This window comes from Scyliorhinus canicula, chromosome 10 (genome assembly GCF_902713615.1).
Source record: "Scyliorhinus canicula chromosome 10, sScyCan1.1, whole genome shotgun sequence".
Taxonomy (NCBI): Eukaryota; Metazoa; Chordata; class Chondrichthyes; order Carcharhiniformes; family Scyliorhinidae; genus Scyliorhinus; species Scyliorhinus canicula.
In genome coordinates, this window is record NC_052155.1 from 50,510,656 (window position 1) to 50,654,834 (window position 144,179).

Sequence of the window (144,179 nt, forward strand, 5' to 3'; positions counted from 1 at the left end):
CCCTAAGCACTGGGAGAGTCTTGGTAGCACCACTATTGACCCGGCTGGACAATTCCTGAAGGACATAGCTTGCAGACTGGGCCTACGGCAGGTGGTGAGAGAACCAACAAGAAGGGGAAACTTGATCTCATTCTCATCAAGCAAACTGTTGTCTATGAGTCTGTTCATGACAGCATTGATAGGAGTGATCACTGGACAGTCCTTGTGAAGACAAAGTCCTCTCCTCCATCATGTTGTATGGCACTGCCATTGTAGGATAGATTCAGAACAGACCTAGTAACTCAGAACTGGACATCAATAAGGCATTATGGACCATCAGCAGCAACAGGAATGTCTTCAATTGCAATATATAACCACATGGCCCAGCAAATCCCTCATTCTAATATTACCATTGAGCTAGTGGATGAACTCTGTTTTAATAAGGAGTGTAGGGGGGCAGCAGACATATGTAAGAGTGAGGTGCCCTCCTGGTGAAAGTACATGCATGATAAATAGTAGGAGAGCATGTTGCTTGTAGAGTTTGGTGATCCCACCATCAATAGATCAAATCAAAGCTGTGCAGCCATGTCGCTTCCAGCCATGAATGATGGTGAACAATTAAACAATTAATGAGAGAAGGAGGTTCCTTAAGAATCCTCATCATTAAAGGTGGCAGAGCCCAATGTGATATTCTTTGCTTTCTGAATGAGGATGGCTTTGAAGTGTAGTGTCTCACAAAGGATATCAAGCTAAGTTTTGAACAAAGCTAATTTGTTTACAATACGACTAAATAGATTTGACATGCTTGCTAAGATATAAAAGATTACAGATTCACTAAAACTATGATTCTAATTACAGAGCACCCAACACAACTAATCTCCACCGCGCCCAACAACCTTCTCCCTGAATCAAGAGTATCACGTGATCCACTTGAATGCACTTATCGCCATCTAGTGGTTGGATGTAATTACAGTAAATTTTACAGTAAGAAGTCTTGCAACACCAGGTTAAAGTCCAACAGGTTTGTTTCAAATCACTAGCTTTCGGACCACTGCTCCTTCCTCAGGTGAATGGAAGGAGCTGTGCTCTGAAAGCTAGTGATTGGAAACAAACCTGTTGGACTTTAACCTGGTGTTGTAAGACTTCTTACTGTGCTCACCCCAGTCCAACGCCGGCATCTCCAAATCATTATTCTTACAACAGACATATTGTCACACCATTGCAAAACACAAGGCTGAAGCCATTGCAGCTATCTTCAGACAGAAGTGTTGAGTGAATGACTCTTCTCAACCTCCTCATGCGGGCACCACAATCACAAATTCTAGAAATCTGGCAATTCAATTCACTCCATCTTTTATCAAGAAACAATTGAAAAATTGGTTCAGGATGTGTAATGCTGAAAACATGTGCTCCAGAATTAGCTGCATCCCAAGTTGCTCCAAATTACCTAAAACACCTGACAAAGTGGGAAATTTCCCAGGTTTGTCTTGTCCACAAAAAGCAGGGCAAATCAAATTCATCCAATCACTTCCACATCAGTCTACTCTCAATCATTAGCAAAGTAAAGGTAAGTGTTATCAACAGTGCTATCAAGCGGCACTTACACAGCAATAACCTGCTCAAGAATACACAGTTCAGATCACTTGGCTCCAGACCCCATTACAGCCTTGATCCAAATATGAATGAAAGAGCTGAATTCTAGAAGTGAGGTGAGAGGATTGCCCTTCACACCAAAGCAGCAGTTGCCCTAATGTTGCCTTAATGAGCCCCAAAAAAATCTAAGTCAATGGAAATCAAGAAGAAATTTTTTATTGATTTGGAGTCCTACCTTGCAAAAAGGAAGATGGTGTGATTGTTGGAGGTCCATAAGACCACAAGACCATTAGACAAAGGAGTAGAATTAGGCCATTCAGCCCATTAGGTTTGCTCCGCCATTCAAACTTGGCTGATATGTTTCTCACCCCATTCTCTTGCCTTCTCCCCCTGATCCCCTTATTAATCAAGAACCTATCTATCTCTGTCCTAAAGACAGTCTGATTTGGCCTCCAAAGCCTTCTGCGGCAAAGTATTCCACAGATTCACCACCCTCTGGTTGAAGAAATTACTCCTCATTTCAGTTTTAAAGAATCATTGCTTTAGTCTGAGATTGTGTCCTCTGCTTCTAGTTTTTCCTGATAGTGGAAACATCCTCTCCACGTCCACTCTATCTAGATCTCTCAGTAGCCTATGAGTTGCAATGAGATTCCCCCTCATCCTCCTAAACTCCAATGAGTACAGACCCAGAGTCCTCAACCTCTCCTCATATGGCAAGCTCTTCAATCCAGGGATCATTCTTGTGAACCTCCTCTGGACACTTCCCAAGGCCTTACATCCTCCCTGAAATATGGGGCCCAAAATTGCTCTCACAACTCCAAACTAGGTGTGACCAGAGTCTTATAAAGCCTCAAAAGTACACCACTGTTCTTGCATTCTAGCCCTCTCAACATGAATGCTAACATTGCATTTGCCTTCCTAACTGCCGACTGAACCTGCACCTTGAGAATCTGGGGGCAGCATGGTGGCGCAGTGGGTTAGTCCTGTTGCCTCACGGCGCTGAGGTCCCAGGTTCGATCCTGGCTCTCGGTCACTGTCCGTGTGGAGTTTGCACATTCTGCCCGTGTTTGCGTGGGTTTCGCCCCCACAACCCAAAGATGTGCAGGTTAGGAGGGTTGGTCACGCTAAATTGCTCCTTAGTTGGAAAAAATGAATTGGGTACGCTAAAAAAAAATTTAAAACCTTGAGAATCTTGAACTAGGACTCCTAAGTCCCTTTCTGTTCTGATTTCCTAAGCCTTTTCCCATTTAGAAAATAGTCTATGCCTCCATTCTTCCTACCAAAGTGCATAACCTTACACTTTGCCACATTGTATTCCATCTGCCACTTCTTTGCCCACTCTCCTAACTTGTCCAAGTCTTTCTGCAGCCTTCCTGCTTCCACATTACCACCTGACCCTCTGAGACAATCAACTCAGTTTCAGGGCATCACTACAGGAGATGATCAGGGTGGTCCCCCAACCATCTTCAGCTGCTTTATCCGTCACCTTCTTTCCATCATGAGGTCAAAAGTGGGGATGTTTGCACAATGTTCAGCACCATTTACAATTCCTCAAATAATGAAGCCATATGTGCCCACACAAAGCAAGTTGTCAACATTCAGGTTTTGGCTAATAAGTGGCAAGTAACATTTGCACCCACAAGTGCCAGGCAATTACCACATTTGTTACAATCATCATAGAAACCTGTCACATCTCAAACTCAATGAACAACTGTCAAAGTCACAGATTTAACTGCAAGGGTCATATCTTTCAATCAGCCAAAATTAAAAACAAAATACTGCAGATGTTGGAGATCTAAAATAAAACCAAAAAGTGCTGTAAAGTTTCAATGGTCTGGCTGCATCCGTGGAAATAGAAAGGGAGTTAATGTTTGAAGTCCAATATAACTCTTCTTTGGAACTCAAGACTCTTCAGAAGAAGAGTCATATTGGACTTGAAGGATTGTGTGAGATCTAGTCGCCCGTTCGTCGCAGGTGCAAATCCCATTACAGCCGCCACATCTCAGTTTGTGATCTTGCCCGTCCCCCACCCAGAAAGGGCGTGAACCTGATTTGCATGCATTTACAAATATTTTAATATCCTTAAACAGCTTTACAACGTAACATCCAGCTATGCTGAATCTTCCAGCCCTGGTGGGGTGGTCATGCCAGAGCCAGTCACTACCCAATTTCAGAAACAAAAAAACAGTTATGATGACCAAGCCAGGGGCATGGAGGTGCATGGAGGTGCTTGAGGGCCAAGGCCCCCTGGTATTGCAAGAGCAGTGCCAAGAGGACAGTGCAAAGGGGGCACATGAAGGGGCAGTGCCATGGGGGCATTTTCAGGTGTGAATCCACCTGCAAAGGAGAGGTTCCCTTATTTATGGTGAGGGAGGGCAGCACGGTGGCCTAGTGGTTAGCACAGCTGCCTCACGGCGCCAAGGTCCCAGGTTCGATCCCGGCTCTGGGTCACTGTCCGTGTGGAGTTTGCACATTCTCCCCGTGTCTGCGTGGGTTTCACACCCACAACCCAAAAATGTGCAGAGTAGGTGGATTGGCCACGCTAAATTGCCCCTTAATTGGAAAAAATAATTGGGTAATCTAAATTATAAAAAAAATGTTAAAAATTTATGGTGAGGGGGGAGAGGCAGGAGAGAGCCCCCGATGCTATCCATATCCTTGGGGGGTGTTGGGGAACTAATTTTAAATGCAGATTGTCCCTTCAAATGTGGCACCCCGATTTCTGTGGAGCTGGCCTTGCCAGCTCTATCTGGCCCCACCCCACCAGAGTGATGGCACAAACCACACCCCCAGATTTCCTGTGCACCAAGTGCCAGAAAATCTTGTCTGAAAACACGGCTGTGCTTTTCAGTGAAACACGGCAGTTTTCAGTCAGAACCTGACACTTTGCCATTTGCTATGCCTCCTTCTGCATCGTCGGGATTCTATGGATTTTTTAGGAAGATTCCGCCCATTAACTTTGTTTGTCTCTCTGCAAATGCCGTTAGATGAGTTGAGTTATTCCAAGACTTCCTGGTTTTATTTAATCCAACATGTTGGATAGCCTCATGGTATCCAATCGCATGGTATCTGACCTTGCTTGACCTTTATCAGTATGCAACATGCAATACTGTACAACCCAAGCTTTTGAACGCATTTGGTCATCATTATGACCAGAACTGAGGACAGGACATCTTTGTTTTGTTTCTTTCTTTTCTTCTTCATCTGAACGTGTGATGTAATCCTATAGGACAACTTTCCACACAATGACATGAATTCTCAAAGCCTAACGATAACATATATGTCAAACTTCCTTCACAACATTCCAACTTTGAGTATGACATTTACATGTTAGTCAAATTTTCCTTCAGCATGTCCTGCTTACTCTATGTTGCTTAGGCTCCACATACTGCAATAGAATTTACAAACAAACTTAACAAATCATTATTTTCCAACTCTCTGAGTAAATGAATTTCTTCAATTGTGAATATCAGTGCTTCACAGTCCAATACAGCTTTTGTTCAATATTTCACTTTCTGGAGCTGCTATTTCTCTGGGTTGAATAATACAGTGGCGTGCCGAGGGCGGATTCCACACCCGAAAGTTGGTGACATTCCAACTTCTGGGCCCCCCATTGGAGCATGGCCATTAATGCACAAATTGCGTGTTACTAATGGCAAGGGTGAGTTTGAGGCCTTCATCCTCCCCAATGAGTGCTGGAGAGCAGAATGTCCAGGCGAGGAGGTCGTAGGCTGTGACCCGGAGCAAGGTCACGATCACCACTTTAAAGGGCCCCTCAGCGCGGGACAGTGTCCAGAGATCTAGCAGATGATCAATCCTGTGGAATCATTCTGCAAGTAGAAGGCTTGTGCAGTTCCCAGCATTGCAAGGTAAGAGCATTTAATTTTTAGTCATTCTCTGCAAACCTTGTCATTCGCCATAGTTGGCATTCTTTTTAAACATCACCAAGTATCCCACTTCCTGGCATAGAGGAGTTGTGGATTAGTCACATGTTTCCATACATAGATGTCTGCGCCATCAGAGTAAGGATGGAAGCAGAGTAGGAGGGCCAAACCAGGCGGTAGATTCCATGTGGACTCATACAGACTCCTCCAGAGTGCAGTATCAGAGCGGTGTGAGCAGCTTATTCCAACCCATAGCAAGAGGAGGAAGCCCAGCCAGACTGCATGGGAGGAAGTGGCCGGGGTGGTCAACACTGTGGATGTTGTCAGGAGGACTTGGATCCAGTGCCAGTAAAGGTTCAATGACCTATTGAGGTCAGCCAGGGTGAACATGACTTTAGTTTCAGCTATCTTGGTTCAGTGTCCTGCAGGTCTCACTCGCAAATTTAGGAAGGAATTAAATGTTGCTGCTCCTCAGGGGCAGCACCACATGACAAAGACAACAAGCTGTTATCCATATAGTCTCTTTAGTTTGCAGGATGAACATGACACATTTGCATAACCTCCAGGCTGGTGCGCACTGAACATGTAATAGATTGGATGCATACTTGAGATTGCTTGAAGTTGTTGATGACAGCTCTCTGACAAATCTTTTCAGGAGAAACACACCTGCAATGTCCATGTGAAAGCCCGTACAAGCGAGGTCCAAAGAGGACAGGTTGGTGCTCATAGGCCCGAACTCCTCCAGGAGTATTGGCAGAGGCGCGATTGGAGGAAGGCATGGGCCTGGTGAGATGGCAAAAGGCTCAAACTGATTGAAAAGGGAAAAAGGCAAGTGTAGGTTTAATGGAGTGCAGACATTAACCAGTGTGGCTGGTGAATATAGTTCACACATTGGAACCCTGACAAGCTTCATCATCTGAAGTTTGACATGATCGTTCAGGGATCCATTGTGCTTGTGCAGTCCAGTCACTCGTGTCTGACAGTGAAATGGTTAATAAGCATCGTGTGATAGGGCTGACATGGCAAGTTCTTTGATGACCAATAACCCCCCTACTGACGTATCTCTGTTACAAAAGACACCTCTTTAACTGAATCTCTGCAGAAGCCAGGATACCACCTCTCTCCAAAGAGGAGGACGAATCCTCAGAGGATACACCATCACATCCTCTTTCTGCACCCAGTGCTGTTACAGCTACTGGCACTCCTGTGGGATTTAGCACATCGGATAGGGGTAGCAGACTAGTTAGGGCACTTCATATCCATATGTGCAGCTGTCAGGGACTGTGGTGGAGCTGGCCTTCGGCAGTCGAAGAGGTATCCGAGGTGATCTAGAGACTGATTGCAAGTCACGTGATGATCCTCTGGAGATGTCCATAAGGCAGCAGATGGACATCCAGCGCGATGTCCATGAAGGTTTGGTTCGTACACCAGAAAGGTTGGGTGCTCTGGCCTTGACTGTGGAGGTGTACACCCAGCTCACGTGTACTGTGATTTTCCATTCTTCAGGGTGACAAGCTTCTTCCATGAACTAATTTATGACTGTCCTGCATTGCAGACACAATCATTAGGATGCAGCCCAACCTGCACACTATTGCACTGGCTCTGACCTCAAGGGCACAGAGCCAGGGTGACAGGGAACTGGAAGCTTGGTCACACATTCTGTGATTGGACGCCTTTTCTCTTGATGAATATGCACGACTATGTAGCAGGAGCCCTTGTGGTAATGTGATTACAATCAACAGCCCCTGCAGCCTGGGGAAATGTACTCAATTGGTCTCAATTGGGTCCTCAATGACCGTAATTTCTTTTTAAATTGACATTTAAATAACGCGGACACGTTTCAGACTTTTAGACCTGCCCGCCCAATGTCTTATTGCAAAGCAGCGTGATGATGTTGGAAATGCTGCCTAAGGTCATCACTGTTGAACTTACGCTGCGCTGTGGGAAACACTTTTGACCGAGGAGTATATTATTGAGGCCTCTGTTTCTTCAACTGGTGCAAACTGAACTTCTGATTTGCCTTTCATTATTTAACTGTGGCATCGTCCCTTGTGATCATTATTGGTGTGTAATCTGATGCTCTTCAATGATCCAATCTAATTACATTCTCGTGTAGTTGCAAATGCCACAAACAAGAACTTCAAAATCACAAGAGCAGTGTTCAGTGAATTCTTTTGTGTCAAGATTTGCTGTTGAAATCACTGTTTTAAATCACAAATCATTGCTCCAAACTGGTTTTGAATTTCATGTTCTGTTGCTACATACACAAAATCTTCACATTACTTTGGTGGCCTCCTCTGTGTTGTAGTCTGCCTGTTGACTCAGGAACTCCCATCGTGTCAGAGTTAGGAATTGTTGTCTCCTCTAAAACCAATGTTTTTCCCTCTGGATAGCAAGCTGTCTGCCTGCTATCAGCATCGCTGATTCGGACTTCTGGATTGCTGGATATCAGCACACCTCAGTCCCTACATTGGATTCATCTGCTCCAGTGTCTTTGTCACCGTGACACCTTTGGACACATGAAGAATTTCAGCCATCCAGTAACTCCTGCCGACTGCAGTCACACTGTATATCCTCTCGGCGAAGACAGTGTATGAAATGAATGAAAAATGAAAATCGCTTATTGTCACGAGTAGGCTTCAATGAAGTTACTGTGAAAAGCCCCTAGTCGCCACATTCCGGCGCCTGTCCAGGGAGGCTGGCATATCACATTCTCCTGTCTCTGCAGTACTTCATCACCTGGCATCGCATCGGGCTGTCTAGGTTCCCTGCTGTGCTCTGCATAAACCCTTTTTCTCAGCATCAAGATTGAGAACTTCCTGATCAACACTAATGTTCCTCCGCTCCGGCATCCTGGTGCATATTTTGTGTCCAGACACCACAGCTGGGCTTCTCCCTGTTGTATGTGTGCAGTTGCTCTATAAATGGCTACATATGACACCAACTCCTCCTTCCAGTCTTTGTCCTCACCCCTTCCTCGAAAGATTGTTTTGTCGTTCCACTTCCCCATTTGCCTGTGGTCATTTAGGGGTCACTCCGTGATGGTGAGTGCCTGTGACTTGCACGCAATCTGTAAAGGTCTGTGAATCACTGCCCAGTGCCTGAATACAGAATGACTGGTAAACAATGCCTTGAAAATATTTCAGTCATTACAGACACCATTTTTTCTGCTATTGTAGACTTCACCATGGCATACTCATGGCACTGGCGGAGTAGTCAATCACCGGTAGGATGGACTCTCCTGATGGAAGTGGGCCTGAGAAGTCAATTGCTACATCCTCCCATGGTACAGCTGCTAACCAGTGTGCTCTGTAATGGTTCTGGTGGATTGTATATCTTTCCCTTGGCAGGGTATCCGGCATCTTTTCCATTGTGCTCCACATTGCTGCATCTGAAGCACTCTCAGACATTTGCTGCAAATGAAGCCAGCACTACTAACTTAACACTGTAGTTCATTACTACTTGTGCTTTCAAATTCAAAAACAAAAAACAAATAATAACTTATGCTTTCAACTAAAATCCTCAACTTAACTTCTCAGTTTGACTGCTGTCCCAGACACCCCCCTTCCCCCCTGAAAGCTGGGAGATACTTATTAGACTCTTGAAGGCTAGCCACTTTCTGGGACCAAACCAAAGTGCCACATCCCTCAGGAATTCACTTTGATTCTTCTCAGTCTTCCTACTTGCCTCGATCAAGGTATCAGCTTTCTTTTTCCACTGGCCTCTCTCTAGGTGACCCTGAACTTCTCTTTAAGTGCCTCATGATTGTTGACACTCCAGCTGAAGTGTGGGTTTCACTATGCTCTTGTGCCTCCACCTCAGAAACACTTCTGATTTGTGAGAGCTCTTTTGCTTCTGGTCCACAGCTGTTTTACAGCTCTTAGCAGCTCTCTTGTTTTCTGCCTGATGAACTCAGGGCAACATTGTGCATGCTTTCAGCTCCAACCCCAAATCCTGGCCCTATAGAGATGGGTCATTCATTGTTTTAAGCTTTCTCACTTCCAACGGTGACCAAGTAAGATAAGCACAGGTTACTTTTGAACTGTAATTAATCCAGGCTTGATGGTTTGCATGCACTTTCAGATTGTTTGGTAGGTTCTTAATCAGGTTTTTTGGTCCATAGCTCGTTGGAACAATGCTGATGAGGAAGTGATGCTAAATGGTAGACTTTTATATTGAAATAATATAACCCTTTTGGGTGTCATAATTATCAAGAACTGTTGTGAATCTGGATCCGCGTTCATTTGATGATATGCTTGACTGAGATCATTTTTTACTGACGTGTTGGCATCCAGCCAGCCCAGTGAATAAGTCATCCTCAGGGCAGAGGGTACTATTCGCACACAGCATAATGATTTTAAAATCGCCATAAATGTGTACAAATCCGTCTTTTTTCATCATGGATATGATCGACGTGACCCAATCACTCACATCAACAGATCCAAGGATGCCCGTTCCAACTAGCCATTCTAATTTTACCTCTACCTTAGGTCTGACCTAGCAATGACCTAGCCTTTAAGCATCTTGCCTGACTTTGTTGCTTGATCTTCAGCTTTACTGAGATATCCTTCATGCTTCCCAGCTCACCGTTGAAGGCTGCTTCAAGATTTTGTGTAGGCCTGATTCAGAATCAGAGATTTACCTCGGCCCAATTTAGTCTGATCCTTTCCAGACAAGTCCTTTCCATTCATGCTGGATAATCTCCTTTGACTATACACAAGGACAAATCTGCTGTCTGTCCATCAAATTGCACTGTTACATCAATATGGCCCCTCAACGCAACCACTTCCCTCGTATAGTTTTTTAACACTATCTTCGAGGGCTTCAGAGAGATATATCAGAGCTTTTCTTTATAAACAGTTTCTGGTACCAGTGAGATGGCTGCCCCAGTGTCCACCTCCATCTCCACTTGGCTGACTGTCCAGTAGTGGAGTGACCCATAACGGTTTGTTTCACCAGCAATAGCAAATATCTTTAATGAAAGTTCATCTTCGGACTGTGAATCGAGATTTTTCCCATTTCCTTTTGAGCCACGTGGACACTTATTCCTTCATCCAGTTTCCAATTTTATTTATTCGGCTCTTGCTTTTTGCAACTTTTGCCTGAAATCTGTTTGTTTTTCCAACAAGCGCATTTGATGTGGTCCTTTCTGCCACAATTTCTGCACGTGATGGGCTGGATTCTCCAGTCGCCAAACCCAAAATCGCGTTTGGCGAACGGCCGGAGAATCGGAGTTCCCGACCAAATCGGAGGCGGCGCCGCTTTTGCGATGCTCTGCCCCCTCCAAGGTGGTGTACTCGCCATGTATCGACAGCCTCAGGACATTGCCTGAGGCCCGCCACTGACCGGCCGGGTTCCCGACAGCGTGGGTCACGTGTGTTCCCATCCTGTCGGGAATTTGGCATGGCGGCTGCGGACTCAGGGGGAGGGCCGTTCTGCGGGCAGGAGATGCTGAGGGCACTGCAGGGGGTTGGTCTGGGGTGTGCAAGCCGGCCAAAGGGGGGGCTCAATTTCGCGGGCCGGGTCTGCGAGCGGCCTCCACCATGTAGCACGGTGCGACGGCTGCAGGCCACCGCCGTGCGCATCCGTGGCCTCGGACCCAGCAATTCTCCGGGGCACATCGGCTGGAGCCGGGTGCTCTACACTGCCAGCATGCAAGCCCCCAGAGAAACGGAGAATCAGTGGCCATTTTGCGCCATTTTTTCTGGCGTAACCGTTCCCATGACAGCTTGGGGACATAGCCCCTGGATTGGAGAATCCAGCCTGATATCTTTGCACCAACAACCTGCTGCTGAATGCCTGGTTTTTGCACACCTGTGGTAAGTGCAAGTCTATGTTTGCATTCGAGTTTCAGCCAATATCTTGTGAATTCTTGTGCTTGAACTCATCTGTTGAGCTTCTTTGACTGCTAATTTCATGAATGTAGCAACTTCCAAAGCTTTTTTTAAGGTTGCTTTCGGTTAACAGTCGCTTTTGAATAGCTTTGCACCTTAAACCACAGACTAATCTATCGCTCATGGTTTTGTTTAACACATCCCCGAATTTGCAGTTTTCATCCAGTCTTTTCCGGGTACTGACAAACTGCAATCGATTCACCTTCTTCTTCATTGTGATTATTAAACTGTTATAACCTGCCGTATCCTATTGACACTTGGTTACCCCATCTTACTTGGGGAATATGTGCTCCCCCAATGGGGGGGGGGGGGTTGAGGCAATAATTAGAACTGTAGCTGGATAAATAGAGCTGACCAGTGTGGTACCCGCCAGAGAGGGAACAAGTTGTGAACTATTGGCCTGCATACAAAGTCTTAGAAATAAGGTTACTTTCTGTTTGACTGTACAAACCCGTGCTGGATTCTTCGAGGCCCTCACAAAATAAACCCAAACCTTTCTGCAATGATTAAAAGTTTCTGCGAACAGAAGCCCTGCAATATTTCTATTGGCTTTTGCGGCTGTGCCAAACTCGACAGGAGGTTAAATCCTCCCTCCCCCACCACCCCCCCCCCCACCCCCCCCCCCCCCCCCCCCCCCCCCGCCATTATGTTCTGAAATGGACAAAACAGTCAAATCTCTCTGTCGAATCTTATCAAATGGTCGCACGGTGCCAAATGCTCTTTCTGTGTCTACCTCGCTTCCTTTTTCCCCAAAACAAGGCAAACCTGAGCTCAATTTGTTTTCCTTTGTGTTTTGCAACACCACCGTCTCTGAATTTGTTGTTTCAGCGTACTTACCCCCCGGTGCTCCCGGTACTATTACTAATCGTTTCAAGCAGAGTATATGGCGAGCTCCTTTTCAAAGTTGCTTTCTTCGGATTCCTCGATGATCTTTTGGTTCCACCTGTGGTTGCAACCGTTGTTTGGCTCCCCCGTCGCCAGCTTTTCATGCAACGCCAATTTTAATTGCTTATTTAGTTTTTGTACACCTACAAATGCTGTTCGCCTATCTCTTTGCTAGTTTTTATCTGGTGGCTTTAAAGATTGAATCTGCAGGCCTCAGAATTTCAAACAAACAAAACGTTTTATCAAGAAATTGTCAACACTGCGGTGTTGCACTGCCCGTTTGACCTCGCAAGTCTGATCCGTCTCTTAAAGTGCCTCTGTCTCACTGCAAGGCTGCTGGTGAGGAAACACGAGAAATACCGTAAATACACAACACCCATGTGGATCATGGTCCACCATCTCTACCACCGCCAGTGTGATGCAACAAACAAACATGCCTTGCCCTCTCTTTTCAGTATTCTGTAGGGACTGTTCCCTTCGTGAGATCCTGGTTCACTTCTTAATTCACTGCTAACCCCATCTCCTTCCCTTCCTGTGCAAACACAGGAGATGCAAAATCTGCCCATTCCATCATCCAGGGCCCCGGGCACGCTTCCCAGGTGATTTACTTGTACTCCTTCCTGATGGGTATTCTGTAATCACTGCTCACAATGTGATCTCCTCTAGTTACTGCAGCCAATGCTGGGGATAGATATAAAGGAAATCGACAATGGCGCATCTCAAAGTGTCACAGTGCAGCACAGACAACATTGAAATGTAGTGCCCAGTGTTATGTTGGAGAAGGACAGGGGCAGAAACAAAGGCATAACAATAAAGCCTGTAGCCATCATATTCTATTCCAATTGCTCAGTGACGCGTGACATGTTCTCAATTAAAATTGTGCTAAGGTTCCCCAGCCCTGAACCCTGGGGAAACACCATGGAGATGACTTTGTAAAATAAAGCCACATAAAAAATGATGTACTTATTTGTTAACTTGTCAAGTAGTGAGGTTTAAATGTTGTACCACTGGATTGGGTCTCAGCTGTTTAGCACATAACCTTAGAAAGCATGACTAACAAGATCATAATTTACAGGGTAGAAAATCGATGAAGCAGACTGCAAATGTCACGAGCTGCTGGAGGAGATATTTAGCCTTTGTGACCTCAGCTCCCCGACTGACCTTCACTTTGTTCCAGTTGTAATTTTGTTCCCCCAAAGCTCCTATTTTCCTCTGCTCTACCGATGCACAGCTCCTCAAAACCACATTCCCGATAGGCTTCTCTCCACGGGGGAGCAAGTTGATGCATGGGTAGCTCCCAAATATTCAAACGTGGAGGGCACGATAGCTGAATCAGATCCTGTCATCAACCCCGGTTCCCATACATCTCCTCATTGGAATGTGACCAGGATCGCAACTTTTCACTGGTTCCTTCCTTCCTCACCGCCGAGCTTAATCATGCCGACCCAAGCTGAGTTTTCTAATAAGCCTACAGGAGACATATGGGCCGGGATTCTCCGATCCCGCGGCCAAGTTCTGACACCAGCGTCAAAAGCAGTGCGAGCGACTCCGGTGTCAAAGGGCCTCCAGGCCCAGACATTCACCCTTTCCTAAGAGGGCTAGTACAGCGCCAGAGTGGTGTCCACTGCTCCGGTGCGCAAAAGCCGGTGCACCACGGCCAGCGCGCATGGGTGGCGTGAAACTTATTGATGTCATCGTGTAGTTGTTTCAGTGTGATGATGTCAATAAGTTCCATCCCACCATCAAACTCACCATGGACTACTCTACAGAATCGGTGGCATTCTTGGACACACTCATCTCCATCAAGGACGGTCACTTCAGCACTTTGCTTTGCCGCAAGCCCACAGAAAACCTCATGATGCTCCACTTCTCCAGCTTTCACCCTAAACACATTAAAGAAGCCATCCCCTATGGACAAGCCCTCCATATACACAGGATATGCTCAGACGAGGAGGAGCGTGACAGACATCTACAGACACTGAAAGATGCCCTTGTACGAACGGGATATGGCGTTCGACTCATCGATCGACAGTTCCAACGTGCCACAGCAAAACACCACACCAACCTACTCAGAAGACAAACAAGGGACACAACCGATAGAGTACCCTTCGTCGTCCAGTATTTCCCCGGAACGGAGAAACTACAACATCTTCTTCGCAGCCTTCAGGACGTCATCGATGAAGACGAACATCTTGCCAACGATATTCCACACCCCCCACTACTTGCCTTCAAACAACCGCGCAACCTCAAACATACCATTGTTTGCAGCAAACTACCCAGCCTTCAGAACAGTGACCACAACACCACACAAACACTGCCATGGCAATCTCTGCAAGATGTGCCAGATAATTGACAGGGGTACCACCATTACACGTGAGAGCACCACCCACCAGGAACGCGGTACATATTTGTGCGACTCGGCCAATGTTGTCTACCTCATACACTCAGGAAAGGATGTCCCGAAGCGTGGTACATTGGCGAGACCAAGCAGACGCTGCGACAACGGATGAACGGACATCGTACAACAATCACCAGGCAGGAATGTTCCCTTCCAGTCGGGGAACACTCAGCAGTCAAGGGCATTCAGCCTCTGATCTCTGGGTAAGCATTCTCCAAGGCAGCCTTCAGGACGCGTGACAATGCAGAATCACGGAGCAGAAACTTATAGCCAAGTTTCGCACACATGAGTACTGCCTCAACCGGGACCTTGGATTCATGTCGCATTACATTCACCCCCCACCATCTGGCCTGGGCTTGCGAAATCCTACCAACTGTCCTGGCTTGAGACAATTCACAGCTCTTTAACCTGGGATTACCCCTATCTCTGGATCTGTAAAGACTTAATTACCTGCAAATGCTCACATTCAAAGTACCGTCTTGCATCTTTAACTTTGTCTATATATATGTTTCTGGAACCTACCTCTCCATTCACCTGAGGAAGGAGCAGGTATCCAAAAGCTAGTGATTTGAAACAAACCTGTTGGACTGTAACCTGGTGTTGTAAGACTTCTTACTGTGCTCTCAGAATGAGTTACGGTTCAGATGATTCATGGAATAATGGAAACCTAGAGACATAGAGTCATAGATATTTACAGCATGGTAAGAGGCCCTTCGGCCCAGCTTGTCAATGCTGCCCAGTTTCTATTATTAAATTAGTCCCACTTGCCCGCAATTGGCCCGTATCCCTCTATACCCACCCTGCCCATGTAACTGTCTAACTGTTTTTTAAAGGAAAAAATTGTGCCCACCTCTACCGCTGCCTCTGACAGCCTGTTCCAGATACTCAGCACAACTCTGTGTGAAGAAATTTCCTCTCTAGTCTCCTTTGTATCTCTCCCCTCTCATCTTAAACCTATGCCCTCTAGTTCTAGACTCCTCTCCCTTTCGGAAACCTGGAAGGAATTTACAGGTTAGATTGTAACTGAGGAATTTAAGTGAACATAATGGATAATTGGGAGTGGGTTCCAGGTTGGGATCTGATCCAGAAATTCAGGTGGTTTATATATAGAATAATAAATTACTGCAAGTGGATTACAGGCTGAGATCCAATAGACAAGCTCAGATGCTTTATATATAGAATAATTAATACATAGTAATGAGTTACAGACTGAATCTAATCAAAGGGTTCAAATGGTTTATATATAGAACAATATATAATTCACAACTATTTTATCCTGGTGGGAGTTCCTTGTTCCAAGCAGGATAGATAGGATAAACATCAGAACAAACCATCACAAAGGAGGTTGAGCACAGTCCCCAAATATAAAATTAAAAACAGCCTGTAATTTGTCTGAATGGTTCCTCTGAATCAGACGTTTTGTTTGTGCAGAGATCAGTGATGCGTCTGACAGATAGAGTAGTCACTCTCTGCCACCTGCTGGACATTGACAAGTATCACAAGAGCCGAACATCACACTGTAACACACAATGCTCGGCCTCCAAGGACATTCGATGTGGATAGCATAATTTGGTTTTGTTAGGGGCTGTTTCAGTATTACTCCCAGCATTGTTTCCTCAAATGCCTGTGTGTATTCTCTGGGACCACTCTGCATAATACAGGTTTTCTGTGAAAACTCTAACTTGCACCCATTCCAATGGTGAATCAATGCCATAGCATTAATGCTGTTGAGTCATCAATGGGTAGTTTGGTCCTGTCTGGAAAATAATGGATAATAGTATCCTGGGTAGAATGATGCTGTCAGCAACTTTGTGTCAGAGGCTTACAGGACCAAAATATGAGAAGATTGCATAAACTAGGTTTGTGTTTCCTTGAGTATTGAGGTTGAAAGTAATCTAATCACAGTTCGGCTGAGTCAGAGAAATACACTGGGGCATCTGAAGACAGAAATGTGGCAAGATCCTGGCACGACCATGTCCCATCTAAAATCTCCCTCTCATCTTGGTCACATGCTTTCCCAACGTCGCACTGGAATAATTTTCACATACTGTGGAAAAGGGTTACTCAGGAAGTGTGAGGAGATAGATTAACACCAGTAAAAATATAGTCAGGGGCACATAGCTCAGGGGAGAGGGCTCAGTGAGTGACAGTGTGAGGGAGCTGGATTAACATCAGTGGAGAGGCAGCATTGGGTGCGAAGGAAGAGGTTGATGAGCAGTAGAGTGAGGGCTGGAGTAATAATACATTTAGTAATGCAGCAAGCTGGGTGGAAGGTTTACTGTTTTTTAAAATTAATTTTGACGGGATGTGGATGCCGTTGGCTAGGGCACCATTTGTTGCCCGTCCATAATTTTTAAAATTATTTATTTATGGGATGTGGGCCTCACTGGTTAGGACAACATTTATTGCCCATACATAGTTGCCCTGCAGAAGGTGATGGTGACTTGCCTTCTTGAACCGCTCCAGTCCTTAATGTGTAGGTACACCCACTGTGCTGTCGGCAAGGCCGCCTCAAGGTACCGGCAACTCGGGCAGTCGCCCGGGGCGCCATGTGCTAGGGGCGCCGCGTAAAAGACTCGGATCCCGCGCATGCGCAGTTGGGCCGGTTCCAACCAGCGCATGCGCGGTGGCCGCCCTCACCCAGGCCGCCCCGCACAAACATGGCGGATGGATCCAGGCTCGCTGGTGGTCACTCCGGCCCCCCCCCCCTCGGGTTCACTCCGCCCCCCCCCCCCTCGGGCCCCCTCCGGACCCCCCCTCGGGCCCCCTCCGCCCCCCCCCCCCCCCGGCTCCCGGCCCCGCCCCCCCCCCCCCCGCCGGCCTCAATTAGGCTTCAATGAAGTTACTATGAAAAACCCCTAGTCGCCACATACCGGCGCATGTTTGGGGAGGCTGGTACAGAAATTGAACACACGCTGCTGGCATTGTTCTGCTTTGCAAGCCAGCTATTTAGCCCAGTGTGCTAAACCAGCCCATCTGTATAGCTTCTTGACTGGTGACTGAGCTACACTCATCCAGGCAAGTGGAGAGTATTCAATTACATTCCTGGCTTGTGCCTGGTGGACAGGATTTGAGGGGGTCAAGAGGTGAATTACTAGCCTTTGACCTGCCCTGGTAGCCACAGTATTAATATGGCTCGTCCAGTTAATTTTCTGATCAGGATGTTTATTGTGGGAGATTCAGCGATGCTACTATGATTGAATGTCAAGGAGTGTTGGTTAGAATAATAATCTTTATTAGCATCACAAGTAGACTTACATTAACACTGCAGTGAAGCTGCTGTGAAAATTCCCTAGTCCCCACACTCCGTTGCCTGTTCAGGTACACTGAGGGAGAATTCAGAATGCCCAATTCACCTAAAAAGTGTTTCTTTCAGAACTTGTGGATGGAAACTGGAGCACGTTGGAGGAAATCCATGCAGACACATGGAGAATGTACAGACTCAGCACAGACAGTGACCCAAGCCGGGAATTGAACCCAGGTCCCTGGTGCTGCGAGACCCTCTCTTGTAGGAGATGTCATTGCCTGGCACTTGTGTAGCGTGAATGTAACTCATCTGTAACTCATCCAGTCCAAGCCTGGATATTGACCAGGTTTGCTGCATTTGGGCATGGACTGCTTCATTATCTGAGGAGTCGCGAATGGTGCTGAACATTGTGTAGTCATCAGCAAACGTCACCACTTCTGACATTATGATGGAAGGGAGGAAGAGAGCTCCAGTGGCGCAATCGGTTAGCGCGCGGTGCTTATATGATGGAAGGGAGGTCATTGATGAAGCAGCTGAAATGGTTGGGCCTTCGGACATTACCCTGAGGAACTACTGCAGTGATGTCCTGGAGCTGAGATGATTGATCTCCAACCACCACATCCATCTTCCTTTTTGCCAGGCATGACTCCAACGAGCAGAGCGTTTCCCCCCTCATTCCCATTGACTCCAGTTTAGCTAGGGCTTCTTGATGCCATACTTGGTCAAATGCTGCCTTGATGTCAAGGTCAGTCACTCTCACTTCACCTCTGACATTCAGCTCTTTTACCCATGTTTGAACCAAGATTGTGATGAGGTCAGGAGCTGAGTGACCCTGGCGGAACCCTAACTGAGCGTCCAAGAGCAGCTTATTGCTGAGAAAGTGCCTCTTGATAGCATTGTTGATGACTCATTCCATCATTTTGCTGATGGTGGAGAGTAGACTGATAGGGCGATAATTGAATTTGTCCTGTTTCTTGTGTATCGGACGCAACTGGGCAATTTCCCACATTGCCGGATAGATGCCAGTGTTGTAGTTGTACTGCAGCAGCTTGGCCAGGCGTGCAGAATGTTCTGGAGCTCAAATCTTCAGTACTATTGCTGGAATATTGTCAGGGCCCACAGCCTTTGCAGTATCCAGTGCCTTCATCCATTTCTTGATGTCACGTGGAGTGAATGGTATTGGCTGAAGACTGACATCTGTGATGCTGGGGACCTCAGGAGGAGACCGAGGTGGATCATCCACTCGGCACTTCTGGCTGAAGGTTGTTGCGAATGCCTCAGCCTTGTCTTTTGCACATATGTGCTGGGCTCCTCCATCATTAAGGATGAGGATTTGATTTGATTTATTATTGTCACATTATTAGTATACAGTGAAAAGTATTGTTTCTTGCATGCTGTACAAACAATGCATACCGTACATAGGAAAGGAAGGAGAGGCTGCAGAATGTAATGTTACAGTTATAGCAAGGTGTAGAGAAAAGATCAACTTAATACGAGGTAGGTCCATTCAAAAGTCTGATGGCAGGAGGGAAGAAGGTTCAAGAGACTCTTGAGTCGGTTGGTACATGACCTAAAACTTTTGTATAATTTTCCTGACTGAAGAAGGTAGAAGAGAGTATGTCTGGGTGAGCGGATCCTTAATTATGCTGGCTGCCTTTCCGAGGCAGCGAGAACTGTAGACAGAGTCAATGGACGGGAGGCTGGTTTGCGTGTGGATTACATTCACAACCTTTTGTAGTTTCCTGCGGTCTTGGGCAGAGCAGGCTCCATACCAAGCTGTGATACAACCAGAAAGAATGCTTTCCATGGTGCATCTGTAAAAGCTGGTGAGAGTCGTAGCTGACATGCCAAATTTCCTTAGTCGTCTAAGAAAATAGAGTCTTTGGTGGGCTTTCTTAACTATAGTGTCGGCATGGGGAGGACAAGGACAGGTTGTTGGTGATCTGGACACCTAAAAACTTGAAGCTCTCGACCCTTTCTACTTCGTTCCATTGATATAGACGGGGCATGTACTCCACTATGCTTCCTGAAGTCGATGACAATCTCCTTCGTTTTGTTGACATTGAGGGAGAGATTATTGTCGGGATATTTGTGGAGCCTTTTCCTCCAGTGAGTTGTTTATTGTCCACCACCATTCATGGCTGGATGTGGTAGGTCTACTGAGCTGAAGTGTTCACTGTGAAATTGCTTACCTCTGTCTATTACTTGCTGCTTATGCTGTTTGGCACACAAGTAGTCCTGTGTTGTAGCTTCATCAGGTTGACATCTCGGGTGAAATTCTCCGACCCCCTGCAGGGTCGGAGAATCACCCGGGGCTGGCGAAAATCCTGCCCCCGCCGTGGCAGAAATTCTCCGCCACCCGGGAATTGGCGGGGGCGGGAACGTGCCCTCCGCGCTGATCAGCGAGCCCCCCGCGGCGATTCTCCGGCCCGCGATGGGCCGAAGTCCCGCCGCTGAGCCGAAGTCCCGCCGCTGAGAGGCCTCTCCTGCCACCATGGTTTCAACCACCTCTGGTGGTGGCGGGATTGGCGGCACGAGCGGGCCCCCGGGGTCCTGGGGGAGGGGGGCGGGGCGATCGAACCCCGGGGGATGCCCCCACAGTGGCCAGGCCCGCAATCGGGGCCCACCGATCGGCGGGCGGGCCAGTACCGTGGGGGCCCTCTTTTTCTTCCGTCGCCGCCATGGCCTCCACCATGGAGGAAGCGGAAGAGAATCCTCCAGCGCGCATGCGCCGGTGGTGACATCAGCGGCAGCTGACGCACCGGCGTATGCGCGAACTGGCGAAGGCCTTTTGGCCAGCCCTGGCGCCGGGCGGCGGGCCTTTGGGGAGGCCCGACGCCAGAGTGGTTGGCGCCACTCCGCTACGCCGGGACCCCTCTCCCCGCTGGGTAGGGGAGAATCCCGGCCCTCATTTTTCGGTATGCCTGATGTTGTTCCTGGCATGCTCTCCTGCACTCTTCATTGAACCAGAGTTGATCCCCTGGCTTGGTGGTAATGGTAGAGTGGGGGAATATGACAGTCCATGAGGTTGCAGATTGTGGTTGAATACAAATCTGCAGCTGCTGATGGCCCAGAGTGCCTCATGGAGGCCCAGTCTTGAGTTCCTAGATCTGTTCAAAGTCTATCCCATTTAGCACGGCGGTAGTCCCACACAACACAATTGTCCTTGAGAAGGTGGTGGTGAGCTACCTTCTTGAACCACCCCAGTCCCTGTGATGTCAGTACACCCACAGTGCTGTTAGGAAGGGAGTTCTGGGATTTCCACACAGTGACAGTGAAGGAACAGCGATATATTTCCAAGTCAGGATGAGTGACTTGGAGGGGATCCTCCATGACGTGGTGTTCCCAGGTATCTGCTGCCCTTGTCCTTCCAGATGGTAGTGGTTGTGGGTTTGGAAGGTGTTGTCTAAGAAGCCTTGGTGAGTTCCTGCATGAGGAAAATGGATTAACACCAGCAGAGATACAGACAGAACAGGGTACATTAAATGCTCATCCGTGAGCTTATCTCTCACAATTCAGCTCTTGCGCGTTGGTACTGGCCATAATTCACATAAAACAGAGGCATTTAATGGTGATTATAATTTATTGTAACATGATCAGCCGATTCACACAATGAGACTCGCAGTTTAAATGGAGTCCAGCTTAACAGTTGCCTATAACACATAGAAGAATAGCTATAATTGGTTGGGTTACTCATCTTTCCTTACTATTGGTCTGGGTAATTGGCATGCAGTCTCAAGATAAGGTTCGAACCTAATACAACGCAGATTGAAGATTTTGCCCTCAAATGTCTAATTTTAAAGGTTTCTGTAGAGTCTAAAGCCAATTTTCACATATTGCTTCTCCGTAACAAATTTTACAAGGCCTTCCCATTATCAGGGTATTTCTGTTGAGTAACTTCTGACAAAAGATGGCTGCCAATCTGTTCTCTCTGCTGCTGCCAATGTCCTCTTCAAAAACTCCTCACTCAATCCTGCTGCAAAGGAAAAAGCAAAACAGGAGAATTAAACACAGCAGTCCCGAACCCCCATTTTACCTCAAAGAGCAAGAGTGTGTAATTCCCCTACTCGATCCGGGGCCCAGATTCTCCGACCCCTGCCGGGTCGGGAATCTCCGGGGGGAGACGCAAATCACGTCCTGCTGCCCCAACGCCAGCTGCCCTATTCTCCGGCACAGTTTTTCAGGGGCCGGCATGATTCCCGCCACGCCGGTCGGGGGCCGTTGACAACGGCGCCCCCCCCCCCCCCGGCAATTCTCCAGGCACCGATGGGCTGAGTGGCCATCAGGTTTTGGCCAGTCCCGCCGGTGTGAATTACTCACCTCACGCACGGCGGGATTTGGCATGTAAGTGTGTGGGGGCGGTCCTGGGGGTGGGGCGCGGGCGGATCCGACCTCGGGGGGGGGGGAGGCCCCCACAGTGGCCTGGCCCACGACAGGAGCCTACCGATCTGCGGGCGGGCTTGTTCCGTGGGGGGCCTTCTTTCTTCCGCGCCGGGTCCCTGTAGGGTTCCGCCATATTGTCCGGAGGCCGGTGCGGAGAAGAGAACCCGCACGCATGCACGGAATACACCGGCCGGTCTGCGCATGCGCGAGATCACGCCCGCCATTCTGCGCATGCGCGAACTCGCGCAGGCCCTTCAGTGCCAACCACTCTGCCATCAAACTAGCCCCCAAAAAATTGGAGAATTACTCACTTTCGGGGGCTGTTGATGCCAGAGTGGTTAGCGCCGGTTTTCCCGCCGGCGTGGGGACTTAGTCCCATTTTCGGAGAATCCCACCTGGGATCTGCTATTCTGACAGATCATTGCAGATCGCTACCTCAACTCCATCTTTTCACCTGCACCCAACATTCCTACTTACCCTTAGCCCAACAAAAATCCATCCCAATCTTTGAAGCTTTCATTTACCGAGCATTCTCAGCCTTTTAGGGGATCTCGAGAGTTTCAGATTTCAACTACATTTTGTTTCCTGATTTCATCCTTCAGAAACCTTGCTCTAATTTTAAGGTTAATCCTCTTTGGCCTGACTTGATTCTCCCACCATAGAAAATTATTTCTGTCTATGCCCTACCATATTGAACCCTTTTGAAACTTTATAACTCTTATTTAGATTACCACTCAACCCTCTATAATCAAGGGAATCTAAGACACATTTATACAATCTGTCCTCACAATTTGACCCTTGAAACCCTGATAACATTTCTGGTGCGATTTACCTGCTGAAGGCCAATCTATATTTCCTGAAGTGTGGCGTTGAAAGGTGAGTGCTGTGCTCCAGGTGGGGTCAGACGAGGACTCTGTACAATTGGAACAAAACTTCTTTCCCTTTCTGTTCTAGTCCGCTTGTGATATTGGGCAATAGTCCACTTGCCTTTGTGATTGCTCATGTATCTGTCTAACTGGCTCCAAAGTGACTTGTGTAACCTACCCTCCGTGTTTTTTTTCTCCAGATGAGTTTCTGATTTATTAACCAGTCAAAATATTTCAACAAAGCAGGAGAATGTCCACTCAGCTAAGTCCACACCTACCCACAGGCAAAACACAGTCAGCACTGTCATTATCTGACTCCTATGATTGTAGAATCTCTTTATCAGTATGGGGAGCTTTCACAAATCTGTGACTTCCACCAGTTCCTCCAAGCTGCCAAACAAGTTGATTTCTAAATAAATGCCTCTTTCTTCATTGTCCCTGTAAATCCCTGGGACTCCTCACCTAACGGCACTGCAGGAGCACATACTTCACCATATGGACTTCAGACACTAATGTCCTTTAGGGAAGGAAATCTGCCTCTCTTACTTAGTCTGGCCTACACGTGACTCCAGACCCACAGCAATATGGTTGACTCTTAAATGTCCTCAGGGTAATAAGATGGGCAATAAGTGCTGGCTCAGCCAGTGACGCCCACATCCCGTGAATTAATAATAAAAAGCTTGAGACAAAAACCTTCCAACATCTTCTCAAGGGCAATAAATGCTGGCATTTCCAGTGACACCCCCAGGCACCTGTTTTGGGTTGTACAGGTTTAGGCAATGCTGTCATAAAACAAACCTTAATGACTTCAGTAGATGTTCACACTGGAAGGCAAAGAACAAAGAACAAAGAAAAGCACAGCACAGGAAAAGGCTCTTCGGCCCTCCAAGCCCGTGCCAACCATGCTGCCCGTCTGAACTAAAATCTTCTACACTTCCTCGGTCCTTATCCCTCTATTCACATTCTATTCATGTATTTGTCAAGACGCCCCTTAAACGTCACTATTGTCCCTGCTTCCACCACCTCCTCCGGCAGCGAGTTCCAGTCACCCATTACCCTCTGTGTAAAAAACTTGCCTCGTACATCTCCTCTAAACCTTGCCCCTCGCACCTTAAACCTATGCCCCCTAGTAATTGACCCCTCTGCCCTGGGGAAAAGCCTCTGACTATCCACCCTGTCTATGCCCCTCATAATTTTGTAGACCTCTATCAGGTCACCCCTCAACCTCCGTCGTTCCAGTGAGAACAAACCGAGTTTATTCAACCTCTCCTCATAGCTAATGCCCTCCATACCAGGCAACATCCTGGTAAATCTCTTCTGCACCCTCTCTAAAACCTCCACATCATTCTGATAGTGTGGCGACCAGAATTGAACACTATACTCCAAGTGTGGCCCAACTAAGGTTCTATACAGCTGCAACATGACTTGCTAATTCTTATACTCAATGCCCCGGCCAATGAAGGCAAGCATGCCGTATGCCTTCTTGACTACCTTCTCCACCTGTCTTGCCCCTTTCAGTGACCTGTGGACCTGTACACCTAGACCTCTCTGACTTTCAATACTCTTGAGGGTTTCTACCATTCACTGTATATTCCCTCCCTGCATTAGACCTTCCAAAATGCATTACCTCACATTTGTCCGGATTAAACTCCATCTGTCATCTCGCCGCCCAAGTCTCCAAACAATCTAAATCCTGATGTATCCTCTGACAGTCCTCATCGCTATCCGCAATTCCACCAACCTTTGTGTCGTCTGCAAACTTACTAATCAAACCAGTTACATTTTCCTCCAAATCATTTATATATACTATGAACAGCAAAGGTCCTAGCACTGATCCCTGTGGAACACCATTATTCACAGCCCTCCAATTAGACAGCACCCTTCCATTGCTACTCTCTGCCTTCTATGACCTAATTAGTTCTGTGTCCACCTTGCCAGCTCACCCCTGATCCCATGTGACTTCACCTTTTGTAGCAGTTTACCATGAGGGACCTTGTCAAAGGCCTTACTGAAGTCCATACAGACAAATAGGAGTAGATCCTGTCTCGAAGAATTCTCTCCAGTAATTTCCCTACCCACTGACGTTATGCTCACCGGCCTGTAGTTCCCTGGATTATCCTTGCTACCCTTCTTAAACAAAGGAACAACATTGGCTATTCTTCAGTCCTCTGGGACATCACCTGAAGACAGTGAGGATCCAAAAGTTTCTGTAAAGGCCTCAGCAATTTCCTCTCTCGCCTCCTTCAGCATTCTGGGGTAGATTCCATCCGGCCCTGGGGACTTATCTACCTTAATATTTTTCAAGACGCCCAACACCTCGTCTTTTTGGATCTCAATGTGACCCAGGCTATCTATACACCCTTCTCCAGACTCAACATCCACCAATTCCTTCTCTTTGGTGAATTTGATGCAAAGTATTCATTTAGTACCTCGCCCATTTCCTCTGGCTCCACACATAGATTCCCTTGCCTATCCTTCAGTGGGCCAACCCTTTCCCTGGCTACCCTCTTGCTTTTTATATAAAAAGCCTTAGGATTTTATTTAACCCTATTAGCCAATGACTTTTCGTGACCTCTTCTAGCCCTCCTGACTCCTTGCTTAAGTTCCTTCCTACTTTCCTTATATTCCACACAGGCTTCGTCTGTTCCCAGCCTTCTAGCCTTGACAAATGCCTCCTTTTTCTTTTTGATGAGGCCTGCAATATCCCCCGTTATCCAAGGTTACCAAAATTTGCCGTATTTATCCTTCTTCCGCGCAGGAACATGCTGGTCCTGAATTCCTTTCAACTGACATTTGAAAGCCTCCCACATGTCAGATGTTGATTTATCCTCAAACATCCTCCCCCAATCTAGGTTCTTCAGTTCCCGCCTAATATTGTTATAATTAGCCTTCCCCCAGTTTAGCACATTCACCCTAGGACCACTCTTATCCTCGTCCACCAGCACTTCAAAACTTACTGAATTGTGGTCACTGTTCCCGAAATGCTCCCCTACTGAAACTCCTGCCACCTGGCCGGGCTCATTTCCCAATACCAGTACAGCTCCTTCCCTAGTTCGACTATCTACATGTTGTTTTAAGAAGCCCTCCTGGGTGCTCCTTACAAACTCTGCCCCGTCCAAGCCCCGAGCACTAAGTTGATTTGTTGGTGGATGAGGTGCAGGTCAAGCAGACCGATTTGTCCAGGATGCAATCAAACCTCTTGTGTGTCATTGCAACTGCGCTCATCCAGCCAAGTGGTGAGATTCCATCACACTCTTGTCTTGGAACAGGGGCTGTGACCTGTTCCAACAGCATTTATATGATTGGCCTCATTGAATTTCTCGTTACTGGTGGACGATTTTCGTGATGATAACATCATTGACAGTCAAGCGGAGGCTGTTCAGCTTCCCGTTGGCGGAGTTGGTCATTGCTCGACAGTAATTATATCTGATCTGTCTATTCACTATCCCTTTATGTGAAGTAATTACCAAAAAGGAAAGGAAGAGTTTGCTTACCGGTGAGCAGCTGACTGTGATTTTTGTTGGTACAGGGACATTGAACCTAATTGTAATGACTGAGTTGCAGATCAAGATGGTCTGTTGGGGAAATGGAACAATTAGTGGAACAAATGGTCATGTTCAGAATTTTAGAAGATGTGCACAGTTCAAAACAAGCTTAATATCGGTTTGGATTCCAAACGTTCCCCTGCCCACTCAGCTCCTTTCAAGAAGACAAACCCCAAAGTCTCTCTAGAACACATCAATGCACAAAGTGGGATCAGGAGTGGGCCATACAGCCCATCAAGCCTGCCCATAGGATCATGGCTGATCTTGGGCTTCAACTCCACTTTCCTGCTTGCTCCCATACCCCTCAAGTGCCTGAGAGACCCCGGCCTTAAATGTATTCAACATTGGAGCATCCACAACCCTCTAAGGTAGAGAATTCCAAAGATTCACAACCCCTTGAGTGAAGTAATTTCTCCTCATCTCCATCCTAAATGATTGGCCCTCTTATCCTGAGACTGTGCCCTTGTGTTTTAGATTCTCTGACCAGCGGAAATAAGCACTTAGCGTCCACCCTATCAAACCCCTTCAGAATGGTGTACATTGCAATGAGACTGCCTCTCATTCTTCCAAACTCTGGGGCGGCATGGTAACACAGAGGTTAGCAATGTTGCTTCTCAGCGCCAGGGCCAGGTTCGATTCCTGGCTTGGGTCACTGTCTGTGCAGTCTGCACGTTCTCCCTGTTTCTGCATGGGTTCATTCCGGGTGTTCCGGTTTTCTTCTACAATCCAAAGATGTGCGGGGTAGGTGGATTGGCCATTCTAAATTGCCCTTAGTGTCCAAAATGCATGGGGGGTGGGGGGGTTTACGGGGATAGGGTAGAGGTGTGGGCTTAGGTAAGGTGCTCTTTCCAAGGGCTGGTGCAGACTCGATGGGCTGGATGGCCTTCTTCCGCACTGTAAATTCTATGTAAAGTAGACCCCGATGGCCTTTCATCATAGAACAACCCCCTCCCCTCATCCCAAGGACCAATTTAACAAAACTTCCATGTGCCTGCAATGCAAGTACATGTTTTCTTAATTGTGGAGACCAAAATTGAATTAGTACTCCAGATATGGTCTCACCAAAGCCTTGCACAGTCCATCTCCTCTCATTATGTCAGCCTCATTTTATGACCAGTTACCTTGCATCAAACACCCACCCTTTCTGATAACTCATTCCATTCTTGCGAATCTGTGCTGCCCTCCCTCCAAGGTCAACATATACTTTCTGAGGTGTGGGACCCAGAACTGAATGCAGTTTTTCAGATATGGTCTAACCAGATCTGTGTACAACTGTAGCATAATTTCCATCCCTGTGTAAGCCCACTTCAGATGAAGGCTAACATCCCAGTCGCCTGTAAATTATTTTTTTCAACCTATCCACTAGCTTTCATGATATTGGTCTATTGACCCCAAAAATCTCTCTGTTGCTGCACAGCTTTTAGTTCCTGAGAAAAACAAGCAATGGGAGTAAACATTCAATGGAAAGACATTGAAGAGTATGGTTGAATAAAGAGAGTTGCAGGTTCTCGAACAAAATTCCCTCAAAGTCTGAGTACAAGTAGATGAAGTTTTAAAAAGGTAGAGAACATTCAGACATTTATAAATTGGGAGTAAATGCAGGAATGAAGAAGCATTGATAAATTGATACAAAACATTTGTTTGACCACAATTGGTCTGGGATTTGAGTTGTGGTTATTGAAAGGGCATTAAAATAATAGGTAACCTAAAGTGTAGATTCTCCAGGATGATGCCAGCTATGGCAAACTCTAACTTACTTGAGACACTCCGGCTCTTTTAAGTGGGGCAGATGTAACTAAGAGGATATTTGTACAGGAGTTTTGATGAGAGTAATATTTCTTTTTGTTTGACATTCAGTAATAAGGGGTAATTCATTTAGAATTGCCACTAAAAGAGTGAGATGGGAGGGGTTACAAAAAATATTTACCTAAAATCTGGAGCACTACCGAAAGGCCATTGCATCTTTTAAGGGAAGATTAGATAAATATTTGAAGTGAAGGAATATTCAGGGATATGGGGAGCGAGTGGGGCAGTAGGATTAGATATGGAATGAAAAGAGCTGGCACAGACCAGATGGGCCAGGTGCCGTTGTTCTGCTTTGCAAACTTAAAAAGATGCGGAGTAAGTTGCATTGGGAAGGATGCTGACACAGAGATGGTTTAATGAGCTAGGACAGGGATCGTGTAGCTGAGGGAGTCTCCCCATCTTTGTTCCACCTCCCACCCACCACTTGTCTCGTTAAGTGGGGGACAAATGTTCTCCATTTTCTTGTCAAGGGAATGAGGGAAACCCCTGGTACAATGCAGACTTGACACAAGCTTGTCTCTGCCAAGTCCTGATGTTACTGCCACATTCCCACTGGACTTATGGTACCAGGTTGACAGGTCTCATGAGGACGCTTGAGGTCACTAACAGTCACTACTTCAGCTCAGGAGATGGCAGCTAAGCCCAGACCGAGCTCTGCCATCTGGCACCCTTTGATGAAATAGGCACCTATCAATTTCTGCTGGGTCACTTAATTGGTGGACTGGCCTCCAACTCACTGGGAAAGAAGAGACGGTTGTACTCACTCCATTATCCATGTATTCACAATCTTGCATTACATCCTCCATTCCCTTAGTGCACACTGTCTGCTTGAGGGAAAACCCAATCTCGTATTCTTTACCTTGCGGCATTTGCTGTAAAAAGGAGAGGTGATTAAGCCTTTGCACATTTCTAACAGTGATTCCAAGGAACAAGATCTGTTGACATTCATATCCTTTTGCTCTCTTTTCACAAGCTGAGGGATTTTATCCCCGAGCTACCAAATATATTTTACATATTTATAATATTAATAATATTTATTGTCACATGTAGGGTTATATTAACACTGCAGTGAACTTACTGTGAAAAGCCCCTAGTCGCCACATTCCGGTGCCTGTTCAGGTACACAGAGGGAGAATTCAGAATGTCCAAATTACCCAACAGGTAGTCTTTTGGGACTTGTGAGAGGAAACCGGAGTGCCCGGAGGAATCCCATGCAGACATGGGGAGAATGTGCAGACTCCGCACAGACTGTGACCCAAGTCGGGAATTGAACCAGGGACCCTGGCTCTGTGAAGCCATAGCGCTAACCATTATGCGAGCCAATGTTAACAATACAGACTCCCACATCAGGTATAACACAAGTTTGATGAAGGAGAAAGCTCCATCAGCACTGTCTCATAGAACATCCCTGGGCATGCCTAGTATAGGTTGGAAATGGAATGAAGTTTCTCCTACACTGAACCATCAAATGCACTCAGCAGATGCAGCAGGGGGTAGGTACCTCCCTCTATATTCTCCCACCAGACATTCTCAGATGAGGTGCAGCATGAGTTGGAAATAAGGGTAACATCTATACAGTCCTATCGAGAACTTCCTGGGCAGGCACAATACTGGTAACAAACAGGGCAAATCTCCCTCTACCGTGTTCCAGCAGAGACCCCAAGGGAAGGAGGTAGATACAGAATAAAACTCACTCTACATTTTGCCAAGAATCATACTCAGAGAAGGTACGTCACAAGTTAGATACAGAGTAAAAGCCCCGCTACACTATCCCATCCAGCACAGTTCTGTGACAGCTCCTTTTAGAAAGTTGTGACAGGTTTTCTCGAGATGTCAATATCTGGGTCTTTTGACAATGTATGAACGGCTTATCATTGTTTTCCTCTCTGGCATAACTTATGTGATCCTCTTTTTCCAGTACCTGCAACTTAGAAGGAAATAACTTGCATTTATGTAGCATCATAGGATATCCCAGCAATGAATTACTTTTGAAATGCAGTTACATGTAGTTGTCTAGTTAAACGTGACATTCAATGTATGCATAGAAAGGTCCCACAAAGAGCAAGTGGAATGAAGGCCCAGTTCATCTATTTTTTGGTGGAGTTTGCTGAGGGTGGAATGCTGATCAGGGCAACTGCAGAACTTACCTGTTCCTCTTTGGAGGTGGTGGGATCTTCTACATTTACCTGAATAGGCAAGCAAGACCTTGATTTAACATCTCATTATAAAGACAGTGTCTCTGACAGTGCAGTAGTCCGTCAGTGCTGCTCCATTACAAAACAGTCTCAGATTAAAGGTGACATAGAGCTGTAAAGCAAAGCTTTTAAAAAATCTCATTGACTTTCTTTCTCACACAAGGACAATGCCATCAACATCAAGGCAGCAGTTAATTGAGAATGGCACTAATGATCCCAGGAAAAATTCAGGCCGCTGCTCGGCAACGGGGAAAATTCTCCAGTGCCTGAAGTCGTGCATGGCACAAAGGAAGATGATTGTGGTTGTCAGAGGACAATCATCTCAGCCGCAGGGCATTGCTGCAGGAATTTCCCAGGAAAACATCTGTGATCCAAGAATATTCAGGTTCTTCATCAATGACTTTCCCCCCCTTTAGAAATGGAACCGGACTGCTCACAAGAATTCGCAGTGCTCACCTTCAATCAGTCTTTGCTGTTGATGAAAAGACTCATGTCAGCCCACAGCAGGACTTGAACGTCTTCCAGGGTAAGGCTGGCAAAGTGGTAGATAACACTCGTGCCAAGTCAGTAGCGTGGCGGGAACACCATCGCCGCAAGGACCGCAGTGGCCAAAGCTGGAGGCCCAAGACCACACTCTCTGGGCAACAAATCAATAAATGCAGCTTTGCCAATGTGGCCCACATCCCAAGGATAAAGATGAAACAGCATAGGTGCACAGAAAGCTAAACATTTGCAACATCCCTTTAACAGCAAGGGCCCAACGAAAGATGCAGTGTCTATTTTATGGGAATCTCCTTAATTTACATAAAAATCAAGGCGTTAATAAGTATAATTTCCTTCCCAGTTTCCCTGATTGTGCCCCCCCCCCCCCCCCCCCCGTTCCTCACCCAACTGTGGCCACTGCTAATGTAACGCCAGTCCAATCTGCAGCAATGCTTCGAAAAGTGAGTTAGCTCACCTCGATTGAAATAAGGCTCAATGTCCAATAGGGATTGTGTTCTACACCCAAAATTGGACTGAATTTCTAGGACAGAGAATTACAGATTTGCCGAGTTTTTCCGGCGTTAGCAGTGGAAGGAAAAATGATGTCAACATTCAAATTAGATTAGAATAGTGGATGGAGAATAAAGGGCTGAAGAAATATAAAGTAAGTGTGATCATAACTATTGAATCCTGTGGAGGATAAATGTCAACATGCGCAAGTTGGGCAGAATGGCCTGTTTCTGTGTATTAGCTCCTATGTATTTCCGTGGATGCATTAACAGGTTGAGATATGATTCAAGCATTCAGAGCGCCCCTGCCTGATTCACAGAAGTAAGGATCAAAGGTTTGGCACCAGTACTGCATGGATGTGAAGGCACAAGCTGCATGATTCCAAGGTCAGTACGCACTAAACCATAACTGATGCCTGCCAATGCTGAGGATAGCTGTCTCATAGCCAGCAGTGAACAAGTTGCAAATCTTGCCATTTTTAACAAGGACATTTGCACCTCCAGCCAACATTGCCAGTAGTTGGCTGCAACCCAGTGCTGACTTGCTCCTCTGAGGAACTGGAATCAAATGCAAGTCAGATCAAATATGGGTGGCAGGCTAGTCAACCAGTTGAGGTTTTACAATAATCCAACAGCACTGCGGTCATTTTTCTTGTATCAGCTTGCAAATTAACAAGATTTATTAGATTCACTTCCATAATTTACTGTGGTGGAATTTGATCTGCCTGTCCAGTGCAATCCCACTATCACTTATCCCACTGAATCGGATGATTTATTGATAATGATGGTAATCTTTATTGTCACAAGTAGGGTTACATTGCAATTAAGTTACTGTGAAAAGCCCCTATTCGCCACATTCCGGCGCCTGTTCGGGTACACAAAGGGAGAATTCAGAATGTCCAAATTACCTAACAACATATCTTTCGGGACTTGTGGGAGGAAACCGGAGCACCCAGCAGAAACCCACGCAGACATGGGGAGAACGTGCAGGCTCCGCATAGACAGCGAACCAGCCGGGAATCGGAACTGTGACCCTGGCGCTGTGAAGTCACTGTGTTAACCACTGTGCTACCGTGTTACTTGCCAGCGAAACAGCACAGCTGTATTTCACATGATCAGAGCCAGCTGCCATGCAGCTGAGCTCAAGAGTATCTTGGCTGTCAGTAATTAACCATATTTGTGCTACAATAGATTTATGGGCCAACAATAAATGCTAGATCAGATGACAGGCAATATTTATTGGCAGCCTGTGACATGTCCATAGATTTAGCAAATACACTGCTATGCATTGGATCTGGTCACCACCTCCCACTCCGTATGATGCACGGTGGTCTTCAGGCAGAATATTCTCACATGTCAAGCATTGGTTTTGATTTTTCAAAGTTCCTTAGACTTGGGAAATATTCCATTAGATTGGAGGATAGCAAATGTAACTCCATTATTCAAAAATAGAGAGAGACAGAAAGCAGGAAACTATAGGCCAGTTAGCCTAACATCTGTCATAGTGAAAATGTTCAAAGCCATTATTAAAGATGTTATAGCCGGACACTTGGAAAAATTCACAGTAATCAGGCAGAGTCAACATGGTTTTGTGAAAGGGAAATCATGTTAAACCGATTTGTTATAGTCCTTTGAAGGAGTCACATGTGCTGTGCATAAAGGGGAACCGCTGGATGTATGATATCAAATGCCTTCTAGAAATTGAAATAAGGTGCCATATCATAGGTTATTGGGGAAAATAAAAGCTCATGGTGTAAGGGGTAAAGTATTATCATGGATTGAAGATTGGCAAGCTAACAAGAATCAGAGAGTTGACATAAATGGGTCTTTTTCTGGTTGAGTGGAGTGCCACAGGGATCAGTGCTGGGGTCTCAACTTTTACAATTTATAATAATGACTTGGATGAAAGGATTGGCGGTCTGGTTGCTAAATTTGCTGATTACAAAAAGATAGGTAGGAAAGTAAATTGTGAAGAATACATAAGGAGGCTACAAAAGGATACAGCTAAGTTAAGTGAGTGGGTAGAAGTCTGGCAAATGGAATATCATGTGGGCCAAGGTGAAATTATCCATTTTGGCAGGAAGAATAAAAAAGAAGTATATGATCTAAATGGTGAGAAATTGCAGAGCTCTGCGATACAGAGGGATATGGGTGTCCTGGTATATGAATGACAAAAGACTGGTATACAGGTACAGCAAATTATTAGGAAAACTAATAGATTGTTAGTATTTATTATGAGGGGAATTGATACAAAAGTAGGGAGGTCATACTTCAGTTGTACAGAGCATTGGTGAGACCACATCTGGAGTATTGTGTACAGTATTGGTGTCCTTATTTAAGGGACAATGTAGATGCATTACAAGCAGTTCAGAGAAGGTTTACTAGACTAATACCAGGAATGGGCAAGTTGTCTTTTGAGGAAAGATTGGAGAGGTTAGGTTTGTACCCACTGCAGTTTGGAAGAGTAAGAAAACTTTCAGATCCTGAGGGCTATTGACAGGTTGGATGTGGAGTGGATGTTTCCTCATGTAGGAGAATCTAGAACTAGGGATACTGTTTAAAATAAGGTGTCGCTCATTTAAGACGGAGATGAGAAGAATGTTTTCTCTGAGAGTCACGAGCCTCTGGAACCCTCTTCTCAAAAGGCGGTTGAAGCAGAGCCTTAGAATATTTTAAAAACTGGGCTGGATAGATACTTGATTAACAAGGGGGTGAAAGGTTATCGGGATTGGCAGGAATGTGGGATTGAGGTTACAGTCAAATCAGCCATTGAATAGCGGAACAGGCTCGAGGGGCCAATTGGCCTACTCCTGCTCCTAATTTGTATGTTCATGCATGAAGATCTGAGAGCAGTACTGGAAGATGTTTAATGACCTCAATGAGTGATTAAGGTCAGTGAATTCATTAGCATACGACATCTCTTCTCCAGCACACCACCAATCTTTTACATTGCACCACGTACAGTCACCATTGGTAGATCCTAGCACTCAGAACTCTAACATAGAGATACTCCACCTCACCCTCACACATCTTGCACTGATCCCAGCCTCACCCCCATGCTATGGCGTTAGTTGTGGCTCAGCTGTGACTCAGCTGCTTACCACTGACTCAGAAGCCGGTGTTATTCAAGTCCCATATTCCAGTGACATGAGCATAAATAACTGATATTCCAGTGCAGTACTGAGGGGGCGCTGTTGTCTGTTGGATGAGACATTGAAGTGAGGCCCCCTTGTGCTTTCCTGACATAAAAGATCCCGTGGCATTATCTCAAAGAGGAGCAGGGGTTCTGGCAAAGGTTTGTCCCTCAGTGAAAATCAAAAATACAGATGATCTGGTTATTACCACATTTCTCTTTGTGGGAGCTTACTGTGCACAAATTGGATACCACGTTGCCGACATTACAACTGTCACTATGTTTCAAAACAAATCCATTGTCTATGATGCACATTGGGATGTCTGATTATGAATGATGTTGTACAAATGCAAGTCTTTCTTTCTTCACCTCTTGCTCACTCCACATACATCCAGCTATATCACGCAAACATACTGCATTCTTCCCTCTCTCTTGCAGGTCAACGTTGGCCACAATAGAAGGGAGCAGTAGAGGGCCAGCGGGGTCTAGGGTCTAGGAACACCTGGAACCATACAGCACAGAACAGGCCCTTCGGCCCTCAATGTTGTGCCGAGCCATGATCACCCTACTCAAACCCACGTATCCACCCTATACCCGTAACCCAACAACCTTAACCTTACTTTTATTAGGACACTACGGGCAATTTAGCATGGCCAATCCACCTAACCCGCACATCTTTGGACAGTGGGAGGAAACCGGAGCACCCGGAGGAAACCCACGCACACACAGGGAGGACGTGCAGACTCCACACAGACAGTGACCCAGCCGGGAATCGAACCTGGGACCCTGGAGCTGTGAAGCATTTATGCTAACCACCATGCTACCCTGCTGCCCCAAATGAAGTTACTGTGAAAAGCCCCTAGTCGCCACATTCCGGCGCCTGTTCAGGGAGGCTGTTACGGGAATCGAACCGTGTTGCTGGTTTGCCTTGGTCTGCTTTCAAAGCCAGCGATTAGCCCTGTGAGCTAAACAGCCCCTGTCTAGCCACTGAGCCTGAGATCAGTGTAAGGCAAGTACCGGGGCAGTGGAAATCAGCCCACCAGAGGTTTAAACCACCCGGGCAATTAAAGTGCATGCCTGCGTGTCAGGACTTCCGCAGGGTTACAATGCACCACACAGACTTGAGTCTAGATTTTGATGCTCTGAACATTGGTAGATTTGGGCTGCTGAAACTTCAGCCAGCCCTCACCTCCTTCCCTCGCCACCCCACCCCACCACCCCAGCTGACTTTGGAAAAAGAATTGCTGACGGGCAGTTGTTATCTGTGGCCTGCCCTCACGTCGGTCTCAGCCTCTCTGCAGCATAATGTTCTCAGAGTCTAGATACCCAACCTGCTGAGCCTCTCACAATACCTGCATCTCCACAAGATCCCCCAAGAGCTTTCGGATTGTTTGAAAACGTGTAACCGGCTTTTTTGAATAACCGGCATCACCCACACATGCTGAACTGATGAACGACTTTTAAATAATAATAAAACTTTTATCAGATTAACTTATTTTTGCATTCATATTATACGCTGACTTAAATACTAGAAAGGGAGAGACACCGGTGTACGAAGCAATAGTGAGATGCATAATCTTTATAATACATGTGGGAAGTTCAAATATACAATTGACAAACACCTACATTATCACTGAACAGGTCAATTTGTAGCTGAAATTGTAAGAAAATGTCTGGTCCTTTAAACCGTATTGTTTTGATATGTAACTCGAATTTCTCCAGCAACAATTTCTGTGCAGCATCAATTTCTCCTTTGCAGACCTAAAGAAATCCTCTTGCTAAGCACGTTGATCTTCCAAGGTGTCCCAATCATTGCTGTTAAACATACAAGGGGCTGGTTTAGCACAGGGCTAAATACCTGGCTTTCAAAGCAGGCCAGCCTCCCCGAACAGGCGCCAGGACTGTGGCGACTAGGGGCTTTTCACAGTAACTTCATTTGAAGCCTACTTGTGACAATAAGTGATTTTCATTCATTTTCATTTCAAATGGTTATTACATCTCTGAGGCACTATCAATTACAACAAGATGAGAGTAGGATGTAATCGAGGGTTTATTACACAGCGATGTGTGGCCTCCGACAGCAGCTGACGAAATGGCTACTGTACAGAGAGCACACACATTTACACTCCGCCTACTGGGCGGATCCAGCAAGCAGGGATCTACCCCCGTACCTGCAGTACAGGGGACTTACCGTAATGCCCATATAATACATCAGTGGTGACTACCACATTCACCCCCTGTTAAAAATGAATTAGCTGGGGGTGGTGGAGAACTATATACACACAGATAGCTTTTAAAAAGTACAGAGAAGGTTACAAATTTAGACGGTCCGGTGCCTTGATCTGTCGTCGAGAGCGCCGCAGCACTGGTGGTGACTCAGGCTTTGTCTTTGGTGATTCCGGGAGCGTGTCGAAATCCTCTTCATCCCTGGGTGGGAGCAAGGGGAGGACGGATTGTCCTGGAGCGGGAGCTGCGGTGGGGTGCGCCAGGGGAAGGGAGGGTGGCGGCAGGGCAGAGGGGGGGTGTGTGGGGAACCAGCTGCTGCAAGGTCCTGAGGGAGACTGTGTCTTGGCGGCCGTCGGGGTACGCTACGTAAGCGTACTGCAGGTTGGCGTGGAGTAGCTGTACCCTCTCAACCAGGGAGTCCGCCTTGTGGAGTTGCTCGTGCTTACGGAGGAGAACGGGTACGGGAGCTGCCAGCCACATTGGGAGCGAAACCCCGGAGGTGGACTTCCTGGGGAAGGCAAAGAGACGTTCATGGGGAGTTTCGTTAGTCGCGGTGCACAGGAGTGACTGAATGGAGTGAAGGGTGTCGGGGAGGACCTCCTGCCAGCGGGAGGCCGGGAGATTTCTGGATCGTAGGGCCAGCTGGACGGCCCTCCAGACTGTCCCATTCTCCCGCTCCGCCTGCCCGTTGCCCCTGGGGTTGTAGCTGGTCGTCCTGCTCGAGGCAATGCCCCTGTTGAGCAGGAACTGGCGCAGCTCATCGCTCATAAATGAGGATCCCCAGTCGCTGTGGACGTAGGCGGGGAAACCGAACAGAGCAAAGATGGTGTTGAGGGCTTTGGTGAAGGTGGCAGACGTCATATCGGGGCATGGGACGGCAAAGGGGAATCGGGGATATTCATCGACCACACTGAGGAAGTACGTGTTTCGGTCGGTGGAGGGGAGAGGCCCTTTGAAGTCCACGCTGAGGCATTCAAAGGGGCGGGAGGCCTTCACCAGGCACGCACGGTCTGGCTGGTAGAAATGCGGTTTACACTCCGTGCAGACCTGGCAGTCTCTGATGATAGCCCTGACCTCCTCGATGGAGGAGGGCAGATTGTGGGCCTTAATGAAGTGGTAAAAGCGGATGACCCCTGGGTAACAGAGATTATCGTGCAGGGTCCGGAGTCAGTCCACTTGTGCGCTGGCACATGTACCTCGGGATAGGGCATCGGGGGGCTCGTTGAGCTTACCGGGGCGATACAAAATCTCGTAATTGTAGGTGGAAAGCTCGATCCTCCACCTCAAGATTTTATCATTTTTGATCTTGCCCTGCTGTGTGTTGTTGAACATGAAGGCAACCGACCGTTGGTCAGTGAAGAGAGTGAATCTCCTGCCGGCCAGGTAATGCCTCCAATGCCGCACAGCTTCAACAATCGCTTGGGCCACCTTTTCGGCAGAGGAGTGCAAAATTTCAGAGGCATGGAGGGTGCGGGAAAAGAATGCCACGGGCCTGCCTGCCTGGTTGAGGGTGGCGGCCAGAGCGACGTCTGATGCATCGCTCTCGACTTGGCAGGGGAGCGTCTCATCAACCGCATGTATCGCGGCGTTGACGATGTCGGCCTTGATACGGTCGAAGGCCTCATGAGCCTCAGCCATCAGTGGGAAAACGGTGGATTGAATAAGTGGGCAGGCCTTGTCCACATAGTTTGGGACCCACTGGGTGTAATACGAAAAGAACCCCAGGCATCGTTTGAGGGCCTTGGGGCAGTGGGGGAGGGGAAGTTCCATGAGGGGGCGCACGCGATCGGGGTCAGGCCCTACAACACCGTTCTGAACAACATAGCCGAGGACGGCTAATCGGTTCGTGCTGAACACAAACTTCTTGTTGTAAGTAAGGTTGAGGTGAGTGGCCGTGTGGAGAAATTTGGGAAGGTTAGCGTCATGGACCTGCTGGTCGTGGCCGCAGATGGTGACATTGTCTAGGTAGGGGAAAGTGGCCCGCAGTCCGTACCGGTCAACCATTCAGTCCATCTCCCGTTGGAAGACCGAGACCCCGTTGGTGACGCCGAAAGGAACCCTAAGGAAATGGTAAAGGCGGCCGTCTGCTTCGAACGCAGTGTATGGGCGGTCCGCCTTACGGATGGGGAGCTGGTGGTAGGCAGATTTCAGGTCCACTGTCGAGAAGACCCAGTATTGTGCAATCTGATTGACTGTAACAGATATGCGTGGGACGGGGTACGCGTCGAGCCGCATGTACCGGTTGATGGTCTGACTGTAGCCAACGACCATCCTGTTTTTCTCCCTGGTTTTCACCACTACCACTTGGGCTCTCCAGGGGCTGTTGCTGGCCTCGATAATACCTTCCCGCAGCAGCCACTGGACCTCAGACCTGATGAAGGTCCTGTCCTGGGCGCCGTACCGTCTGCTCCTGGTGGTGACGGGTTTGCAATCCGGGGTTAGGTTTGCAAAAAGGGAAGGCGGGTCAACCTTAAGGGTCACGAGGCTGCAAACAGTAAGGGGTGGTAAGGGCCTGCCAAATTTCAGGGTTAGGCTCTGGTGTTTGCACTGGAAGTCTAGGACGAGTAGCAAAGCAGCGCAGAGGTTGGCGAGGACGTAGAGGCGGAAACCGCTGAACTCTACGCCCTGGACAATGAGGGTGGCACTGCAGTGCCCCCGGATTACCACGGAGTGGGATCCGGAGGCCAGGGAGATTCTCTGGTCAGCGGGGTGTGCCGTGAGGGAGCAGCGCCTTACCGTATTGGGGTGGATGAAGCTCTCAGTGCTCCCGGAGTCCAGAAGTCAGGTGATCTCGTGCCCGTCAACCTTCACCTTTGTCGAAGCGGTCGCGAGGTTGTGCGGTCGAGACTGGCCAATCGTGACCGAGGCGAGACGCGGCTGGTCATCGGCGGTTGCAGGCGATGAGCGGCCTGATGTGGTGCCCGACGGGCAGGGATCCTGAGGCGCGTAGGATAGCGGCACCCACGGGCCGCACATGTCCTGGGGCAGGCAAGATGGGTGCGCCCATTGATTCTGAGGCAGGCAAGATAGCGGCGCCCACGGGCCACACGTGCTGTGAGTAGAGCAAGATGGCGACGCCCACTGGCCACACGTGGGGGTGCCGGGACAATAGCAGCGATTGAGCGGGCCTGGCACACTACAGCGAAATGTCCCTTCTTACCACAGGCATTGCAGAGCGTGCTCCGTGCCGGGCAGCACTGCCGGGGGTGTTTTGTCTGTCCGCAGAAGTAGCATTTGTGTCCCCCGGGGTTAGCTGGCTGCCGCGCGGCACAGGCATGAGGTTAGCTGGAGATGGTCGCTGATGGGGTCCATGATGGGGTAGCCGTCGGCGGGGTCCATGATGCACAGGGGGTTGGGCCGCGCGGTCAGGGGCATAGGCCTGTATGTTGGGTGAGGCGACCATAAGCGAAAGCGCTAGTTTCTTGGTCATCGCGATGTCAAGCGTGGCCCCTTCTAAGAGGCGCTAGCGGATGTAGTCAGACCCTATGCCCGTAACGAACGCGTCTCTCATCAGCAGGTTTGAATGTTCAGTGGGAGAAACGGCCTGGCAGTCACAGTGTCTAACTAGGTCGAGCAGGGCATGCCAGAAATCTTCCACAGACTCACCGGGAAGTTAGTGTCGCGTGGACAGGAGATGTCTGGCGTAAATTTTGTTGGTCCGCTGAGCGTAATTCTCCTTCAGTAGCGCCATGGCTTCTGCGTAGGCCGGAGTGTCCTGGACGAGAGGAAAAGCATTGGAACTCAGCTGCGTGTCCAGGATCTGAAGCTTCTGTGCTTCTGGGATTGGGTCTGGTGCAGAACCGATGTACTCTTCAAAACAGGCTAGCCAATGTTCAAAGTCTTTTTTGGCATTGTCTGCTTGAGGATGCAGCTGCAGGCGATCGGCTTGATGCGCAGGTCCATCTCTGAAAAATCCCTGTGTAATAAATTGATGCACCATCAATTACGACTAGACGAGAGTAGAATGTAATCGAGGCTTTATTACCAAGAGATGAGTAGCCTCCTACAGCAACTGACGAAATGGCTGCTCTACAGAGAGCACACACATTTATACTCCGCCTACTGGGCGGAGCCAGCAGGCAGGGATCTACCCCCATACCTGTTGTACAGGGGCCTTACCGTAAAACCCATATATACAGTATAATACATCAGTGGTGACTACCACAATCTCAAATATCTGAAAGTACCCCAGAGGGTGGTGGGAATCTGGAACTCACTGCCTGAAAGGGTGGTGGAGGCAGGAACCCTCCCAACATTGAAGAAGCTTTTAGATGAGCACAAGGCTACGGACCAAGTGCTGGAAAGTGGGTTTAGGATAAATAGGTGCTCAATGGGCACGGCAGACCTGATGGTCTGAAAGGTCTCTTTCTTCACTGTAAAAACTCTATGTATGGCAGTGATCGTAAGCCCACACTCTCCGTCCGCAGGATCGGCTTCGCTGGCAGAAAATATCATGAGAATCGGGAACATGATTCCCTCTGGAGATATCCATTCCCTGATTTTCCTCGCCCCTCACCTGCGGCGTCAAGGGATTCACACCCACAAAGGGTGTATTCATATATTTGAATTCATTTAAAAAATATTCATGCCCTGCCCCGCCCCGCCAAATTATCCCCCCCCCCCCCCTCTAAAAATTCATTTTGCACCAACATGACAGGTTTGGCCAGGTTTTGCGACGGCCCGACACGACCCATTTCCCGAGGTATTCACGTCCGGGAAATGGGCTAGGAACGGGGCCGCGTCAATCACGTGCGCGATGATGCCGGAACGCGGCGACGCTACGAGCACGCCCACGTGACGCCGCCCGACGCCGTAAAAAGGCGCGGGCGAGCACAGAAACTGTAGGCCAAGATGTCGGAGCTGAGGAGAGCAGCCCCGCGATTTGTGGAGGCTGATGTGGAGATGCTGCTCGATTCCATCGAGCAGAGGAGGGGCATCATCTGCCCACGTAGAGGGCATCGCCACCCTGCCAGCGCGGTGCGCCAGGCCTGGCGTGAGGTTGCTGCTGCCGTCAGTGCTGTGGGGCAGACCCCTCGTTCAGCTGACCAGTGTCGGAAGAAGATGCACGACCTCACCAGGGCTGCCAGGGTAAGTGCCAAGAGGGTGCCCCCGGGTCACAAGCATCCCTCCCCCCCTTTACTTAATCACCCACCTCCCCCCCTGGCACGGGGGGTGGAGGGGGATTGTGGCAGAGTGAGTTGAGGGTGGTTCACAAAGCTGTCACAGACCCAGCGCTCTGGCCCCCGTGGAGAGATGCAATCGTCTTATTACAACTTGACCCCCAAACTGTACCAGTATCTGAACGGATTGCTGATACCTGCCGTATTGTAATAATCTACCTATGCCCCCTCCCCCAACAGGACAAGACCGCACACAACACCCGTGAGCGGAACAAGACGGGAGGGGGTTCTCCCATCCTGCGGCCCCTCTTTTTTTTGAGCAGAGAGCCCTGGACCTTGTTGGCGGATCTGCTACTCGGGAGATCGCGCAATGCGAGGTTGGCGGAGCTGCAACAAGTGAGACAACTCTGCATGACAAACACCCCCCCTCCCCCATCCTCTGTCCCTTCACACACCCTGCCCACTGGGATACCTCCCCCATCCTCTGTCCCTTCACACACCCTGCCCACTGGAACACCTCCCCCATCCTCTGTCCCATCACACACCCTGCCCACTGGAACACCTCCCCCATCCTCTGTCCCTTCACACTCTGCCCACTGGGACCGTCCAGCGCCCGGCCGAGCGTCTCTAAATAACCCGTTTCATTCTCTTCCCTAGGACGTGATGCCGAACGACCAGGGCCGTCTGGCTCCAGACGGACACAGGCATCTGCCCCCACCTCACCCTGGGCCGCACGACAGAGGGTGCCCGATCAGCGGGGAGTCCCATCCTCCCCAACAGAATCTGTGGAGCAGGACGCCCAGAGGGCGGCGACACAGCTAGATAAAGAAATGGCCTGCGGACGCCCTGCGGCCTCTCAGCGGGCCGATGACATCGAGGAGGCATCCACCCAAGACGACCTCGAGCTTGCGGCACAGCTTTCTCCCACACCATCCACCATCCCAGAGACACTCACCCCGGCGGGCCTATTTAGTGATGAGGCTCCTGGGTCACAGTCTGGGTCGCACATCACAGCTGAGCAGGTACAGCAGGTGGAGGTCTGAGCAGCCGAGGGCCCGGACTGGCGGAGGCCAGGCGAGGCCCAGCATGCAGCTGGCTCCCAGACGTTTTCCGAGTTCCTGGACTTTCTCAACCCACCCGCACAGCCGATGCCTCAAGAAACCCAGGGACACAATGACGGGATGAGGGCTGTCTTCCAGACTCTGCAGACGCTGTTAGAGCAGTCGAACCGCGTCCACGAGCAGGGAGTGGTGCCGCTCATGGCAGAAACCCAGGCCGATACCGCACGGGTGGCATCCGCGGTGGAGGCAAGGGGGTGATTCGCAGCAGTCCTCCTCCACTCCTGCTGTATCATCTGGGGAATCACTTAGACGTAGTGTTAGGGCCCGTAAGGCAACAAAGTGAGACACTGAGTAAGTTGGCATGGGTGAAGGGTACAGTTTAGTTGTAGGGGCTAGGGCACCTGTAAATGTTTGTTCACATTAAATGCACTGTTCCACCTTACTTGTAATACCGTGTGATTGTTCCACAGCCACAGGATTCGTGATGGTGACCGAGTGTCGCTGGGGTTGACGAACGGTGAAACTTCGGTGCCGGGTGTGCAGTCCCTTCCCCCCACCCCCTCCCACAGCTAGCCCACGCGGGCATGTGATAGAGTGTCCGTGACGATCTCAGCGGCCACCAAGGTGGATGGTTCAGCTATTGCCATGGGTCAGACTTTCTCTAACGATTCTGAGCTCACAGCTCTTCGCAGAGCGGGCTGTCATCATTCCACATGGCACTGATCACACCCGCTGACACAGCCATCAATGTTGTGCCATACCGTCTGGACCCAGTGGTAAGGGTGATGTCTAAGTGGAGCAGTGTACACTGAGAGGGGTTGGGGGGGGGGGGGGGGGGGGGGGGGGGGGGGGGGGGGGTCTGTGGTGGTGGCAGTTGTCTGTTGACCCTCTGCACGACTAGCGATGCAGGTGGTGGTTTGGTGTTCAGCGGAGACGTCACATGCGATGCGTGAACCGTGCTGCCACCAAGGCGTCGCGTGCCCGCCGTCCTCGCCGGGTCCGTCGTGCCGCCTCCTGGACATCACCAGCACCTGGGTCGTGTCTGCGTGCTGCGCCCGCCACTCCGCCAGCCTCCTCCTCCTGCTCCCTCTCCTCCTCCTCCTCCTCCTCCTCCTCCTCCTCTGTGCTGGCACCACTGTCACTGGCTTCTCCCTCCGCCTTCTGCAGCAGGTCATCTCCCCTCTGCATCGCGATGTTGTGCAGCGCACAGCAGACCACAACAATGCGAGCGACCCTGTCGGGCTGGTATTGCAGGGCCCCTCCGGAACGGTCCAGGCACCTGAATCTCATCTTCAGGAGGCCAAGGCAGCGCTCCACCACACTGCTGGTTGCTGTATGGGCCTCGTTGTATCGTGTTTCCGCATTGGTCTGAGGCCTCCGTATAGGCGTTATCAGCCAAGACCTCAGCGGATAACCCCTGTCGCCTAGCAACCAGCCCCTCAGCCGGGGGTGACGCCCCTCAAACATCGCAGGGATGTATGACTGCGCCAGTATGTAGGAGTCATGCACACTCCCTGGGAACCTTGCACAGACGTTCATGATCCTCATGTGGGGGTCGCATACCACCTGGATATTCATGGAGTATGTCCCCCTTCTGTTTGTGAACACCTGCCTGTCCCCTGCAGGCGGGCGCATGGGGACGTGAACACAATCGATTGCCCCCTGCACCATCGGTATCCCGGCCACACTGGCAAATATACGAGCTCGTGAGTCTTGACTTGCTCGGTCCTCGGGAAAGGTGATGTAGCGGTCCGCGATGGCATAGAGGGCATCGGTCACATCCCGGATACACCTGTGGACCGATGACTGGGAGATCCCGGAGACGTCCCCGCTCGGAGACTGGATGGAGCCGGTCGCATAGAAGTTAAGAGCGACCGTCACCTTGGTGGCAACCGGGATCGCGTGTCCTCCCCCCGTTCCACGTGGGGCGAGGTGCGCCACGAGGTGACAGATATGTATCACCGTCCGCCTACTCAGCCGGAGTCTCCTCCTGCAGGTGATGTCTGTCATTGTTAGGAAAGAGACCCGGACACGGTATACTCTCGGCCTTGGTCGTCGCCTCTGGTGCCGCGGCTGCACCCTCACTCTCTCCTCCTCCCCCTCCTCCTCCTCCTCCCCCCCATGCTGCTCGACGACTGGCAACTCCTCGGCCCTTCCCTCTGCTGCTGCAGCTGGCCCTGCATCCACTGCGGGTTGTGGGTGTGGATGCTGCTGCATCTCCAAATGCAGTGCAGCGGCCCCAACCACTGCGCAGAACATAGCCGTTCTGTTCGCAGACATTGTGCTAACCTACAGAAGGGTGGTGGGGGGCAGAGAAACGGGACATGTTAGACGGAGGTTAGTCGACACCTTGGCAGCCGCCTGCCACGGGATACCTGTGTGTCCCGGTGGCCTGGTCGTGCTGCTGACACGCGGGCAGCCTAACCCCTGGTCACTTTCTGCATCCAACGGCCAGTAAACTACGTCCTCTTCACCGGTGCGTCAGTGGCCTGTGGCCGGAAGCCACAGGGGAACCAGCGGCCGTGTCCTCGTAACCGGCACACCATAGCATGGTGGCAGACATTTTGTAACCGGGTTGGACATGTCACTCGCTCACTCTCTCCCTACCCCCCCCCACTCCCACTCCCCCCCCTCCGTCTCTCCCACTCCCCCCCCCCGTCTCCCCCACTCCTCCACTCCCCCCTCCGTCTCCCCACTCCCCCCTCCATCTCCCCCACTCCCCCCTCCATCTCCCCCACTCCCCCCTCTGTCTCCCCCACTCCCCCCTCCGTCTCCCCCACTCCCCCTCCGTCTCCCCCACTCCCCCCTCCGTCTCCCCCACTCCCCCCCTCCGTCTCCCACACTCCCCCCTCTGTCTCCCACACTCCCCCCTCCGTCTCCCCGACTCCCCCCTCCGTCTCCCCCACTCCCCCCTCCGTCTCCCCCACTCCCCCCCTCCGTCTCCCCCACTCCCCCCTCCGTCTCCCCCACTCCCCCCTCCGTCTCCCCCACTCCCCCCTCCGTCTCCCCCACTCCCCCCTTCGTCTCCCCCACTCCCCCCTCCGTCTCCCCACTCCCCCCTCCGTCTCCCACACTACCCCCCCCTCCCGTTCTCGGGGATGCCTTCCCCGTTGTGGACAGACTCCAGCAGTGCGCTGAGCGGTGCGCTGACTCCTCGAAGCTCTCGTCAGCCAGCACGACTGGTTGACGAACTTGAAAAGCAGGTGTGTTGGCCGGCGTGAAAACAGTGCGTGATGACGTCTGGACTTCGGCCCATCCGGGCCGGAGAATAGCGGGGGTCCAATAAATAGCGATTCTGGTCGTGTCGGGGGCACGTTCGAGGCCTTTGCCGGGAATGCTGACGTGTAGTTTGTGCGGGGTTCGGAGAATAGTGGGAGGGCGTCGGACCAGCGTCGCCGTGAAAATTTGCGCGGCCCGCTATTCTCCGAACCGGCGTGAGTGCGGAGTATTGCGCCCTTTGTTTTTCTTTTCTGCAGCCTCATCAGGCAAAACGTTATCTGGGCATGTACTGTCATTTCAAAATATTTGCATAACCCTAAAAATCGATTTCGTCGACTGTGGTGAATTCCTAATTATAATTCAATGCTTTTGATTTTACGGTTTTAAACACAAATTCTGCCTCTCCCCTCATAAAAAATCTAGGTTGGTTTTTCTTTTTATATTCATATCTTCACTTCGCAAAGTGGACATTGTGCCGGGATTCCCAGAGCCCCCTTTGTGGGAAAAAAAAGATCGAAATGGGACATCAATAATTATGTTAGTACAAATAATGTTTCAAAAAATAACCTCAAAATATTTGCAAATTTCAAAGTACTTTCGCCTGACCGCTGTTGGTGCAGTAATTGCGATAATAAAGAATCATGAAGCTAGAATGTCCATAAAGGAAAATGTTACACTGCATCTTCATCCAGCAAATTAATATATACTGACAGTTTTGCAACTTTTAATGTAGTGTCGTGCCAATAAGACATGAAAAGAAATCAAAACTGTGTACATCAAAACTTCATTCTTTTTTCATTATTTTAAATTGGGCTTTTGCTGAACAAAAAGATGGTGGCTACAGGTCACATGACTCACAAGTCACATGATCATCTGTTCTGGAAGCTTCCAATATAGAATACAAGAATCCCTCTCATCCTTGTGAAATCTCATACCCCGTGGTAAAGCCACATTATAATTGTGAAACTAGAACTATTGCAGCTCAGTTGTATTCTTAACAAAAATGTCATTTTAAATATTCATATTTCATTTCTGTGTGTGGTACGAAACGCAATAGCTTTGCTTTTATTGTGCTAATGTGTTACAACTCTCCTATGCTACGCTTTGGAACAGAAGTAAAACACAAACGCTCGGTTCAGTTTAACAAGAGAGACATTTAAAAAGCCAATCCAGGATAGTTTAATACTCAGAGTTCCATAAAAATGAATGCAATCGGTATTCCATTAGCTGCTTTTCAATGGATAGTAACTAAAAGATGCCTCAATTTTCACAAGGATTGTGCACCTGAGGACAGTAGTGTACTGAGATGTTCATCCTTCTACTTGGCAAGGAGAAGATGCGTCTGAGCATGTCGGATTCAACCAGGGTCTGAGAGATGGTTGGCGCACTCATACATTATCACAATGACCATGTATGGTGATCCACAACTCATTTTAAAAGGTGCATAAAACATAGAACAGGCCCTTCGGCCCTCGATGTTGTGCCGAGCAATGATCACCCCACTCAAACCCACGTATCCACCCTATACCCGTAACCCAACAACCCCCCCGTTTAACCTTACTTTTTAGGACACTACGGGCAATTTAGCATGGCCAATCCACCTAACCCGCACATCTTTGGACTGTGGGAGGAAACCGGAGCACCCGGAGGAAAGCCACGCACACACGGGGAGGACGTGCAGACTCCGCACAGACAGTGACCCAGCCGGGAATCGAGCCTGGGACCCTGGAGCTGTGAAGCATTTATGCTAACCACCATGCTACCATGCTGCCCCATGCACACCATTCAGTTACAATAGTCAACAGTAGATAGAACAAATAGAATTAAAGGCGGCACAGTGGTGCAGTGTTAGCATGGTCCCATGGTTGGCCCCTCCCCCCTGCAATGCCAATCCTGCCGTCCTCCTGCTGACAAGTAGGGGCATCCTACTCTCCCCCCCCCCCACCCACCACCACCATCACTATGGAAATTACTGGGTCACCCCCCCCCCCCTCCCACAGTGCACACTCATGAGAGTGACCTGATTCTCCCACAACCAACCCCCCATCGGTTTCTCATCAGAGACCCCCGCTAGAGATCCCCATCAGACGCCTCCACCAGAAACTCCCCACCAGAGACCCCCCACCAGAGACCCCTGTCATAGACCCCTGTCAGAGATCCTTTCATATCAGATAATCCTCCATCAGAGACCCCCCATATCAGAGATCCCCCATATCAGAGACATGATAAGCATTTAGCTATGATTGACAGCAACTGACCACATTAAAAGCTGTTTAAATGAATAATAATAATAAATAATAATAATCGTTATTGTCACAAGTCGGCTTGTATTAATACTGCAATGAAGTTACTGTGAAAAGCCCCTAGTCGCCACATTCCGTCGCCTGTTCGGGTATACAGAGGGAGAATTCAGAATGCCCAAATTACTTAATAGCACGTCTTTTGGGACTTGTGGGGGAAACTGGAGCACCTGGAGGAAACCGACAAAGACACAGGGAGAACGTGCAGACTTTGCACATACAGTGACCCAAGCCGGGAATTGAACCTAGGACCTTGGTGCTGTGAAGTAACAGTGCGAACCACTGTTTAGTGCTGTCTGCTGAGAAAAAGAGGAAGTGAAAGCAATTAACTCAAAGACGTTTATGGTTAGCTTCAAAGCTGGGCTTTTGAGATGCATTCAAGTGTGAAGGGAAATTAAAATAAATAATCCAAGCACCTGCCTGCCTGGAAGCTATGCCCTGTCAATTACGGCCTACTAAAAGCTATTTCCCCTTGAAAGTGAATAGGAGCCTTGCACATAAATGGATCTGGGAGGGTTTAAAGCCTTGTGATATGGTTTGGGCTTTCTATGAAGTAACAGCTGCTGCTTTCTACACTTCTGTCTGAGGCAGCAGGTTTAAGGGACAGATCAGTGAAAAAATAGCAATTCTTCACTGTTTCTGTCTGGACTGCTCTTTAGCTTCCAGACATAGGTGACTGAAGGGGCAGCCTCTGACATGGGGGGGTCTCTGATGGGGGGATCTCTGATATGGAAGAATGATGTGGGTTTCTGATGGGGATCTCATAAGGGTCTCTAAATAAGGTCAGGTGTTTGTCTCAGGTAGGGTAACTTGAGGGTGTCTGGTTGGGTTCTCTGGTAGGCCCTTTAATGCAGGTCACTGGTGGGGCCTCTGATGGGGGGGGGTCTGATGCAATCTCTGGGGTGGGGTGTGATGGGGTCTCTGGTGAGAGAGTCTGGGGACAGGGTAGGCAGGATTTGTATTGTGGGGATGGGGCCCTCTGATGGAGTTTGCTGGGACAAATGTTAAATACTTAACCCCTCAGACTACCATGAGGTTAACCGCATCAGGGCCATGTTAGAAAGTACTTGCATCCATCCACGCCTGCGTGAATCTTAGTCGAGAGGGCCTGAATATCATGGAGGCATAGAAAATCCGGTGTCCAGCACATTAATAGGGCGCAAATGGATTCAAATGAGCCATCTGCATCCTTCCATCGGCACAAGGTGCGAGCCTCGATGCCACCACCAGTGGGGGCCGGAGCATGCAGCAGAATAATTGCCCATTTTCTGCCTGACGCGAGATTCTCCACCACATCGAGAACTCTGCAACCGGCGGCGGGTGGTGGAGAATTCCGGCCGAGGTATTTCACATAAACTATATAGACCAATTGTCCATCAATAAAGCAGACCAGTGATAATAGTTTGATTCAAATTTCTTGTGCTATTTTCTATTCAGTGATCAGCGTAAAATGCTAGCGTTATTTCTAAAATGAAAACACAGCTGGAGTAATAGACACAATCACTTCCCTTCAGTATGAGTAATCTGCTATTTGCAGTTCTCCCAGTGAGCCAGAGAAGACAGTCAGAGTGAGACACAGCAAAGACTGAGTTTGGGAATTTGAAGCTAGGTGGCAATTCAAGGCTGGGTGGGTAGGAGGCGCTTTTTAACCCTGGTAAGTGACTGGTAAGTAGTTTTTCTTTTCATTGTCTAATTCATTTATTTATTTTTTTCTTTCTTTTTTTGGAATTGTAGTTGTATAAGTTAACCTAAGGTTTAAGACATGGCAGGAGATCCCAGACCCGTGTCATGCTGCTCGTGCGCGATGTGGGAGCCCAGGGACATGTCCACTGTCCCTGGTCCTTCACATGCAAGAAGTGTGTTCAGTTGCAGCTCTTGTTAGACCGCTTGACGGCTCTGGAGCTGCGGATGGACTCACTTTGGAGCATCTGCGATGCTGAGGACGTCGTGGATAGCACGTATAGCGAGTTGGTCACACCGCAGGTGAACGTTACTGAGGGAGATAGAAAATGGGTGACCAAAAGACAGGGCAAGAGTAGGAAGGCAGTGCAGGTGTCCCCTCCGGTCATCTCCCTGCAAAACAGATATACCGCTTTGGATACTGTTGAGGGAGATGGCTTACCAGGGGAAGGCAGCAGCAGCAAGGTTCATGACACCGTGGCTGGCTCTGCTGCACAGGAGGGCAGGAAAAAGAAGGGCAGGGCTATAGTGATAGGGGACTCAATCGTAAGGGAAATAGACAGCGGTTCTGTGGACGCAATCGAGACTCAAGGATGGTAGTTGCCTCCCTGGTGCAAGGGTCAAGGATGTCTCGGAGCGGCTGCAGGACATTCTGGGGGGTGGGGGGGGGGAGGGTGAACAGCCAGCTGTCGTGGTGCACATAGGCACCAACGATATAGGAAAAAAACAGGATGAGGTCCTACAAGCTGAATTTAGGGACTTAGGAGTTAAACTAAAAAGTAGGACTTCAAAGGTAGTAATCTCAGGATTGCTACCTGTGCCACGAGCTAGTCAGAGTAGGAATGTCAGGATAGATAGGATGAATGCGTGGCTCGAGAGATGGTGCAAGAGGGAGGGATTCAAATTCCTGGGGCATTGGGACCGGTTCTGGGGGAGGTGGGACCAGTACAAACCGGACGGTCTGCATCTGGGTAGGGCTGGAACCGATGTCCTAGGGGGTGTTTGCTAGAGCTATTGGGGAGGGTTTAAACTAATGTGGCAGGGGGATGGGAACCAATGTAGGAAGTTGGAAGGTAGTAAAACAGGGACAGAAACAAAAGGCAGTAAGGGGGAAAGTGTAAGGCACAGTCAAAGGCCATAGTCAAAAATCAAAAAGGGTGTCAGTACAAGGTACCGTGACTGAGGGAAGCTCAGTGAATAGGTCCAGTGATACTAAAAGGAATAAAACGGGAAGTAAAAACATAAATGGTAAGTGACGTGGCAGGTTGTTACATGAAGATATGGGTTCAACAACAGGAAAATTAGGAGAAAAGTTAAGGGGACGTATAACTTAGGAGAGGTTACTGATCGAGGTGTTAAGATTCAAAACAGAGGTATAAAAGCCAACATAAGTGTACTTTACCTGAATGCTCGTAGCATTCAGAATAAGGTAAATGAGTTGATGGCGCAAATCATCGTGAATGACTATGATTTAGTGGCCATTACTGAAACATGTTAAAGGATGGTCACGACTGGGAGTTAAATGTCCGAGGGTTAAATGTCACGTGGCTCGAGAGATGGTGCAAGAGGGAGGGATTCAAATTCCTGGGGCATTGGGACCATTTCTGGGGGAGGTGGGACCAGTACAAACCGGACGGTCTGCATCTGGGTAGGGCTGGAACCGATGTCCTAGGGGGTGTTTGCTAGAGCTATTGGGGAGGGTTTAAACTAATGTGGCAGGGGGATGGGAACCGATGTAGGAAGTTGGAAGGTAGTAAAACAGGGACAGAAACAAAAGGCAGTAAGGGGGAAAGTGTAAGGCACAGTCAAAGGCCATAGTCAAAAATCAAAAAGGGTGACAGTACAAGGTACAGTGACTGAGGGAAGCTCAGTGAATAGGTCCAGTGATACTAAAAGGAATAAAACGGGAAGTAAAAACATAAATGGTAAGTGACGTGGCAGGTTGTTACATGAAGATATGGGTTCAACAACAGGAAAATTAGGAGAAAAGTTAAGGGGGCGTATAACTTAGGAGAGGTTACTGATCGAGGTGTTAAGATTCAAAACAGAGGTATAAAAGCCAACATAAGTGTACTTTACCTGAATGCTCGTAGTATTCAGAATAAGGTAAATAAGTTGATGGCGCAAATCATCGTGAATGACTATGATTTAGTGGCCATTACTGAAACATGTTAAAGGATGGTCACGACTGGGAGTTAAATGTCCGAGGGTATCAAACCATTCGGAAGGACAGAGGTGGTGTAGCTCTGTTATTCAAGGATGACATCCGGGCAATAGTAAGGAATGACATCGGTGCTCTGGAGGATAAGGTTGAATCCATTTGGGTGGAAATCAGGAATAGTAAGGCAAAAAAGTCACTGATAGGAGTAGTCTATCGGCCACCAAATAGTAACATTATGGTGGGGCAGGCAATAAACAAAGAAATAACCGATGCATGTAGAAATGGTACACCATTTGTCATGGGGGATTTTAATCTACATGTCGATTAACCAGGTCGGTCAAGGCAGCCTTGAGGAGGAGTTTATAGAATGTATCCGCGATAGTTTCCTCGAACAGTATGTAATGGAACCTACAAGGGAAAAAGCGGTCCTAGATCTGGTCCTGTGTAATGAGACAGGATTGATTAATGATCTCATCGTTAGGAATCCTCTCGGAAGGAGCGATCACAATATGGTGGAATTTAAAATACAGATGGAGGGTGAGAAGGTAAAATCAAACACGTGTTTTGTGCTTAAACAAGGAGATTACAATGGGATGAGAGAAGAGCTAGCTAAGGTAGACTGGGAGCAAAGACTTTATGGTGAAACAGTTGAGGAACAGTTGAGGAACAGTGGAGAACCTTCCAAGCAATTTTTCACGCTGCTCAGCAAAGATTTATACCAACAAAAAGGAAGGACGGTAGAAAGAGGGAAAATCGACCGTGGATATCTAAGGAAATAAGGGAGAGTATCAAATTGAAGGAAAAAGCATACAAAATGGCAAAGATTAGTGGGAGACTAGAGGACTGGGAAATCTTTAGGGGGCAACAGAAAGCTACTAAAAAAGCTATAAAGAAGAGTAAAATAGATTATGAGAGTAAACTTGCTCAGAATGTAAAAACAGATAGTAAAAGTTTCTACAAATATATAAAACAAAAAAGAGTGGCTAAGGTAAATATTGGTCCTTTAGAGGATGAGAAGGGAGATTTAATAATGGGGGATGAGGAAATAGCTGAGGAACTGAACAGGTTTTTTGGGTCGGTCTTCACAGTGGAAGACACAAATAACATGCCACTGACTGATAGAAATGAGGCTATGACAGGTGAGGACCTTGAGATGATTGTTATCACTAAGGCGGTAGTGATGGGCAAGCTAATGGGGCTAAAGGTAGACAAGTCTCCTGGCCCTGATGGAATGCATCCCAGAGTGCCAAAAGAGATGGCTAGGGAAATTGAAAATGCACTAGTGATAATTTACCAAAATTCACTAGACTCTGGGGTGGTCCCAGCGAATTGGAAATTAGCAAACGTGACACCACTCTTTAAAAAAGGGGGAAGGTAGAAAGCAGGTAATTATAGGCCAGTGAGCTTAACTTCAGTAGTAGGGAAGATGCTGGAATCTATCATCAAAGAAGAAATAGTGAGGCATCTGGACAGAAATTGTCCCATTGGGCAGATACAGCATGGGTTCATAAAGGGCAGGTCGTGCCCAACTAATTTAGTGGAATTTTTTGAGGACATTACCAGAGCGGTAGATAATGGGGAGCCAATGGATGTGGTATATCTAGATTTCCAGAAAGCCTTTGACAAGGTGCCACACAAAAGGTTGCTGCATAAGATAAAGATGCATGGCATTAAGAGTAAAGTAGTAGCATGGATAGAGGATTGGTTAATTAATAGAAAGCAAAGAGTGGGGATTAATGGGTGTTTCTCTGGTTGGCAATCTGTAGCTAGTGGTGTCCCTCAGGGATCAGTGTTGGGCCCACAATTGTTCACAATTTACATAGATGATTTGGAGTTGGGGACCAAGGGCAATGTGTCCAAGTTTGCAGACAACACTAAGATGAGTGATAAAGCAAAAAGTGCAGAGGATACCGGAAGTCTACAGAGGGATTTGGATAGGTTAAGTGAATGGACTAGGGTCGGGCAGATGGAATACAATGTTGACAAATGTGAGGTTATCCATTTTGGTAGGAATAACAGCAAACGGGATTATTATTTAAATCATAAAATATTAAAATATGCTGCTGAGCAGAGAGACCTGGGTGTGCTTGTGCATGAGTCATAAAAAGTTGGTTTACAGGTACAACAGGCGATTAAGAAAGCGAATGGAATTTAGTCCTTCATTGCTAGAGGGATGGAGTTTAAGACTAGGGAGGTTATGCTGCAATTATATAAGGTGTTAGTGAGGCCACACCTGGAATATTGTGTTCAGTTTTGGTCTCCTTACCTGAGAAAGGACGTACTGGCACTGGAGGGTGTGCAGAGGAGATTCACTAGGTTAATCCCAGAGCTGAAGGGGTTGGATAATGAGGAGAGGTTGAGTAGACTGGGACTGTACTCGTTGGAATTTAGAAGGATGAGGGGGGACCTTATAGAAACATATAAAATTATGAAGGGAATAGATAGGATAGATGTGGGCAGATTGTTTCCACTGGGGGGTGAAAGCAGAACTAGGGGGCATAGCCTCAAAATAAGGGGAAGTAGATTTAGGACTGAGTTTAGGAGGAACTTCTTCACCCAAAGGGTTGTGGATCTATGGAATTCCTTGCCCAGTGAAGCAGTTGAGGCTCCTTCATTAAATGTTTTTAAGATAAAGATAGATAGTTTTTTGAAGAATAAAGGGATTAAGAATTATGGTGTTCAGGCCGAAAAGTGGAGCTGAGTCAAAAAATGATCAGCCATGATCTCATTGAATGGCGGAGCAGGCTCGAGGGGCCAGATGGCCTACTCCTGCTCCTAGTTCTTATGTTCTTATGTTCAATGCAAATCCAGCACTTTCAGATCCCATTATAAAAAAAGAAATGCTGGTGGTACTTGCTTGATGACCTCTTGCTGCATGTTTCAGATCCGTTGGAGAAAATGGGAAGGATTATGGGCCTGCTGGGGAGGTTTGGAGCGTACTTGGGGTACAAACGTAATGTCGGGAAATGCAAAGTTTTCATGGTGAATGAGCTGGAAAAGCGGGTTAATTTAGGGGGGTGCCATTTACGGCAGCACGATTAAGTTTAGGTATTTGGGGATTCAGGTAGCGAGGGAATGGACGGGACTCCATAAATGGAACTTAACAAAGCCGGTGGAGGAGGCCAGGAAGGATCTTAAGAGGTGGGATAAACTGGACTTAACTTTAGCAGGGAGGGCCAAGTGGTGAAAATGAATATTCTGCCAAGGGGCGAAATTCTCCGACCCCCAGCAGGGTCGGAGAATCGCCTGGGGCCGCCGAAAATCCAGCCCCCGCCGTGGCAGAGATTCTCCGCCACCCGGGAAGTGGCGGCGGCAGGAATCTCGCCACTCCGATCGGCGAGGCCCCTGCGGTGATTCTCCGGCCCGCGATGGGCCGAAGTCCCGCTGCTGGGAGTCCTCTCCCGCCGCCAAGGTTTGAACCACCTCTGGTGGCGACGGGATCAGCGGCACGAGCGGGCCCCCGGGGTCTTGGGGGGGGGCGATCGGACCCCGGGGGGTGCCCCCACGGTGGCCTGGTCCGCGATCGGGGCCCCCCGCTCAGACTCCGGGCCAGTGTCCTGGGTGCACTCTTTCTCCACCGCAGCCGCCACGGCCTCCACCATGGCGGAAGCGGAAGAGAAACCCACATCGCGCATGCGCCGGTTGTGACGTCAGCGGCAGCTGGCTGCTGACGTCACCGCCGGCGCATGCGCCGACCGGCGAAAGCCTTTCGGCCAGCCCCGCTGCCGGGGGCGCCGTTTTTTTGCGCCAGTTTTCTGGTGCCAACCGCTCCGGCGCGGGGCTAGCCCCCAAAGGTGCGGAGAATTCCCCACCTTTGGGGAGGCCCGACCCCGGAGTGGTTGGCGCCACTCCCCTGCGTCGGGACCCCCCGTCACACCGGGTAGGGGAGAATCCCGTCCCTGGTTCTTGTTTATCTTTCAGGCTCTCCCGATCTTTATACCAAAGGCCTTTTTTCGGAAAGTGGACACAATTATTTCAGACTTCGTATGGGCGGGGAAGGTGCCGAGGGTGGGGAGGACCCTGCTACAGAGGCAGAGGCAGCAGACGGGTGGGGGGGGCCGGGGGGGGGGGGGGGGGGGGGGGTTGGCGTTGCCGTGCTTGCTTCATTATTATTGGGCGGCAAATGTGGACAAGATGCGGCAGTGGTGGGAAGGGGAAGGGATAGAGTGGGTTATGATGGAGGAGGAATCTTGTAAGGGATCTAGTTTGAGAGCTGAGGTGACAGTAATGTTGCCAATGGCTCTGAGTAGGTATTCAAGGAGCCTGGTGGTAAAGTCCACGGTGAAGATATGGAATCAGTTGAGGAGGCATTTAGAGTGGAAGGGATGTCGGTCCTAACGCCGCTGTGAGAGAATCATGGGTTTGAGCCGGGGGGGATGGATAGTGTATACAGGAGGTGGAAGGAAGTGGGGTCGGCCAAGGTGAGGGATCTGTATTTGAAGGAAGGGTTCGCCAGTCTGGAGGAGCTAAGGGAGAGGGTGGAGCTGCTGAGGGGGAATGAGTTCAGGTATCTACAGGTTAGGGACTTTGCGCAAAAGGTCTGGAGGAGGTACCTTTGGTTGCCCAGAAACACCCTTCTGGAGCGACTGCTGCTTACGGATGTGGAAGGGGAGGGAAGAATTGCGGATATATACAAGTGGCTGGTGTAGCAGGGAGGCGAGCTGCTGGTGAAGATCAAGGAGAAATGAGAAGCGGATTTGGGAAGGGAGGTCAGTTGCGGAGTATGGAGTGAGGCACTGCATAGGGTGAACAAGACCTCCTCTTGTACAAGGATGAGCCTGATACAGTTTAAGGTGGTGCACAGGGTGCATATGACTCAGGTGAGAATGAGTAGGTTCTTTCAGGGGTAGCAGATGAGTGTGAGAGATGTGGGCGGGGCCAGCGAATCACACGCACAGGTTTTGGGGTTGCGAAAAATTGGGAAGTTCCTGGGCGGGAGTCTTCACGGTTTTAGCCAGGGTAGTGGAGGAGAAGGTGGACCCAGACCCTTTGGTGGCAATATTTGGGGTTTCAGAGAAGCCGCAGCTCATGGAGAGGAGGAAGGCCAATGTCATGGTCTTCGCCTCTCTGATTGCACGACGGCAAAATTTACTGGAGTCTTGATCAGCATCACCACCAGGGGTAGTGGCTTGATTGGGTAACCTGTACAACTTCCTGCGCTGGGAGAAGATAAAGTTTGAGTTAAGGTGCTCTGGAGGGGGCGGTTTGAGAAAAGGTGGGGGATTGTTTGTGACTGTGTCTGAGGAGCTGTTTGTTGCAGGGGGGGGGATGGAGGGGTGGGGTGGAGGGAAAAATCTGTCCAGACTGTATAGTTGATTGCTGGGAAGTATGTTTCCCAGGGTGTTTATTTGCTGTAACCTGTTTTCATACATGTTTGTAATAAAATACATTAAAAAAAAGAAATGCAGGTTTTTGCTCCCCCACAATTGGCCACTCGAGGTGACCACCTAGTTTGGCACTGGTTGCATCGGCCCTGACAGAGAGTACCTCCTGACCCTGGTGCGAGACTCCCAGCTCAGCTGAAGAAGCTTTTTGTTGATCATATCTTTGCTTAAACTGCGTCATCTCAGGAACAACCCCTGGGTCAAGTGGAGGTTGGAGTTCTCTCGAGAAACCTTTTTGTGGAGACCTCTCCTCCTCCTCCCTCTTTGCAAAGCTTCCCCCCTCTGCAGCCTTTACTCTATTTTGGTGGTCATGCTGAGACCAAGAGACACTGCAACCACAGCCCCCAGATTTCTTGCAAAATTGAGTCACTGAATCCTGTTGCCTCCCTGAATGTGTGTAGCAGCTTTCAAAGCACCTTCAAACATCATTCTCAGAACTGCCGCTTGTGGTAGTCACCACTGTTGTATTATATTGTATATATGGGTATTACGGTAAGGCCACTGTACTACAGGTCAGGGTAGATCCCCTGCACGACGACCTCTGTCACCCAGGAGTCACCCGCTTTTACCACTTCATTAAGGCCCGCAATCTGCCCGACTCAATCGAGGAAGTCAGGGCGATCACTAGAGACTGCCAGGTTTGCATGGAGTGTAAACCGCATTTCTACCGGCCAGACCATGCATGCCTGGTGAAGGCCTCCCGTCCCTTTGAACGCCTCAGCGTGGACTTCAAAGGGCCCCTCCCCTCCACCGACCGCAACACGTACTTTCTTAATGTGGTTGATGAGTATTCCCGATTCCCCTTTGCCGTCCCATGCCCCGATATGACGTCTGCCACCGTCATCAAAGCCCTCAACACCATCTTCGCTCTGTTCGGTTTCGCCGCCTACATCCACAGCGACCGGGGATCCTCATTTATGAGCGATGAGCTGCGCCAGTTCCTGCTCAACAGGGGCATTGCCTCGAGCAGGACGACCAGCTACAACCCCAGGGGCAACGGGCAGGTGGAGCGGGAGAATGGGACGGTCTAGAGGGCCGTCCAGCTGGCCCTATGGTCCACAAATCTCCCGGCCTCCCGCTGGCAGGAGTCCTCCCCGACGCACTTCACTCCATTCAGTCACTCCTGTGCACGGCGACTAACAAAACCCCCCATGAACGTCTCTTTGCCTTCCCCTGGAAGTCCACCTCCGGGGTTTCGCTCCCAATATGGCTGGCAGCTCCAGGACCCGTTCTCCTCCGTAAGCACGTGTGACTCCACAAGGCGGACCCATTGGTTGAGAGGGTAAAGCTACTCCACGCCAACATGCAGTACACTTACGTAGCGTACCCCGACGGCCGCCAAGACACAGTCTCCCTCAGGGACCTGGCACCAGCTGGGTTCCCACACCCCACCCCTCCGCCCCGGCGCCACCCTCCCTCCCCCCAGCGCACCCCACCGCAGACCCGCTCCAGGACTATCCGTCCTCCCATTTCTCCCACCCAGGGATGAAGAGGATTTCGACACGCTCCTGGAGTCACCGTAAATCAAGCCAACGCCTGAGTCACCACCAGCACTGCGGCGCTCTCAACGACAGATCAAGGCACCCCATCGTCTAAATTTGTAACCTTCCCTGTATTTTAAAACCAATCTCTATGTATATACTTTCCCACCACCCCCGCTGGACTCATTTTTAACAGGGGGTGAATGTGGTTGTCACCACTGTTGTATTATATTGTATATATGGGTATTACGGTAAGGCCCCTGTACTATAGGTACGGGGGTAGATCCCTGCCCGCTGGCTCCGCCCAATAGGCGGAGTATAAATATGTGTGCTCTCCGAACAGCAGCCATTTCATCAGCTGCTGTAGGAGGCCACACATCTCTGTGTAATAAAGCCTCGATTACATCCTACTCTCGTCTCGTTGTAATTGTTAGTGCATCACCGCTAACCTTGCCTTAGCAGAAGTATCTCATCTGCAAGTTGGTGGCTAACCCTTCAAGTGGCACTAGACATGCAGTTATAGAGTCATAGAGGTCTATAACTCAGAAAGGGCCCTATGGCCCATTGCACCTGTGCCGGTCAAAACCAACCACCTAACTATAATCCCATTTTACAGCACTTCGCCCATAACCTTGTATGCCTTGGCATTGCAAGTGCATAGCTAAATACTTCTTAGATGTTATGAGGGTCTCTGCCTCCACTACCCTTACAGGCAGTGAGTTCCAAACTCTCACCACTCTCTCGGTGAAAACGTTTTTCCTCACATCCCCTCTAAACCTTCTGCCTCTTACCATAAATCTATGTCCCCTGGTAATTGATCCCTCCCCCAGGGCAAAATTTCTTCCTGTCTACTCTTTCTATGTCCCTCATAATTTTATACATCTCAATCATGTCCCCCTTTAGGAAACAATCCCTGTCTATCAGATCTCTCTTCAATGCTAAAACCCTCCAGCCCAGGTAACATCCTGGTAAATCTCCTCTGCATCCTTTCAAGTGCAATCACATTCCTCCTATAATGTGGATTCCAGAACTGCACACAATATTGGTCATGTTCGATGGGCCAAAGGGCCTCTTCTGTACAATATTACTCTATGCACAGGCTGAGTTACTGAAAAGTGAGCCAAATCAGCTAGAACTGCTATTTAACATCATGATAGCATCTTCATGTGCATGCACAATAATCCAGTGCTTACCCCATCCCAGCAAGGGGCACCGTAATCTATGCCTAGAATTCCCTAAAGCATGCAAAACACCATTTTAGGCCTATAGGGCACCGTAACACTGGCACCAATGTTGCTATCGAGATCAATTTTGCAGCTTATGTAATTCTGTCCTACCCAATGTAACCATAATCATGCCCAATTCCTTAATCCTCAAACTTAACAATAATAAAAGTAATCTAAATAAAACATTGGGCTTCATTACTGGTACGATAACTAATAACAAATGCACAAGTGATGAGACATCATTCAAATGAAAACTAGCAACTCTCAAAAAGTAGCTCTAAATGCATACACATCAAATTGCTTCCATTCTCTCAGTGAGTCACACAGACAAGGTGGTCCCAGCTCCAATCCACAGCCCAGTGCTGACGACACTGCACTCCTTTAGTGGGAGGAGGGTGGAGCGTGTGGGAGGAGATCAAGAATGCTTCAACTGGGAGGAGGCAATTGATCACTAAGTGCTCATGTGCAGGATCAGACTTAGTCATGATGTCTCTCAAGGTCAAACTGCCTGCCCAATGGGCAGCTTGACACAGTTCATGTGCTCACAGTTCATGCCTGGGATTCTATCGGTCATGTTATTTGTTGAGAGGGAGCATGGGGAGGGGGGGCATGAGGAAGCGGAGCCTCTGGGTCGATGGAAACAATTCGATGCTTACTTTTGGCAGGTGAGAACTGGTTGAAAACTGAATGGCACTGACTCAAGATGACAATTAATTGGTCTAGTTACACCATGGGATCCTGATTCCCATGTTAAAAGTGACAAGCGGCGGTTTTACCCAGAAATAAATCCTGTTCCGAATTGTGCTCCTTTCGCCGATGATAACTGGACCCACTACTGACACCCATTTTATGCCCTTTACTGATCCATTAACGCCAGCTTTGGCAGTGAAAATGGACCCCATTATCATTTTCCCTTGCTGCCTTTTTTACCATTTTGGTTCTTAACAGTGCACTTGGCCAACTTCACCTCCCCCTCCTCATTCTGAGGCAATCAAAGCAAAGCCTGTGCAGGCCCACTACAAATCTGCTTTCCTCATTTCAACACTTCAATAACGGTCTTTATACCTTGATGGCAATGCAGTAGGTTGCCATGAGTTTAAAGAGGTTCAACTGGCCAGAGCCCGCATTGTACTTGTAGATGGCAGCTAACAGAGCATCCGTGGATGTTGGTGTCCGTTGAACCGGGGATCCTTTCCCCACGGCAACAGCCCCGATGCACACAAGTGCAGTCAACCAGGATCTCATCCTGTCAGAGGTCTCCTGTGCAAAACTCCAGTCAAAGCTGCTGCGACACACCAGCAGAAAGCTGTTTAACCACAAGTTAGCTATTGGTTTCTGAGGTTAATTATTATCACTGGCCTTGAATAGCTCTTTGATTGCGGTGACTGGCTTTGTTTTTTTATGGGTAGATAGTGTTTCAGTGTGCATGGCTGCCAACCAATACAAACCCTTGTGGCATCTGACCGAACAAACACCCAGCTTTCCGTTCTGTGAATTTAAATTTATGCTTAAAAGTTTTGAGTTAAGAAGGAGTAGCGTGTGTGGCCAGCAATTGATGTTAATTGGCCAACCAATAATAGGGTGGCGCCATGGGTTACCAAATTGCCCTTTCACCTCCGTAAGGACTAAATTGTAATACAACCCAGAGCTATGAGATGGGAGTGTCCTCACTCCTCTCTCTGAGGATTAACTGATCAAGTGCCACCTCAAGTACTGTGCACAACTTAACTACACATTACCTGAGGCAGCGCTCCTCTCTGATTGCAATTCTACGTGCAAAACTAAGGGTAGTCTGTTACAATGGGAGATTTCTAGGAAATCGGATAAACTATGTATTGAGCAATTTAAGGGTTAAAAACCCAGAAATATGAGGCCAGTGTTGTTGGGTGGAGACAGAGCTCACAGGGTCATCTTGTAAGAAGCTGTGGAGAGACACACGGGCTGGAGAAAGGCTTTTGGAAGTGGGGTCTGATCTGTGGCCTGGCAACCTTTGTTTTTCTTCAGACCACAAGTAAAGGAAGAGAGGCAGTGAGTTTGGAGAAGCTTTGAGAGAAAGGGAAGCTGAGTTCCCATCTGCCTGACTCTGAGTGCAGAATTATTTTCCAAGTAAGGTAGGTTACAAAGTGATAGCATTTTAATGACAGAGCAGCCTTGCGTTGAGACAAGGGAAAGGTTGAAACAACTCAAGCGAAGCAGCCATTTGAAGACTTTCAGATAGAGAAAGAAAGGATTTTCATAAGAGCAAGGATTCACTTTGTAATGCAAATATCACCGTAAGGCCTTGCTTGTTTAAGCTGGATTGAGAGCTATATGTGTCTGTATGGGAAATTGAGTGGTAGTTTTAAGATGTGTGGATGCGCTATTCTTTTTGAGTTTGAAGTTAAAAGTTGACATCATAATAAAGTTTTATTTTTAAAATAACCATGCCCTGTTTCTTCATATATTTACTCCCGGAGTGAAGCGATCTTTCCACACAGTCTTAAAACATATAAAATATTAGGGTTTTCAGGCTTCACCACTGTTGGGGTCTGGTCGAGGATCGTAATAAAATTGGGGGCTTGGCCGGGATTTTTACATATAATTCCTTGTTTGGCTTGGAGTTATTGAACTCAAAGACAGTGAGTGTGTACGGAACGATTGCATTCTACGTGGGTTTGAAATTTAGACAGGGAATGACTAGAGATGACTCTCTCAGATGCAAATGTTTTCCTGAGTGTGGAGGTGATTACTTGGGGTTGATTTGCAAATGGTGAATAAAACAAAACTTTGGGGCTTGGCAGAGAAGCTGCAGTTAACCTTTTCTAAAGGGGTGAGGAAGGCAGAGAATGTACAAGCCACAGCTCGATATTTAAACTTGCCAGCGACACAGCTTGAATCATTGGAATTAGCTAGACTTCAGCTGTAACAATGAAATAATTAGAAATGCAGGAAAAAGATAAACAGATAGAAATAGAACTGAAGATTGAGGTGGAAATGGAAAGATTAGCAAAGGAAGAAAGAGGTAAGGAAAGAGAGACATTGGCAATGGAAGAAGCAAAGGAAAAAGAAAGGGGACGAGATTCTCCTTTTCATGGACAGAATCGGTGGACTTCTACAACTAAATTGGCGCCGATCCTGGAGCAATTCATGATCTGTTAATGGGCTACCAGCGGAACCCTAGTTTGCGGATGCGGCGCTGGAGACCCTGTTGGACGCCGTGGAAGAGAGGCAGGTCACCCTGTTGCCTGAGGCGGGAAGAAGATTGCTACGCACCATTGTACACCGGGCCTAGCGCAGGCAGCGGTGGCCGCGAGCATCGTGGGCTCCACCACCAGGACTGGACACCAGTACCAAAACAAGTCACACGACCTCTTCAGGGTGGCCAGGTTGAGTGCATCAATCCCTGGCCCACACATCCGTAAACCCCCCCACACCCACCCCCCCCCCACCTCCCCCTGGAGGGTGAACGATCCCCGCCCGCCGGATCTGGGGTCCCTCACCGACACAGAGTAGCGGGCACTGAACCAGGTCGGTTGGACTGGAGAGAGGGTAGTCGTCAAGGCAGGGGTTGACATCGGGCACCCAACTGAGACCCCGCTGAGTTGCAGTGTCGCTATGGCACGCATGATCAGCCCCCGCCCCACACAACCCCACCTCCCCCACACCGCCGCCTCACCGGCCTACTTTCCCCACACCGCCCCCTCACCACCCCACCTTCCCCATACCGCCCCCTCACCACCCCACCTCCCCCACACCGCCCCCTCACCACCCCACCTTCCCCACACAGCCCCCTCACCGCCCTACTTTCCCCACACCGCACCCTCACCACCCCACCTCCCCCACACCGCCCCCTCACCACCCCACCTTCCCCACACCGCCCCCTCACCACCCCGCCTTCCCCACACCGCCCCCTCACCGCCCTACTTTCCCCACACCGCCCCCTCACCACCCCACCTTCCCCACACCGCCCCCTCACCGCCCCACCTTCCCCACACCGCCCCCTCACCACCCCACCTCCCCCACACCGCCCCCTCACCGCCCCACCTTCCCCACACCGCCCCCTCACCACCCCACCTTCCCACACAGCCCCCTCACCGCCCTACTTTCCCCACACCGCCCCCTCACCACCCCACCTTCCCCATACCGCCCCCTCACCACCCCACCTCCCCCACACCGCCCCCTCACCACCCACCTCCCCCACACCGCCCCCTCACCACCCCACCTCCCCCACACCGCCCCCTCACCACCCCACCTCCCCCACACCGCTCCCTCACCACCCCACATCCCCCACACCGCCCCCTCACCACCCCACCTTCCCCACACCGCCCCTTCACCACCCCACCTTCCCCACACCGCCCCCTCACCACCCCACATCCCCCACACCGCCCCCTCACCACCCCACATCCCCCACACCGCCCCCTCACCACCCCACATCCCCCACACCGCCCCCTCACCACCCCACATCCCCCACACCGCCCCTTCACCACCCCACCGTCCCCACACCGCCCCCTCACCACCCCACATCCGCCACACCGCCCCCTCATCACCCACCTTCCCCACACCGCCCCCTCATCACCCACCTTCCCCACACCGCCCCCTCACCACCCCACATCCGCCACACCGCCCCCTCATCACCCACCTTCCCCATACCGCTCCCTCACCACCCCACTTTCCCCATACCGCCCCCTAACCACCCCACATCCCCCACACCGCTCCCTCACCACCCCACATCCCCCACACCGCCCCTTCACCACCCCACCTTCCCCACACCGCCCCTTCACCACCCCACATCCCCCACACCGCCCCCTCACCACCCCACCTTCCCCACACCGCCCCCTTACCACCCCACATCCCCCACACCGCCCCCTCACCACCCACCATCCCCACACCACCCCCTCACCACCCACCTTCCCCACACCGCCCCCTCACCACCCCACCTTCCCCATACCGCCCCCTCACCACCCCACCTTCCCCATACCGCCCCCTCACCACTCCACCTCCCACACCGCCCCCTCACCACCCCACCTCCCCCACACCACCCCCTCACCACCCACCTCCCCCACACCGCCCCCTCACCACCCACCTTCCCCACACCGCCCCCTCACCACCCCACCTCCCCCACACCGCCCCCTCACCACCCCACCTCCCCCACACCGCCCCCTCACCACCCCACCTTCCCCACACCGCCCCCTCACCACCTCACCTCCCCACACCACCCCCTCATCACCCACCTTCCCCACACCGCCCCCTCACCACCCACCTCCCCACACCGCCCCCTCACCACCCCACCTTCCCCACACCGCCCCCTCACCACCCCACCTCCTCCACACCACCCCCTCATCACCCACCTTCCCCACACCACCCCCTCACCACCCACCTTCCCCACACCGCCCCCTCACCACCCCACCTTCCCCACACCGCCCCCTCACCACCCCACCTCCCAAACACCGCCCCCTGACCACCCCACCTCCCCCACACCGCCCCCTCACCACCCCACCTTCCCCACTGTGGTGAATGTGATTCACACTATATATAGTTGCCAATATCTCTCCATGTATATATGTTCGTTATCTACCCATTCTAAATGCAGTTGCACTATCCGACCACCAGGGGGAGTCACTCTGGGAGTACGCGAGAGTTTGTACCGGGCTCCTCCCTTGGCTCTGCCCAGGACTCCTCCCCCTGGGACCGATGTATAAAGATCAGTGTCTTAGAGCCAGCCTGCCAGTTCACCTGAAGTTCAACGACGAATAGGCTGGCTCTATTGTAAGTGTATTAAAGCCTCTGTTCAGATCCAACTACACGTGTTCGCTGAATTGATGGTTCTGTCAATTTAATACACTTAAGAAGCTGCCGAAGTAAAGCATGGAATCCGCTCTAAAATCAGGACGTCTCGAACTTGATCCGCAGGATGCAGAGGCAAAAGAAACCTCCTGCCACTGGCTGAAATGTTTTAAGGCCTACCTGGCCGAAATCAGCACCGCTGAAACTACGGAAGAACAAAAGCTCAGCCTACTGCACGCGAGGGTAAGCCACAGAATTTCTACACAACTAAATCCAGCCGGTTCCTACACCGCTGCGCTGCCGATTTTGGATAAAATGTATATTAGGCCCATGAACGAGGTCTTTGCCCGCCATGTGCTCACGACTCGCCGACAACGGGCTACTGAAACTTTAGCTGAATTTGCACGCGAGTTGAACAATCTCTCAAATGACTGCAATTACCAGGCCGTAACCGCGGCCGAACATTGGGAGTTTGCTGTGTGGGATGTTTTTGTAGCGGGCCTTCGATCTAGCTATGTACGTCAGAGACTATTAGAAAATGGGGCCCAGGGCTTAGAGACTATCGTGGAGGCTGCTATCACGATGGAAGTTTCCTTCCGCAGCCTCCACTCATTTCCCGCGGACCCCGCTAACCCCGCATGGGCCCCTGACCTGAGGACCCCCCAAGCCTGTGCCGCATGGCCCCCCAGCTATCGCGCTGCCACAGCCGGTCCTACTGTCCCAGTCAACTACTCAAACTATCCAGCTGCTCCAGCTAATTACTCAGCTCCCCCAGACAGCTACTCAGCTCGCCAAACCAGTTATTCAACTGCTCCAGCCTGCCACTATTCAGCTTCCCAAACCAGTTATTCAACTGCTCCAGCCTGCCACTATTCAGCTCCCCAAACCAGGTATTCAACTGCTCCAGCCTGCCACTTCTGTGGACAAAGCCAGCACCCGCAGCAGCACTGCTCAGCCCGATCCACGACCTGCAGCAGCTGCGGGAAGAAAGGCCACTATGCTAAAGTGTGCCTCGGCAGAAGGGCCCCAGCACTCAACACCCCAACAGTCCAAAAACATCGCCCCCAGCACCAGCAGGCCCAAGGGGCCCAATACGCTGCGGCCTATGCTCAGGCTCCGCCCCCTCCCGCCACGAGCGAACCATGGGGGCCGCCATCTTGGCAAACCTCCACCATGCGGCCGGCCACGTACGATTCATGGGGGCCGCCATCTTGGATGCCATCTTCATCACCACCCTCCACGTGCGATCCACGGGCCCTAGCTGCATCCCCAGTCTCAAACAGCTAATCGGAGGAGTACGACCTCCCCCGGGCAGTCACCACATGGCCCGCAACTCAGCGCAGTGTTCCTGCATCAAGCTTGCCAGAACGCAGCGGCATCTACTCGACAGGACGCCCGATCGGAAGAATTCGACTCCCCCGGACAACCACCACGCGGCCCGCAACTCAACACGGTCACCCTCGACCAATCCCGCCCCAAGCATCTGAGAAATTCGATGACGGAGGTCCAGATCAACGGGTACAACACGTCGTGCCTCTTCGACTCCAGGAGCACAGAGAGCTTCATACACCCAGAGCTGGTAAGACGCTGTTCCCTCCCTATTTATCCCGTCAACCAAACTATCGCCCTCGCTTCGGGCTCCCATTCCATCCAAATCCAAGGCCGCACGACAGCAACGCTAATGATTCGAGGCGCTAGCTATTCCAAATTTAAACTGTATGTCTTGCCCGACCTCTGTGCGTCACTCCTCTTAGGCTTGGCTTTCCAATGTAATCTCAAGAGTCTCACCCTCAGCTTCAGCGGGCCCCTGCCCCCACTCACTATCTGCAGCCTCGCCACGCTGCGCATCGCCCCCCCCTCCTCTCTTCGCCAACCTCACCCCGGATTGCAAACCGGTAGCCACCCGCAGCAGGCGGTACAGCCTGCAGGATAGGGTATTTATCAGAACGGAGGTCCGAAGGCTGCTCAGTGAGGGGACCATAGAGGCCAGTAACAGTCCCTGGAGAGCTCAGGTGGTGGTCGTCAAGACCGGGGAAAAATTCCGCACGGTCGTCGATTATAGCCAGACCATCAATCGCTTTACACTCCTAGACGCGTATCCCCTCCCCAGAATCGCAGACATGGTAAACCAGATCGCCCAATATCGGGTATTTTCCACGGTGGATCTGAAGTCTGCATACCACCAGCTCCCAATCCGCCCAGAGGACCGTCACTACACGGCGTTCGAGGCCGATGGCCGCCTCTTCCATTTCCTCCGGGTTCCCTTCGACGTCACTAACGGGGTTTCGGTGTTCCAACGAGCAATGGACCGAATGGTAGACCAGTACGGGCTGCGGGCCACATTTCCGTATCTGGATAATGTTACCATCTGCGGCCATGACCAGCAGGACCACGACGCCAACCTCCACCGTTTTCTCCAGACGGCCCAAAAATTAAACCTTACATATAACAAGGAGAAATGCGTGTTCCGCACAAACAGACTAGCCATCCTCGGCTACGTCATGGAGAACGGAGTCCTGGGCTCAGACCCGAGGGGGAGAGTCTTAGAACTCCCCCTCCCCCATGGCCGCAAGGCCCTCAAACGGTGCTTGGGGCTCTTTTCGTACTACGCCCAGTGGGTCCCCCAATATGCGGACAAAGCCCACCCACTCTTCAAGGCCACACTATTTCCCCTGTCTGCTGAGGCGCGCCAAGCCTTCAGCTGCATCAGGGACGACATCGCCAAAGCAGCCATGCGGGCGGTGGATGAATCCACTCCCTTTCAGGTTGAGAGCGACGCCTCAGAGGTAGCGCTAGCAGCCATTTTAAACCAAGCAGGGCGACCCATTGCATTTTTCTCCCGTACCCTATCCGCTTCAGAACTCAGACACTCCTCAGTCGAGAAGGAAGCACAAGCCATCGTGGAGGCTGTCCAACACTGGAGGCACTACCTCACAGGTAGGAGGTTCACCGTCATTACCGACCAACGGTCGGTTGCCTTCATGTTCGACAACTCGCAAAGGGGCAAAATTAAAAATGACAAAATTCTTCGGCGGAGGATTGAACTCTCCACCTACAATTACGATATCAAATATCGACTGGGGAAGCTCAACGAGCCCTCGGATGCCCTATCCCGCGGGACATGCGCCAGCGCGCAAATCAGCCGCCTAAAAGCCATCCACGATGACCTCTGCCACCCAGGGGTCACCCGGCTCGCCCACTACATCAGAGCCCGAAACCTGCCTTTCTCCAACGAGGAGGTTAAAGCGGTCACCAGGGACTGCCCGATCTGTGCAGAGTGCAAACCGCACTTTTATAGACCAGACAGGGCCCACCTGGTCAAGGCTTCTAGGCCCTTTGAACGCCTTGCGATCGATTTCAAAGGGCCACTCCCCTCCACTAACAAAAACAATTACTTCCTTAACATTATTGATGAGTTCTCCCGATTCCCCTTCGCCATCCCATGCCCCGATATGACCTCCCACACAGTCATTAGGGCCCTGCATAGTGTCTTCACCCTGTTCGGTTTCCCCAGCTACGTGCACAGCGACCGGGGTGCGTCCTTTATGAGTGACGAGCTGCGTCAGTACCTGCTCGACAAGGGCATCGCCTCGAGCAGGACTACCAGTTACAACCCCAGGGGGAACGGACAGGTGGAGAGGGAGAACGCGATGGTCTGGAAGACCGTCCTACTGACCCTCAGGTCCAGGAAGCTCCAAGTTTCCCAATGGCAGGAAGTCCTCCCTGATGCGCTCCACGCAATTAGATTCCTCCTGTGCACAGCTACCAACCAAACCCCCCACGAGCGGCTCTTCATTTTTTCCAGGGGCACTACCACAGTGGTCTCACTTCCGGCGTGGCTGAGGACGCCAGGCCCGGTTCTCCTAAGGAAGCACGTCAGGGCGCACAAGACCGATCCCATTGTTGAAAAGGTGCGCCTGCTTCATTCCAACCCACAGTACGCATTTGTTGAGTTCCCGGATGGTCGCCAGGACACAGTATCCCTCCGGGACCTGGCACCCGCTGGATCCAGCCCCCCATCTACCCCCACCGAAGAACTCCTTTCCCCGTTACCTATGCGGCCGCCCCCTTGCGCCCCCGATTCTGCAAGCTCACCCCACCAGTCCCGAGCGCCAGCACCAGCCCGCCCCCCCCCATGCCCCCAGTCTCCATTCGACCAGGAGGTGTATGAGGCACGAACAAGACTCGCCCCGGAGCCGGCAACAGTACCCCAGACCTCGGCGCCCGCCCAGCCACCGCAAGAGGCTGCAACCCCGGTGCTCCGCAGATCAAAACGGACAATTCGTCCACTGGACAGACTGACTCTTTTAGCCATCACCCCCCGCCGGACTTGATTTTTTTTAACAGGGGGTGAATGTGGTGAATATGATTCACACTATATATAGTTGCCAATATCGCTCCATGTATATATGTTCGTTATCTACCCATTGTAAGTGCAGTTGCACTATCCGACCACCAGGGGGAGTCGCTCTGGGAGTATACGGGAGTTTGTACTGGGCTCCTTCCTTGGCTCTGCCCAGGACTCCTCCCCCTGGGACCGATGTATAAAGATCAGTGCCTTAGAGCCAGGCTGCCAGTTCACCTGAAGTTCAACGATGAATAGACTGGCTCTATTGTAAGTGTATTAAAGCCTCTGTTCAGATCCAACGACACGTGTTCGCTGAATTGATGGTTCCGTCACCCACACCGCCCCCTCACCACCTACCTTTCTCACACCGCCCCCTCACCACCCCACCACCCCCTCACCACCCCACCTTCCCCACACCACCCTCTCACAACCCCACCTTCCCCACACCGCCCTCTCACCACCCCACCTTCCCCACACCGCCCTCTCACCACCCACCTTCCCCACACTGCCCCCTCACCACCCCACCTGCCCCACACCGCCCCCTCACCACCCACCTCCTCCACACCGCCCCCTCATCACCCACCTTCCCCACACCGCCCCCTCACCACCCCACCTTCCCCACACCGCCCCCTCACCACCCACCTTCACCACACCGCCCCCTCACCACCCCACCTCCCTCACACCGCCCCCTCACCACCCCGCCTTCCCCACACCTCCACCTCACCACCCACCTTCCCCACACCACCCCCTCACCACCCCACCTTCCCCACACCGCCCCCTCACCACCCACCATCCCCACACCACCCCCTCATGACCCCACCTCCACCACACCGCCCCCTCACCACCCCACCTCCCCCACACTGCCCCCTCACCACCCACCATCCCTACACCACCCCCTCACCACCCACCATCCCTACACCACCCCCTCACCACCCATCTTCCCCACACCACCCCCTCACCACCCCACCTTCCCCACACCACCCCCTCACCACCCACCTCCCCCAGACCGCCCTCTCACCAGCCACCTTCCCCACACCACCCCCTCACCGCCCCACCTTCCCCACACCATCCATCACCCCAACCCGTGATCCAATCATGCGTCATGCCTTGTGTATTGCAGGATCGCCTGCCAATGAGACAGGTCTTTCTGGTGTCCCCCACCCCAGACCCAACCCTAAGCAGATTCTAGTGATGAGGCAGCAACGGGTAGCAAAGAGAGCCCTCAAACGCCAGCCCGAGACACCCCAGAGCACCAGTCCAGAGAAGGTATCGACTTTCCATCAAAGCGGTCTCCAACAACCTCCACCATCCCAGAGACACTCACCTAGATTGGGCATGTTAGTGAACAGGCTCCTGGGCATTATCTGGTGCGCACCAAACATGTGCAACAGAACATCAGATGGAGGTAGGAACCCCCGAGGGGGCGGACAATCGGAGGGCGCTTGACCCCAGAGTTGAACTGCCGTACAGATGGGTCTCTGGAAAGGATGTTCCCATCGATAATGACGATGAAGACAGAACTAGGGATTGTCAATAACCATCCAGTACCTGCAGATGCTGTTGGAGGAGTCCAGCCGCCTGCAGGGGCAGGAGGCAGCGTCGACCATGCATACTACCCAGGCCAACACCACGTGGGTGGCGTCCACAGAGGAGGCCAAGGTATCGGCCATGGGTTAGGACGTCCAAGGCTTGGGGCATTCTGTGCAGCCGGTGGCCAAGGCACAGGACAGGGCTGCCATGTCACAGGCGACTATATACCAGGGCCACTTGGACATTGCAGCGGCACTCCAGAGCTTGGCTCAGTCACAACAGGTTGTGGCTGTGGGCATCAACAGCATTCCCTGAGAGCTGGCAGACTTGAACCAGTCCAGAGTATGGTGGCATAGTCACTGAGTGATGTGGCACTGTCCAAGAGGGAGATGGCCCAGACCTTGTGCCCCTTGGTCATGCACATTGACACCCTGGTTGAGACAAGAGCAGGCCTCCAGGACTGGCAGCTCCAGGAAGCGGGGAGCCCAAGGAGTTCACTCTGGTCGCACCCCCGTTCCATGGAGAAACCCCGGGGCTTATCCGGCACCTGATGGAGGAGGAGGTGATGGGGCCCCTGCAGTGACCCATGCAGGGGCGGTGCTGGAACTCTGAAGTGCCTCTGACTCTTCCTCCACCACCCCATTCCTGGCACATCCAGTGGGCAGCAGGCAGAACAGGGTGACATCATGCCACCTGGGACACCCGGGCGACTGCTGGGTCCATTAGCTCCTGTCGCTCTCGAGGACAGCCTCCAAAGAGGACGTACGTCACAGGGTGGGAATCACAGCAGGCCGCCTCCACCCCTGATGTATCGCAAGGGGATCCAAATAGTCGCCTGTGACATGGCAGCCCTGTCCTGTAAGGCTAGAAAGGTAGACACCAGTAATTTGGCAAGGTGCAGCACACAGGACAGCATTAGGCGCTAGGATAAAATTCATTGAACAAAGAACAAAGAAAAGTACAGCACAGGAACAGGCCCTTCAGCCCTCAAAGCCTGCGCTGACCATGCTGCCCGTCCAAACTAAAATCTTCTGCACTGAGATGTTCACCTGTTATGTTCAAAATAAACACTTGTGCACAAAAGTTTCAACCTGCCTCGATTCTCGTTCAGAAGGGTGTGAGGGATGGACTGGCCGCAGAGGGGGCACTGGGGGTGGGGGTGGGGGGGGAGATTGTGGGGGAATGGGTGGACGGTGGAGATGGCATGGGCTCGGGCCTCGATGTGCGAGAGTCCCCTAACTCTATACTGCAGGGCCCCTCCAGAGCTATCCAGTCACTGTATCTTCAGGATGTCGAAGGACCGCTTGATCACCCCCCTGGTCACTATATCGGTGGTATTGTTGCGGGTTTCCGCATCAATCTATGGCCTCCAGATAGGCATCATCAGCCACAACTGCAGTGGATAATTCCTGTTAACCCCTGTCACCCAGGAGCCAACCCCAGGAGATAATCCCGAGGAGGTGACTCGAAGGTGTCAGGAACCGTTGAGTGTGTCAGGATAAAGGCGTTGTGCACTCTGCCTGGGTATCAGGCGCAGACGTGCATGATGTGCAGTTCAAAGTCACACACCAGCTGCATGTTCATTGAGTGTAACCCTTTTTAGTTTATGAAGACCCGCCCATCATGGTCCAGTGATCGTAGGGGGACATTAATTCCATCAATCACCTCCTGGACCTGGGGCAGCCTAGTGATGGCAGTGAATATCACTGCCCGAGCATCCTGGTGGCCTTGGTCCACATTGAATTTGATATATTGTGTCGAACAGGAACGTAGGGCCTCAGTGACCAACTGTGCACCAAAGACTGCAAGATCCCAGACAGGTCTTTTCTGGGCAGCACGGTAGCACAAGTGGATAGCACTGTGGCTTCACAGTGCCAGGGTCCCAGGTTCGATTCCCCACTGGGTGACTGTCTGTGTGGAGTCTGTACATCCTCCCCGTGTCTGCGTGGGTTTCCTCCGGGTGCTCCGGTTTCCTCCCACAGTCCAAAGATGTGCAGGTTAGGTGGATTGGCCATGATAAATTGCCCTTAGTGTCCAAAAAGGTTAGGAGGGGTTATTGGGTTATGGGGATAGGGTGGAAGTGAGGGCTTAAGTGGGTCTGTGCAGACTCGATGGGCCGAATGGCCTCCTTCTGCACTGTATGTTCTATGTTCTAGGTCCCCACTCGGTTCCTGGAAGAACGCCATGGCGTAAATGTTCAGGGCAACCATTACCTTGACAGCCACTGGGAGCAGGTGTCGTTCCCCAAACCCCCATGGTTCCAGGTGCACCATGATCTGGCAGATATGTTGCATTGTCCCACTGCTCAGCCGGAGTTTTTGACAACATGCACGGTCCAGCAGGTCCTCGAATGACAGGCGCTGCTGGTACACACGAGGCCTGATGCAGCGCCTCCTTCCCACCTCCTCCCCACCTCCTCGGTCTGTCGCGCAGCCAGATCTCCACCTCACCGGCTGCCTCCTGTTCCTCTCGGACAGGCAGTTCCTGCTCTAACAGCCTCAGTTCATCCACCAGGGCTGCGGCGGCTAGAGGAAGGCCACCATTCCTGGTTCTATTCTGAAGTCCATTACCTTCATGGAGTGAAAGGCAGGCCTGTTAGCATGGTACGTGCCTACCCCTGTGCCCAACCTAGTCCAACAGGCTACATGGCCCTGGCCTGCACTGCAGCCCCTGTCCCACAAATTCCCTACCCCTTCCCCTCCTCCCCATCCTCACACCGACCTCGGCCATTCCCCCGGCACCCTGCCCTCTGCACCACACCTCTGACCCCAACTGCCATCCCGGCTGGCAGGGGTACAGCTGTCTGACCATACTCATGCCAGTGGTATGCTCTGTGACCTTCGTCTAACTCCCATCTGTAGGTTCCACTGTGGGTGGGCCGGATTGTGGGAGGTGGTGAGGTGAAAGGGGGGTGGGGTTCTAGAGTGGTGGGGTGGGGGCACCCATACAGGAGCAAGTCCACCTTTAATGATGAGAGCTAAGGAGATATGTGGTTTGGAAGGAGGAGTATTGCCAGAAAAGGTGGCAATATGTGGAATTAGTGGTGAGACCGGTAGAGTGCCATTATGTAAGATAAGGTTAGAGAGTCTGGTGAAAAATTACCTTTTTCACAGGTACAATTCATCCTAGGTAATGATACAGCTGGATCAAAGATGATAATGCAGCCTACCATGGTTGAAGATCCAGTGGAAAGTCAAACAACTGAAATATTGCAAGAAGTATATCCAGAATAGTTCCCTTATTGTGTGGTAAACAAATCACAAAGTCACAAGTTGAGACAGAAGGAAGAGAACTTGTGGAGTGCTGATAGGCTAAGATCCAGTTGTCAGAAACCATGTTTGATCAGATGGTTAGTAAAGAACAAGAGCAGGTGATGGATGAAGCAGATGTCTTTAGTTGAAGCAAGTTGGTTGAATTACAACATAAATATTCAGAGATAAAGCAGTTATATCAGAAAGCATACATGGAAATGGTATCTGAGTGTATATCGGAGTGTTATTACATAAGATATAATGTACTAATGAGAAAATGGAAACCTTTACATATTCAAGTAGATGAAAAATGGGCAGAGGTTCATCAAGTGGTATTACCAGTGGATTATAGAAAGGAAGTTTTGCAGGTACCACATGAGGTTCCAGTAGGGGTTATTTAGGAATAAGGAAAACTCAAGCAAAAATACAAAAATATTTTTATTGGTCCGGTCTGCATAGGATATAGTTCAATTTTGCCGTACATGTCACATATCAGGTATTGGGGAAACTTCAAGTGGTAATCAAACCAGCACACTTTCAAGCATTTGAGGAACCTTTTACTAGTCCTAATGACCCCTGCCTATAACCAAATGTAGGAATCAGTATCTGTTGACCATAATGGATGTTTCTACTAGATGGACGGAATAGAGGCACAGTGGGTAGCACTGCTGCTTCACAGCAGTAGGGACCCGGGTTCAATTCAACTTTGGGTGACTGCTTGTGTGGAGTTTATATGTTCGCCCCTTGTCTGTGTGTGTTTCCCCGGGTGCTCCAGTTTCCTCCCACAGTCCAAAGAAGTGCATGTTAGGTGGATTGGCCATGCTAAAATTGCCCCTTTGTGTCCAGGGATGTGTAGGTTATGTTAAGGAGCTATTGGGATAGGGTGGGGAAGTGGGCTTGGGTGGAGAGCTCTTTCAGAGAGTCAGTGCAGACTCAATGGGTCGAATGGCCTCCTTCTGCACTGTAGGGATTCTATGATTTCCGGAGGCTATTCCATTGAGAAACATTACATCTAAGAGAGGTGTAGAAGAGTTAACCAAATGTTTTACTATATATGGACTATCAAAAGAAATTCAATCAGGTCAGGGATCCAATTTTATGTCAAAGTTATTCAAGGAAGTTATGGATAGCTTAGGAATAAAGCAATTCAACTCAACGGCGAATCATCCAGAATCACGTGGAGTACTAGAAATGTGGCACGAAACTCTAAAGATCATGTTGAGGGCCTATATTCAGGATTGTCCAGAGAATTGGGATAAAGGAATTAAATTTGTACTATTTTCAAATAGGGATGCACCTAATGAATCAACTAAATTCAGTCCATTTGAATTTTTCTTTGGTCATGAGATTAGAGGACCACTTAAATGGATCAAAGAGAAATAGATGAGTCAGGGGCCAGAGACTACATTGTTGGAGGTTATTCATAAATGGCTCACCTTCTCAACCTTGCCCCTCGACTGAAGTGTGGTGACCCTCAGGTTAAATCACCACCAATCAGCTCTCCCCCTCCAGGAGGAAAGCAGCCTATGGTCATCTGGGACTATGGTGACTTTACCTTACCTTTATCTGTTGGACTACGTGTTAAAGCCCAGAGACTTAGATGGGTGATATTGTGGACGTGTAAAGACCTGGTCTTAGTGATGGCACAAATACTAAATCAGAAATAATCTGAGGATCAAATATGATACCAAGTTTGGAAGCAGATTGTTTAATCCCAGCTGTTGCCAGTGTTAGATACCAGACGAGAACCCCAAACAATATTTCTATTTGTAAAACTGTGAGGAAAGGACATTTCACCCCAGGAGTGATGACTCTGGCCAGTAGGCATATTTTTATGTCAAAACAAACTTTTATTTAAACACAGAATTAACCACATTATCAAAGAAATATCTTTATAATTATCAGTTAAACAGTTCTTAAATTAAAAGGAAATACTTGAATTTACTATCTACACTTGCGGCTAATTCCAATTAAGCAACCCAATACAGTTCAAATACCACTTATAAATAAAATTAACAAAGCAGGTTACTTGTCTATCTATTTACTTTTAGAGAGAGATCCTTTCAGGAGCAGGTCCAGTACACTTCTGTCTTGTCAGATTCAAATCCTATGGCAAACTGCTGTTCAACGTAAAATCCTATGACAGGCTGCAAAACTACACACAGACCTGGTTCCTCCCATTAATTACATCATCTGCATCCCACTAAGTTGTATGATCTGCTGAGCTAGGCCTAAATACAATACCTCATAAATTATCTACCCTCCAGGGAACCACCCAAAATATAAACAATGTTCTATTAGCCCTTTCTCTGTAACCAAGTAAATGGTTGGAATGGATGATTATCTCACTCATTTATGACAATGTGGTAAAATGGACAGCGGCCCAAATTTTAGGCCTGATAAAATTGGACACTTCAAATTAAAAATTGGACATTTTAAATTAAACCACCGTCAGCTCCAGGCAGGCCTGCTGGGAATATGAACAGCCACTGAACAGACAGTTGGACAGGTCTGGGCCTGCCCTGTCAACAAGATATCAGGAGATAATCAGCCCCATTCAAATGGATTGATTGTTGTGCATTGTACAGATAAAGCTAAACTGTTTGGAACCCAGTTACCATATATGGAGTAATTTTACGTGCGATCAACACACATCGAGATAGATCGCTTGGGGTGGGATACTGGTGTCCTGCAGAGTTGAAATTGGCAACTCCATTGGGTGTTAGAACATAGAACATAGAACAGTACAGCACAGAACAGGCCCTTCGGCCCTCGATGTTGTGCCGAGCAATGATCACCCTACTCAAACCCACGTATCCACCCTATACCCATAACCCAACAACTCCCCCCCTTAACCTTACTATTAGGACACTACGGGCAATTTAGCATGGCCAATCCACCTAACCCGCACATCTTTGGACTGTGGGAGGAAACCGGAGCACCCGGAGGAAACCCACGCACACAGGGGGAGGACGTGCAGACTCCACACAGACAGTGACCCAGCCGGGAATCGAACCTGGGACCCTGGAGCTGTGAAGCATTTATGCTAACCACCATGCTACCGTGTTGCGAACCCCGCCATGAGACCTGATTGAATGAGGGGCAGAGAACTTTCTTGAAAGCATGAAGAAGGGTATAAAGATCAACCACCCAGCACCCACCCCAACGAAGACTTGGCGCAGAGGTAATGGAGAAGATTGGATGCCAACCAAAGACAGAGAAAGGAACGTTCAAGTTCCACCTTCACGGACAAAGAGCCTGAGATAACCGAGACTCAGAGAATTAGACCTGCAGCTCAACTGATTTACTGTGTTTGATAATAAATTTGGTTGAGCAATAAACTTGTTTTTGTCCTTTGTTCATGTCACAAATAACCTGAGTAAATAATGCATTTGAGTAATAAACTGGTCAAAGTGTCTGAGAATTTTCAGACAAAAATACCTTAATTACAGCTTTAGTAGACATAGGACCGGATTCTCTGTTTCTGAGGCAAAGTGTTGATGCCATCGCAGAATCCGTGGACTTTTACGACAGAGAAACCGGTGCCACAGCTGGATCGATTCCGCTATCGTTAAGGGGCTAGAGCCAGTGTCATGTGAAACTCAATCGATTCCAATGAGAAACGGTGTGGGATTCACCGGGTCCGTGATCGACACTCAGGAGGCTGACAAGCTGCAGCCACAAGGCTGGTTTAGCTCAGTGGGCTATTCAGCTGGTGTGTGATGCAGAACAAGGCCAGCAGCGTGGGTTCAATTCCTGTACCAGCTGAGAATTCCGAATTCTCCCTCTGTGTACCTGAAACAGGCGCCGGAATGTGGGGACTAGGGGCTTTTCGTGGGCAGCACGGTAGCATGGTGGTTAGCATAAATGCTTCACAGCTCCAGGGTCCCAGGTTCGATTCCTGGCTGGGTCACTGTCTGTGCGGAGTCTGCACGTCCTCCCCGTGTGTGCGTGGGTTTCCTCCGGGTGCTCCGATTTCCTCCCACAGTCCAAAGATGTGCGGGTTAGGTGGATTAGCCATGATAAATTGCCCTTAGTGTCCTAAAAAATAAGGTTAATTGGGGGGGGTGGGGGGGTGGGGGGGGGGGGGGGGGGGTGTTACTGGTATAGGGTGGATACGTTGGTTTGAGTAGGGTGATCATGGCTCGGCACAACATCGAGGGCCGAAGGGCCTGTTCTGTGCTGTACTGTTCTATGTCTATGTTCACAGTAACTTCAATGTAGTATTAATGTAAGCCTACTTGTGACAATAAAGATTATTTATTTATTTACATACACATTACACTCCCTACACACACTCATTCCAGCCAAAATGTTTGTGCTGCAGTGTGCCCATACAGCTGATGGATCGGCTCGGGCCAGAGGGCACCCAGCGGGGTATCCTGAGGGCACACCTATACGACCCGTGGCACTAAGTTCAAAGTGGGTTGTTTGCAGTGTGTGCAGCTGCATGGCTGCCTTGCCGGCTGCGGCAATGGCCTGTCCTCCCTGACCCCACAGCCCACCTCCTGGCCACCCCTGCTACTCCCCCAGCCGTGGCAGAAGCCCCCCCCCCCCGTCAGCAGACCAAGTGTCAGCAAACTATGGCAATGTTGGACACTTTCCGTATCCCCTCTCTCTCCCTCGGCAGCTGCCAAGTAGGGTTTCACGAATTTTAAAAGCACAAGTGATCGACGCCATCAGGATCTCGACCTATCCGAGGCGGAGAATCGCAGAGGCCTTGGAGAATATCAGTTCAGGCCTGCTAATGACACGCAAACGGTGTCTAATGTACGTGCATTCTGGAACGCATTGACATCATTGTCGAGGGCTGAAGCACTGCGATTTGGCATGGGAACCAATTCTCCGCTCAATCACCTTTCCCGATTTAGAACATAGAACATAGAACAGTACAGCACAGAACAGGCCCTTCGGCCCTCAATGTTGTGCCGAGCCATGATCACCCTACTCAGCCCACATATCCACCCTATACCCGTAACCCAACAACCCCCCCTTAACCTTACTTTTTTATTAGGACACTACGGGCAATTTAGCATGGCCAATCCACCTAACCCGCACATCTTTGGACTGTGGGAGGAAACCGGAGCACCCGGAGGAAACCCACGCACACAGGGGGAGGACGTGCAGACTCCACACAGACAGTGACCCAGCCGGGAATCGAACCTGGGACCCTGGAGCTGTGAAGCATTTATGCTAACCACCATGCTACCCTGCTACCCCTTTCAGCATCGGCTCACGGAGAATCCCGCCCATAGTGCCTGTATGTATTTTAAACCAGAGTTTTTAGTAACATCACGGGGTTTGACAAAGTGTCATCTGGACTTGAAATGTTAGCTCCATTCTCTCTCCATTGATACTGTCAGACCTGCTGAGATTCTCCAGTATTTTCTGTTTTTGTTTCAGATTCCAGCATCTGCAGTCATTTGCTTCTAGCAAATTACAAAGTGTGACAGTTAGGATTGGTATTGAAACGTATATAACAGCACATGTATGAATAACCTTAGAGTTGACCCAAGGGACATGCCAGGATACTTGACATTCTTAGCTGACTCAGGAACTTTGATAAAGATTGTTACTTATTTGGACCTCAGACGCCAGAGTGGCTGCTTTTCTCCACAACAACTAACAGGAAATTGTTTCTGGTTTTAATCATGAATCTATTTCTTAAACTGAGAATCATAGCCATGATGCCAATTATTTTTGGGGGTTATTTTTTCCTGCCTTTTCCTGAAAAGATGAATCTATTTTAAGTGAAATTGTTTTATTTCCTGGGTGTGGAGTTGCTGGGAGTCCGTGTGAGGTACGTTACGTCTCACTGTTCAGTGTTTCAAATTTACATATATGACCTGGCTTCTGGAACTCAGGGAGAAACTGATGCATTGCTAACTCACAGCTCAAAGTACAGAATGAGTTGGACAAGGTACACAAGTCCACAGAACAATGGCAGATGAAATTTAATGATGTCAACTTTATTCACACTTCTCACTTATTAATCACAGTAATTGCGACAGAATTACAACTTGAGTTTGAATCTTATAAACAAAATTTGACTAAATTAACATTTTAATCTCTGGTTGATTTTTAATTGCAATAGGAAGAAACAATAGAAACACAAACCCCCTCCCTCCCCCCTCCTGCTCCTGCCCCCCGGGGCAAGGAAAAGTGCTGAAAAGTCACAGGTGGAGCTAAAGAGTTCCAGAAGGCTTAAAAAACTTGAAATTGAACTGTCCGACCACTGTCAAACAACAATCATAACTTAATAAAGTGTCAAGAGTAGAAGGAGCTAATAGCCAAGGTCTACAGGGCTCTGTTCAGATTCCACCTTGAATGCGGAGTCCAGATTTGGTTAAGAAATTAGGGGAGTTATTTGAGCAGTAGTCATGATGTGGAGATGCCGGCGTTGGACTGGGGTGAGCACAGTAAGAAGTCTTACAACACCAGGTTAAAGTCCAACAGGTTTGATTCAAACACGAGCTTTCGGAGCGCAGCTCCTTCCTCAGGTGAGCAGTAGTGTCAGTGCAAAGAGGTGACTGATGCTGATCTACAGTACTAGGGGCCCTGAGTTGTAAAGTAAGACCCGCAACAGAGGACATTTGAGAGGAGAGAGGTTTGATGGATTATGAATAGCATAAAAAATGTTAATCCAGAAAATTGCTTTGAAAGCAGAAGTAGTGGACATAGGTTCCACCAAGTTAATGGTGACTTCAATTCTTCACGCAGCACGAGCAATAATAAAATTCCCTTTCTCTTGGAGTGATGTAGAGGACGGCCGCAAAGATGGTAGCTCTGCCAGAGTTGCTGATTTCAATGACTTTTTTGCTCCCTTTTTTCATGAACTAACCCATCCCAACCAAGAATTTAATCATTAAAAATGTCCCAAAAAAGCTTAATTTTAAAAAGTGGAAATGGCAATCCAATGGGTAAGGTACACAGTCCAGGAAGGCTTAAAATGGCGGAGGCAAGTACTCCAGGTGAAGCCATGTCGACTACAATCGATAAATTAACTGAGGTAATAGCTGCCAAATTTGACAAACATTTTGAGCGTCGTGGGAGGGAAATGATGAAGTCCCTCAGAAAATGGATAGATGAGGCCCTAGAACCTGTAAAAGAAATAGTGGAAAAGATGTCAATGGCAATGCGACAGCATGGCAAGGTTATGAGGGAAGTGGAAGAAGCGCTTGTCACAGCACAATAACCTTATACCCTCACCAAATGCTGAATTGCAAAGAATGGAAGAGCAAAATAAGGGCCTGAGAACAAGGATCGATGACTTGGTAAGAGACCAAGGCGACTTAGCCTGAAGATCGTGGGGATTCCTGAGTGTGTGGATGGTAAAAGACCTACTGAATATTTTGAAGCATTGTTGAAGACGTTGGTAGGATAGGAGAAACATGGACCCTCCATCATGCTTGATCAGGCCCATCGGTCTCTTCGAGCGAAGCCACAGATTAATGAACCACCGCCAGTGGTGATAGCATAGAACATAGAACAGTACAGCACAGAACAGGCCCTTCGGCCCTCGATGTTGTGTCGAGCAATGATCACCCTACTCAAACCCACGTATCCACCCTATACCCGTAACCCAACAACCCCCCCTTAACCTTACTTTTTTAGGACACTACGGGCAATTTAGCATGGCCAATCCACCTAACCTGCACATCTTTGGACTGTGGGAGGAAACCGGAGCACCCGGAGGAAACCCACGCACACACGGGGAGGACGTGCAGACTCCGCACAGACAGTGACCCAGCCGGGAACCGAACCTGGGACCCTGGAGCTGTGAAGCATTTATGCTAACCACCATACTACCGTGCTGCCATGTTTTCATAGTTTTCGGTCAAAGGAGCAGGCCCTAAAATGGGCCAAGGAAAATTGAGAAGTGGGATTGGAAGGTACTATTATTCATTTATATCACAATGTTGTGTGGAATTGGCAAAATAAAGGTAATCTTCAATAAAGCAAAATCAGCTCTTTATCACAGCAGAGTGCAGTTTGGTATTGGCAAAGCGTCACCTGGACTCGAAACGTTAGCTCTTTTCAGTCCACAATGTTGAGGGTTTACTACAGGCCTCCCAACAGCCAGTGGGAGATAGAGGAGCAGATAGGTAGACAGATTTTGGAAACGAGTAAAATCAACAGGGTTGTTGTGATCGGAGACTTCAACTTCCCCAATATTGACTGGGACTCACTTAGTGCTAGTGGCTTAGACGGGGCAGAGTTTGTGAGGAACATCCTGGAGGGCTTCTTAAAACAATATGTAGATAGTCCAACTAGGGAAGGGGCTGTACTGGACCTGGTATTGGGGAATGAGCCTGCCCAGATGGTAGATGTTTCAGTAGGGGAGCATTTCGGGAACAGTGACCACAATTCAGTAAGTTTTAAAGTGCTGGTGGACAAGGATAAGAGTGGTCCTAGGGTGAATGTGCTAAATTGGGGAAAGGCTAATTATAACAATATTAGGCGGGAACTGAAGAATCTAGATTGGTGGCGGATGTTTGAGTGTAAATTAACATCTGACATGTGGGAGGTCAAATGTCAGTTGAAAGGAACTCAGGACCGGCATGTTCCTGTGCAGAAGAAGGATAAATACGGTAAATTTCGGGAACCTTGGATAATGAGAGATATTGTTGGCCTTGTTAAAAAGAAAAAGGAGGCATTTGTCAGGGCTAGAAGACTGGGAACAGACGAAGCCTGTGTGGAATATAAGGAAAGTAGGAAGGAACTTAAGCAAGGGGCCAGGAGGGCTAGAAGGGGTCATAAAAAGCCATTGGCAAATAGGGTTAAAGAAAATCCCAAGGCATTTTATGTACATAAAAAGCAAGAGGGTAGCCAGGGAAAGGGTTGGCCCACTGAAGGATAGGCAAGGGAATCTATGTGTGGAGTCAGAGGAAATGGGCGAGATACTAAATGAATACTTTGCATCAGTATTCACCAAAGAGAAGGAATTGGTGGATATTGAGTCTGGAAAAGGGTGTGTAGATAGCCTGGGTCACATTGAGATCCAAAACGACGAGGTGTTGGGCCTCTTGAAAATATTAAGGTAGATAAGTCCCCAGGGCCTGATGGGATCTACCTCAGAATACTGAAGGAGGCTAGAGAGGAAATTGCTGAGGCCTTGACAGAAATCTTTGGATCCTCACTTTCTTCAGGTGATAGAATTTACATAGAATTTACAGTGCAGAAGGAGGCCATTCGGCCCATCGAGTCTGCACCGGCCCTTGGAAAGAGCACCCTACCCAAGGTCAACACCTCCATCCTATCCCGATAACCCAGTAAGCCCACCCAACACTAAGGGTAATTTTGGACACTAAGGGCAATTTAGTATGGCCAATCCACCTAACCTGCACATCTTTGGACTGTGGGAGGAAACCGGAGCACCCGGAGGAAACCCACGCACACACGGGGAGGATCTGCAGACTCTGCACAGACAGTGACCCAAGCCGGAATCGAACCTGAGACTCTGGAGCTGTGAAGCGATTGTGCTATCCACAATGCTACAGTGCTGCCCTGATGTCCCGGAGGACTGGAGATTAGCCAGTGTTGTCCCTTTGTTTAAGAAGGGTAGCAAGGATAATCCAGGGAACTACAGGCCGGTGTGCCTTACGTCAGTGGTAGGGAAATTACTGGAGAGAATTCTTCGAGACAGGATCTACTCCCATTTGGAAGCAAATGGACGTATTAGCGAGAGGCAGCATGGTTTTGTAAGGGGAGGTCGTGTCTCACTAACTTGATAGAGTTTTTCAAAGAGGTCACAAAGATGATTGATGCAGTTAAGGCAGTGGATGTTGTCTATATGGACATCAGTAAGGCCTTTGACAAGGTCCCTCATGGTAGACTGGTACAAAAGGTGAAGTCACACGGGACCAGAGGTGGGCTGGCAAGATAGATACAGAACTGGCTAGGTCATAGAAGTAGCAATGGAAGGGTGCTTTTATAATTGGAGAGCTGTGACTAGTAGTGTTCCGCAGGGATCAGTGCTGGGACCATTGCTGTTCGTACTATATATAAATGATTTGGAGGAAAATGTAACTGGTCTGATTAGTAAGTTTGCAGATGACACACAGGTTGGTGGAATTGCGGATAGCGATGAGGACTGTCAGAGGATACAGCAGGATTTAGATCGTTTGGAGACTTGGGCAGAGAGATGGCAGATGGAGTTTAATCTGGACATATGTGAGGTAATGCATTTTGGAAGTTCTAATGCAGGTAGGGAATGTACAGTGAATGGTAGAACCCTCAAGAGTATTGAAAGTCAGAGAGATCTAGGTGTACAGGTCCATAGGTCACTGAAAGGAGCAACACAGGTGGAGAAGGTAGTCAAGAAGGCATACGGCATGCTTGCCTTCATTGGCTGGGGCATTGAGTATAAGAATTGGCAAGTCATGTTGCAGCTGTATAGAACCTTAGTTCGGACACACTTGGAGTATAGTGTTCAATTCTGGTCGCCACACTACCAGAAGGATATGGAGGCTTGGAGAGGGTGCAGAAGAGATTTACCAGGATGTTGCCTGGTATGGAGGGCATTAGCTATGAGGAGCGGTTAAATAAACTCGGTTTGTTCTCACTGGAACGACCTGATAGAGGTCCACAAAATTATATGGGGCATAGACAGAATGGATAGTCAGAGACTTGTTCCCAGGGTAGAGGGGTCAATTACTAGGGAGCATAGGTTTAAGGTGCGAGGGGCAAGGTTTAGAGGAGATGTACGAGGCAAGTTTTTTTACACAGAGGGTAGTGGGTGCCTGGAACTTGCTGCCGGAGGAGGGGGTGGAAGCAGGGACGATAGTGACATTTAAGGGATACCTTGACAAATACATGAATAGGATGGGAATAGAGGGATACGGACCCAGGAAGTGTAGAAGATTTTAGCTTAGACGGGCAGCATGGTCGGCACAGGCTAGGAGGGCCGAAGGCCTGTTCCTGTGCTGTACTTTTCTTTGTTCTTTGTTCTTTGTTCTCTCCGTACAGATGCTGCGAGACCTGCTGAGATTTTCCGGCATTTTCTCTTTCGGTTTCAGATTCCAGCATCCGCAGTAATTTGCTTTTATGCGGTTTGGTATTGTCCTGACAAGATTAAGGGTTACATGCAAATACGAAGATTTTTTTTTTGAAACAGCAGAGGAAGCAGAGGCGTTTATTAGAGCTGCAAGATTTGGACTTCACGAAGGAGACTCTTTAAGATTTGTTTGATGGTTGGGATGTTTCTGTTTAAAAATGTTATTCTTACAAGTGTTCTATATTTCTATGTTCCTTGTTCATTATTCCTTTTTCCCCTTTTTTCCATTTTGTATGATACATTTAACTACACTTGAAATGGTTGTTGGTTAGTATTGGAATTTTATTTCCTTTTGTCCTTAGGTTTTTGACCAAGTTAAAAAGGGATATTTTATGGGATGGGAAGGAGGAATAAAGAACTGACCAATTTCTAGAAGGTAAAATAATAGGAAAAACAGATTTGTAGTTTTCGATTAGTGACCTGGTTTTGCCCTTTGTTATTTATCCGGATAGGATAGGTTCTGGTGGGGACAGACACTACCTTGCTAGCATTGTTAGTTAGGATGGCTATTACATAGGAGCAAAATGAAGGGTGGGGGCAGGGTGGGGGTGCGGCTGTGGCTTTAGGAACTTGTAAAAACTGGTTTTGTGGAGTGTAGAAGGTTTGAAAAGTGGGGGAATAGGGTTTAGGGTGAGAGGTAGTGTTTCAAGAAGAAATGGATGGGGGATTTTTGAGATAGGGAGAAGAAAAGGATGGGGGGATAAACTGCTGACGGTGAGGGGGAGCAGGAAACTATTCTGCTTATGGGACGGAGCAGGCGGCCATCTAGGATGTCCTTTCATTTCAGTAGTTGGGTGGACAAAAAGAACAAGCCCCCAATGGTGTAAATGGCTGAGTTAAAGAGAAGAGAGAGTGAGCAACCCTCAATTCGACTGGTTACATGGAATGTAAGGGGTTTGGGGTGGGGGGGGGGGGGGGGGGGGGTCCAGTTAAACGTGCAAGAGTTCTCTCTCATTTTAAAAGTTTGATGGCCAATGTGGAGCTATTGCAGGAAACCCACCTATGCGTAAGAGACCAAATTAGACTTCAGAAGAGTTTGGTTAACCAGGTATTTCACTCGGGCTTTGGTAGCAGAGCCCAAGGGGTGGCAATACTTATTAATACAAAGGTTAATAAAAGATCCAAGCTGATTTTTACACCCTAGTGGCAGGGAATTCTCCTTTTTCTCTCCAGTACATAATGTGTACTTTTTGTGTTGTTACCAGGGGTGAGGAATGCTGAATACTCTGCGATAGTCATATCAGATTACGCTCCACAGCTTGTGGATGTGCTACTGGAGATAGAGCCATCTCAACAGCCGACGTAGACTTTTGATGTTGGGTTATTAGCCGATTTAAGATTTTGTGTAAAAATCGCCCGGATGATTGATGAATACGTCGAGTTCAATAAGAATGGGGAAGTATCACCTTAGGTATTGTGGAAGGCTTTGAAAGTGGTGGTGCAAGGGGAAGCAATTTTGTTTAAGGCACAGAGGGACAAGGAAGCGAGAGAAAAGCGTCAGAGTTTGATCAATGAAATTCTGGAGATAGATGGTAGGTACTCAAGAGACACGACCCCAGAGATTTTGGCTATCAGAATGAGATTGCAAATGCAATTCAACTTACTTTCTACTGATAAAGCGACCTGGCAATTACAACGCTGTAGAGGGGTGGTAGTCAAATATGGGGAGAAGGCGAGGAGATTTTGGCAGATCAATTGAAGCAACAAGCTGCCTCTCGGGAGATAATAAAGATTCAAGAATCAGAAGGTAAGTTAGTGTCGATACTGGAAAAATTCAATGGAGCATTCAAAGCTTGTTTTCAAGGGCTGCATGTGGTGCAGGGGTTAGCACTGTGACTGCGGCGCTGAAGACCCGGGTTCGAATCTCGGCCCTGAGTCACTGCCCGTGTGCAGTTTGCACATTCTCCCCGTGTCTGCATGGGTTACAACCCAAGATGTGGTCAGATGGATTGGCCACGCTAAATTGCCCCTTAATTGGAAAAATGCATAAATAAATAATTGGGTACTCTAAATTAAAGAAAACCGAACCATTATAAGTCGGAACCACCGACAGAGGAGTCGGATATGCAGTTTCTGGAAGAGCTGAATTTTCCCAAGGTAAAGGAGGAAGATGAGGAAGGGATGGAGATAACATTGGAAGTGAATGAGGTCAAAACATCAATAGGATGGATGCAGACAGGGAAAGCTCCTGGGCCAGATGGGTTTCCAACAGAATTTTATAAAAGATTTGCTGATAGATGGTTCCACTACTGGTGGAGATGTTTGAAGATTCGGTTGTACGGGGATGTCTTTCAGAGATAATGATGCAAGCATCCATCTCGCTTTTGCTAAAAAAATAAAAAGCTCCCATAAAGTGTAGGTCATAACGCCCGATATCATTATTCAATGTAGGTGCTAAATCATGGCTAAGGAGCTTGCACTTGGTTCAAAGAAAATCACCCACAGGTCATTGGAAAACACCAAACAGGTTTTGTGATGTGTAGATACTTGTCATCTAATGTAAGGCGGATATTAAATATGATTTTATCACCAGTGGGAGAGAGAGAACAGGAGATTATTGTTACATTGGATACGGAAAAAGCCTTTGAAAGGATAGAATGGAGAATTTGCCTTCCGTATTGGAGCGATTTGGGATAGGACCCAAGTTTGTGGAGTGGTTCGGCTCCTATATAAAAGCACCTAAAGTCAGCATTCGCACAAACAATAAGTGTTCGATATATTTTCATTACAATGGGGAATGAGGTAGGGATGCCCGATGTCCCTCTCTTATTTGCATTCGCATTTGAGCCATTGGACATTGCTTTGAGATCGTCGGATAAATGGAAAGGGATAATAAGAGGAGGGGTGAAACATAGATGGCGGGATTCTCCATCCCGGGTCGGAGAATCCCCGGGGGGCAGCATGAATCCCACCCCGCCGCTCAGACGCTGTGCCGTATTCTCCGGTGCCGGTTTTCGGGCATGGGTGGGGATCACACCACGCTGATCGGAGGCCGTTGGCAGCGGCCCCCCTGGCAATTCTCCAGGCCAGGCCCCGATGGGCCATCTGTTTCTGCCCATCCCGCTGGCGTCAATTGGACAGGATCCCACATGGCGGGATCTGGCTGGTGCAGTCCTCACGGGGGTGGTGGATGTAGGGGGATCTGGCCCGGGGGGGGGGGGGGGGGCAGGGTGTCCTGGCCGATCTGTGGACAGGGTGTGCCATGGAGGCACTCCTTCCTTATGCAACAGCCCCTGTAGGGCTCCGCCATGGCCGGCTCGGAGAAGACAACCCCCTGCGCATGCGCTAGAACACATCGGCCGGTCTGTGCATGCGTGGAACCACGTTAGCGGTTCTGCGCATGCGCTAACCCCTCCAGCACCGGCCTAGCCCCCGGAAGTGCGGAGGGTTCTGCAACTTCCAGTCAGCCCGACGCCGGAGTGGTTCGCATCGTTTTTTACACCGGGGTCGGGCCATGGCGGGGATTCGGGAGAATCCCGCACAGAGTGTCCCTGTATGCTGATGATCATCTTTTATATTACAGACCCAATCCCCATAATGGATGATGTCATGACACTGCTGAAGCAATTTGGGGCTTTTTCAGGATATAAAGTAAATTGGGAGGGAAAGCGAGTGTTTCTTCAGTACACAACCGGTAATAGGAGTCAATGGTGTTGCCATTTCGTCTGACGGGTTCCCATTTTCAATACTTGGGGATTCAATCAATCCAGGTTAGGAGCCGGCTTCAAAAATTAAATTTCACAAGCCTGGTAAACAGAGTTCAAGCAGTTTTGCAGAGATGATATAACCTACCTCTGTTCTTGGCTGGCTGAATCCAGTCAGTAAAAATTAATGTCCTACCGCGTTTTCTATTTCTGCCTCAATGCTTGCTGGTATTTTTACCCAAATCCTTTTCCGTAGAAGTAGAGAGATGGATTTCAATGTTCATTTGGGAAAAGGAGCCAGGAGCCAGAATCCAGAAAGCGCTTCTACAGATAGATTGGCAGTCAGGAGGCCTGGCACTACCGAATCTTTTGTACTAATATTGGGTAGCAAATACTGAGAAAGTACTGGAATGATATGGAGACTCGGAGGAGATATTGGTGCAGAAGAAGTTCGGCTCGTGTAGAGGATCAGGGCTTCGAGCATTAGTAACGGCTGCCTTACCCTTTTCTCCCAGTAAGTATTCTAGGAATCCGGTAATAATCTCCACATTAAAGATAAGACAGTTTCGGCAACACTTTAAATTGGGTGCGGTGTTAAATCTGATGCCGATGTATGTGAACCATGGGCGGGATTCGCCGTCGTCTGACGGCAGAATCAGGAAACGCGCTTGGGCGGAGAATCAGTTCCAATGGCAAAATCGCAGCCAGCACTGATGTGATGCCAAATTGCAATTCTCCGTCACCTCGACAACGGCGTCAATGCGGCCTGGAACACACATACATTAAACACCGTTTGCATATCATTAGCGGGCCTGACCCGGTATTCTCCAGCGCCTCCGCGATTCTCCGCCTCCGATGGGCCGAGTTCCCGACGGCGCGGTTCACTTGTGCTTTTAAAAATCACGAAACCGGCGTCATGGCTGCTGAGGGAGGGAGAGGGGGTATGGAAAGTGTTCAACATCGCCAGAGTTTGCTGACAGTTGTGCCGCTGGCCAGACGGCTTCTACTAGGACCAGGAGGAGTAGTGGGGGGGGAGGGGACAGGAGGTGGACTGTGAGGTCGGGGTGGACGGGCATGGAACACCATTGCCGCAGCCGGAAAGGCAACCATGCAGCTGCACATGCCACTGACAGCCCACTGTGAACTTAGAACCACCCGTCATTTAGGTAGGGCCAAGGGTCATTTAGGTGACCCCAAGGTCGTTGACCATTAACTGCCCCCTCAAGGTCAATTAGGGATGGACAATAAATGTTGGCCTAGCCAGCGACACCCACGTCCCATGAATGAATTTTTTAAAAGATCACCATTACCTGTTAAAGGAATGGAGGGAGGGAAAGGGGGGTTGTTGTTGTTATTGTTTGTGTTTATGTATATTTTTTTAAAAACTGAATAAAAATACTTAAAAAAAATAGAACTCCCAGAGTAATGAATACAGAAATCCCTGAATAATTTCAAAAACAAATTGGATAGCATAATGGTGGCGTGGGAGTGAATGAAATGAAAATTGCTTATTGTCACAAGTAGGCTTCAAAAGAAGTTACTGTGAAAAGCCCCTAGTCACCACATTCAGTCACCTGTTCGGGGAGGCTGGTATGGGAGGGATGGGGGACATTTGAAACTCTCTGGATAGATGATTGCAATGATGGTAATAATCTGGAAGGCAGTGCATTTGGCCAGGGATAAATCTGGTAATTATGGGCCAATCTAATATGAGTCATAGAGACTGCTATAGTCCATTGTCAAGGACAAAATTAAATCTCACTTGGGGCATCATAGGATAATCAGGTGCAGCCAAATCAAGTTAAAGGCAAATAATGTATGATGAATTTGATTAAGTCTTTTGATGGTTTAACAGCGAGGGTTGATGAAAGTAGTACAGCAGGCATTGTGTATGTGGACTTTCAAAGGGCATTTGTGGAAAATAGAAACACATGATATTAAAGAGATCTCGGGAACTTATGTATGAAATTAGTGAAGGGACACGAGGCAGAGTAATGATGACTGGATGGTGTTCTGACTGGAGAGTGTTATGCAGAAGTATCCTCCACGAGTCCATATTAGGATTATTGTTTTTGTTGTCTTATATAAATGACCTTGACTTGTGTATTGGAAAATGGGCGAGATTCTCCCATTCGGCGGCAGAGTGTCCACGCTGTCAGAAACACCGTCGCGTTTCACGATGGCGTGAATGAGTTGTTGGGTGTACCGATTCTGGCCCCTACAGGGAGCCAGCATGGCGCTGGAGCGATTCACGCCGCTCCAGCCTTCCGTTTCTGCGTGAACTGTGTGCCACGCCAACCCACGCATGCGCGGTGGCCTCCCTCAACATGCCGGCCCTGACGCAACATGGCATGGGAGTTCAGGGGCCGGCGGGCAAGAAAATAGGCCTGGGGAGCGAGAGGCTGGCCCGCTCAGTGGGCCCCGATTGCGGGCCACGCCCCATCAGAGGGACTCCCCGAGGTTGGAGACCCCTTCCCCCCCCCCCCCCCCCCCCCCCCACAGGCAGTCCCACGACCCTGCGCACAGAGTTCCCGCCGGCAGCGACCAGGTGTGGACGGCGCCGGCGGGACACTGACTTTTTAGAGCGGCCGCTCGGCCCATCCAGGTCGGTGAATCGGCGGCCCGGCCGCGTAAAGCAGCCCTCGACCGGCGGCGCGCCAAATCCACCAGCACCAATGGCGCCGATTCGCCGCTCCGAGGAGAATCGCGTGCCGGCATCGGGGCGGCGTGGCATGGTTGCCGGGATTCTCCCAGCTCCACGCCGGAGAATCCTGCTCCATAACTTCAAAAGTTCGCAGGTGATAATATTTAATACATGGCCAAGTGTAGTGAGCCATATAGTAGGAGGCAAGTGCAATTTAATGCAGAAACGTGTGAAGTAATGTAGTTTGGTAGAACGACATGGTGGTAAATTATAACCTGCGGCACACAAGAGTAGTAGACCCGGGGGTGAATATATTGGACAGCGGTGCAGCAAGTCAGTCATCACAGAATGGCGGAGCAGACCTGATGGGCCGAATGGCCTAATTCTGCTCCTACATCTTATGATCTTATGAAATTGATAAAAGCAATTAAGAAAGGATATGAAAATGAAAATCACTTATTGTCACAAGTAGGCTTCAATGAAGTTACTGTGAAAAGCCCCTAGTCGCCACATTCCGGCGCCTGTTTGGGGAGGCTGGTACGGGAATTGAACCGTGCTGCTGGCTTGCATTGGTCTGCTTTAAAAGCCAGCGATTTAGCCGAGTGAGCTAAACCAGCCCCAGATATGTAGTCAGAATGGAGGAGAGTTTGTGTAGGGGGTCGGGATTGAAGGCGCTAGCTACAGCGCCACTTCCGATGGCCCCGGGGAAATACTCAGGGAGTCCGGTTATAATAGCTTCATTGAAACTCTGGAGGCAGCTTCGCCAACACTTCGAGTTGGGGGCAGGGTCAAGGGGAATGCCGATTCGGGGGAACTACAGATTTGAGCCAGGGAAGTGGGACGGAAATTTTCGGAAATGGGAGGAGAAGGGGATTAAGACACAAAGATTTGTTTCTTGGGGGTCGGTTTGTAGGATTGAAGGAGCTGGAAGCGAAGTATGGGCTGGAGCAGGAGGAAATGTTTAGATACATGCAGGTTTGAGATTTTGCCAAGAAGAAGATACAGAGCTTCCCGGTGGAGCCAGCCTCCACATTGCTGGAGGAGGTGCTGACGACTGGGGACTGGAGATGGGGGTAGTGTCGGCAGTTTGCGGGGCTATTTTGGAAGAGGGGAAGGCACCTCTAGAAGGAATCAAAGCAAAGTGGGAGGAAGAGTTGGGAGAGGGAATGGAGGAGGGGTTCTGGTGCGAGGTGCTCCAGAGAGTGAACGCCTCCACCTCGTGCAGCTGAAGGTGGTATCTAGAGCACACCTCGCAAGGGCGAGGATGAGCCGGCTCTTTGACGGGGTAGAAGATGTGTGTGAACGTTGCGGGGGGGTGGGGGGGGGGGGGGATGGACACGCAAATCACGTTCATATGTTTTGGTCCTGTCCAAAGCTGGAGGATTACTGGAAGGAGGTTTTTAGGGTCATCTCTAAAGTCGTGCTCGTGAAACTGGACCTGGGCCCTCAGGAGACCATATTCGGGGTGTCGGACCAGACGGGGTTGGAAACGAGAGCTGAGGCAGATGCTGTAGCCTTCACCTATTTGATCGCCCGAAGGCGGATCCTGTTGGGATGGAGATCAACATCTCCACCCTGTGCCCTGGCGTGGTGGGGGGAGCCAATGGAATTTGTGACCCTTGAAAAGGTTAAGTTTGAACTGAGTGGAAGGATGGAGAGGTTCTACAATTCATGGGTGTTATTCATTTTGCACTTTCAAGAACTGGATATCAAACATTAGTGGGGGGCGGGGGGTTGGGGAGAGGGGCACTGTATGTGGTAATGATGATGTTAATGATGGGTGATTCCTGATTCTTTTTTATTATTTGTTTATGTTAACATGCGGGCAGTTGTTTGGGGGTTGGTGGGCGGATGGGATTGTTGTTGTTGATTTGGGGATTGACATTATATTAGTTACTGATTATTGTTGGTGCGTGCAAATTTGGGAGAAAATGTGAAAAAGGAGGAGAATAAAATTATTTTTTTTTAAAAGAAAGGATATGGAGGGCAGCACGGTGGCGCAGTGGTTAGTACTGCAGCCTCTTGGCGCCGAGGTCCCAGGTTCGATCCCAGCTCTGGGTCACTGTCCGTGTGGAGTTTGCACATTCTCCATGTTTGCGTGGGTTTCACCTCCACAACCCAAAGATGCGCAGGGTAGGTGGGCTGGCCACGCAAAATTGCCCCTTAATTGGAAAAAAAGGAAGGCTATGGGATGCTGCTTGACTTTTTTTTTTAAAAGGAGCATAAATGAAAAGAAAAATCTCTGGATAACGTGGTTTTTACAATTTCACTGGCTACATTTCAGGAAGGGAGCCATGTTCCTGGAGAGGGACAGAGGAGGTTTACCGGGGTGATACCAGATCGGAGGGAGCTTACATACTGGGGAGAGATTGGAGCATCACTAAGGAGAGACTTCTGGAGGTATTCAAAATGAAAAAGAGGGTTTTGGTAGGGAAAATCAGGTGTGCCTATTTCCTCTGAAATTTTAGTCGGTAATCAGGGGCAGGATTCTCCCCTACCCGGCGGGGCAGGGAGTCCCGGCACCGAGGAGTGGCGTGAACCACTCCGGTGTTGGGCCGCCGATTCCACACCTTCAGGGGCTAGGCCTGCCCTGGAGTGGTTTGCACCCCGCCGGCTGGCCGAGGCGGGCCAACCGGCACCAAATGCCCTGTGCCGGCCGGCTCGAGTTGGCGCATGCTCGTGAGCGCCAGTGTGCTGGCGTCATCCCCGCGCATGCGCCCTGGGCTTAGTTTCCGTACCGGCAATGGCGGACTGCTACAGCCACCATTGAGGAACATTAGAGTGCCCCCACAGCACAGGCCCGTCCATGGATCGGGTGGCCCTGATCGCGGGCCAGCCACCGTGGGGGCACCTCCCGGGACCAGATCCCCCCGCGCTCCCCCAAGAACCCCGGAGGCCGTCCGCGCCATCAGGTCCCGCCGGTAAGGACCTACTTCAATTTATACCGGTTGGACTGGCAAAAAACGGGCGGGACTTCGGCCCATCGCGGGCCGGAGAATTCGGGCAGCCCCGGGGTCCATTGAGTCGCGCCGGTCCCCGCCATTCTCCGAGGCGGGCGGTGCGATTCACGCCGGGCCTATTTTGGGGGGGGCGGAGAATTTGGAGGACGGCGGGTCACGCCGACACCGGCGATTCCCCGACCCGGCGAGGGGTCAGAGAATCCCGCCCCAGAGGTCTTAGATTTGAAGTGATTGGCAAGAAGAACTAAAAGGGAAATGAGCAGACATTTCTTCACCATAAGAGCCTGGTTAAGCTCCAGTATACACCACCTGGAAGGGTAATATAATCAGATTCTGTAGAAACTTGTGAAAGGTAATTGAGAATGTGCTTGAAAAGGAATTCTTTTGAGCATTATGGGGATAAAAATGTGGGACAGAATTAAAAATTGGTCATGTGTTTCAAAGAGTTAGCACAACCATTATGTGCTTATCGACGTCTTTTGGCGCTGTAAGATCCCATGGTTCTATGTGATTTCCATATAATGATCTTTGCGGTCTTAAATGCTATCACTGCAGTGACTCTGGAAAAGGCTTGTTCAAACAAAATAAAACACCAGGCCTGTCACAGCTATGTGCAGTCAATGGGATTTGTAAAAAAAAAATCATGAAGCCAAGACATAGAAATTCATAATAGGAAGCAGGATTACTATTATTAGCCTTAAATAACAACATAATTAAACTTGTTTTGAATACGTTCTCTCCATTATAACCCTAACCTAACTATATCACGTCAGAAGCACTTGCGATGGACTATGGAGGGTCCTGACTCCTCGTACTCCTTCTTGGTGATCCACATTTGCTGGAAGGTGGAGAGAGAAGCCAAGATGGAGCCACCAATCCACACTGAGTACTTCCTTTCACCTGGAGAAAGGATCTTAATCTTCATTGTATTTGGAGCCAAGGCCATGATTTCTTTCTGCATTCGATCAGCAATGCCTGAGAACATGGTAGATCCACCAGCCAGAACAATATTTGCATAGAGATCACTCCTGAGGCAGCTTTCACATGCTTCGATGCTCTCATGAGCTGTCTCATGGACACCAGCAGACGGCATTCCCAAAAAGGAAGGTTGGAATAGAGCTTCTGGACATTGGAAGCACTCATTTTTGATCATGAGGATTTGACCATCAGGAAGTTCATAGCTTTTGTCCCGCGAGGAAGTAGCAGCAGCCATTACTGTCTCCTGGTCATAATCAAGAGCCACATAGCAAAGCTTCTCCTTAATATTTTCTGCAATCAACCTCTCAGCTGGCATGCTGAAGTGGCACCCACGGTGAATCAAACTCTCCAGCAAGTAGTCAGTTAGTTCCCTGCCACCAAAGTTTAGACGTCTAATGCTACCAGGTACCATGTGGCCATCATTGACTGGCAGAGCATAGGTCACACCATCACCACTGTCCAATACAAGGCCTCCAATGCGGCCAGCTGCATATATGGAGAGTACACCAGGAACAGCAATATAGAATCCCAGTGGGGCAAAACGCTCAAACATCACCTGAACCATCTTCTCTCGGTTTGTTTTGGGGTTCAGAGGGGCCTCTGTGAGGAGAACAGAATATTCTGCTGGGTCAACTCGCAGCTCTGTGTTGAAGATGTGCCCCCAAATCTTCTCCATGTCATCCCAGTTGGTCACAATGCCATGTTTGATCGGGCACTTGGAGATCCAAATGTCTGGCCTATCCCTGGCTTCATATCCAACGCAGTGGCCATTTAGGCCTGTTCTGACCATGGCATCCTACAGAAGAAAGGAAAACATTATTGTTTATCCTCCCATTTTTAAAATCAGTCATCCTCTCCTTTTTCCAAACCTATTATTCACCCCTTATGAAGAGAAGAAGATTTGTGATAACAAATGTAGGTCCCTTACAGTCAGAAACAGGGGAATTTATTATAACGTGGAACAAAGAAATTGTTTACTAACTAAATACAGTCTTTGGTTCAGTTTTCACAAAGGAGGACACAAATAACATACCAGAAATGTTGGAGAACACAGGGTTTAGTGAATGGGAGGAACTAAAGGAAATCTGTATTAGTAGGGACATGGTGTTGGGGAAATCAATATGATTGAAGATCGATAAATCCATAGGGTCTGATAATCTACACCCCAGAGTACTTAAGCATGTGAATGCATTGGTAGTCATCTTCCAAAATTCTATAGACTCGAACAATTCCTACAGATTGGAGGGTTGCTAATGTGACCCCATATTTAAAAAGGGAGGTAGAGAGAAAACAGAAAACTATAGACCAGTCAGCCTGATGTTGGTAGTGGAGAAAGTTCTCGAGTTTATCAAAGGTTTTATAGCAGAGCACTTGGAAAACAGTGGTAGAATTGGACAGAATCAGTACGGATTTACAAAAGGGAAATAATGCTTGACAAAACTGGAATGCTTCGAGGACGTAACTAGAGAGTCGATGAGGTGTAGTTGATGAGGTGTAGCCAATGGATGTGGTTTATTTGGACTTTCAGAAGGCTTTTGGCAAAGCCCCACATAAGAGGAAAACGCAGTGTGTAAAAGGAATTAGGGGTAGGGTATTGAGATGGATAGAAAACTGGTTGGCATTCACAATATATATTAATGGATTTAGATGAGGGATCTAAATGTAATATCTCCAAATTTGCAGATGACGCAAAGCTGGGTGGGAGGATGAGCTGTGAGGAGAATGCGGAGATGCTTCAGTGTGATTTGGACAAGTTGATTTAATGGGAATGCATGGCAGATGCAGTATGTGGATAAATGCAAGGTTTTCCTTTTTGGTTGTAAAATCAGGAAGGCAGATTATCTGAAAGGCCATAAATAAGGAGAGGGGAGTATGCAATGAGACCTGGGTGTCTTCATACACCAGTCACTGAAAGTAAGCATGCAGGTGCAGCAGGCAATAAACAAGGCAAATGGCTTGTTGGCCTTCATAGCGAGAGGATTCAGAGTACAGGAGCAGGAATGACTTGCTAGCGAGTTGAGGAACAGGGTGTTGCTAATTGTGCTTTTACTTAATTGCTCTGTTTTAATAACCTTTGCTCTAGAGTCACCAGGTATCTTTATGATACCACAACGAGGTTCAAAGCCAAGTGCTGATCAATAACTCAATAAACCAGTTAGTTAGTTTAAAATCAAACATTTATTATACACAGTCAATCACTACTCATGCATAAACTTCTACTTACTAGACTATCTCTAACACTAAAAGGCCTATACTTAGCTTTGGAAATGGCCCACCAGGTCAGGGGAACAATGGCCTTTCGTTTGATTCTGAGTCTGCAGGCTTCAAGCTGGTATGGACTAGTAGCTAGGAGCACCTATCTCGTAGCGTGCATTGACTGGAGACTTATTTGGTTGGTGCAGCTGCTAGGCAGGTCTCTCCTTGTTGAGAGTCACGGTCAAGAGTTGTTTCGAGCTGCTGAGACACCCTGCCAAGAAGGACGAATTGAACTTGGGGACTCTATTTTATAGTCTCCAGGGGTTTTACACCCTTTTGGGCGGACCCCGGACCTGGTTCCAATTGATTGGACCAAGTCCCAATCGTTTGGATCGATTTCTCCAATACTGGAGCTGTTCCTCATACACCAGTCACTGAAAGTAAGCATGCAGGTGCAGCAGGCAATAAACAAGGCAAATGGCTTGTTGGCCTTCATAGCGAGAGGATTCGGAGTACAGGAGCAGGGATGACTTTTTCCCTGATTGCTGGGCGGTTCTATGTGTCCGTTGGCCTTCCTTTGTCCTAGCTCCCGCTGGCACCAGGGAGTCTGATTCGTTCCCGATCGTTTCAATGTATCTAATTGTTCCTGGGGATTGCTCATTAACATGTAGATGGTTGCTGGTTTCGGTTCTGTCTAGGTTTCTGCAAGTCTTAATACACAGGAAACCTTGCACCTGCTTGTTTCCCTGTGCCTGACCATTTTTCCCTGTATTCTTTGCGAGCCTCCATTTTGGAATTGGGAAGTGGCCAACCCAGGTGGCTACAAGGGGTAGAGTGCAGATAAACACATGGCTGCAGGGATGGTGTAGGAGGGAGGGTTTCAGTTACGTGGATAATTGGAGCACATTCTGGGGAAGGTGGGACCTGCACAAACAGGACGGTTTGCACCTGAACCAGAGGGGCACCAATATTCTGGGAGGGAAATTTGCTATGGCTCTTCGGCGGGGGGGGGGGTTAAACTAATTTGCCCGGGGGATGGGAAAACGAGCTATAGCCCAGAAGCCAGTGTTGAGAATAGTGAGGTACTGAGGATTGTATCAAGGTCGCAGGAGTGTACCGGCAGACAGGAAGGTGGGTTGAAGTATGGGTTAATGCAAGGTGAGTTAATGCAAGGAGCATCCAGAATAAGGTAGGTGAACATGGAGCGTGGATTGGTATTTGGGACTACGATGTGGTGGCCATTACGGAGACATGGTTAGAACAGGGTCAGGAATGGTTGTTGGAAGTTCCGAGGTATAGATGTTTCAATAAGAGTAGTGAAGGTGGTAAAAGAGCTGGAGGAGTAGCATTGTTAATCAAAGATAGTTTAACGGCTGCAGAAAGGCAGTTCGAGGGGGATCTGCCGACTGAGGTAATATGGGCTGAAGTTAGAAATAGGAAAGGAGCGGCCACATTGTTAGGAGTTTTCTATAGCCCTCCAAATAGAACCTTAAATACTAATAGAGATGTGGAGAAGAAATTGCAAAGCAGATTATGGATAGGCGTGGAGGTCTCAGGGTAGTTGTCATGGGTGACATTAACTTTCTAAATATTGATTAAAAATCTCTATAGGTCAAACAGTTCGGATGGGGCAGTTTTTGTACAGTGTGTGCAGGAGGGTAATGAACGGGCCAAGTGTTGGATTTGTTTGTGGGAGAGCACTTTGGAGATAGTGACCACAATTCGGTGTCTTTCACTATTGCAATGGAGAGATAGGGCCATACGACAGGGCAAGGTTTATAATTGGGGGAGGGGGAATTATGATGCTCTTAGGCAAAAATTAGGGAGCATAAGATGGGAACAGAAACTGTCAGGGAAAGGCACAAATGAAAAGTGGAGCTTGTTCAAGGAACAAATACTGTGTGTCCTTGATAGGTATGTCCCTGTCAGGCAGGGAGGAAATGGCCGTGTGAGGGAACCATGGTTCACAAAAGTGGTTGAATGTCTTGTCAAGAGGAAAAGGGAAGCACATGTAAGGATGAGAAAACAAGGTTCAGTTGGGTTGCTTGAGGGTTACAAGATAGCAAGGAATGACCTAAAAAAAAAAAGGGGGCTTTGGAGAGCTGGGAGGGGGCATGAGAAGTCCTTGGCAGGTAGGATCACGGAAAACCCCAAGGCTTTTTACTCTTATGTGAGAAATAAAAGAATGACCAGGCTGAGGTTAGGGCCGGTCAAGGACAGTAGTGGGAACTTATGCATGGAGTCAGAAGAGATAGGAGAGGCTTTGAATGAATACTTTTCTTCAGTGTTCACCAAGGAGAGGGGCTGTTTTTGAGGATGAGAGTGTGATACAGGCAGGTAAGCTGGAGGAGGTAGATGTTCTGAGAGAAGATGGATTAGCAATTTTAAAAAACTTGAGGGTCGACAAGTCCTCTGGGCCAGATGTGATGTATCCTAGGATTCTTTGGGAGGCAAGGGATGAGATTGCAAAGCTTTTGGCTTTGATCTTTGGGTCCTCACTGTCCACGGGGAGAGTGCCAGAGGACTGGAGAGTAGCAAATGTTGTTCCTCTGTTCAAGAAAGGGAATAGGAATGACCCTGGTAATTATAGACCGGTTAGTCTTACTTCGGTGGTCGGTAAGTTAATGGAAAAGATCCTGAGGGATAGGATTAATGACCATTTGGAAAGATGCAGCTTAATTCGGGATAGTCAACATGGATTAGTGAAGGGTAAGTCTTGCCTCACAAATTTGATTGAATTCTTTGATGAAGTAACGAAGTGTGTAGATGAAGGTACAGCAGTTGATGTTATTCGATTTCAGTAAGGCGTTTGATAAGGTTCCCCATGTTTGGCTCATGAAGAAAGTAAGGAGGTGTGGGATAGAGGGAAATTTGGCCAACTGGTTAAGTAACTGGCTATCACTTAGAAGACAGAGGATGGTGGTGGATGGAAAATTTTCAGACGGGAGCCAAGTTACCATCGGTGTACCACAGGGATCAGTGCTGGGTCCTCTGCTATTTGTGATTTTTATAAATTATTTGGAGGAGGAGGCTGAAGGATGTGTCAGTAAATTTGCTGATGACACCAAGATTGGTGGAGTAGTGGATGAGGTGGTGGGCTGTTGTAAGCTGCAAAGAGACATTGATAGGATGCAGAGCTGGGCCGAAAAATGGCAGATGGAGTTTAACCCTGATAAGTGCGAGGTGATTCATTTTGGTAGGACAAATTTGAATGCGGATTACAGGGTCAACGACAGGGTTCTGAGGAATGTGGAGGAACAGAGAGATCTTGGGGTTCATGTCCACAGATCTCTGAAGGTTGCCACTCAAGTGGATAGAGCCGTGAAGAAGGCCTATAGTGTGTTAGCGTTTATTAACGGGGGCTTGAGTTTAAGAGCCGTGGGGTTATGCTGCAACTGTGCAGGACCCTGGTGAGACCACATTTGGACTATTGTGTGCAGTTCTGGTCACCTAACTATAGCAAGGATGTGGAAGCATTGGAAAGGGTGCAAAGGAGATTCACCAGGATGCTGCCTGGTTTGGAGGGTAGGTCTTATGAGGAAAGGTTGAGGGAGCGAGGCCTTTCTCTTTGGAGTGGAGGAGGATGAGAGGCGACTTAATAGAGGTTTATAAGATGATGAGGGGGATAGATAGAGCAGACGATCAGAGACTATTTCCTCGGGTGGATGTAGCTGTTACAAGGGGGCATAACTATAAGGTTCGGGGTGGGAGATATAGGAAGGATGTCCGAGTAGGTTCTTTACTCAGAGTGGTTAGGGTGTGGAATGGACTGCCTGCTGTGATAGTGGAGTCGGACACTTTAGGAACTTTCAAGCAATTATTGGATAGGCACATGGAGCACAGCAGAATGACAGGGAATTAGATAGCTTGATCATGGTTTCGGACAAAGCTCGGCACAACATCGAGGGCCGAAGGACCTGTTCTGTGCTGTTATGTTCTATGTTCAAATATAATCCTAACCTTCCCAGTAATCAGTCTGGTAAACCTTTGCTGCACTCCCTTTGGAGCAAGAACATCCTTCCTCAGACAAGGAGGATGCACACGATATTCCAGGTGTGGACTCACGAAAGCCCTGCATAATTACAGCAAGTCATCCCTGCTCCTGTACTCCGAATCCTTTCGCTATGAAGGCCAACAAGCCATTTGCACCGGCAACAAACCAGAGATGACAACATGGTTTGTCCTGGCTCTTATCTTCCACCCCAGCTCCCTCAATTCTTGTTTTAAATCCCCTTCCCTACTCTTACCTATGTTGTTGGTACCGATGTGTACCACGACTTGTGATTGTTCCCCCTCCCCCTTAAGGATTCTGAAAACACGGTCCGAGGCGTCACGGACCCTGGCACCCAGGAGGCAACATGCCATCCGTGAGTCTCTTTCGTTGCCACAGAACCGTCTATCTGTCCCTCTAACTATCGAGTCCCCAATAACTATTGTTCTCCTGCTCTCCCGCCCAACTTAAATACAGGTAAAAATAAAACATTTAACCAGCAACCAATCAGCTGTTATGGACCCGCGTAAACAATTTACATCTGTACTACTTATCCAACAGTCACTCTGTCCTCACTCTGACAGGATTCGCTGGAGTTCAGAAGAATGAGGGAGGAATCTCATAGAAACCTATCAAATTCTATGCAGGAAGGATGTTCCCTATGTGTGGGTTGTCCAGAACCATGGGGCACAATCTGAGGCTATGTATTAAAACTTTTAGGAGTGAGGTGAGGAGAAACTTCACGCAGAAAGTGGTGAGCCAGTGGAATTCACTACCACAGGAAGCAGTTGAAGTCAAAGTGTATGTTTTCAATAAGGAGTTAGATAGTTTTTGGGGCGAAGATCAAAGGATATGAGATTAGGCTATTGAATTAAATGCTACGGTCATATTGAACGGACAAGGATGGGCTGAATGGCCTTGTTCTGTGCTGTCTTACTACTGTTATTAACAAGGTGCTAGCAGCGGTTGCTGAAAGATAATTTATCTCAGCTGCAGGAAATTGTTTCTTGGAGTTTGTCACAGTCATATATATCAATCACTTGCCCTCTCTCCATATCAAAACTGGGGTTGCTCACTGATGACTGCAGTGTGGTAGTCACCACTGATGTATATATTGTCTATTTAGGATGTTGATATAGGTGCTTTACAGTAAGGCCCCTGTACTGCAGGTATGGGGGTAGATCCCTGCCTACTGGCTCCACCCAGTAGGCGGAGTATAAATATGTATGCTCCCCGTACAGCAGCCATTTTGTCAGCTGCTGTAGGAGGCCACACATCTCAGTGTAATAAAGCCTCGATTACATTCTACTCTCGTCTTTATGAATTAATAGTGCACCATGCAGCGTGTTTAACTCTCCAACAATGAAACTTGCCATAACTGCCCGCAGGAAAAACACTACACAGCATGCATCCAGAGTTGCTGAACAAAAATTGGAAGTAAAAAGCTGTATCTGTCAGATTGTAAAAGAAACTCAAATGTTTCACTAATTTTCTTAGGGAAGAAAGCTTACTGTCCTTACCCAGACACCTCAGCATCACATCAAATTGATTGGCCCTTAAACACACTCTTGAGATGACCTGGCAGGCCATTCACTCAGTTGTATTAATGATGGGAAATAAGAATAGGCAATAACATTGCCTTACTATTGACATTTACATTTTGGGAATAAAACCACTCTTCAAGAAGAAAAATGTTGTTTGCTTGATCAGCACCCATCCATTGGGGGAAACAAACATTTCTTCAACACCAACATACAGGGAGCAATATCTTCGGGATGCATTACTGCAATTCATCCAGGCTTGACTGGCAACACCTCTAAACTCCCCCTTTTCCATCTTTGTCTTTTATCCTAACAACGATCTCTCTCTCTCAATGTCCGCAAAACTAAGGAGCTGGTCATTCGCTTCAGGAAGCGAAGTATCGTACACACACCTGTCTGCATCAAAGGTGCTGAGGCGGAGATGGTTGACAATTTCATCTCCGACAATCTGTCCTCGTCCACCCATATTGATGTTGCGACTAAGAAAGCACAACAGAGCCTAAACTTCCTCAGGAAACTAAGGAAATTTGGCATGTTCACATTGACTCTTACCAATTTTTAACCGATGTGCCATAGAAAGCACCCTATCGGGCTGCATGACAGCCTGGTATGGCAACTGCTCGGCCCAAGACTGCAAGAAACTACAGAGAGTCGTGAACACAGCTCAGTCCATCACACAAACCCACCTCCCGTCCATTGACTCTGTCTACACCTCCCACTGCCTTGGGAAATTGGGCAGCATAATCAAAGACCCATCCCACCCGGGTTATTCTCTCTTCCAACTTCTTCCATTGGGCAGAAGATACAAAAGTCTGAGAACACGCACTGTTCAAAAACAGCTTCTTCCCCACTGTTACCAGACTCCTGAATGTCCCTCTTATGGACTGAACTGATCTCTTCACACATCTTCTCTACTGAGTAATATTGCACTCCATATGCTCATTACATTGTGTATTTATGCATGTTGTATGTTTATTCATGTATGGAACAATCTGTCTGGACTAATACTTTTCACTGTACCTCGGTACACACGTGACAATAAATCAAATCCAAATTTTCTCCTCCCTCGTTCAGCTCCCTCGCTCACCTCCTAACCTTGTATTCATATTCCCCAACCGTAATCATATTCATCTCCCATTCTTCTTCTGTTTCCCACAAGCTCCTTCCTCTGGTCAGGCCATCAGGAATAAACAGATCCAAACCAGGCCTGAGCATTTCAATCGTGTGTGAACCAAGTCCATTTACTGCCTTGGCACCCCCACAGCCCCCCGACCGCCACACCACAATTTTGTTTACTTCCATCACCTCCCCACCCTGACTGAGGCCCACCACCATTTAATTTACTGCCACAGCAATCCTTCAGCATCCTCTCACCCCCCCCCCCCCCCACCACCACCACCACCATTTCCTCACCTTTAATTGGCTAACCATTCAGAGACACTTCTGAGAACTCTTCAGTACTGTCGAGCAACATGGGCGCAGATAAATAAGAAATAGAAGAATAAGAAATGAATATGATAACAGTTGGGAAACAGGAATGCAAAGGGTAAAGGTCTGGAAGAGAGAATAAAGGAGAGAGGTGGGTGCAAATAAATATTTCAAGTCAAGGGCTGCGTGCAGGTGGAAGTGCAATTTAGGTCACCAACAAACGGAAGGAAAGTCAAGATGAGATTTGTTCTCGTAAATATTTCAGTTTTGAGCACCTGATGTTGAAGCATCCCCACGACAGAAGGAAAGGCAACTTTGGGAGTATCATCCCCTGCAAACCCAGCCTTAATTATTCCAGTTCCATTATCCACAACCAGGGCCATGTTGCAGAACCTGTATGAAATGACATGGATAGAAAAACAAAGTGGTCATGTACGGAATTAAGAGGGCAGCAAGAAACGCATTGTATCCAAGTATATATGCTAATTAACCATCCTTCGCCATCTCAACTCCCTTCCTCTTAGAAATAGATGGACATTTAACACCACAACTGTTTACAACCAGATACCTACAACATCTTTCTGGGATTTCGGGAGCCTCAAGTCTACTCACTGTAAAGTCAGAAACTGCTGTCATTGTCTCCACCTTGCACATTCTTCCTCATAAAACAATTTAAGCCTTCCTTCGATCTCTTACTGCCAAGCAGACTGAAGAATAGGTCACATGACCCTCTTCATGTATCCTAAATTTAAAGCTATAGCCCCAAAATATAATCCTGTAAGCCACATAATTCACATTGTTCATGGTTACAATAATAATATATTTTTCTGTTAGTTTCACATATGACATTGAGATAATAGGATGTCGCCATGATTTTATGAAGGGTAAATCGTGTTTAGTTAATTTTCTAGAGTTATTTGAAAATGTATCAAGCCAAGTAGATAATGTGGATCCTGTAGATGTAGTATTTCTGGATTTCCAGAAATTATTTGATAAGGTGCCACAAAAATGGCAAGATCACATGTGATTAAGGATAATTTATTAGCTTGGACAGAAGACTGGAGGTGCAATCTATCAGAAAAGGTTCAAAGTGCCATTTGTGGCAGGTTTGGGCGAGGGTTTCCCACCACTATTTAACCAGTTAATCACTTTATTGGACACTGGGGAGTTCTCCCCAGTCAGGCCCACACTTAGGCCACGATCGACTGGCCACGTTGCACTTGAGCAAGAGCGCAGCACAGCCAGTAATGCCAGGAGAGGCCTACCTCGGGCTTACTGATGGTGCCAGATCTGCTGAGATTTTCCAGCATTTTCTCTTTTGATCCTAGGTGGGCATTGCCAGGATACTCCAGAGCATGTCCCAGTCACTGAGGAACATCGCTGAGGGCAGGGACACTGAGGAGCCGCCAGGGCTGGCAGAGCCAGATTATGTAGAGGCAGCCGGGATCAATCCATCTGCCCCTCCACCTTGAGGGGAACCCCAGGGCCCCAAGGCACTGACCAGGAGGAGGGGGCATTGGGTGCCATCCCAGAGCTACCCTACAGAGGGCGGCAGCGGCCACCAGCTCCCCAAGTTCCACCCACAACAGTTTGCCTCGGGGTCAGCCCCCGGAACAGGGTGGCATGGCAAGGAGTGTGACATCGGCAAGTGGGCCGGGGCCCTCCAGACCCAGGGCTGCCAGAAGACACCCGCCAGGGGCAAAGGCCACGGGATGCAGTAAGCAGCAGGCTGTTTCTACCTCGAATGTGCAACCTGAGGACAAACTTAGACGCAACAGTAGAGCACAGAGAGTTAAGCAGGCCGAGGATCACTGAGAGGGCACCGAGTGGATCAATGAGAGTTGGGGTCACATATGTACAACATTAAAAAATGTTGCGCCCGAGAAATATGATACCTCTGGCACTATCTTCCACAATGCCGGCAGACGACCAATCTCCAGTCCCTAACCGACTCACAAGGTTCCCGCCCGGTCTAAGCGGCCATTAGATTACATCCTGGCTAACTGACAGAAAGCAGAGTCGGGAAAAAATGAGTCTTTTTCTGGATGGCAAAATGTAACTAATGGGGTGCCACAGACTCCAGTACTCAGGGCCCAACTATTGACAATATAAATTAATGACATGAATGCAAGGATAGAAGGTTCTATAGCCAAATTTGAAGATAATAGTAAAATAGGCAAGATAGTAAGTTACAATGAGGAAATAAGAAACTTGCAAATAGATATAGAGAGGTTAAGGTGAGTGGGCCAAATTTTGACAGAATGGTGTGGAACAGGTCATACGGCCCTTCAAGCCTGCTCCACCATTCAATTTGATCATGGCTGAGTTTTCAGCCTCTGCCACATTCTAGCCCTCCTGCTCTGCTGATCCTCCAGGCATGTGGGGCGGAATTCTCCGACCCCCCCGCAGGGTCGGGGAATCGCCCGGGACCGGCGTAAATCCCGCCCTCGCCGTGGCCGGAATTCTCCGCCACCCGGGAATCGGCAGGAGCGGGAATCACATCCCGCCGATCAGCGTGCCCCCCGCGGCAATTCTCCGACCCACGATGGGCCGAAGTCCCGCCGCTGACAGGCCAATCCCGCCGACGTGGTTTAAACTACCTCTGTGCTGGCAGGATTGGCGGCACGAGCAGGCCCCCAGGCTCCTGGGGGTGGTGCGGGACGATCGGACCCCGGGGGTGCCCCCACGGTGGCCTGGCCCGCGATCGTGGCCCACCAATTGGCAGGCGGGCCAGTGCCATGGGGGCACTCTTTTTCTTCCGCCGCCGCCACGGCCTCCACCATGGCGGAGGCGGAAGAGACTCCCCCTACCGCGCATGCGCCGGTGCTGACGTCAGCGGCTGCTGACGCTCCGGCGCATGCGCGGACTCACGCCGGCCGGCAAAGGCCTTTCGGACAGCCCCGACGTCGGCCTGCGTAGCGCCAAAGGCCGTTGGCGCCAGTCGGCGTAGCGGGAGCCACTCCGGCGCGGGCCTAGCCCCTAAAGGTGCGGAGAATCCCCGCCCCACCGGGTAGGGGAAAATTTCGCCCCTGGTCTCTCTATTCCCCAAATAATTCCGTAGCTCCAAGACCTTCTGGGTTGCAGCCTCTGCTGCTCTCTGACCGTCTGTCTCGCTGATCCTCCCACTCCTCAACTCTCCCCAATCCTTGCTGTGAGCCAGGGCTCTGGAGACTAGCAGTGAGAGGCAGGGGGAGCAGCTACAACCTGCAGAACACACCTCTTACAAATCATAGTTGCTCTCCTGGCTCACGCTGCTCATTTCCAGAACCCTGGCTCACAGCCAGTGTACAGAAAAGGGAAGCAACGGTGGAAGAGTCAAGACGTGGGAGGATCGGCAAGAGAGAGAGTCAGCAGTAAAGGGCTGTGCCTGGTAGGGGCAAAGGCTGGACGTCTGGAGGGATAGCATCAAGGAGGTGGGTCAGGGAGTGGCAGAGGTCATAAGCCTGGGGGGTCAGCTGTGAGGGGGTGAGTCAGGGAGAAGCAGTAAGCTAGCTGGCCGCCAGTGAGAAGGTAGATTAGAGAGCAGAAGAGGCAGTGAGATAGAAATGAAAAAGATGAAAATCGCTTATTGTCACGAATAGACTTCAATGAAGTTACTGTGAAAAGCCCCTAGTCGCCACATTCCGGCGCCTGTTCGGGGAGGCTGTTATGGGAATCGAACCGTGCTGCTGGCCTGCTTGGTCTGCTTTCAAAGCCAGCGATTTAGCCCACTGTGCTAAACAGTGTGCTAAAAGGCTGGTAGAAAGAGGGTAGGTTAGGGAGTGGAGCTGGCTGCAGTGTGAAGGATTATGAGTGAGGGAAAGGATTAAAGAATGAGAAAGGTTGCTCCAAAATGGGTCACTCAGCCCTACACCTTTAAAACAAAACTTACAACACTAAACACTACAGCCCACATTAAATTACTGACATTAAAGCAAAACAGCATAAAACATGGCAATGTAAAACAGGCAATTACTGAAATACTTTTGAAATTCTCCTTATTAATTTGGACCCTAGCTCCTCAAATTTCCTTGGAAGAATCTAATTTCTTCATTCTACGGCCATTGGTCACTACATGGGTCAGTTCAAGTTCTTGTCCTTAACCCTGACACAGGCAACTCACCTTTCTGAACTCCCAGTTGCAAAATAACTTTACCCCGACTATATTTTTTCTATCACTTCCACATTTCCTTCCAGTCCTCCCACTTGAATGACCTCCCTTTCCACGGTACGATGGTCAGTTTGCCTATCAATGCTGCAAACCTTTCCCCCATCCAAACAGACTAGAAGAACCCCATCCCTTTTGGGCAAGAGCACCTGGAGTTTACTTACCTGCCTCAATCACAGTCACACTCCCCTATCTATGATAGCTAAAACCAGACCCCATACCACTTCCTAACCTAATGGGTACAACAACCTCCTGGATCAAAATGCCCAGGTTAACTTCCTCCTCCCTGCATCTCAAGACTCCAGCTCATCAACTCTGAAGTTCCTTGAAGTGTAGGCTTACTGTGAATGTGCTGTCTGAGATTGTAATGTTGTCCCCAAAATCCCAGAGTTGTGGAACATCACCTACACTGGGATCCCTATCTAACCTGGCTTTAATTAACTCAAGTATGTATGCAGAATCAACTCAGCTTAACATTAACATTTTTTAGACTAATTACTGATCTAGTTTAAGATACAGTTTGGTTAAATTAAACACATACCTATAACATGGCACACTCCAAGTACCGAAGGCAAAAAAGTAGCACTCCTTGCCTTCTTCACTGAACGTTCATTCTTAACAAATTTTCAATTTAACACTTGATTTATGATACATTTCATTTACAACCACTAAGTCAGCTGATAACTGTTTATTTTTGTTTACTTTGTGCACCTTTGAGCCAAGTCCAAAGTGCCCACTTACCTTCCTGCTGACAGTAATTATCCACTATTCAGGCAATCACACACAGCTGATAGAGTTAACTTTCAACTCCCACTGGCCAGGCAGGAATACTGAACAGGCAGTTTCTGTTGAGTGTTTACTCACTTCCAGTTCCTTTGCCATTTTGAAAAGTTCCAAGTTAAATTCAGAACTGAAATTCATTTTGACACTCCTCACCCTCTCACCTCTCACAACATTGCCAACCTTTACTCTCTATAAATCGTTTATAACTAGACTTTGCATCATTAGATAACACACACACACACGCAAGAGCACACTCGGTTTCTTGCTCACTTTGTTGAGTGGACAGATGGCTGTGTGAACTGGAGGCCATCCAAAACTCTGCTGCCTGTGTTTTATGTCGCACTTCCTTGTCACCCGTGTGTCTGCTGGCTCCCAGTCAAGCAGCATCCTGATTTTGAAATTCTCATCTTTGTTTTCAAATCTCTCCATGGCCTTTTCCCTCCCTATCTATATAGTCTGCTCCAACTCTACAACCCTCTGTCATAGCGGTGCTCCTCTAATTCTGGCCTCTTGTACGGTCCCCGTCATTATTGCTCCACCGTTGGTTGCCGTGACTTCAGTTGTTTAGGGCTTCAGCTCTGGAATTACCTCCCCATAAATTCTTGATTTCTCGAGGAATTAAGGGCTATGGGGAGAGCGCGGGTAAATGGAGTTGAAATCAACCATGATTGAATGGTGGAGTGGACTCGATGGGCCGAATGGCCTTACTTCCACTCCTATGTCTTATGGTCTTATGGTCTATACCTCTCCTCCTTTCAGACACCAGTTAAAACCTACCTCTTTGACCAACGTTTTGGTGATCAAACCGAGGGCGGAATTTACCGACCAGCCCGCCGCGTGTTTTTCAGCGGCAGAGACGGCCCACCTGCGGGATTTTCTGGTCCCACCGTTGTCAATGAGATTTTCCGTTGACTGCACCCTCATCGCCAGAAAACCCATACGTCGTCGGTGGGACCGGAATATCCCACCAGCATGAACAACCGGGAAATTCCACCCACCAATATCTCCTTACGTGACTCGGTATCATACTTTGTTTAATAGAACATATTAAGCAAAAGGAGGCCATTCGGTCCATCAAGTCTGCACCGACCCACTTAAGCCCTCACTTCCACCCTATCCCCGTAACCCAATAACCCCTCCTAACCTTTTTTGGTCACTAAGGGCAATTTATCATGGCCAATCCCCCTGTGAAGAAGTTTGGATCTTTCCCCATGTTAAAGGTGCTATATTAATGTAAGGTACTGTTACTGTTGCTGTTGTAAATGTACTAGAACAGCTTGGCTAGGGCTGCTGCTCATTTTGGAGCAGAAGTTTACAACATGACCTCCAGGATGTTGTTGGGGCCCATGGCCTTTGCTGTATCCTGCCCCCCTCCTCATTCATTCAGGTACCATGCATTTAGTGGGTGTTGGTGACCATGAACTTCCACTGATCTGGTCCATGATAATGCTTGGCAAAGTATTGCAATCATGCATATTGGACAGATTTACAGGCCGATAATCACTCTGTTTGGTCACATTAAGCATGTATCTTCTGCCATCACCAAGTCCTGGAATGATGCTTGAAACCAGAGGAAGGGACTCTGGTTGCAAAAACTGCATCATCATTGAGGATGGGGATATTTATGGACGTTCCTCCTCCTGTTAGTTGTTTAATTGTCCACCAACATTCATGACTGGATGCGGCAAGTCTACGGAGCTTTGAACTGATCTACTGAAGAGTGCTGACTCATCAGCTGAGGGAGGGCGATGCGAATTAACAGGGGGTTTCCTTGCCTGTATGCTTTCTAATGCAGTGAGACTCCAGGGGTGGCTGGAGTCAAAGTTGCAGTCTCCCAGGGACAGTCCCTCCCGACTGTATGCCATTGTACTGCCACCTCTGTCAGGTCTGTTCTGCCAATGGGACAAGAGATAACTGGAAATGCTGTTGGAAGAATCTGGGATATTGACTGAAGAGGATAACCTTGGATTGTGTGGTATCGATGGCACAGAAAGAGACCATTCAGCCCAATCAGTCAATGCAAGTGTTAATGCTTCACTCAAGCCTCCTTCCAACCTTTCTCCATCTAAACTTACCATCCTAACCATCTTGTTCATCTCCCTTTGTAATTGTGTGTTCATCATCCCTCTAAATGCTTTTATCCTATTCACTTCAACCAATCCCTGTGATAGTGAGTTCCACATTCTCACTACTCGCTGGGTAAATCCGTTTCCCCTGAATTCATTATCTGATTTCTTGGCACCTATCTGAAATTGGTGGCCTCTAGTTATGCGCTTCCCCACAAGAGGAAAGATTGTCTCTATCTAAAGCTAGCATAATTTTAAAGACCTCTATTATGTCACTCTTAGCTCTCTTTTTTTCAAGAATAAAGAGATGCAGCCTATCAGCCCTCTCCTGATATTTCTACCCATACATTTGTGGTATTATACTTGTAAGTATCTGCACCTCCTCCAGTGCCTCTAGATCCATTTCCTAATATGGTGATCAGAAATGCATGCACTACTCTCATGGTTCAATTCAGGTTTAGCATTACTTCCTGACTTTTCAATTCTATCCTTCTAAAAATAAAGGCCAGGATCTTTCCTTCCAGGAATCGTTGAGGACGAGATGGGAAATTTGATGGACCAGCCAAAGATCCGTTGACTTTAGGCGGGAATTTCCGATCCCGTGTTGGGTGGGCCTGGATTACCGCAGCCTGGTGTTTGTTTGCTTTTTTTATGGTCTTGCTAACCCATGGCACAACTCTAAATGATTGATGTTTTTGTCCTCCGGGATTCCATTGTTCCTCTACCTCAACAAGGCTTGCACCTTGAATGACCTCCCAAACCAAACCAGACCTCTACCTACCAAAATGTACTACCTTAATAATAATAATAATAATAATAATCTTTATTGTCACAAATAGGCTTACATTAACACTGCAATGAAGTTTCTCTGAAAAGCCCCCTGTCGCCATGTTCTGGCGCCTGTTCGGGTACACAGAGGGAGAATTCAGAATGTCCAATTCACCTAATAACACATCTTTCGTGACTTGTGGGAGGAAACCGGAGCACCCGGAGGAATCCCATGCAGACACAGGGAGAACGTGCAGACACCACACAGACAGTTACCAAAGCCAGGAACAAAAGAGAAAATGCTGGAAAATCTCAGCACGTCTGGCAGCATCTGTAGGGAGAGAAAAGAGCTAACGTTTCGAGTCCGATGACTCTTTGTCAAAGCTAACAGACAGAGAAAGTGGGAAATATTTATACTGTGGAGTGAGAATGAAAGATGAGTCATAGCCACAGAAACCCAGGGAAACCGGGTGCTAATGGCCACAGAAACCAAGGGGAAAGAGTGCCAATGGCAGTCCCCAGAGAGAACAAAAGATGTGAAAGGTCAAACAGCAGGGAAACTAACATCAGAGGATGAACTGTAGGTGTGAGGGGAGGGGAAGGGGAAGCAAAGAGGAGAATTGTGCAGGAAAGGTGCTGAGCATTTTCGATCTGTGCGCATTCAGGACCCTGACCTTCCTGTTGCTTGCCATTTTAACAAAAGACCCTGTTCCCATGCCCACATGTCTGTTCTTGGCCTGCTGCAATGTTCCAGTGAAGCGGAATGCAAACTGGAGGAACAACATCTCACCTCCTGGTTGAACATCGAATTCAACAACTTCAGATGATCAGCCCCACCTCGACCCATTTGTTTTCATTTCATTTTAACTGTCTTTTACCATTTCTTTCTTTCTTAATATACATTTAATTCCCCCCCCCCCCCCCCCCCCCCCACAATCGTATCCACCTTTCTTTCAGACTCGAAACATTAGCTCTTTTCTCTCCTTACAGATGCTGCCAGACTTGCTGAGATTTTCCAGCATTTTCTCTTTTGTTTCAGATTCCAGCATCCGCAGTAATTTGCTTTTACCCAAGCCGGGAGTCGAACCTAGGATCCTGGCACTGTGAAGCAACAGTGCTAACCATGGTGTTACCGTGCTGCCTCACATTTATCTGTGGTGGACTTTATTTGTCAATTATTTTCAAGTTTAGTAATGCCCTCCTGTAATTTGTTGCAGGCTTCCTTAGCTTTTATTATGCCCCCCCCCCCCCCAAAACGTGGTGTCATCACAAATTTATAAATGTTTTCTGTTCCAGAGTCCAAATCGTTAATGTAAATTGTGAAGATCAGTGGTCCCAGCACTGCTAGTTGTAGAACATCACTCGCCACTTTCTGCCACTCTGAATAACTACCCCTCACCCCCATCCTATGCTTGCTGTCTTGAAGCTTGCTAGCACTCCATTCTGCCACTGTCCCCTGACTCCACAGTGTGGTTCAGTGAGTATGACTATGTCAGGCTGTCCTTGTTGGACAGCTCTCCCAATCTTGGCACAAATCCTACAATATTGGTGAGGAGGATTTTGTAGGGTCAACTGGGCTGGGTATGTCTTTGTCATCTCTGATGCCTGGGATCTGGTTGCTTGGACCAACTGATGTCATGATATGTATATTGACTGGGATGTAAAGAGTTAACAAGTTAATGATAATGTTTCTTACCACTAAAGGGAACCACAGAACAGTCATATATATATCATGTGACTTCTGCGATTCTGGATAGAAGAGGTAGAAGATGGTGAGGCATGAGAGAGAGCAGTTGTATATTTGAGAATTCTGTAGTTAGAGGACGCATAGTTTAATATAGTAACCTTGTACTTTAGGAATACATACAAATCTTATTTAGTAGTATTAATAAATGAGCTTGGTTCATTAACAAAGCTTGGTGTTCTTTGTTCAACACTACACACCCAAGCCATCCAGGTAAAGCAAAGCAGAGAACAACACAACCTGGTTTTATTCTTATTTGACATTTTTGTAACAGTTTAATTTAATTTCCTTAAAGGACCTTAGTGAAACACAAGGGTTTTTATGACAATCACCATTACTGATATTAGCTCCTTGTTCAACATTTATTTAATTAATTGCATTTAAGTCCAAAGATGTGCAGGTTAGGTGGATTGGCGATGCTAAAATTGCCCCTTAGTGTCCAAAGGCTAGGTGGGCTTATGGTGGGGCAGTGGGCCGAGGTACACTGCTCTTTCAGACGGTCATTCCGGACTCAATGTGGCTGCATGGCCTCTTTTTGCACTGTAGGAATTCTATGGATTCTATGTTCCCCAATTGTCATGGTGGAATTTCAACACATCTCTCTGGATCATTTGTCCAGGCCTCAGTGTTTCTAGCCTAGTTTTCGCTCCACAAATACTGCCTGACCTGCTGAGTGTTTGCTACAATTTTTATTTAAATTATTTATGTTATTCCTTTTTAAATAGTGTTCTATTCTCTTCTTTGACAGCCACTTCATTGAGTCACAGAAACCTATAGCAAAGAAGGGGTTCATGTGGTCCATTGTACTCATGCTGTGCTGGCTCTCTGGAGGAAACCCCTAACATTTTCACATATAACTGAAGTTCCTCATCTGGATCTCCAGATCTTTAGTCCAGTAATATAGCTACTTGGCTACTGTGCTCTAAATTAGCCCTCCCAAAGAGCCAACACAGGCTGTCAAGTTAACTGAAAAGCCTGGAATGACAATTAATTTCCAGCTGCATATTATGACATTAGTTTTGTGCGTTACGCTGCAAGAATGTACATAACACACAATGGGATTAAGTCGGACTGGCCACTGATGAGTTTACTAGCCTGATCTTTGTGGGAACACAAGGGTTAGGAAATAAGGAAAACCTGGTCAATTTGCATGCACAAGCAAGCATTTAAAATGAAACGCCTTTGAGGTAAGGGACGCCAGCAGTGTCCATGCTGATTTCACCTGTGGGAAGTGCACCCATCTCCAGCTCCTCAGAAACCATGTTAGGGAACTGGAGCTGGAACTGGATGAACTTCGGATCATTCGGGAGGCAGAGGAGGTCATAGATAGAAGCTTCAGGGATGTAGTTACTCCGAAGAATAAAGATAGATGGGTGATGGTGAGAGGGGCTGGGGGGAAGCAGTCAGTACAGGGATCCCCTGTGGTCGTTCCTCTTAGTAACAAGTATGCCGCTTTGGATACTGTTGGGGGGGGGGGACTTACCAGGGGTAAGCCATGGGGTACAGGTCTGTGGCACAGAGTCTGTCCCTGTTGCTCAGAAGGGAAGGGGGGAGAGGAGTAGAGCATTAGTTATTGGAGAGTCCATAGTTAGGGGGATAGATAGGAGATTCTGTAGGAACAAGAGAGACTCGCGGTTGATGTGTTGCCTCCCAGGTGCCAGGGTTCGCGATGTCTTGGATGGTGTTTTAGAGATCCTTATGTGTGCAGGAGGGTTTCCTGACACAGGATGTAGATAGGCCAACAAGAGGCAAGGCCGTATTGGATTTGGTACTGGGTAATGAACCAGGACAGGTGGTAGATTTGGAGGTAGGTGAGCACTTTGGTGATAGTGACCACAATTCGATTACGTTTACTTTAGTGATGGAAAGGGATAGGTATATACCGCAGGGCAAGAGTCATATCTGGGAGACAGGCAATTATGATGCGATGAGGCAAGACTTAGGATGCATCGGATGGGGAGGGAAACTGCAGGGGATGGGCACAATGGAAATGTGGAGCATGTTCAAGGAACAGCTACTGCGTGTCCTTGATAAGTATGTACCTGTCAGGCAGGGAGGAAGTGGTCGAGCAAGGGAACCGTGTTTTACTAAAGCAGTTGAAACACTTGTTAAGAGGAAGAAGGAGGCTTATGTAAAGATGAGACGTGATGGTTCAGTTAGGGCGCTCGAGAGTTACAAGTTAGCTAGGAAGGACCTAAAGAGAGAGCTAAGAAGAGCCAGGAGGGGACATGAGAAGTCTTTGGCAGGTAGGATCAAGGATAACCCTAAAGCTTTCTATAGATATGTCAGGAATAAAAGAATGACTAGGGTAAGAGTAGGGCCAGTCAAGGACAGAGTGGGAAGTTGTGCGTGGAGTCCGAGGAGATAGGAGAGGTACTAAATGAATATTTTTCGACAGTATTCACACAGGAAAAAGACAATGTTGTTGAGGAGAATACTGAGATACAGGCTACTAGACTAGAAGGGCTTGAGGCTCATAAGGAGGAGGTGTTAGCAATTCTGGAAAGTGTAAAAATAGATAAGTCCCCTGGGCCGGATGGGATTTATCCTAGGATTCTCTGAGAAGCTAGGGAGGAGATTGCTGAGCCTTTGGCTTTGACCTTTATGTCATCATTGTCTACAGGAATAGTGCCAGAAGACTGGAGGATAGCAAATGTTGTCCCCTTATTCAAGAAGGGGAATAGAGACAACCCCGGTAACTATAGACCAATGAGCCTTACTTCTGTTGTGGGCAAAGTCTTGGAAAGGTTTATAAGAGATAGGGTGTATAATCATCTGGAATGGAATAATTTGATAAGAGATAGTCAACACGATTCTGTGAAGGGTAGGTCATGCCTCACAAACCTTATTGAGTTCTTTGAGAAGGTGACCAAACAGGTGGATGAGGGTAAAGCAGTTGATGTGGTGTATATGGATTTCAGTAAAGTGTTTGATAAGGTTCCCCACGGTAGAAAATACGGAGGCATGGGATTCAGGGTGATTTAGCAATTTGGATCAGAAATTGGCCAGTAGGAAGAAGACAAAGGGTGGGGATTGATGGGAAATGTTCAGCCTGGAGTCCAGTTACTAGTGGTGTACCACAAGGATCTGTTTTGGGGCCACTGCTGTTTGTCATTTTTATAAATGACCTGGAGGAGGGCGTAGAAGGATGGGTGAGTAAATTTGCAGATGACACTAAAGTCGGTGGAGTTGTGGACAGTGCAGAAGGATGTTACAAATTACAGAGGGACATAGATAAGCTGCAGAGTTGGGCTGAGAGGTGGCAAATGGAGTTTAATGCAGAAAAGTGTGAGGTGATTCATTTTGGAAGGAATAACAGGAAGACAGAGTACTGGGCTAATGGCAAGATTCTTGGTAGTGTGGATGAGCAGAGAGATCTCGGTGTCCACATAGATCCCGGAAAGTTGCCACCCAGGTTGAGAGGGTTGTTAAGAAGGCGTACGGTGTGTTAGCTTTTATTGGTAGACGGATTGAGTTTCAGAGCCATGAGGTCATGTTGCAGCTGTACAAAATTCTGGTGCGGCCGCATTTGGAGTATTGCGTACAGTTCTGGTCGCCTCATTATAGGAAGGATGTGGAAGCTTTGGAAAGGGTTCAGAGGAGATTTACCATGATGTTGCCTGGTATGGAGGGAAGATCTTATGGGGGAAGACTGAGGGACTTGAGGCTATTTTCATTAGAGAGACAAAGGTTAAGAGGTGACTTAATTGAGGCATACAAGATGATCAGAGGATTAGATAGGGGGGACAGTGAGAGCCTTTTTCCTCGGATGGTGATGTCTAGCATGAGGGGACATAGGTTTAAATTGAGGGGAAATAGATATAGAACAGATGTCAGAGGTAGGTTCTTTAGGTTCGGGCAGCACGGTAGCATGGTGGTTAGCATAAATGCTTCACAGCTCCAGGGTCCCAGGTTCGATTCCTGGCTGGGTCACTGTGCGGAGTCTGCACGTCTTCCCCGTGTGTGCGTGGGTTTCCTCCGGGTGCTCCGGTTTCCTCCCACAGTCCAAAGATGTGCGGGTTAGGTGGATTGGCCATGCTAAATTGCCCGTAGTGTCCTAAAAAGTAAGGTTAAGGAGGGGGTTGTTGGGTTACGGGTAGAGGGTGGATACGTGGGTTTGAGTAGGGTGATCATTGCTCGGCACAACATCGAAGGCCGAAGGGCCTGTTCTGTGCTGTACTGTTCTATGTTCTATGTTCTATGTTCTATGTTTAATCAGAGAGTAGTAGGGGCTTGGAATGCCCTGCCTGCAACAGTAGTGGACTGGCCAACACTTAGGGCATTCAAATGGTCATTGGAGAAACATATGGATGATAAGGGAATAGTGTAGATGGGCTTTAGAGTGGTTTCACAGGTCGGCGCAACATCGAGGGCCGAAGGGCCTGTACTGTGCTGTAATGTTCTATGTTCTATGTTCTTAAGGCAAGTTATAAGCAATAAAATGACTAAAAGCCTGTAATTACAAGAAGTCAGGTGTGGGCCGGTTTTTATACAAGCATGTCAATGACACCAATATCTATTGTGATATTGCCAGGATCTGGAGATTGCGATCGGTGGGATGGTAATCTCTCAGTTCAAAAATTCACTTATCCAGATACAATATAAAGGTGAATATTGTGTTGTAACCCGCACGAGTCTTATGGGGTGGGAATAATTAACTACCCTGCAGATCTTGCCAAATATGAACTTCCCCAATAAGGGAGCAAGAATCTTTAACAATGTCTGGCAATGCATAAATAGAGTCAGCCAGTAAGTCACTGACTAAGTAAGACCCACAAGGAGCTACTGGAGCTGTATATCATAGATAAACTCGGTGTGGACTCTTCGTGGCCTTTACTAAACTGGCAACAAGGATAATAACTGGACAGCTATCGATGTTGTTGAGCTACCTCCCCATCTCGATTGGATACAGGTTGGAACATTTCATTACAACATGCCTCTTTTCGGACATTTGAACGTGTTTGAGGCCAGACTGGATGACTGGAACCAATACGCACAGAGGATGCACATCTTTGAACTGCCGGAGGAAACCGGAGTATCCGGAGGAAACCCATGCAGACACGGGGAAAACGTACAAACTCCACACAGACAGTCACCCGACGTCAGATTCAATCCTGGGTCCCTGGCGCTGTGAGGCAGCAGTGCTAGCCACTTTGCCACTGTCCCGCCGTTCAATGTTTGGAGTGACAAAGAGCCTTACATACCCAGGCACTAAAACTTTTGATGAACATGTAGCCCAAGTGGGCCAGCGCTTTGACTCCGTCTGTTACAGTACAACGACCCAGCCTATTGGGCCATGATTGGCTATACCATTGCAGCTGTGTTGGCAGCGCATCCTCCAGATGGAGTCCGGTGGCCTGGGAGATATGTTGGGCAATTACCCCGAATTGTTTCAGACCAGATTGGTAGAAGTAAAAGGGGCTGTAGCCCGCATACAGGTCGACCTGGAAACCCGCCACGATATTTCCAGGCACTCGCGGCCCGCTGCGCCTTGTTGGAAAAGGTGGAAACCGAGTTCAGTCAATTGGAAACCTTGTGTATAATCCAGTTTGAATTATTCACTGATTGGGCAGCACTGGTAGTTCCAGTAATGAAGGCAGACAAAATGATCCGTTTATGTGGAGATTATAAATTAACAGTAAACACAGCTAGACCGTTACCTATGCCCCACATTGAAGATCTTTATGCGATGCTTCCAGGTGAGCAGTCATTCACATAGCTCGATATGAGCCATGCCTACTTGTAGCCTGAGCTGGAGCCAGCCTCCCACAAATATGTTACCATAGATACGCACCGGGACTTACATGAGTATATCCACCTGCCTTTCATCGTGTCCTCCGCCATATTTCAGTGCGTAATGGAGAACATCCTGTGAGGGCTACCACATATGGCGATGTATTTAGACGATTTGCTGGTCACTGGAACCTCTAAGCAGGAGTACTTGGACAACCTGGAGCAAGTCTTGAAAAGATTTACCGAGGCTGGTGTCCGCCTATGACGAGCAAAGTGTGTTTTCCATGCAAAGCAGATGGTCTACCTTGGCTAACGGGTGGAAGGTAATGGGTTGCACCCCATTAAGGTACAAGTGCAAGATGGAAACAGAGGACATCTCTGATGGGCAGCCTTCAGAACCGCAACCTCAGGCATTGGGGCAACCTCGTCATTCATGTTGAAGTCCATGTTCACCTTCAAGATACATGCCACTAGATCCAGCAACTCGGGCGTATGAGGCCCAGCCAGACACCAAGGGAGTCCAGCACTCCCCTTCACCACGATCTTTGGAGGATTCTTCGGAATTTGCTGGGGGGGGGGGGGGGGGGGGGGGTGTTATAATCCACACAAGTCTTATGGGATAGGTACTATCCCGTGGATCTTACCGAATATGAGCTTCCTCGATAAGGGGGCAAAGAACATCTAACAATGCCTGGCTATGTAGTTGACCAATAAGGCACTGACTCAGAAAGACCCAGTAGGGAGCTACTGGAGGGTACTATGAGGGAGCCAACACCTTGAGGACAATATGAATGGTCTTGTAACAGGGAAAAGGAGCATTTTGAATCATTTTTAATTAATCTTTATTTGTGTCACAAATAGGAATACATTAACACTGCAATGAAGTTACTATGAAAATCACCCAGTCACCACACTATGGCGCCTGTTCGGATACACTGAGGGAGAATTCAGAATGTCCAACTCACCTAACCAGCATGTCTTTCGGGAATGTGGAAGGAAACCGGAGCACCCGGAGGAAATCCACACAGATATGAGAGAATGTGCAGACTCTGCACAGACAGTGAATCGAACCCAAGTCCCTGGTGCTGTGAAGCAACAATGCTAACCACTGTGTTACCTTGGGTCCTAGCTGGGGATTTCTAAATTGCACTATTTAACATTGTGTAAGTTATTCCACAACAACTTATATTTATATTTATGTACCAGCTTTACCGCTTATTCACAGGAGCATTATAAAACAAAGCTATTGGGCTGGATTCGCCATTCCCCGCCCCCAGTAGCAGAGATCCAGATGGGGTGGAGAATCCAGCGCTGGTCAAAAACCAGGATCGGTGTCTGTTGCTCCAGACCCCCACTGGCAGCGGCATCGAGGTTTGTGCCTCACGCCAGCGGGAGGATGCAACTATTAACGGCTGGGCACCGGATTCTCCAAGGCTGCTTAAAGCTCCGGTCTTCTGGGCCAGGATTCACCTGGGTGAGAATTGATACAGGTAAATCCCAACATGGCCCTGGTGCAATGGACCTCATGGTGGGCCGTGGCGGTAACTCTTTTAGGGGGTTGCCCCAGAGTCCATCAGAGGGCCACCTTCTACCACCCACCGGCAATGTAAACCCTGCCCACCTCACCCTCACCAGAGATCCCCCCATAAGAGAGACCCACACCAGAGAACCCCATGATTACAGAGACCTCCCACCAGAAACCTCCCGTAAGAGAGAACCCCACCAGAGAGCCCCCCCATAAGATAGACCCCTGCCCTCTCATTACAGAGAGCCCTGCCTGGAACCCCCAACATTTCAGAGATCCCTGCCAGGAAGCCCCTCATTGCAGAGACCCCATGCCAAGGGAATCCCTCGTAATCCCTGCCATGCATAAATTTGCAAGGCAAGGGATGGTGAATTTGCCATTTGCACTCCCAGTGTGAGCTCCAATCAATGGTCATTCATCTCCAATGGGAGAACATAGTCTCCCAAACGGAGAGTACGCCTCATTATGTCAGATGAACAAAGTGAGGTATTTGCAGTGTTCTAAAGGAGGAAAGCAAGGCTGAGAAGCAGAGAGGTGTAGAGAAGATATTCCAGAGCTCAGAGCCTAGGCAACAAGAGGCCAGAATTAGAAGAGGGCCGATATCTCAGAGGGTTGTGGGGCTGGAGGAGATTACAGAGATAGGGAGTAGCAAGGGAGGGTTTTGAAAGCAAGAGAATGAATGATCTCTTTGTTCTGCAAGGCTAAGTCACTCTTCTCATTACTCTTAACTCGCACACTCACAGATCCATCACATATCCACAGATATCTCACTCACTGCCAGCTCAAGGGACATCACCACTCGCTCTCCCATGCATACCTTCATCTTCCCTGAGTCGTGCCCTCATCACTTCACTGGTCCCACTCACCATCCACACATGCCAGGCATCCTTCCCGTCTGTCCTGCCACACATCCTACTTGAACTCTCTCTATCTGTTTATCATGCAAGAGAAGTTGGCACACATGAGGGAGAAATCCCAGGTGGGCAGAGGGATCCCAGAACATCCTCATGGACTTTGAAGGGAGAGCCATTGTGCTGGCTGGGGAGGGGTAGACCTCTCGATGATGGGGTTGGCAGCAATTAACCAAGTGAGGACCCAGCACTGCATCATCCAATAGACAACAATGCTGTGAGTCATGTCTCCTGTTTCTAAAGACCCCTGCCATGTGCTAATGACCTCTCCTTTCTGTTGCAGGCACATCTGTGAAGCAGCCCAGGGAGTCAACTGGTCAGGCCGTCAACTCCAGCCCTGACCACAGCACAAGGGAGGGATTCACGCACCCTGAAATCGAAGAACCGTCACAACGCTCACCCACACCCTGCACCAGCACAGAGACACACACCATAGTGAGACCTACTTCAAGAGTAACCTCGGGGTCACAATCTGGTGAGCACACCACTCTTTCAGTGCCACAGCAAGTAGCGGCAGAGATGCCCCAGGGTGTTGTAACTCGGAGGTTCGCTGGAGGCCAGGAATCTGTTGAGTCCCAGTCATATGATGTGCTTCTGGACTCGGCCATGCTTCAATTGTTGGAGCGCCAAAGGCAAACTCAGGAAAATCAGGAAGCAATTTCTGGTACACTCCTCAGATTGAAAGGCTGCATGGAGGAGTCCACCAACCTTATGTCTTAGATGATAGTACCAACACGCCAGCACATCGAGGTCAACACAGCTAGGCTGGTGGCTGCAGTGGAGATCTTGGTACAAGATTTGTCCTGCAAAGCTACTGGAAATGCATTCCATGTTTCAGGCACGTTCTGGGATCAATGCCAACGGCAGAGGACAGCGGGCTTCTCAAGCTCACTCCAGTTGTCGCTCTATCCCAAGAAGGAAGCCAGAGCCCTTGGGCACCAGTAGGAAAGCAGATCAGTTGAGGCATACCCGGGACATCCGCTCTTCCTGTGACTGCTTCAAATCCAGATCCACAGGTGAAGGAGGGTGGCACAGCCACACAGCAGCAGCCCGAAAGCTGGCCAGAAACTCCAGGTCTCAGCCCTCAAGGACGCCCACAAAAGCCATCACAGACAACAGGGTGTGGCAGACAGCAGGCTGCCTCCACCTCCACTGTGGAAGTTGGAGATGCACCAAGATGTAGCGGCAGAGTTAGAAAATTTAAAAGCTCGAATCGCACTGCGTGGGTGTTAAACACTTGTACATAATGTTCACCTCTATAAATAAACTCTCACTATTTGCACCTCTTCTATGGCTCCTTGTTTCTGTAGTCCCGACCTGAATACTTGATTCCTGTACTAGAGAATGACTGAGTTCTCAGTCCACGGCTTACTCCGTGTACTTTGTGCATTGTTTCCAGCATATTGGTGCCATCCCTTCATGGTGACCAAACACATCCATCGTGCTGTATATTTTAGGGAATGAGGATGTCTGCCACAATGTGCAGGGCTAGCATCACTCATTCAATTCTATGTGCTCTCTGCATCTTTTGAGGTGTGACTTTTTTCCCCATTATTCTTTCATGGGATGTGGGCTCTGCAGGCAAGGTCAGCATTTCTTGCCCGTCCCTAATTTCCCTCGAACTGAGTGGTATTTTTTTTTGAGAGTCAACCACCTTGCTGTGGGTCTGGAGTCACATATAGGCCAGACCAGGTAAGGACGGTAGATTTCCTTCTCTAAAGGACATTAGTGAGCCAAATGGATTTTTACGACAATTGACAATGGTGTCATGTCATCATTAAACATTTAATTACAGATTTTTCTTTTTATTGAATTCAAATTTCACTCTCTGCTATGGCGGGATTCGAACCTGGGTCCCCTGGGTGTCTGGATTACCAGTCCAGTGACAATACCACTAATAATAATAATAATTTTTATTAGTGACACAAGTAGGCTTGCATTAACACTGCAATGAAGTTACTGTGAAAATCCCCTAGCTGCCACATTCCGGCGCCTGATCGGGTACACAGAGGGAGAATTCAGAATGTCCAATTCACCTGACAGGCACGTCTTTCGGGATTTGTGGAAGGAAACCAGAGCACCCGAAGGAAACCCAGGCAGTCACGGAGAGAACATGCAGACTCTGCACAAACAGTGACCCAAGCCGAGAATCAAACCCGGGTCCCTGGCGCTGCGAAGCAACAGTGCTAATGACTGTGCTATCGTGCTGCCCATACTATGCCACTGCCTCCCCACTGACCCTCCATCCAATCTGCCTCAGCCTCCTGTGACACTGATCCCAAGGGGTTAAGCTGGATCCCAAGGATGCTGGAAGATCAGGAAAGGTGAAACTTTCCTGCTGCATTGCTGTGATCTCTTCTCTCTCTTCAACGATCACTCGCTAATGAATATGATTGTCCACCTAAGAAGCTCCATGTTATTGGTTCTTGGACTCTAGTTCGCTGGTATTGCTTTCTCAGGCTCATTTTCCGGACAATCAGCTTTCCTCGAAAATTTGTGCCCCTTCAATCAGGGATTTTCCTCCAAGTAGGCCTCTTTTGAGCAAGGGTGTCCCAGGCGTTAACGTCTATGCTGCATTTCTTGAGGTAAGCCTTCAGGAGGTCATTCAATCGCTTCCTTTGTCTTCCTCCAGTTTGGAAGCCTTCCTTGAGCCAGGCAAAGAAGATTTTCTTTCGCAGTCAGAACTCTGACATCCTAAATGCATGGCCGGCCCAGCTGAGTTGGTTTTGGATGGTCATGGCCTCGATTATGATGCTTTTGGCTCCTTCAAGGACACTGATGTTAGTACGTCTGTCCTCCAACTGATGCAAAGGATCCGTCTCAGACAGCATTGATGGTATCTCGCCAGGGCCATCTGTACGTAGTCCAGGTTTCTGAGCCATATAGAAGAACCATTGAGAGCATGTGTGCTGCCATCAGCCCGACAGGAGTCAGACATTCACAGAAGCTCTGTGAGGTTTAATGGAATGTCCCCCACTGCAAGTCATCATCACCCTCCTGGAATGTAAAGACTATGGGCATCGGCTGCATGACAGGATCCTTATAACAGATGGTGTCTGCTGCCATCAGTCAGATGGGAAAGCCATGCTCACAGAAACCACGTGAAGATATTGGGGTATCTTCAATGGATGTCCTCATCACTGTCCATGAATCTTGTGGCTTGCCGACCTTGCCTGGATATCGTCATTACCTCAATGCCAGTGTCCTCTCCCTCTAGGACATCTTCAACATTGTCCCTTTTGACGTCCTCCTCATCGAAGGAAATGCACCTCTCCTCCATCTCCGCAGGTAGTTCCTCCCCTGTTGCAGTGCCTGCTCGTGCAGGGCGCAGCAAGCACCCATGATGCCTGACACCCTCTGTGGATTCTTTTCTTTTCTTCTTTAAAATTTAGATTACCCAATTCATTTTTCCAATTAAGGGGCAATTTAATGTGGCCAATTCACCTACCCTGCACACCCCGTCATGGGGGCGAAACCCACGCAAATACGGGGAGAATGTGAAAACACCACATGGACAGTGACCCTGAGCTGGGAACGAACCTGGGACCTCGGCGCCGTGAAGCAGCAAAGCTAACCACTGTACCACCGTGCTGTCCTCTCTGTGGATTCTATTGCAGGACTCCAAAAGATCAATCCAGGCACCGGAACCTCATCTTCAGCATCCGTATGGTCTGCTCCACCCAAGTGCAAGTTGCAGTTTGAGCCTCATTGTATCTTGTCTCAGCTGTGCTCTGTGACCTCTATACAGGCATCATCAGCCATGTGGGTAGCCCTTCTCCCCCAGGTGCCAACACTCTCGCCTCTGTAGACCCTGAAAGTGTAATTGTTCTGAGAGTGGCTCGGAATGTAGGAGTCATGGACAATTCCTGGGAATCGAGCACACATGTGGAGGATGCGTTTGATGTGCTCGCAGACAAGCGGAACATTCAGTGAGTGGAAGTCCTTGTCATTCACATAGTTCACTGCTTGATGCCTCTGCAATATGAGTGCCACGCGAGTGCAGACCAAGGTACCCTGGACCTGTGGAAAACCAGAGATTTGCGCAAAGTCCATCGTTCTTGCATCCTGGCTTGCCCCATCCTGGTCGAAATGGATGAAGTTGTGCGCCTTTGCAGAGTTTGCGTTCATCACCTCCTCAATGCACTAGTGTGAGGATGCTAACAAATTTCCGTAGAGGACACCTGAGGAGTCCTAGAAGAAATGAAAAATGAAATGAAATCGCTTAATGTCACAAGTCGGCTTCAAATGAAGTTACTGTGAAAAGCCCCTAGTCACCACATTCCGGTGCCTGTTCAGGGAGGCTGGAATGGGAAGAAGCCACTGGCATAGAAATAGAACGCTGCTGTAACTTTCAGCATCACTGGCAGTGGACGACCTCCAAGTCTCCGCGGTACTAACACCTGCAGAAGATGGCAGATGTGACCAACCAATTCCCTGGACATGTGAAGACTTCAACGACAATGGTTCTGCAGGTATTTTAGGTGCCATGAACCCTGGATCTCACAAGGCACCTCCAAGTGATGGTTCTCTGCGTTTAATCCTCTGGGGGTGGAGCAGGCCCTGTCACTCCTTCCTCTTGACAGTTTGCTCCTGCCTTTCTCAGCTGCAATAGAGTAATGATCATGACATGTCTTCCCATTAGCCTTGTCCTTATCAACATCCCACCACCGGAAGCCCCCCCTCTCCACAGATTTGAGTGGAACCATCAGTCCATGATGATTGCTCACTGTCTCCCCTGACTAGGCCCCTGGTACCAAAGAACAAAGAAAAGTACAGCACAGGAACAGGCCCTTTGGCCCCCCAAGCCTGCGCCGACCATGCTGTCCATCTAAACTAAAATGTTCTACACTTCCGGGGTCCGTATCCCTCTATTCCCATCCTATTCATGTACTTGTCACGATGCCCCTTAAATGTCACTATCGTCCCTGCTTCCACCACCTCCTCCGGCAGCGGGTTTCAGGCACCGACTACCCTCTGTGTAAAAAACTTGCCTCGTACATCTCCTCTAAACCTTGCCCCTCGCACCTTAAACCTATGCCCCCTAGTAAGTGAACCCTCTACCCTGGGAACAAATCTCTGACTATCCACTCTGTCTATGCCCCTCATAATTTTGTAGACGTTTATCAGTTCGCCCCTTAACCTCCATCATTCCAGTGAGAACAAACCAAGTTTATTCAACCTCTCCTCATAGCTAATGTCCTCCATACCAGGCAACATCCTGGTAAATCTCTTTTGCACCCTCTCTAAAGCCTCTACATCCTTCTGGTAGTGTGGCGACCAGAATTGAACACTATACTCCAAGTGTGGCCCAACTAAGGTTCTATACAGCTGCAACATGACTTGCCAATTTATATACTCAATGCCCCGGCCAATGAAGGCAAGCATGCCGTCTGCCTTCCTGACTACCTCCTCCACCTGTATTGCCCCTTTCAGTGACCTGTGAACCAGTACAAGATCTCTCTGACTGTCAATATTCTTGAGGGTTCTACCATTCACTGTATATTCCCTACCTCTATTAGGCCTTCCAAAATGCATTACCTCACACATGTCCGGATTAAACTCCATCTGCTATCACCGTCCAAGTCTCCAAACAATCTAAATCCTCTGACAATCCTCTGACAGTCCTCATTGCTATCCGCAATTCCACCAACCTTTGTATCGTCTGCAAACTTACTAATCAGACCAGTTACATTTTCCTCCAAATCATTTATTTATACTACGAACAGCAAAGGTCCCAGCACTGATCACTGTGGAACACCACTAGTCACAGCCCTCCAATCAGAAAAGCACCCTTCCATTCCTACTCTCTGCCTTCTATGACCTAGCCAGTTCTGTATCCATCTTGCCAGCTTACCTCTGGTCCCGTGTGACTTCACCTTTTGTACCAGTCTGCCATGGTGGACCTTGTCAAAGGCTTTACTGAAGTCCATATAGACAACATCCACTGCCCTACCTGCATTGTGACCTCCTCGAAAAACTCTATCAAGTTAGTGAGACATGACCTCCCCTTGACAAAACCATGTTGCCTCTAGCTAATACGACCACTTGCTTCCAAATGGGAGTAGATCCTGTCTTGAAGAATTCTCTCCAGTAATTTCCTTACCACTGATGTAAGGCTCTCCGGCCTGTAGTTCCCTGGATTACCCTTGCTACCCTTCTTAAACAAAGGAACAACATTGGCTATTCTCCAGTCCTCCGGGACATCACCTGAAGACAGTGAGGATCCAAAGATTTCCTTCAAGGCCTCAGCAATTTACTCTCTTGCCTCCTTCAGTATTCGGGGTAGATCCCATCAGGCCCTGGGGACTTATCCACCTTAATATTTTTCAAGACGCCCAACACCTCGTCTTTTTGGATCTCAATGTGTCCCAGGCTATCTACACACCCTTCTCCAGACACAACATCCACCAATTCCTCTCTTTGGTGACTACTGATGCAAAGTATTCATTTCGTACCTCACCCATTTCCTCTGGCTCCACACATAGATTCCCTCCCCTGTCCTTCAGTGGGCCAACCCTTTCCCTGACTCCCCTCTTGCTTTTTATGTACGTGTAAAATGCCATGGGATTTTCTTTAACCCTATTTGCCAATTACTTTTCGTGACCCCTTTTAGCCCTCCTGACTCCTTGCTTAAGTTCCTTCCTACTTTCCTTATATTCCGCACAGCCTTTGTCTGATCCCAGCCTTCTAGCCCTGACAAATGCCTCCTTTTTCTTTTTGACGAGGCCAACAATATCTCTCATTATCCAAGGATCGTGGAATTTGCCATATTTATCCTTCTTCCTCACAGGAACAAGCCGGTCCTGAATTCCTTTCAACTCATGGGGCTGGTTTAGCTCACCAGGCTAAATCGCTGGCTTTTAAAGCAGACCAAGCAGGCCAGCAGCACGGTTCAATTCCCGTACCAGCCTCCCCGGACAGGCGCCGAAATGTGGCGACTAGGGGCTTTTCACAGTAACTTCATTGAAGCCTACTTGTGACAATAAGCGATTTTCATTTCATTTCATTTCATTTCATTTTTCATGTTTGAAAGCCCCCCACATGTCAGATGTTGATTTACCCCCAAACATCCGCCCCCAATCTATGTTCTTCAGTTCCCGCCTAATATTGTTATAATTGGCCTTCCCCCAATTTAGCACATTCACCCTCGGACCAGTCTTATCCTCGTCCACCAGCACTTAAAAACTTACTGAATTGTGGTCACTGTTCCCTAAATGCACCCCCACTGAAACTTCTACCATCTGGCCGGGCTCATTCCCCAATACCAGGTCCAGTACAGCCCCTTCCCTAGTTGGATTATTTACATATTGTTTTAAGAAGCCCTCCTGGATACTCCTTACAAACTCTGCCCCGTCCAAACCCCGAGCACTAAGTGAGTCCCAGTCAATATTGGGGAAGTTAAAGTCTCCCATCACAACAACCCTGTTGCTTTTACTCCTTTCCAAAATCTGTCTACCTATAGAACATAGAACATAGAACAGTACAGCACAGAACAGGCCCTTCGGCCCTCGATGTTGTGCCGAGCAATGATCACCCTACTCAAACCCACGTATCCACCCTATACCAGTAACCCAACAACCCCCCCCCCCATTAACCTTATTTTTTAGGACACTAAGGGCAATTACACGGGGAGGACGAGCAGACTCCACACAGACAGTGACCCAGCCGGGAATCGAACCTGGGACCCTGGAGCTGTGAAGCATTTATGCTAACCACCATGCTACCGTGCTGCCCGTAAATCTCCCCTCTGCTCCTCTATCTCCCGTTGGCTGCTGGGAGGCCTGTACCCTTGAATCTTCCACCCTGGTAACCTGGAGTCTACCCCTCGGTAGCCTGGTAGCCTGAAGTCTTCCCCGGTACCCTCTGCCTATGCTCCCAGTTTCCCTCCAGTATTATCCAGTATCTCTCCAGTGTTAACTGGTTATCCCCCGAGTAAAGCCTGGCTTCCTACGAGTCGTGGCTGGTCTTCCTCGAGTCAAGCCTGGTCGTCCGTGAGTCAGGCCGGTGCCCCCAACAGTAAAGCTGGTCAACCCCCAGTCAGAGCTGTTATTCCCAAGTCAAAGGCTGGTCGCCCCGAGTCGAGATGGTACCCCCAAGTCAGAGCTGGTACCCCCGAGTAAGAACTGGTACCCCTGAGTCAACCCCCTTAATACATGGAGCCCCTCTGTAAGCACTGTGCTTACCTCCGAGATCCCCTCAGAGGGGTGCTCACCGGGTACTTGCCTTTTGAAGCCAGTCATGCTTCATGCCATTCTGACATCATGCCGTCATGAATGGATTATTTGATGAGGGGGATTAATTCCAGCATACGGGCCCGATAAAAAGATGCAAATATCTTATAATGATGTTCCTGACGGGGGGCAGGGAACGATCACGTCAATGTCCGTGCCGATGTAAAACGCAACTTTGCCTTTCTCACGATATTTCGTGCTTCAGTTGCCGAACCCGCCCGACACACACAGGAGCAGAAAATCTTGTTAAAATCTTGATTAAAAGAATCTTGTCAGACAGAAACTATGAATAGGAAAGTAATGCAAAAGAATGACTGGTATGAGATTGTGCTAAAGAACAGAAGCTTACCAACATAATGGGCAGTTCCCCCCCCCCCCCCCCCCCCCCCCCCACCCTGCACCCTGGCAGCAGATTTAATGATGGGTGGCGGTGTAGACCATGCGGTGAGAGTTGAAAAGTCGGTTTCCCACTGGAGTGAAATGACAGTGAGAGCATGCACGCCCGTCCATCATGGCGGGTCACCATTCCCACCAGAGGCCGGCATGAAACCGTTTTGGGTCCCATTAATGGGATAAACTTGACGTCGAATGTCACCACAACCATGGTTGTTTGAAACAATGCAGAGCTTCATGGTGGAGATCTCAAGTCTTAGTTTAGGCAGGTTCCATGATCAGCGCAGATTGGAGGGCTGAAGGGCCTGTTCTTGTGCTGTATTGTTCTTAGCTCTTTGTTCAAGGTGCTGCAAGGGAGTTGGGCCAGTGGGGTGAGCGCTGTTCCAGATCAGCTCATCTGGACAACTGAAGGGGAACCTCAGTTAGACCAAAGGATCATAAGATATAAGAGCAGAATTTGGCCACTCGGCCCATTGAGCCTGCTCCGCCATTCAACGTGGCTGATAGTTTCTCATCCCTATTCCCCTGCCCCATAACCCTTGATCCCCTATCTATCCCTGTCTTAAAGACACTCAATGATTTGGCCTCCACAGCCTTCTGCCGCAAAAAGTTCCACAGATTCACCACCCTTTGGCTGAAGAAATTCCTCTTCATCTCCGTTTTAAAGGATATAGTCTGAGATTCTGTCCTCTGCTTCTAGTTTTTCCTCCAAATGGAAACATCCTCTCCACATCCACTCAATCCAGACCTCGCAGTATCCTGTAAGTTTCAATAAGATCCCCCCTCATCCTTCTAAACTCCAATGAGTACAGACCTAGAGTCCTCAACCGTTCCTCATACAACAAGCTCTTCATTCCAGGGATCATTCTTGTGAACCTCCTCTGGACCCTTACCAAGGCCACCACATCCTTCCTTTCTTTAAAATAAATTTAGAGTACTCAATTCATTTTTTCCAATTAAGGGGCAATTTAACCAGGACAATCCACCTACCCTGCACATCTTTGGGTTGTGGGGGCGAAACCCACGCAAACACGGGATCGAACCTGGGACCTCAGCGCCTTGAGGCAGCAGGGCTAACCCACTGCACAACTGTGCTGCCCAGCACATCCCTCCTTAGGGATCCAAAACTATTCACAATACTCCAAATGAAGTCTGACCAGAGCCTAATATAGCCTCAGAAGAACATCCCTGTTCTTGTTTTCTAGCCCTCTCGACATGAATGCTAACATTGCACTTGCCTTCCTAACTGCCGACTGAACCTGCAAGTTAACCTTAAGAGAATCGTGAATAAGGACTTCCAAATCCCTTTGTGCTTCTGATTTCCTTAGCATTTCCCCAATTAGAAAATAATCTATGCCTCCATTTCTCCTTCCAAAGTGCATAACCTCACACTTTTCCACTTGTATTCCATCTGCCACTTCTTTGCCCACTCTCCTAGCCTGTCCATGTCCTTCTGCAGCCCGCCTGCTTCCTCAATACTACCTGTCCCTCTACAGGTCTTTGTATCATCTGCAAACTTAGCAACAGTGTCTTCAGTTCCTTCCTCCAGATCATTAATGTATATTGTGAAAAGTTGTGGTCCCAGCACCGACCCCTGAGGTACACCACTAGTCACCAGCTGCCATCCTGAAAAAGACCCCTTTATCCCCACTCTGCCTTCTTCCAGTCAGCCAATCTTTATCCATGCCAGGATCTTACCCTTAACACCATGGGCTCTAAACTTATTTAACAGTCTCCTGTGTGGCATCTTGTCAAAGGCCTTCTGGAAATCTAAATAAATCACGTCCACTTTCTCCTTTGTTGAACTTCCTTGTTACTTATTCAAAGAACTGTAACAGATTTGTCAGACCTCCCCTTGACGAAACCGTGCTGACTCAGTCCTATTTTATCATGCACTTCCAAGTACTCTGCGATTTCATCTTTATCTTAAAGGGAAAGTCAGGGAATCAAGAGGTGAAGGAATCAGTGGGAAGCGTAGCTGCTTAGGATTACAAAAAATCACGAAAAGACAGAGCTCAGGAGAGGTTACGATAGTCCCCATCTCACAAAATATGACACAGTGTATGGAAAGGCTCAGTAAACTAAGGTCCACCACACTAAGAAAACAAAAAGGGACAGTCAATAGGGAATTAAAGGTGCTATATTTAAATGCCCGCAGTGTACGGAACAAGGTAGATGAGCTTGTGGCCCAGATTGTGACTGGCAGGTATGATGTGGTAGGCATCACAGAGACGAGGTTGCAGGGGTTCAGGACTGGCAGTTAAACATCCAGGGATTTACAACCTATCGAAAAGACAGAGAGGTGGGTAGAGGGGGCGGGGTTGCCTTGTTAATTAGAAATGAAATTAAATCAATAGCACTAAACGACATAGGGTCAGACGATGTGGAGTCTGTGTGGGTAGAGTTGAGGAACCACAAAGGCAAAAAAACCATAATGGGAGTTATGTACAGGCCTCCTGACAGTGGTCAGGACCAGGGGCACAAAATGCACCACGAAATAGAAAGGGCATGTCAGAAAGGCAAGGTCACAGTGATCATGGGGGACCTCAATATGCAGGTAGACTGGGTAAATAATGTTGCCAGTGGACCCAAAGAAAGGGAATTCATTGAATGTTTACAGGATGGCTTTTTGGAACAGCTTGTGATGGAGCCCACGAGGGAACAGGCTATTCTGGACTTAGTGTTATGTAATGAGCCAGAATTGATAAAAGATCTTAAAGTAAGGGAACACTTAGGAAGCAGTGATCATAATATGGTAGAATTCAGTCTGCAATTTGAAAGAAAGAAGGTAGAATCAGATGTAACGGTTTTACAGTTAAATAAAGGTAATTACAGGCGTATGAGGGAGGAACTGACGAAAATCGACTGGAAGCAGAGCCTAGTGGGAAAGACAGTAGAACAGCAATGGCAGGAGTTTCTGGGAGTAATTGAGGATACAGTGCAGAGGTTCATCCCAAAGAAAAGAAAGGTTATCAGAGGGAGGATTAGGCAGCCATGGCTGACAAAGGAAGTCAGGGAATGCATCAAGGCAAAAGAGAGAGCCTATAATGTGGCAAAGAGTAGTGGGAAGTCAGAAGATTGGGAAGGCTACAAAAACAAACAGAGGATAACAAAGAGAGAAATAAGGAAGGAGAGGATCAAATATGAAGGTAGGCTAGCCAGTAACATTAAGAATGATAGTAAAATTTTCTTTAAATACATTAAAAACAAACGGGAGGCAAAAGTAGACATTGGCCGCTCCAAAATGACACTGGTAATCTAGTGATGGGAGACAAGAAATAGCTGAGGAACTTAATAAGTACTTTGCGTCAGTCTTCACAGTAGAAGACATGAGTAATATCCCAACAATTCAGGAAAGTCAGGGGGCAGAGTTGAATATGGTTGCCATCACAAAGGAGAAGGTGCTAGAGAAACTAAAGGGTCTGAAAATTGATAAATCTCCGGGCCCAGATGGGCTACATCCTAGAGTTCTAAAGGAGATAGCTGAAGAAATAGTGGAGGCGTTAGTTATGATCTTTCAAAAGTCACTGGAATCAGGGAAAGTCCCAGAGGATTGGAAAATCGCTGTTGTAACCCCCCTGTTCAAGAAGGGAACAAGAAAAAAGATGGAAAATTATAGGCCAATTAGCCTAACCTCGGTTGTTGGCAAAATTCTAGAATCCATCGTTAAGGATGAGATTTCTAAATTCTTGGAAGTGCAAGGTCGGATTAGGACAAGTCAGCATGGATTTAGTAAGGGGAGGTCGTGCCTGACAAACCTGTTAGAGTTCTTTGAAGAGATAACAAATAGGTTAGACCAAGGAGAGCCAATGGATGTTATCTATCTTGACTTCCAAAAGGCCTTTGACAAGGTGCCTCACGGGAGACTGCTGAGTAAAATAAGGGCCCATGGTATTCGAGGCAAGGTACTAACATGGATTGACGATTGGCTGTCAGACAGAAGGCAGAGAGTTGGGATAAAAGGTTCTTTTTCGGAATGGCAACCGGTGACAAGTGGTGTCCCGCAGGGTTCAGTGTTGGGGCCACAGCTGTTCTCTTTATATATTAACGATCTAGATGACGGGACTGGGGGCATTCTGGCCAAGTTTGCCGATGATACAAAGATAGGTGGAGGGGCAGGTAGTATTGAGGAGGTGGGGAGGCTGCAGAAAGATTTAGACAGTTTAGGAGAATGGTCCAAGAAGTGGCTGATGAAATTCAACGTGGGCAAGTGCGAGGTCTTGCACTTTGGAAAAAAGAATAGAGGCATGGACTATTTTCTAAACGGTGACAAAATTCATAATGCTAAAGTGCAAAGGGACTTGGGAGTCCTAGTCCAGGATTCTCTAAAGGTAAACTTGCAGGTTGAGTCCGTAATTAAGAAAGCAAATGTAATGTTGTCATTTATCTCAAGAGGCTTGGAATATAAAAGCAGGGATGTACTTCTGAGGCTTTATAAAGCACTAGTTAGGCCCCATTTAGAATACTGTGAGCAATTTTGGGCCCCATACCTCAGGAAGGACATACTGGCACTGGAGCGGGTCCAGCGGAGATTCACACGGATGATCCCAGGAATGGTAGGCCTAACATACGATGAACGTCTGAGGATCGTGGGATTATATTCATTGGAGTTTAGGAGGTTGAGGGGAGATCTAATAGAAACGTACAAGATAATGAATGGCTTGGATAGGATGGACGTAGGGAAGTTGTTTCCATTAGCAGGGGAGACTAGGACGCGGGGGCACAGCCTTAGAATAAAAGGGAGTCACTTTAGAACAGAGATGAGGAGAAATTTCTTCAGCCAGAGAGTGGTAGGTCTGTGGAATTCATTGCCACAGAGGGCGGTGGAGGCCGGGACATTGAGTGTCTTTAAGACAGAAATTGATAAATTCTTGATTTCTCGAGGAATTAAGGGCTATGGGGAGAGAGCGGGTAAATGGAGTTGAAATCAACCATGATTGAATGGTGGAGTGGACTCGATGGGCCGAATGGCCTTACTTCCACTCCTATGTCTTATGGTCTTATGGTCTTATTAATGGACTCTAAAATCTTACCAATGACCAAAGTTAGGCTAACTGGCCTATAATTTCCCGTCTTCTGCCTCCCTCCCTTCTTAAACAGTGATGTTATATTAGCCACTTTCCAGTCCTCTGGGACCTTTCCTGCCTCCAGTGATTCCTGAAAGATCACCACCGATGCCTCCACAATCTCAACTATCTCTTTTAGAACCCTGGGGTGTAGTCCATCCTGTCCACCTTCAGACCTTTTAGTTTCCCCAGAACCTCCTCCTTGGTGATGGTCACTGCATTCACCACTGCCCCCTGATTCTCCTGGAGCTCTGGCATCCCACTGGTGTCTTCCACTGTGAAGACTGATGTAAAGTAACTATTCAGTTCCTCTGCCATTTCTTTGTTTCCTATTATTACTTCCCCAGCCACATTTTCCAGTGGTCCAACGTCTATTTTTGTCTCTCTCTTGCCTTTTATATGTTGAAAAAAACTCTTCCTATCTTCCTTTATATCAGGTAAATAGTACCTGAAATGCTAAGACATTGGAGATGGCTCAGCGTGCGCTAGAAACTGCTTGCACACAGCTTGCATGGGCTCTGGCAAACCTTTGCATCCTTACACATACATGACTCCAGGGAGCATTGACCCAGCCTGGGGTGTCCCTCAGATAATGGTGGTATGATGTGGGCCCACAGGTTTAAGAACCACATCGCAAATAAACAACATCAGCCCTCATTAAAGTACAAGTGTACTATATTTACAGAAGTTTGATAACACTCAGTCCAATCGTACAACCAGCTGTGAAAACATCATTTTGTAATCTTGTTTTTGCCAACACTTCTTCCCCCCAACAAAGGCATACAAGAATATGGGCCAAGTGCTGGAAAATGGGATTTGAATATTTACGTGGTTATTTTAGCGGAGATGCGATGGGCCGAAGGGTCTTTTCTGGCCTGTGGCCCTCTGTGACTCTATGACTCTCTCTGCAGCAGTGGTGGAGGCAATATGCTGACCAGTTGGCCCTGTTGTCTTGGATAATTTGACAGCCACCTTCTGGAGACCCGAGGCCTGGAGGGCCATGGCTTACTTGGCAGTCCTTCCGTGAGGCAGCTGCTCCCTCTGCAGCCACAAAGGACCAAACTGAAGGGGCGACAGGCAAGGGGGTTGTGAAGGGCTGCACATCCTAAGTGAGTACAGAGCGGAGGTCCCAGGAGTTCCCAACAGCTGCTCCTCCTCCCATTGGACAGAATAAATAGTCTGCAGAGTGGCTATGAAGCAGCACACTCCTGTTTCCCGCCCCTGACAAAGGACTGAGATTGGAAAATTCAACCCAACATTTTCACATAGACCCATGTGCATATCCGTGTACAGCTACAAAGATGTATTTCTCTTTTTCCCACAGCTCTTACATAGAATCCCTACAGTGGCAGAAGGAGGCCATTTAGCCCATCAATTCTGCACTGACCCTCTTGATGTGGTAGGCAGGTTGGTTCGACGTTGATTGCAACTGGATGCAGGGAAGCTAGAAACAAACGTCTAACACCGGAGATGATCCAACACTGTTATATTTGACTATGAACTGCTATACATGTTCAGCTGTGGGTTGACACTCTACTAATCCTACTGATGACCTCTTACTGGCTCGACCAGAATGGGGTTGGGATCCAAGGGTTGGTATGGTGGTGCTGCGAGTGATTGCCCCCTCAGTTTCCACCCTCAAGCACTTCCCCCCCCCACAACCCTCCCAAAGTGGCCCATACCTGCAAAGGGTCCCCCCAACCCCGCCGAGCACTGGGGCAGCAAACCCAACACTCCGGGCTCTTTGCCTATGAGCAAAGATTTTTTTTTAATTTAGAGAACCCAATTATTTTTTTTCAACTAAGGGGCAATTTTGCATGGCCAATCCACCTATCCTGCACATCTTTGGGTTGTAGGGGTGAAACCCACGCTGACACGGGGAGAAAATGCAAACTCCACACGGACAGTGACTCAGGGCCGGGAGTCGAACCCGGGTCCTCAGCGTCATAGGCAGCAATGCTAACCACTGTGCCACGTGCCGCCCTCCCTGTCAGCAAAGGCGAGATTCAGATTTTGCCTAGGGGAGTGGGCCGGTTGCATCGCAACCTGATTGGCGCCTGGCGCAGTTCCCGTTTTTGGCCTCTCCCACCATTCACCGGCCTCATTTCGATTGAAGACGAGTGTGATGAGGCTGGACGATTACATCCCTTCTTTCACTATTTACCCTCAAGTATAAACCCAGGTTTCACTTCTTCCTTTACAGATTGTTTCCCTCAGCACTGCTCCCACTCATCATGTTGCTACTGCTGATGCCCCTTACACACATCCACCCCCACCACCACCCCATTCCCCCTTCGTCAATCCCCACAACTCAAGCCCTGAACCCTCTGATGTGACATGGGTTGGAAGCCTGTCTGCAGCAAAAGCTGTTGATGCCGTAAGTACAATGGTGATGTTGGAAATTAAAGGGTATAGTCCTCCCAATCTGTTAGAAGCAGTGGTCAGAAGATCCATGTCCCAGGAAACTTCCAGGTAACTCCAGTGCTTTGGGATCTTTGCTGTCAATATGAGGCCTCAGATTAATCCTTATTCAGAAGGACAGCACCTCTGACAGTGCAGCATTACTTTGGCCTGAATTATTTAACCGAGTCCCAGAGAAGGACCTGGACCAGAATTCAACACTTAGACAACAGCCGGCTTGATCTATCACCCACATAAGTTGAGGAGTGTCGGGGAGTTGCTCCAGGCCTATCCTATCAGGAAGTACTCCAGTTTAAATACTTGGGTATTTCCAGCACTAATTGTACAAGTTCTTTTCACATCCTAAAACAGTCAAACCAATGGCTATACTCCTAACCCTTCTCTATTTACCAATTTACATACCCCTCATCCACAGGAATAATATAATTGTTTCTTTCTTACCTTTCAAAGGTCAAGAACAAAGATGGCTGATTGGAAATGCAAGTTCGATTTAATTACCTGAAGATTGCAACACTAGACTCAAGAGGGAGGAGCCTAGAAACTTCAGGTGGAATTTGCAAGTATTTGTTTATCAGTGAGTCACCATGCTACTGACAGGAATTTACCTTAAGAAGCTGCCACTTTCATTCAGTTCCAGAGTTTAACCCTGTAACTGTCAGCGAGAACAAACACCCTGTTCAGGGAAAGGAATGTTCACAAGTTGGATACGATTGACACCATCATGTTTTTAATAAGAACACATGGGGGTTGGATTCTCCGATTGTGAGGCTCTGTCCTCATGCCGGCGTGGGAACGGTGGTGTTTTCCGCCCGAAAGTTTGGGACAAAACGGCCACCAATCCTCCGTGTAGCTGGGGGCTAGCATGCTGGCAGCTTAGAGGACCTGGCTCAAGATGCTGATACGGCCCGGAGAATTGCTCAGCCCGTGGCGGCGGCCGCTCGTGGACCCGACCTGCAAAATAGTGCCCCCCTTTAGCTGACTCACGAGCCCTGGACTACCCACCAACAGTGCCCCCAGCCCCTGATGAAGACCCCCTTCGCGCGGATAGGCCCTCCCCGGCCTGTGGCAGCGTTAGACTGAGTCCGCAGCCATCACGCCAAGTTCCCGATGGGTGAGACCATGAGAGACCCACGTCGTCAGCAACTCGGCCGGTCGGAGGCAGAGAATCGGGGGGCGGGGGCCTCAGGCATCATCCTCAGGCCATTGATATGTTGTCCCCGATTTGGTCTGGAACTTTGATTCTCCCGCCGATCGCGGAACGTGATTTCGGCTTCGGCGTCCTGAGAATCCAGCCCAGGGAGTCCACACCGAGTAAAATAAGGAATTTAGGTTTATTTACAATATGGTATATACACTGCCGATAGATCCCTACCATATTCCCTCTCTGCTCAGTGCCTTACTGGCTGATCTTTTATACAATGGTTAATCGAGTTCCCAGCCCTTCAGCAGAGGGAGCTCATACTCCGCGAGGACCACAGGGAAGACAATCATTGTAAGTCCCGTGCGGGATATTACAATATTCCTACAACAAAATGAATTACCTCCTTCTTTGTGATAAAGGTGGAGGCCTTGTGGTGCAGTGGTAGCTTCCCTGCCTCTGAGCCAGAAGATCCAAGCTCGAGGCTCACCTTCAGGCTTGATGGCCAAGGAAGGTATACCCATAACACAGTCAAACAGGTTGCGTATCATCTGCAAATCCTTCCAAACATGCCAATGGCTGGCCGTAAGAGCGGGAGAGACTCCTCGTCAGACATGTGTGATGTGGCGTGGCGCTCCTCCTCAAGCTATAAGCCCCTGGTGACAGACCAACGACCTGTTCCGGGAATTACAAGCTGTGGAAAAAGACAGAGGTCTGTCTTAGTGCACCAATAGGTGCTGGAAGAGATTTGGAATTCGTGACAATGAAGTCCATGATCTCCATACACTTGTCATTGGAGGCGCATGTGGAGAACCGTTCATGGAGGCAGTGGGCAGAGGACAAAAGAAGCCGGGGCCATCTGTACACTTATGAGTGACCCTGGACTAGTCCGAGCAGAAGAGAGTAGAGCCTGCTACCATTTGATTCTGGGGATTAAATAGCTAATGTCGCAGCAACAACAAGGGGGGCAAATTAGAATGATGCTGTAGCTTATCCCTCTGGAATGGATTTACAGAGCCACAATTAAAGCATCCGGTTTGGTAAATCATTTCCCTAGTTTTTATCTCTAATAGAAAGAAGAATTGATAGAGAAGTTTATTTATCTGCTCTGTCTTCTTTCCAAACCAACTGGGCTGGAATGAATCTCACTTGCTGTAATGTGAGCATTCTGAGGGGGGAGATTGTGTCATGCCGGTCCCAATATCATAAATGGAAAGAGGAATTCGCCAGGGAAATTTCAAGGAGCTAGGAAAAAAAGCTAAGAATTCGGACTTCAAAGTTAGCAAGTTCTGGATTATTCCTGGTTCATCACACTAATGGGTACTGCAAGAGGAGGTCAGTACATGGGTACTGCATCATCACACTAATGGGCACTGCATCATCACACTAATGGGTACTGCATCATCATACTAATGGGCACTGCATCATCACACTAATGGGTACTGCAAGAGGAGGTCAGTGCATGGGTACTGCATCATCACACTAATGGGTACTGCATCATCACACTAATGGGTACTGCATCATCATACTAATGGGCACTGCATCATCACACTAATGGGTACTGCATCATCACACTAATGGGTACTGCATCATCACACTAATGGGTACTGCATCATCACACTAATGGGTACTGCAGCATCACACTAATGGGTACTGCAAGAGGAGGTCAGTGCATGGGTACTGCATCATCACACTAATGGGTACTGCAAGAGGAGACCAGAGGAGTTCTGGATTATTCCTGGTTCATCACACTAATGGGCACTGCAAGAGGAGATCAGTGCATGGGTACTGCATCATCACACTAATGGGTACTGCATCATCACACTAATGGGTACTGCATCATCACACTAATGGGCACTGCATCATCACACTAATGGGTACTGCATCATCACACTAATGGGTACTGCATCATCACACTAATGGGTACTGCAAGAGGAGGTCAGTGCATGGGTACTGCATCATCACACTAATGGGTACTGCATCATCACACTAATGGGTACTGCATCATCACGCTAATGGGTACTGCATCATCACACTAATGGGTATGCATCATCACACTAATGGGTACTGCAAGAGGAGGTCAGTGCAGATGAATGTGTGGCTGGAAAGATGATTTTTAAAAAATAATTTCATAGGATCCGGGGGTCACGAGCTAGGCCAGCGTTTGCTGCCCTCTGACTAAATGTTCCCACTGGGTAACATGGCACCAGGTCAACGAGGTTGACAACAGGTTTGGCCAAATGAGAATCAGTTCAGGGGATCCCTCTAAGAGTGCAAATATAAGTATAATCCCCCCCCCCAGGGAAGAGGGCCATGCCTGAGCAGTGCACCCTGCCACTCCCCTGGCACAGGTTGGCACTGTCAGGTTTGGACTGTCAGGTTGGTACTTACCAACCTGGCAGTGCCATACTGTACCAGGGGGCAATGACAGGGGCCGGAATGTGGCAACTAGGGGCTTTTCACATTAACTTCATTGAAGCCTACTTGTGACAATAAGCGATTATTGTTATTAGGTATTGGTGGGAGCCCCATTGGAGGGGGGGTGCGGTTTCTGTTCATGTGTGGTAGGGGGAGGGTGGGCATTAAGGGAGGAGAGAATGCCGGCGATCCATCCGCTGCGGTTGGAAGGGGGAGGGGGTGGAAATGCCGGAGATGCTTGTCCGAAGGAGTGGAATGCCATTAATGATTGTCAAGGAGATGGGTGGGGAATGCGGCAATGATAGTCAGGGGGAGCCCCCAATAATTGTCCAGGGTGAGGGGCGGAATGCCCCCGATACCTCCGTGGTGAGGGAGGGGGGTGTATTTTCAGTTCTGATCACCGTGCGCCCTTTAATTTCTGTGGAGCCGGTTGCCAGCACAATCAGGTCCCGCCCCACCAGAATAACGGACTAAACCACACCCACTCATTTGTTTTCTTTAAAGAGGCTCAAGACCTGGAGTGAAAACAGGTCTGTGCAACTGGAGAGCTACACAGCAGCTTTCAGTCTGAGCTTCACACTTTGCCAAATTCTGGCAAGGTTCTGCCCACTGGTGGAATTCTCCTGAGCCCCTCTGGTGTGTTTGATGGCAGACATGTTGGGAGAATAAGGCGGGAGGCCAGGAAATCGGTTACATGCAGACATGAGCTTACAGCAGGACTTCCGTCAGTGCCCACCATGGCTGGTCAGAAAACCCGCCAGAGACCATAATCTCGTTATTGGGATGAAAATTAATGCCTGACCCTCACCACCCCCACACACCCACCCCCCATGCCAGGGTCTCCACG

At 48.8% G+C, this 144,179-nt stretch overlaps 2 protein-coding genes and 1 pseudogene across 5 annotated transcripts; 1 reads left to right on the forward strand and 2 right to left on the reverse strand.

Annotated features, from left to right (window-relative positions):
* Nucleotides 1-21,444: 21,444 nt before the first annotated feature.
* On the reverse strand, nucleotides 21,445-61,963 carry LOC119972350 (cathelicidin-related peptide Oh-Cath-like). Its single transcript, XM_038808891.1, has 4 exons — nucleotides 61,724-61,963; nucleotides 29,245-29,352; nucleotides 26,624-26,704; nucleotides 21,445-21,856 (listed from the first exon to the last, which is right to left on the reverse strand). Exons 1-4 carry the CDS (start codon nucleotides 61,901-61,903, stop codon nucleotides 21,848-21,850), a joined length of 378 nt encoding a protein of 125 aa, XP_038664819.1. The 5' UTR covers nucleotides 61,904-61,963; the 3' UTR covers nucleotides 21,445-21,847.
* Nucleotides 61,964-96,517: 34,554 nt separating this feature from the next.
* Nucleotides 96,518-140,287, reverse strand: LOC119972351 (actin, cytoskeletal 3-like). 4 transcript variants are annotated; one of them, XM_038808893.1, is made up of 3 exons: nucleotides 140,218-140,287; nucleotides 106,264-106,381; nucleotides 96,518-97,628 (listed from the first exon to the last, which is right to left on the reverse strand). In XM_038808893.1, exons 2-3 carry the CDS (start codon nucleotides 106,369-106,371, stop codon nucleotides 96,624-96,626), a joined length of 1,113 nt encoding a protein of 370 aa, XP_038664821.1. In that variant the 5' UTR covers nucleotides 106,372-106,381; nucleotides 140,218-140,287; the 3' UTR covers nucleotides 96,518-96,623. The 4 variants fall into 4 exon arrangements, with proteins under 4 accessions (XP_038664821.1, XP_038664823.1, XP_038664822.1 ...); XM_038808895.1 differs by lacking the exon at nucleotides 140,218-140,287 and adding an exon at nucleotides 110,677-110,771; XM_038808894.1 differs by lacking the exon at nucleotides 140,218-140,287 and adding an exon at nucleotides 110,478-110,524.
* The window catches only part of LOC119972352, a 7,203-nt pseudogene continuing 3,308 nt past the window's right edge, over nucleotides 140,285-144,179 (forward strand).

Bases quoted from the DNA above. Each gene is read 5' to 3' on its own strand.
- LOC119972350 (XM_038808891.1), bottom strand. From the start codon at position 61,903: ATGAGATCCTGGTTGACTGCACTTGTGTGCATCGGGGCTGTTGCCGTG. The intron at 29,353-61,723 runs GTATAAAGACCG...TCCTTTTTACAG, and splicing joins CCTACTGCATTGCCATCAAG to CAAATGCCGCAAGGTAAAGA. The intron at 26,705-29,244 runs GTGAGTACAACC...TTTCCCCAACAG, and splicing joins GTGAATACATGGATAATGGA to ACCATCTTGATCTGCAACTC.
- LOC119972351 (XM_038808893.1), bottom strand. From the start codon at position 106,371: ATGGCCCTGGTTGTGGATAATGGAACTGGAATAATTAAGGCTGGGTTT. The intron at 97,629-106,263 runs GTGCTCAAAACT...TTTCTTCTGTAG, and splicing joins TGGGGATGCTTCAACATCAG to GATGCCATGGTCAGAACAGG.